The 139,092-nt window shown below is 45.6% G+C and overlaps 1 protein-coding gene across 1 annotated transcript; it reads left to right on the forward strand.

Moving 5' to 3' along the window:
* The first annotated feature begins 40,410 nt into the window (after positions 1–40,410).
* Positions 40,411–115,527, forward strand: CHRNB1 (cholinergic receptor nicotinic beta 1 subunit). Its single transcript, XM_086946149.1, has 11 exons — positions 40,411–40,700; positions 53,647–53,786; positions 73,055–73,099; positions 75,088–75,197; positions 84,610–84,718; positions 85,811–85,958; positions 87,285–87,476; positions 92,986–93,209; positions 94,387–94,568; positions 100,879–101,026; positions 115,043–115,527. Exons 1-11 carry the CDS (start codon positions 40,649–40,651, stop codon positions 115,181–115,183), a joined length of 1,491 nt encoding a protein of 496 aa, XP_086802275.1. The 5' UTR covers positions 40,411–40,648; the 3' UTR covers positions 115,184–115,527.
* Positions 115,528–139,092: the final 23,565 nt, after the last annotated feature.

Here is a 139,092-nt window from a genome sequence, read left to right on the forward strand (position 1 = left end):
AGCACAAACATTACATATGATTTATGAGTAACACATCATAATCGAGGGGGTCAGGCGGAGGGATGGGCACAGAGGGGGAGGGTAAGGGGCAAGGAGGATGCACAACAGAGTTGAGTGGCTCAGGGTAGGGTTGATTCCAGACCTTCCAAATCACAAGGTGCCACCGTGTGTCACACAATATCAACTCCATACACACTGTCGCCTGTTGTGCGTACAATGAGCTGGAGACCCCCGCAGGCAGTAGATTTCCAGATAATTTATTGTTTGGAGTCTCTGCACATCGCCGTGGCTCTGCACCAGAAGGAGATGAACTTTGTTCTAATGTGCTGTTTGATGGGATCACTGACATAATATCGAATACACAAATATCGAATTACCAAAATATCGAAGAAAAATATAGAATGCAAAAATATTGAATTCCTATCTACAAACAGGTAAGTACAAAAATATCGAATCAAAATATAGTTTTAAAAAATATAGTTAGTCAAAATATCGAATTTTTTATGTCTTAAAAGTAATTTAAAATTAATGAAATATTAAATATAACATTTACTATTACCACGCCAGTGAGTGCAATGGTAGGGAAAGCGTTGGATAGCGCAGGGGTAAAAATTACTATTCCCACTCCAGAGACTTCAACAGTAGGGAAAGCGTTGGCTAGCATAGAGGTAAAAATTACTTTTCGATATTAAATTACTTACCTTCAATTTGATATTTTTCACCACTATATTCTGTCCATTCGATATTTTGTCCATTCTATATTTTGACTTCGATTTTTTGGTAATTCTATATTTTGAATTCGATATTTTGTCTTGTTACTGTTTGATGATCAGTTAAGAAGGCTCTGGTCTCTGAAAGGTATGTGGCAAACAAGTATGACTGTTGGCACCTATTGCGCTCCACCAAAGAGCTCAAAGAGAGTGTAATAAATGTCGGGAGTAAAGGAAAGGAAAGATTGGAAGAAATTAGTAGTGTTCAAGCTAAGAAAATTAAATATTGGAAGAAATGAATAGTTAGCAAACTTTGCTTTACTGAAAGAACTGCAACTTTGTAGAGATGAACCACATTGACCACAATGCACTGGGAGAGCTACTGAGATGTGTTTCACTTGAATCCTACAGCTGAAAACTGTGAGATACAGTCTTGTTTTGAGCATAAGCAAATTCAGTTTTGTTTTGTTTTTTTGCTTAAAATTTTCATGGGGCCAATTGCCACTCACCAGAGAGAGTTGACCCTTCCAGCAGCAATCCGGTTGAAGAACAGTTAAGAAAACACTTGTATTTAGATCTGCTGCAAACAAGTTCAACTGTCAGTTCCTGTTGTGCTACATGGAAGAGCCCATAAAGAGCAAAACGTGTCTTGGGCTAAGAAAACGAATGATTTGAAGAAATGATTAGTTATCAAGCTATGAAAAGGAAATATTGGAAGAAATGAATAGCTATTAAACATTGCTTCACTGGAAGAACTGCGGGGCATATTACCAACAACTAGCGATAATTATCGCTAGATTGGCTTAGCGGCAATAATTTTATCGCCGTGTAGCGACGATTTTTATCTCTTAGGAGCCTTGATATTATCAAGGTTTCTCTCCTAAGCGATAAAAATCGGCCGAAATGCATGAATATCGCTGAAAAGTCAGCGATATTCATGCATTACCGAGCAAATGCTCTTAGCCATGTTATCCACCTCCCATTGGATAACATGGCTAAGAACTGCTCAGGGCAGGTGTTAGCTTTTGGAGATATTTGCGCTTAGCGCGAATATCTCCAAAAGTTGGTAATAGGAGATAGCGATGTTAGCGACTGTTTCCAGGCGCTAACATCTTGGCACACCCACTTTGCATGTCATTAGTGATAAATATCACTGACATGCAAAGCGGGGCCCAAGATGGTCGCTATCTCCTACTAGCTGTCGCTAACTGGTGTTAGCGACCGCTAGGTAATAGGGAGATAATTTTATCTCCGCTTTCTTGGCTTTTAAAGCCAAAAAAGCGGGGATAAACCCCCTTGATAATATGCCCCTGCAATTTTGCAAAGATGGACCGCATTGTCCAGAATGCACTAGGAGGGCTACTGAGTCATGCATCACTAGAAGCTCACAGCTGTTGGCTATTGTGGAGGGTCAGTCCTGTTTTGAGTGCTGACAAATGAAGGATTTAGTTTTTCCCAGAAGTTCTCAAGATAGGCCAGATCCTTCCACCCCTAAAGAAACCTACTCGATACCATCATGACCTCGCTAGCTACCAGGTCCATCACTCACCTACCATTTACATAGGAAGATCTTTGAAAATATACTCTATGTTAAACTCTAAGATCATTTCAAGGCTAACCATCTTCAGTATGACTACCAATCTGGCTTCAAACCCCTTACACATCAGCAATATTCTTCACTAGTTCAACTCCTACTTTTACAACCAACACTAGTTTGTTGACATGGGCACCTCCAGATCCCAAAACATCCCTCACAAGTGCAGAGTCCCCCCAGGGCTCCACACTGTCTTCTGTCATCTTCAGCCTCTACACGGGGCCGCTTGGTGCTCCACTCACAGGTAACCGCATCGAGATTCACCAATATATGTGTGACATGCAACTATATTGAAAGCCTCCTCTGCTGAAGACATCCAGAAGCAGATTTACAATAACTGGTGCATCCCTGCATATCAGCACTGCTCAGGGGAGCTCTATACTTGCTGTGCTGCGTCACTCCTTATGCCTGCTACAAGCAGGCATAAGGTTTTGACGCAGCAGGAACGAAAAAGTGACTCAGTGAAATCTTGTAGATTTCACTGCGTCACTTTTACGAGGCTTCCTTGCGACCGAACGCTCACCCTGTATACATTATACCTGACGCAGGTATAATGTAGCGCAGGGCTTTACAACATGACGCATCTCACTAGATGCGTCATGTTGTAAATATGTTGCATAGTGGCAGGGCTGGAGTTGCGTCGCTCTTGTGTCACAACTCCAGCACTGCGTCTCCTTTATGCAGTCAGATGTGTCATGCATCTCTCTAACCTTGTGCCACTATGCACCGCATTGTAAACATACAAAGGTGACGCAATGGCAGCGTAAAAGTGTCGCAAGGGGCTTGTAAATCTGCATCCCAATGCCTCAGATACGGCCTGCACATCATCGAGACCTATACGTCCATCACTTATCTGCAGCTCAACAGAACTAAGACTGAATTCCTGTTACTTGCCAAGAACAACCAACAAGAAACCGCACAAATTAGGGTGTGCGGTTAGCGGCCAATAATGGCGGTCGGCTGGCGTGGCTGCTGCCTTCTGATGAGAAAAGGAAGAATTGTAAATTGTGCAGGGTGAGAGACTGACGGTACTTCTGGCCATTCCTGTGATGAACTTGGGGTCACTAGGGAGGCTGTTGTCCTGCCTTGATGATGGCAGTGAGCGTCGTCTGAGGATTCGGCGAATGCCAGCAGTGAAAAATCCTACCACAAGAGCACAGTTAGCAAGCGCAAGCGGCGGCTCATGCTACTGTGTATGTTTTGTTGCATTTAGTACAATTTTGGATGAAATGGCTCATCTAGTGGTAAGAAACTAGCGCTAAATGCCAGGAGTAATTCTAGGGTAAATCTCTACCCCAAGTGCACATTTAGCTAGCACAAGTAGGTTCTTGCTATTCATTTTCTGTGGCATTTTGTGCTATTTCTTAGTGCAAAAAGCCTCCTTGCATCCATTCTGGACCTGAGGGATCATTTTTGCACTAAGAAAATAGTGCTAAATGTAGAACTACTCTTCTTGCATAATTCTGCGTAATCTCACAGACTTTTTGGTAAATTCCGCATGATTACACTATATATAATTACGCAAGCTACACCCTAGCCTATAATGTAGCCTGCATCGCCAACAGAATAGCCAAAAATAAACACCCCACCATGGGTGGACAAACTACCCTTAACAAATATGGCCAATCCAGGGGCGCTAATGCAGGAATGCCGCTAATCGCATTCGTGGGGATCCACACACCATGGGACGTAGCTACTTCTCTGACTTTGGGCACGGATACCATCCTGAACACCATTAACGCCTGCAGAGATGCCTTGGAGAGCAAAATAATTAAGCTTGACCCTGCGGCAAGATCTACACCAAGCCGTCCACAGTATTAGGGAAGCAGAGAAGCGGATCGCCGAGATGGAAGGTACAATTAAGGACCCGGGGCTGAAGATGGGGAGAGAAGAGTCTGCAACGAAGAAGTACCCCCACCAGGTGCAACAGCAGCATAAAACCTTTGATGGGGCAAAAAGAAATTGAGAGCCATGAACATCCATTACAAGCTCCTCTTACCAGCCAAGCTGAAAGTAATCCCTCAATCCTGTATATTCTTTTTGGAGACACCGGTGGCAGTTTGGGAATGGGGGGAAGTGGGCTGCTTGGTTCGGCCTCCCCCCCAAACCTGAGAACTACACGCGGTAGTGGTGGATATAGTGTCGCACTTCAAAGAAGGTGTTATCAGATACTGGTACAGGTTAAATGCTTCCACTTCACATTTCAAGAATTCTGGTAGGTGCCACTCAGGCTAAGATGCCCCACTACCCAGAGTATCGGTTGGAACAAGGCACAGGGTGACTTCTTCAAAGACCTGTTTGGGATCCAGTTAGTAATTAATGGAGACAGATATTCACCCTGTAACATCACATTCATCCACTTCTGCAACAGAAATAGATTCCACTCGGCGAAGCGGAGACCCTGAATCACTTCATCCAAATCTGGGGCGGCCCAGCTTGGGGTGGAGGTGGGTGATGAGCATCTGCTCCACTCCAGAGTGGTCCCTTCCATGGCAGGGGGGGTCCTCACTCCCAGCAGCCTCTGGAGGTGCACTGAGGGTGCGGTCGGCTGTCCTGGTGCTATGACAGACCTTGAGGGGTGATCCAACTGCTTGAGGTCAGAGTGAAGATTATTCTGTAGGTATAAAGAGTTCTGGTATTGGATGGACAGATGTCATTTGGGCAGAACGGAATAGCAGGAAGGCTAGGGTCAGACCCCCAGTAGTAACAATCATTTCCTTTGAGAGTTGAGTTATAGTTCATGGTATTTTGTACAGGTACGAGGGGACCTAGTTGTGGTTCTGTTGCCCTGTTGGCAACTGTCCTTAGTTTATTTTACAACAGGTACTTCCAGTTTTCAATGCAAAGGGTTGTCTGTCCAAGATTATTGGAGAGGTGTTTACAATAGGAATGTCCCCAAGGCTCTTCGGCACCAACATACTTTTTCTTCAAGAGACCCGCATGAGGGACAATCGATGCCCCTGCCTGGAATGGATGGGATTTTTCCAGGTGTTTCACGCTGGCTTTATAGGAGATCCCAGGGGGTGGCTGTTCTCATCTTTAGTCATGTATCCGTTTAGAGCCAAGCCAATTTAGAACAATAACCTGGATAGATATACAAAGCGGTAACTGGCCTACAAGGGGATGAAACACAAAAAAGGTGATGGGAGGCTGCTTACAATAAGTCAAAACACTGGCAATTGCTCGGGTATCACTACAACCCATTGTTCTTTTGCTCACCACACCACCTCAGATTGGACCCAGCCATACGTACATCAGTCTTGACCCTGCTTCTCATGGGAACAGTCCAGCCTGAACTGCCAAGCCAGACCCTCCCCGAACCGCAAAACAAGCCACCCAGGACCAGTTTCACCCTAGTTATGGACTCATCAGCCAGATAAATATTGGTTGCAGTGACGTGGAGAGCACAGGACCCACTTCTGGGCATACCTATGCCACTTAAGGCAGAACATGAGACACACAAAAGGTGATGGGAGTCTGCTTACAGTAAGTCTAACCACTGGCATCGCTAGAGGGAAACTGCTTGTGTTCTGGTTCGGGAAGGGCCTGGTTTGGCAACACTTAGCTTACCCACAGAGGTCACCCAACACTTGAGCAACCCCACCATGACCCGTAGGGTCAAGGGTCCTAACTTAATTTTGCCTATAGGGTCTGTCTCCCATGCAAAGTGCAGTGCAAGCCACATCAGTCAGTATCCAAACCGCACCATGATCTCTCTACCGACACGTGGGTGAGCTACCTTAGGGGCAACTGTGGGTTCTTGGAAGGTCCCTTGCTGTTCAGAGTGGAGGGCTAGTACATCCTGCGGCAGACACCCTTCTTCCACTTCCCTTTCTGTCTGTCTAGGGGTGATACCCTGATTCTGAACAGTTGTCTGACTGTTCCGGACTTTTTGGGGGTCAGGAGAGGCCTTACCAGTGCCATCTTTGGGCTTTCCCCTTGGGGTAAAATGCCTTTGGCACTGAATCTCTAGTTAAGAGTGACTTACCTTTCCTTTTCTTACTCTTTTTCCCTTTCTGTTGGGAACTAAGGGCCATATTATCAATCCCCAGCGATAATTATCGCTAAGCGCACTTAGCGCTAGGATAATTATCGCCTGGTAGCATGGATTTTTATCACTGAGATAGCGTGCTATTAGCAACGCTTATCTCAGAAGTGATAAAAATCCTTGCGCTTTCTGACAAATGAGAGATTATCGCAGAAAAACCAACGATAATCTCTCGAAGTTTGGCGTTAGTTTGATCATAGGGGCTCACAAACTTAGCCATGATATCCACCTTCCATAGGATATCATTGCTATGTCAGGAAAATACCAGGTGTAAAAAAAGCAGCGCTGACCGCGGTTAGCGTTGCTTTTTTTATCACTAACAGGGTTAGCGATATCCTTCATAATAGGAGAAATGTTGCTTAACAACATTTCTCCTATTATTTTTCTCTGGAACGCCCCTTTGCATCTCATTAAAGATGCAAGGGGAAGCGTAGAGAAAAAGGGTGCAAATATGCGAATTTGCGTGTTAGCACCCTGTTGCTGATAGGGAGAAGTGTGGCTCAATGGTTAGAGCGGCAGACCCTGATACAGAGGTCTAGCCCGGGACCAGGGTTCAATTCCCCGTCTTGGGCTCAAAATTCCATGGACCTGATAATTCTCGCCTCGGTGCCAATTCTAATCATAGAGTCCCACTCTGCAACTCTGGGCAATAGCTTGCTTAATCTCCACAATGGCCCCCACAACGCTAAGGATGCCTGCCTTCACCCTGGGGGTGCCCAGGAGTGGACGCCTCACAGGGAAAGCCAGGACGGGTTCCACAGCGGTATTCGTACAAGCGCCTTGAGACCCTTGCGGGTGCACTATACAAGTATCAATTTACAATTTTATCTCCGCTTTCTTGGCTTTAAAAGCCAAAAAAGCAGAGATAAATCCCTTGATAATATGCCCCTTAGAGCCTGCTTTAGATCTTGGTAGACAGGTTGCAAAATAATACAGGGAAACTTCATCATCGCGGTCAATGGCAAAAACCGCTAGTGACCAGGTGCGCCACACCCATTGGAATTAAAGGGCTTCAGCCCCTCTTCCCCCTGTCATGAGTGGCAGCCCAGGCTCAGACAGCTCCTGGGCCCCACACTTAGCCGCACCTGATCACTTCAGAGGTCTTTAAAAGACCTCGTGCATGTGAATGAGGCTTTCTTGTTGTTTTACCCCTTCCAAGAGCCCCTCCCGCTCCACTCAGCCTATTGCTGAAAGTTTCAGCCCCCCCCCCGAAATTTTTTCTTAGCCCCCCCCGAAATGTCATCTAGTTGCGCCTCTGCTTGTGACAATAAGTCACTCGCAGGATGAGTTGTATTGTACCCTTGCAGGATAAAGGTGGTGCGGGTCCCTGGACCAGGCCATGACAGTCAGTTCAATGTTACATGGTCCGTGCAGCCTGGGTGCAAAGTTGTCCTGGATGTCCCTGGTGCTGAATGGGAGACGAAGGGGGGGGGCTTTTTCCACTTACACAGTGCTGCTGAGAACAAGATGCAACAACAAAACAACAGGACCGCTGCTGATGTCAGATGAACATTGGATTGCAACCAACAAGCCTTGGCAGCAGTGAGCTCAGCAGGGAGCTTCTTCGAGGTGCGGAGGTCCAGGGGATCACTGTAATGGCATGAAACTTCATGGAAGGCAGGACTGCAGTCCCCACAATGCACTAGACAATCCCATTTTGTGGATCCCTTCTTTGTCAGTAGTTTATTTGGGTCACTCAGTGTGTCTCAAACAGTGCTCCAGGCCCTGGAGACCCCTTTACCACCCATGCCATGGGTACCACTGGAACCATATACTAGGGACTTATAAGGGGTGTAAAGTCCTTGCCAATCGGGATTGGCAATTTACACATAACAGTTTCAGGGAGAGAGCACTGGCGCTGGAGTCTGGCTAGGAGGCTTCAGCGCACTGTCAGAGGCGAAAACCAGCATCTAGCTGTCCAAATGGGGGCAAAAAGTGGGGGGACATCTGCACAAAGGCCTGATTTCTTACACACATGTTGTTCCATGCCAACATGTCATAGGTGTTATTTGTCACACTCGATAAATAACAACCCCATGGTATTGCTATTTATCAGGTGTGATAAAGAGCATCTAAACTCATAATCAGGGCCTAAGACTGAATCGATAAGTGTGTAAAACATTTGGCCAGATACACAGCATCAACGCCACATTTGCAGTTTCAAATACGCAGGTGCACCTTGTGAGACACTTTCTGAGTGTAAGCAGTAGGGGTACAAGGGAAGTCACGTTGTGTCCATATTGGATAGAAAAGTATTTATCTCTGAAGCTTTTGCAGATAACTGAACCAAACCTGAAGTGAATAACAGTCTCATTTATTCTATCACTGGCTGGTGTTTTTTAAGTTCAACCTGATGATAAAAGCCTCCATAGTGACTCGGTAATTCAGTGAACTCACAGTAGTAAGTTCCACAAGCAATACTTTTCACACGTATTCCCCAAGTGCCCCTGAATTTCTTAGATCCTTTGAGAAGTGGCTGACACTGTCTCAGCATTGCCTGATTGAGAGCTGTGTTACAGTAATTATGAGGACATTTTGGTACAGCTAGATGGCTATAGGGGCAGGAGAGTGATGGGGTAGTGATTGGAAAGCTCATCTTGGTTGAGGTCACCTTCTTTCAGTAGGTGTTGGGTCTGTCAAATGTTTAGTGTATTTGCACCTCTTTAAGCAAGTAAGACCCTTGCTATGATGAGGAGCGGTGTGATTGGTCCAGGGGGACGCCCTCCAGAGCACGGACGCACTTTGGCAGATTGAACTGCTCACAGCGCCTCTTCCAAGGATTCCAGCCACTTCTTGCCGCACCCGCTCCGCGGGTGCCGCTGCGTGTCTTTTCAAACCGGGACACAGGCGAAGGTCTGCTGCAGGTCACCGGGTGAGTGCGGTCAGCGGGGCTGCGAGCGTGCAGGGGACTCCATTGCCCAGGAGTCCCTGCAAGACCATTTACCAACTTCCGGTCCGCTCTCCCCGCTGCCGCCCCCCGCCCCTTGCAGCTGTGTTAAAAACCATCACCACTTCTCCTCCTGCGGGACGCCCTCCAGAGCACGGACGCATTTTGGCAGATTGAACTGCTCACAGCGCCTCTTCCAAGGATTCCAGCCACTTCTTGCCGCACCCGCTCCGCGGGTGCCGCTGCGTGTCTTTTCAAACCGGGACACAGGCGAAGGTCTGCTGCAGGTCACCGGGTGAGTGTGGTCAGCGGGGCTGCGAGCGTGCAGGGGACTCCATTGCCCAGGAGTCCCTGCAAGACCATTTACCAACTTCCGGTCCGCTCTCCCCGCTGCCGCCCCCCGCCCCTTGCAGCTGTGTTAAAAACCATCACCACTTCTCCTCCTGCGGGACGCCCTCCAGAGCACGGACGCACTTTGGCAGATTGAACTGCTCACAGCGCCTCTTCCAAGGATTCCAGCCACTTCTTGCCGCACCCGCTCCGCGGGTGCCGCTGCGTGTCTTTTCAAACCGGGACACAGGCGAAGGTCTGCTGCAGGTCACCGGGTGAGTGCGGTCAGCGGGGCTGCGAGCGTGCAGGGGACTCCATTGCCCAGGAGTCCCTGCAAGACCATTTACCAACTTCCGGTCCGCTCTCCCCGCTGCCGCCCCCCGCCCCTTGCAGCTGTGTTAAAAACCATCACCACTTCTCCTCCTGCGGGACGCCCTCCAGAGCACGGACGCACTTTGGCAGATTGAACTGCTCACAGCGCCTCTTCCAAGGATTCCAGCCACTTCTTGCCGCACCCGCTCCGCGGGTGCCGCTGCGTGTCTTTTCAAACCGGGACACAGGCGAAGGTCTGCTGCAGGTCACCGGGTGAGTGCGGTCAGCGGGGCTGCGAGCGTGCAGGGGACTCCATTGCCCAGGAGTCCCTGCAAGACCATTTACCAACTTCCGGTCCGCTCTCCCCGCTGCCGCCCCCCGCCCCTTGCAGCTGTGTTAAAAACCATCACCACTTCTCCTCCTGCGGGACGCCCTCCAGAGCACGGACGCATTTTGGCAGATTGAACTGCTCACAGCGCCTCTTCCAAGGATTCCAGCCACTTCTTGCCGCACCCGCTCCGCGGGTGCCGCTGCGTGTCTTTTCAAACCGGGACACAGGCGAAGGTCTGCTGCAGGTCACCGGGTGAGTGCGGTCAGCGGGGCTGCGAGCGTGCAGGGGACTCCATTGCCCAGGAGTCCCTGCAAGACCATTTACCAACTTCCGGTCCGCTCTCCCCGCTGCCGCCCCCCGCCCCTTGCAGCTGTGTTAAAAACCATCACCACTTCTCCTCCTGCGGGACGCCCTCCAGAGCACGGACGCACTTTGGCAGATTGAACTGCTCACAGCGCCTCTTCCAAGGATTCCAGCCACTTCTTGCCGCACCCGCTCCGCGGGTGCCGCTGCGTGTCTTTTCAAACCGGGACACAGGCGAAGGTCTGCTGCAGGTCACCGGGTGAGTGCGGTCAGCGGGGCTGCGAGCGTGCAGGGGACTCCATTGCCCAGGAGTCCCTGCAAGACCATTTACCAACTTCCGGTCCGCTCTCCCCGCTGCCACGCCCCCCTGTCTACCCGATCATCTATTTATTGACCTAGTTCTCCCGCAGCGCGGGACGCAGCTCGGGGCGAAGACCGGGCAAAGAGCGGGCCGTTTAAGGCCGTTCAAGGACGGCAGAGGACGGCCCTGGCCCTGAACCCCTGCTCTTTCGCCCTCAATCATCATTAACGTCTAAGATGTCGGCCATGCGCAATAGAACCAGAAGTTGCGCGAAAAAAGCTACGGCGGTAGCACAGGTGACTGGACCTATAGATCTTTTTATTTCCCGTGTACATGAGACTATTGACCAAAGTATTGTTTTATTGGAAAAGAGAGTCTCCATGGACCTTGCAAATGCTAAGCGCTCATCCTTGGGTTCTCTGGCAAATGTTAAATCACCCGCTTTGCAGTCTTCGAATAATTGTTCCCTACCCCTAACCATGCCCACTAATAGTGCTTCGACTGTACCAAATACTGTTGATTTATCGGTTGCCCCATCAGACTCAGACCCGTCTTTTGTTGACCTGGAGGCTACACCAGATCTAGAAGCCTGTCAGTCACCTGGCAAAGCGGCGCCGAGTCTGAGTGGGTTTAATGATGTGGAAACAGCTCCTGTACCTATAGTTCCTCGGGGAAGGGCTTCCAATCTCCCAAAGGCTATATCTAAGAGTAAAAATAAAGTAAAAGCATCAGTTAGGAATCACAATCTGATTTCCCCATCTCCACAAATGACATCAGGTATTCCTTGCTGGGTGCAAAACATGGTAACAGATTTAAAATTAGACCTTGAAGCCACATTAGCAGCACAAATCAAGCCTTTAATTTCCAAATTGGACAGGCTTACATCTTTAATACATTCTAAATGGCCACACAAAACGAATGGGCAAGGGCCTGATCAGCCACAAGGGATCATAGAAGTAGCCCCTAAATGTTCATCGTGTATCCAGCCCCCTAAAGATGTATTAAACAACGTTCAAGTAACTGTAGCCCCCGGGAACCCAGTTATATCTCATCTGTCGCAAACAGGGAACAATTCTGTCCAATCCACAACTATACCCACTTCGAAGGTGATGGCTCCTATTTTGACTAATACCACCACTATTCAAGTAAAAGATGTTGTAGGGAAATCTAATACCCCTTCAGTACCTCTTCCTACGAACAAACCTGAAGGTCCTAAGCCAAAGCAGGCACGTTTTAGGTCAATTAATCTACCACCAGAGGTTTCCCCTTTTGTGGTTGTGTTGACAGCAGTCCCCCCGTTGAAGGAGGGAGTAAAAGAAACTTTCACTGAGCTTAGAAATAAATGTGCTCAATGGCTCCACCTACATAAACCTCTACCTAACAACATGAACGGTGAAATTCTTACCGTGCGTAGAGGGGACTGGGTGGGCAGAAGCAAGAAAACAATAGTAGGGGACGTAATTACAGTTAATTTTAGGGATATAGGGGCAGCTAGCTATATATGTAATGCACCCAATAGTGGTCCTGCGACTCAAATTAACCCACTCCCTTTGTCTTATTTTTTACCGATGCCTTCAAGACCAAACCCTCCTTGTTCCACTTTCCAAAGTAATAGAGGACCTGTGTACCCCCCGCAACATGCTGCCAAACCTTGGCAGCAACCACTACACCCTTCTCCTTTTTTTCCACATTATGTTAATTTTCAGCAGCAGCCATTAAATGCTCCATCTTTTCCCCTGCACCATGTTAATTCTCATTGGCAATATCCCCCCCATTTTCCACCACCCCTACTCCAGCCTGCCCATCAGTGGCAGCAACCCTTTCAGCCACTACAACCAGTTAAACACCAGTGGCAAAAAACATGGCAGGACTTGCCCCCTTCCCAAGATCCCCTGTTCTCACAATTCGCCCATCCAAACAGATATGCTGTGTTAGACGAGGTAGATTGACTCAGCCCTACTGAAGCTTTGGATTCAAACATCTCTACGTCCTATTTAGATATGGCGAGTTCTTCTCCAGTCACACCTTTAGCCGCACTTCTTGAACCCTTAATGGTGTCATCGCTAATACCCCTCCCACGTATAGAAAATAGGGGTAGCCTTGATGCATGTACAGCTACTGTTAGCCCCAGATTAAGCCCAGATACCATCTCTCGGGAAGATGGTCCTGCCCTACTACGAGCAATTCAGCCAGAGTCGTCTGTTGTTGGCGATTCTGGTAAACCAGCAGGACTCTCCCTTGTTTCCTGGAATATTGCTGGCCTTGCCAGCAAACTAGGTACACCCTTCTGGACCAGCTTTTTGGGGGAGGGATTGGACCTAATTTTATTGCAGGAAACTTGGTGTCTGGACCCTATTAATATCGAAGGGTATGCATCTTACTGTCTCAGAGCAACCAAATCTAGCTCGGGTAGGGCTAAGGGGGGCCTTTTGCTGCTTTTATCCACCAAGCTGTGTGATTGTATGGTCAAATACAGTACGACTGTTGGGACTCACAGCCAAGTTATAAGGGTGGAGTGCAGGAAGAATATTGATTTAGTTGTAGTAAATTTCTACAACAATATTTTTGATGCTACCAGAGGGGATATTCTACTGCCTCTAGAAAGGGAAATTGTCAAGGCCCTTGGTATCTCGAAAAGAAAGGCCGAGGTTGTCTGGGCAGGGGATTTTAACCTGCAGCCCTGCCATTTGTCTAACGGGAACATCTGCGGCTTTGGTGCAGCAACGAGTAGCCATTGGGGGGGCCTGGGGGCGAGGGAGGATTCTCCTCACTTCCAACATTGCAGTTATGGTTCCACATTAAACAATATGCTAGTCACACTAGACATGACCCTGTTAAACTGTAACACAAACAACCAGGCAATAACATGCCCTACATTTACAGGCAGAGATGCAGGATCATTTATAGATCATATTTTGTTGTCTAGCAGTGGAGACTTTACTGATCTGTATGTAAACGAAGAAAGTCTCAGTGACCATAACAGCCTTCGTGTTACCCTCTTGGGGCATGGTACCTCATTAGTTTCAGGTGGAAAATGTTCAACTGACCTAGTACCTATTAGACCAAAGGGTCTAAGGATTAAATGGACTGGATTAAATTCTAAGGTTAAGCAGAAGGAGGTTCTTACTCACTGTAAGAATCAAATTAGTTCCTGTTTGGATGATGATTGTGATTCTGGCTGCCTAATAGCTCACTTTGTCTCCATGAATAGTATTATTGATGGTATTTTTACTAAGGCCCCGTTAGCCAATAGTGGTCCGAAGCAGGGGTGGTTTGATAAGACCTGTATAGTCGCCCTCCGTGATCTAAAGAATGCTTTAGGCACCAAACCACGCATCAAGACGGATATACAATATTTTAGGGCTAGATATAAAATAGCAATTAACACTAGGAAAAGGGTATTACAGACTGAGGCGTGGGATAAGTTGAAGGAAGCAGCCGAGACTAAAAACTGCAAATTGTATTGGGAAACAATTAACAGCCCGTTTCTCAATAAAGAAAATGTTCCAGAATTAACTTCTTATGTGGCATGCAGCGATTGGGTTAGTCATTTTTCCAAATTTTTTAATCCAGAAGGGTTATCTTCTGAGTCACTATCACCTGAGCCTACTCCATGGCTACCCCTCCCGTTGGGAATAACATTAGAAGAAAGCCATGAAGCAATTTCTTTAAGCAAAGGAGGCAAGGCCCCTGGGCCCGATGGGGTCCCGCTGGATTTATACAAAGATGAACCGGCTTTATGGGCTCCCATCTTGGCGAGGATATTTAATTGCGCGGCAGAAACTAATTTTCCATTCACTTGGGGCCAATCGGTCATTATTCCTTTACATAAGAAAGGTGATAAATCAGAGGCCTCTAACTACCGTCCAATTTCATTATTGGACGCCTCTGTAAAGGTGATGAGTAGGATTTTGCTCAAGAGGCTGGAAGACTGGGCAACTGATTTTAACATCTTAACTAGAGTCCAATATGGCTTTCGGAAAGGCCTGGGCACATTGGACCAATGTGTAAATCTGGACCTTTTAATCAACAAATATACTGTGGCTAAAAATGGCAACCTCTTTTTATGTTTTGCTGATTTGAGCAGCGCTTTTGATTTGGTTAACCATACCATTCTTTGGGAGGTTTTGCTTGATGCAGGGGCCCCAAGGGAAATAGTTCATTTTTTGGCTAGACTCTACGAAAAACTCTCCTGTAAGGTCCGCTATGGCACCCTTGGTGAATGTACCCCGTTTTTTAAAGTGTCTCGGGGCATACGCCAGGGATGTGTTTTGGCCCCGCTTTTATTTTCCCTCTTTATTAATGACGTCGACCGTTCCTTGGTTGACATCCCAGCAGATGCCCCCCTGATTGGTGGTAAACCTGTTCCGCTGTTACTTTACGCGGATGACGCTGTTCTTTTATCCCGAACACAGATGGGCCTTCAGCGCCTAATCGATAAATTTATGCAGTTTATTCAAGTTAGGCGGCTTCGTGTGAACAAAACTAAGACGTATGTAATGTCATGCGGTCAGGCAGCTAAGCAGGTAAAGCATACCTTTTTCCTGGATAAGGAAAAGTTGACTCCTGTCAAGTCCTTTTGTTATCTAGGAATTACATACAACAATAGTGGGTCCTGGACCTCGGAATTTGATTCTATCAGACTAAAAATGCTGCGGTCTACTAGCAGTATTTTTCGTTTTGCCTCTAAACTTGGCTCACGAAGCATTTTAGACATGATGAACATATACAATGTATGCTGTGTCTCCTCTGCTCTGTATGGGGCAGGGGTGTGGGGACATAGCGAGGGTATATCCCTGCAGAAGGAGGAAAATAAGTTTTTAAGGAGGTTGTTATGTGTTCCCCCTTCTGCCTCCATCCAGCTGATCCATGAAGAAGTCGGGATCGAGTTCATTTCTGACTTAGCAGCAGTCCGGCCACTTTTATTGTGGCGTACTATTTGGGCTAAGCCAGAGACTCGATTCACTCAGGATATTATTCTTGATTGTATAGGCTTGGACCACTCTTCACGCATACTGTGGTTGAGATACATTCACCGTTGGTATCTCCTTCTTTTTAATATTGATGTGTTCCGTGAGCCTGAAGAGGTTGTTTCTATTTCAAAAAAAGAAATTAAGACAACGTTCCTAAACTTCCGAAAGGCAGAGCGAGATAAAATCTTTGGCAATCTTGTTACCGTGAAATTTTATAAAGATTTAAATCTAACTTCGGGATTCCAATCCTATCTTGTGTATGTGATTCGTCCCTCTCATCAGTATGTTTTAACACGTGTCAGATTGGGTATTGTTCACCATCTGGTTGCTTTTCCAAACACAAGAACCAGTTCAGATATACCCTGTCCGTGTGACAGTATTTCTCGGCAGAGTAGTTGCCATTTTTTACTTTTCTGTAAATGTTTTCATTTTTTCAGGTTAAAATACCTTAAGCCAATTTTTATTAAATACAATATTCGTACTACAGAAACAGCACTGATATTTTTATCCTCATTAGAGAACGAGGAGATTTGCTTTTTTCTGGCTACTTTTATTTTGAAGTGTACAGCTGCCAGGAAAAGTATTGTACTATAATATTTTTATACTTACCTGTCTGTACCTATGTTATACAGCTGCCAGGAATTGTTTTATGTTGCTATTATTGTTTACATTCCTGTCTGTATATATACGCCTACAAATTTTATATCAATTTCTGTAATTAAGGTATTATTCATATTTGTTGAAGTCCACAGTATATTATGATTATTTAAAAAAAATTTGATGTACAGCTGCCAGGAAAGGCCTATTGAGTAATCCCTACTGATCTCCTGTCTGTTCATTTATGAATGTCTTGTATTTTATAATAGTATGTTGACTTATAGAGACAAGATTACTTATTAATTGTTGCACTCTAACCTTTTGCACATTGTCTTATCATCTTTTCCTATAAGTGTTCATATGGTGATTTTAAATATTTTAACTATGTACTTCTTTTTGCTTGTATGATTTGTATGTACAAATCGAATAAAAGCTTTTTGAAATTGAATTGGTCCAGTGGAAAAGAGTTATATGAAGAAATACATTTTGGTTTTGACTTAGGTGTTGCATTGAAGGCACTGAGGAGGTTTGCCTGATATATGTGAGTGGTTTAAAGTTAGTTCATTATAGATGGTTGTGAAGAGTTTAGAAATTATTGCAATGATATTGGCATTCTTACTTTGTTTATATTTTTGATGAAGAAGATATTGATGGTCAAGGCAGTGTGGTATTCTGATGGACTTGGGTGTTGGGTTGAAGCAGTGATTGATAGTTTTGGAGAAGCCCTCACTAGGGGTGAAATGTTGGAGGCTTGTGTTAAGGAGATGGAGATGAGATGTGTGTAAAATCATTAATTAATTAAGCTCTTCCTGGAGAAGTGCTTTTTGTTGTAGCTTGTCTTGTCTGCAGATGACCACCGCCTGTCTATGAACTCTTCTAAGTTCCTCAGGTGCAGAGGGCTTCTCCTTAATATTATTGTTATTTTTAGGTGGGTGTGGATCCCTATTTCAGCTTGTAGATTGAGGTTTAGTGGGTCCGGCTCTGAGCCGACAGTGGCGGTGGGATCTAAGGTGGGTTCTTGGGATGTGAGGCCTTGTTGGAGTGGTTCGATGTACAAATCCTTGAAGCATCCGTATTGCAGTTTTGCCGGCTGGGTTGGCTCTGGCGAATGAGTGCTGAAGGGAAAATTGAGGCCAGGAAAGTAATCAGACTGACAAAGTTGTGAGGGTAGTGACGGACAAGGGTCTTCATGAACCCAAGAAGGAGGGTTAGATTGTTGCCTTCTTTGTGGGTTGTTTCAAATCTGTGGTGTTTCCTGCCTGAGGTGATTGATAAGAAGCAGCTCAGGTTGTAGAGTCACATGATGGTTTAAATTCTTCAGGGTACATTTCATTGGATTTGTTGGTTGATGCGATGGTGATGGGATCTGTGTTGCCTCCTAGGAATGTTCAGCTAGATCCACAGTGTCTCTACAATAGGTTGAAAGGTGTCTGTTTGGGAGAATGGGATGTGGCAAGCAAGGAGCTGAGTGGAAGGATTCTGAAGTGCACACACACCAGGTGATGGCTTCCCCCCGCGCGTTCACGCGTGTGGGATCACATCGATGCTCGTTGTATTCTCTGTGAACAAAGATGTCAACAATGAGTGCGGAAGTGGATGCGATGGAGACCACATGTAACCACTGTGGTGTTATATTACCTGCAATATCTGTTTCTTGGAGTACCAGGGAGTGAGTTTGAGGTGGTAGATGAGGAGAGGGATATGCATGACATTTCTGGCACTAGAGGTGTGGGGTAGGTGTGTGTGGGTGTTGTGTGGCTGGAGTATGGTGGGAAGCCCTAGTTGCTTGGTGTTAAATAGTTTGTGGAGCTGCTGGTGTGCCCTGGTATATTTCCTGAGCTGAAGATTAGGAAGTCAAGTAGTGTGACTGGTGGAGTTATGAAAACAGAGATGCTGGGTCATCAGTGGTCAAATGAGTACAAGAGAACATTTCTGTAGGAATGACAGCAGACAAAACTATCAGAGTTTAAAGATGAGATGTAATGGGTTGGCCCTCAGCATCCTTTGAAGGTTAGTCTGAATGGACCTGTAAATACCACTCAAGACCCAAGACTCCCATTGAGCCCCACTCCAAATGTACATATATAAATATACATGTGGTAATTCTGTAGAACAAATGTGGCCAAAAGCAGCAAAGCACTGCACAGGCCCAGAGCCAAAGATGGCTGCAATGGAGTGTTGAGAAAATGTATGGAGGTGTCATGGTCCGCATTACCTGCTCTGCTCCTACACAGAGCCCCAGTACTCTGAAGTTCCTGAATGTATGGGTATTCAGAAGCCAAAGGGGCTGACGGTGAGTGCAGAGCGTGGGGGCCACCTGGAAAGGGTCTTTCATATCAGATTTTTTCCCCCAGTGTTTTAAATGGGGAACATCACTTACAACGCATTTATTACAACGCACTACCATTACATCGCAACCATTACAACGCAAACCATTACAACGCATTGCGCTGGGGGGCGCTCTAGGATAGGGAATATATTTAATTTACTATCCAACACCTTCCCTACTATCCACGGGGACTGGAGTTGGAATAGTAAATTAAATTATTCACTATCCAGCGCCTAAAAGCACTATGCGTTGTAGTGGTATGTGATGTAAAAATCGCGTTGTAACAGCAGGCGTTGTAATAGCCTGCGTTGTAGTGACACCAATCCGTTTTAAATAGCTCAAACTTGACCCGAAGTTATCGGGTATCAGAGCGCTTTACATGAGCACCAGTTGCGTTACATGAGGACACATTCATTTTTGTTAGGCACAGAGAGATTCTGGGCCATATAATAAAGTGCGTATTGTGCAGAGAAAGCGGCGATACTTCTAGCGCCCTATCAACAAGGGCATGCTAACGCCTGCCTCAGCCTCATACCGCCCCACTTTGCATGTCAGCGAAAAACATCGCTAATGACATGCAAAGTGGGCGTTCCCACGTCCAACCACATGTAAAATGTGGTTGGAGGTGGTAACACCCTATTATCAAGGCAGGCTTTGGGAGAAGGAGACCTGCGATAAACTCGTTTATCGCAGGTCTCCCAACGCCTGCTTTGACCAGGTGTTAGGCATTGATAACATGGGGGTGTCGATCATAAAGCTGAATCTACCCCCCCATATTATCAAGGCACACATTAGCGCCTGACAACAACGCTTGTTTTCACACACTAATGTTCACTATTGTCGACTATCGCCGGATTTAATATCGCCTACGTGTTGCGCATTGATAATTACGCGGTATCACAGCGATAAAATCCGGCGATAGAGAAATGTGCGATGTGCGTTTTTTAACGCACATCTTGATAATATGCTCCTCAGTGATTTTCCCAGAATTGCAGTTGAACGTCATTGCCGAGACTCAAACCCAGTTCCCCAGATTTGAGGTCGACCACCCTAGCTGTTAGGCCGCATCCTCTCCCCCAGTTTAACACACAAGACACGCAAGTAAAGCCAAGGGCCACATAACTCTCACAAGACTTGCAATGAAGGCATTGAACCTTTAATTACTAGTACCCTGGGGTTCAGAATTGATCGCACCCTCTAAAAACCAATTCCCTGGATTTCAGAGTGTAAGAAGATGGTACATAGCACCTATTAGAAGTTTTCCCTTTTTGTAAAGAAGAATAACATGCTGATATTGGTGTGCTCTGTTCTAAACTCTACCTGCCCAGCCAGTAATTTTCAACAGGTTTAACCTGCCGATATTTACCTGGGGAAAAGTCCTTGGGGTTGGAAAACACCAACCCCTTCATAATTGTGGCACCCGTGCAAACAGGGTTTTGAATAGGTGCCACATTTTTTACAGGGCACTTCTAATCAAGGCTTTAGTTTAGGGTATAAGTTCATTGTGCAAGATGTTCAAGATGCTGGAAACAGTCGCTAATATCGCTATCTCCAATTATCAACAAAGCCTTACTTTTGGAAATATTCACACTAAGCGCGAATAGCTCCAAAAGCTAACGCCTGCCCAGAGCAGTTCTTAGCCATGTTATCCAATGGAAGGTGGATAACATGGCTAAGAGCATTGTCACGATAATGCATGAATATTGCTGATTTTCCAGCGATATTCATGCATTTCGCAGGATTTTTACCGCTTTTGAGATAAACCTTGATAATATCAAGGTATCTCAGCGGTAAAAATCGTCAGAGCGTGGCGATATAATTTTAGCCGCTAACCATGCATAGCGATAATTATCGCTATTGCTTGGTAATATGCCCCTTAGTCAGCAAATGAATTAACACACTCAAGAACTGAACTCTAGGCCAATTGTTTTTGTATAAAAAAAAATATATATATAGTTGTTTTATTTTAGAACCAAGCAAGCCCAGCACAAGTAAGCATTAAATACTTTACAGTAATAAGTTGCTGAATGCATAATAGTTTGAAAATGCTGTTGAAATTGTACTTTGTTTAACTTACAGGGGATGCAGTAGGTTGCAATATTTAGCAAATACATTACATTGAAATGAATAGGCTTTTTCAGTAAATTACAGGTAAGTTACTTTTTACGTTACTTTTCTAACACAGTGCTGGATACCTAGATTTAGCACTGGGACATTTCCTGCAAACAAGTAAGTAAACATGTTTTGGTTATTTGTGCGATTTTTAAAGAATATTTGTAGATTTCAAAACTCCACACAAATTTTTTGGGAAAAAATTGTCAATGTTATCCTACGGAGGAAAAACAGGTTATCGGTTCACAGGTAAGCAGTTGACTGTGGGAGTTAAGGTTCTGGGGTTAGACTCAGGGATCCCCCAGGGTCAGTGATGCACTGCCGTTGCACCCTAAGTGGCACTAGGGCGGCTGGGTGCAGAGTGTTGAGGGCCAATGCTATCCAACGGGGGATAGAGGGCCTCCGGTTGGGGGCTGCTGGCAAGCAGGTCACTGGGTTGTGGGAGCAAAGCTCCCAGGGTTTAGGTCAGGGCAAATGGGGAAACAAAGTAGCACAAAAGGTGCACCCTCAGAGGCACTGAGGTGGCCGGGTGCAGAGTGCTGTTTCGATGTTGAGCGCCCTGTTGTTTTCAAAGGACAACCTCAGGTTTGCACAAGCACTGCAGGCAGGGAGACAAAGGACTTCTGGGTGCGACCCAGAGAGGCAAGTTGGGAAGTTAAGGGTTGGTTAGGCACTGTTGGTTTGGGCACACAAGACTGTGGGGCGTTGGGTGCGGGGTGCCTTTTGGGGTCGGATCTTCTTACTAGCTTCTAGTAGCGGTTAGGGGGGCCTTCTAGATTTAGACCGCAGGCGTCGGCTGGAGGCTTGGGGCAGGACAGGGGTCACCGGATCTCGGTCAGAGTGCCCGGGATGACCTCCTTGTGGTGTTTTTTCACTCGAGCTCGGGCCGGGTTCAGAGTGGGCATGATTCACTGTTTCTGGCTGCTGCCAGAGGTTGCTGTTTGAACAAATCTGGTGTTCACAGGAGAAGCAGTCTTTGAAAGTGAAGGCAGGCAGGTGCTCCACGGTTTTCGAGGTTGCTGTCTGCAGGACACACTGGGATTTCACAGGAGCAGTTTCGAGGGGAGACATGCCTGTAGGGCTGGAGCCAAGTCAGTGGGCGTCGTCCTCTTGTTAGCTGGCTGCATGGCTGTTCGGTCCTTCTTCTTCTTTGTTTCTTCTTGTTGTTTCTGGATCGGAGGAAGCAAGGTTCAGGATGCCCCCTAATGCCCCTAAATACTATATTTAGGGGTGTTACAGGTAGATAAACGGCAGGGACCAGTGGGTCCCTTCCCCGGGGTGGGTACACCCCCCTATTGTGCCACCCTCCAGTGGGAGGGGGCAGGAGCCTGCCCGGGTTGATTGGGTCTCCCCATCCTTAAGATGGCAGGGACTCAGAGTTGTGCTTCACCTCGCCTCCCCCACCCGAGGGGTGGAGTTGGCAGAGGTGGGCACATCGCTCTCCCTCATTTGTTTTTCCCGCCGGTTCTCCCACCCAAAGTGGGGAGTAGAACCAGTGGGGACCAGTTGCTGAAAACAGCAAGTGGTCTGGGGAAGCTCACAAAGTCTGCATGCCTTTGAAGGTTTCCCTTCGTGAACACTGCTCTTCCTGGGGAAGGATCACTCACCAATACTGTGATTCATACAGGCACTTTCTCACCCATACAGCCACTCACATACTTACTTATTAAGATGTAAAGCCAATCACACATCCACTCACTCATCCATACAGCTCCCAAGACAGCTAATCCCACACAGTTTCAGACACCGACACACCCACTCAGATGATATATATTACAAATAGGGTAACTGATTAGTAGAGCACAAAGAACACTCATTTAACTTATGCAGTACCTTGGTATATTTCAGTCTCAGAAACATTTACAAAACATGTAATCAGTGATATCATTTGAGATGTAATGTAATGAGTGAATTTATATGTGAGGTCATAAAATGTGATCCTAACTATAAAGTCCCTGTAACCTATGTGTTTCCATGAATTTCTAAGGATATATATATATATATATATCCTTAGAACAGATCAAGAAATTGCTCCCGCCTGAAGGGAGCAGCATGAATAGCTGCTCCCTGCAGGCAGGAACAATGCCAACGTTGTGCATGCTGGGTGGCCAAGGTGGGCACCAGGGCACCCACCTTTAATGTATTAAGCCCTTGGGGTTGGGATCCCTAGGGATGAAGAGCTGGGGAGGGGATCCATGTGGGCCCCCTCCCCTTTCAATTAAGTAGCACCCCTGGTTGATGAGGTCAAAGTCAAAAATCTATTATGATAGGTAACTCGGACGGAGGTCCACATAACAATTAACACAATTTAAAAAAGATAAACCAATAATATTTATACATTATCAATGAACATTAAAAAATTAAGTGCCACCAACATGTACATAAATTTCAATTCATAACGAAGAAAAATTAAAAAGTCATTAGAAGGTTGATACATTTTTACTACAAAACACTTCATTCGATGGAGACATTGTAACATAAAGAGTGACTTCCGGCAACAGTGTAATATGCAATAAACAAATAAATCATATTTAAAATCCAAACTTAATAGGGAGAACAATACCCATAACACCTAAACAACATGGCCCACAGATTAGGGGGATATGTGCTGATCAATATATAGTACTGGCCGTAGACATAGATATCAGCATGATAGAACAACAATCTGCAAATATATAAGAGGAGAGTTGTGTAAATACATCATTAAAACTAACACCCACCAGCCAGACCTGAAGACGATGGGTTTATACAGCTTAAACCAGTGAAGATAAACCCAATATCACTAATCAATGCCGGTTCACAATGCACCCAACACCACTAATTAATGTTTAAAAAACATGTTTAAAAGTTGATAGATCTTTTTGCAAGACGTTTCATTAGATGGAAACATTACAAACTTGTGGGCATCCACGGCAGTACGTGTGTTGTGTTCGAGAAACAGAGGCTATAAAAAGTAACAACATACATTCTGTAACACAAGACATGGGTGGGTTCCCCAGTGCCTAATAAGGACTGGGAAGGGGGGGTCAATTGCCCCCTCCCCTTTAAAAAACATAAAGCTCTGGGGGATGGAGTTCCCAGGGCCAAATGAGGCTCGGGGAGGGGGTTCAAGTGTCACACACTCCTTTAAAAAAAGGCCCTGGGGCATGGGGTACCCAGGGCGTAATGAGGCTCGTGGGGGGGAGCCATGTGGGACCCCTCCCAGTTAAAAGAATAAGGCCCTGAGGTGCCCAGGAACTAATGAGCCTCCAGGAAGTGGACCAAGCAGGCCCACTCCTCTTGAAAAATAAAGCCATGGGGGAAGGGGTCTCCAGGGCCTATGAGGCTTGGAGAGAGGGGCCACATAGCCCGTGTACCCTTTAAATACTTAATGCCCTGGGGGATGGAGGGCCCAGGGTCTAATGGCTGTCTGCTGGGTGTAAGCTGCTGGGTCTGGCTGCAAACCAGGCCCTATGGTCAACCCTGCTCAGCCTCCAATGAAAGGCCGTGTCCCACATGAGGTTGGCTGCCTGCAGGGGGGTTGGCTGACTCCAGGTCGGTTGGCAGCCAGACCCTGTTGCCAATCCCCTGCTGTGCACAGCCGAAGGTGGTGTGCAGCTTAGGGTTGGCTGACTGGGGCCACCCACGGCCGAAGGCTGTGCTTGGTGGGGGTTTACTTTACGTATGGTGATAAACATCTACTTAACGCTAAAAAAAACTAGAAATTCACTGTAAAAAACAGGGTTAAAGTAATGTTACAGTTAGATCTGATAAAAAGATCTGTTTTTTTTTAAAGAAACTATAGAAATTAACTGAAAAAAAAACAAAGTTAAAGTAAAGTTATAGTTAGGTGGGTATATCAGTGACATTTTGAACTAAAACAAACACAGAAATTCACAAGTTATCAAGAAGTATTTGTATAGTGCAGCTAATTACCCCAGGGGTATCCATGCTGCAGTGATCAGTCAAAGAGCCAGGTCTTGCGTTCCTTCCTGAAGTGGTGAAGTGATGGGGAAGAATGGAGGTGGAGGGTGTTCCAGGTTTTGGCAGCGAGGTGGGAGAAGGGGCGTCCTCCAGAGCGGGTGTGGCAGATACGGTTTCTGGAGGGTTGGTGGAAGATCATGCAGTGGATCATGTAGTCTGGTCCGTAATTGTGGAGGATTTTGTATGGGAGGGTGAGGAGGTTGAACTGGTATCTCTTCTGGATGGGAAGTCAGTGGAGGTCTTTCAGATGCTGGGTGATGTGTATCCTCTTGGGAAGGTTGACAATCGGTCTGGCTGCTGCGTTCTGGATTGTCTGGAGTCAATCCAGGTGCTACGAGGAGGTACAGGCATAGAGCGCATTTCTGTAGTTGAGCCAGCCAGATGGTGATGAGGCTCTGCATCACTGTTTTCCTTGTGCTGATGAGAGCCATCGGAAGATTTGGTGGAGTATGCGGATGGCGTGGAAGCAGGCTGAGACAATGATGTTGACCTATCATTTCAGGGAGAGTTTGCTGTCTAGTATGATGGCCAGGTTGCAGGCATGGTGTTTTGGAGTGTTGTGGGTCTGGAGTCTTCTGGCCACCAGGAGTCGTTCCAAAGGGCGGTGTGTCTGCCGAAAATCAGGACTTTCGCTTTGTCTGTGTTGAGTTTCAGGCAGTTGTTTTTCCTCCATATTGCGATGTTCTTCATGCAGTTGTGGATGTTAGTCTTTGTCAGGGTGGGGTTCGTTGAGAGAGAGAGGATGAGCTGAGTATCGTTGGCATAGGAGATGATGATGATGTGCAAACCTGAGCTCCTTCACCAATGGCAAGAGAAAGTATGCATCTTGCAGGTCAGCTGCACATGTCCAGGCGTCTTCCCTGAGAATCAGGCTATTTTTTTGAAAAGCAAGCATTCCGAATTTTGGTTTTTGTTTCATTTGTTGGCTAGCTTGAGGTCCAACGTTGGTCTGAATTCTGGCTTGGGACCTTTTATGTGAACAAAAACATACCTTGAACAGACTCCTTTGTCTCTCTGAGCTAAAGGTAAGGGCTCTATCGTACACTGCTGCAGAAATGTTGTTGCTATCATGTGGAGTGAGTGCAGCTATTATTCTGGCATTGCTGCAGAGGAGAAGCAGTGGAAGATGATTGAGTTGGAGAGAGTAACCGTTATGAATTATTTGCAGAAGCCACTTGCCAGTTGTACATTTTTGCAACTCTGCAGTAATTTGACACACTCCCACCCACAGGAGTGGTATGCAGAGGAGAAAGGAGGCAGCCACTGATCCAAGTGAGATTGTGTCTTCTCCTAGGGTGAAGATTGTTGTTGTTTCTGTTGTTCCCTGCTGCTTCCAGATCTCCTGTGGTATGATGGTTGCTGTTGCTGACCTTCAGGTGAGGCCAGGTAAGACCACCTGGGGGTTTGAGCCCTTTGCCTTGGGTAGTAATGGTGGTTGCAGCAGCTAAATTGCAAACTAAATGATTTTTTTCTCCCCGAACCTTTCAGCCCCGTTCCTTTTGGGCTGTAGCTCGTCGTCTGTGTGGGATCAAGTACGACTTCCATGAAATGTTGACTGTGATCTTTTTGGCGATATTTTGAAAAATGATATTGTGTTTTGGCAGCGCTCTGTCATACATTCCCAGAAGATTGGTCACTCTGGCTGTTTCAAAAGCTGCTGCCAGGTTGCTGTAGATCTTTCATCTTGACGCATCTCTTCATCTGCTTCCTCTTTCAAGGAAGACATATGTCCTGGCGCAGATATGTGCTTTTTTTCTTACAGCTGAGACAATGATTGAATCAGGCTTGGCCTTCTGGTAAAGGGACACTTGGTCTTGTTCTGGATGCCTCAAACTTTTGAGGGGCCTTGGAACTGCAATGTTTCTTCATCTACTCCTACAAAGCCAGGGAGTAGAGGCAATAGAGGTCTTGGAGCAAAGCGAGGTTGTATTGTCCTCATGGAGACAGACACTGAGCATGAAGAACTTCCACAGGTGTGTGCATTGTTGCTGCTCCCTGCAGAAAGCCTTGAGAGGTTGTCATTTCTTCTGCAGGTGATGATCTTAGCAGTAAGCAAGTTGGAGAGATAGATATGCATGAGGAGGATGTAGAATCTGAAGAATAATGCCTAGGGTAGAGAGCGGAGGTAGATCATTTACCCCTGTGTCTCCAAAAACGTTCATCATGAGGTCGATAAACATCTGGGATGGGATGTTCAGGTACATGACTCCCAGAAGAAAGTATTGGATCCGCTGGGGAAAAGGCATCCTTCTGAGACGTGTCATGGAAGTGTGACTAGGAATTATAAGAAGCTTTGGAAGATGTTTCAGAGGTTCCAGAGAACTTCTAGTGGGTCTTCAGGAGCAATTCTCACCATTAGATACCTAGGCAGTAAATGAGACACTGGCAAAGTTGGATTAAAGCCCAGCAGTGCAGGAGAAGACTGAGAAACAATAGCTGGACTATCAACTTTGATCTCCCGGATGTTGAATGTCTTGGTGTTGTTATCCTTCATTCATGGGAAGAAGAGTGTCTCAATGTCATATGTCTTGACGTCAAGTGTCTCGCCTCCCTCTGTCTCAACTTTGAACGTCTCAATGTAGAATGCTTCAGCATCAGTCACTTCTCCCTCGACCACTGGTTGGCCTCCTTTATTTGGCATTGGCTTCATGCCTGAGGCAGAGCTGGCCTTCTAGAGTGAACAAGTCAGGAAGGAACCATTCTTCAACTTCAAAATATGTGAGATCGAAGTGGAGTTGTGAATGTCGTTAGGGCCCAAGTGAGGCTGTTTCTCCTCTTCAGATCTCTCTCTTCAAGTGTCTTTCTGCTGAAAGGACATAGAAATCATGGAAGTGGTAACTTCCCTGGTCATTGTGTGGTGTATTTTCCTTTCTTCCTCTGCTCTGAAGTCCTCTACTTTTTCCCTGAGACAAATACCTTCCTGGTCATTCAGGGCACTTTTTGTATGTTTTGACAGAATGTGCAGTCTTCAAAAGAATACGAAGGTGATATACAAACCGCACATACTTTAATTAGATCACAAACTGCCTTTTTCTTCACACCGGATGAACACTTCACAAATAGTGAAGGTATCAGAAGAGACGTCCCCCTGTAAGATGGAAAACAGAAGGTGGAAATACTACCAACAACCATCTATACTACTATTATAAAGAGAGAACGTGCACCTTTTGGCCAGGTAAACTCGGGAACCACAGCGCCAATCTACACACCCGATACATCTATGAAAATGTCAGGGTGTGTAGATGGACATAGGCTATACAAATAAAATAAAAAAAAGTAAATAAAAAAATTAACTTTGTAAACAAAGTAGTCCCCTGAAAGTAGCGCCGGCCGGGACCTAGCGCTGGCCGTGACGCCACGTGCGTGATGACGACGTGTTGGAGCGGCAGACATGGAGCTGCGGTGAAGTGCGGGCGCGTCATGGCGAAGAGGAGCGGAGCGGCAGCGGAGGTAAGTAAACCTTGAAATCAGGGCGGGAGGGAGTCGGAGCGGGAGGGGAGTGGGTGTGTACAGAGGGGCAGGTGGGAGGAGTGGGGGCGGGAGGGAGTCGGGACGGGAGGGGGTCGTGGCGGGAGCGTAAAACATGTAGCAGAATTCTCAATGGTTGCCTTGCATGTGTAGAGGAGCGGAACGGCAGCTGACGTAAGAAAACCTTGAAATCAGGGCGGGAGGGAGTCGGAGCGGGAGGGAGTCGGGCCGGGAGGGGAGCGGGTGTTTACAGAGGGGCAGGCGGGAGGAGTGGGGGCGGGAGGGAGTCGGGACGGGAGGGGGTCGGGCGGGAGCGGGTGTACTGCCCACAGCCCCTTTCTGCCCCAGGCAACGCTGGGGCGGGCTGCTAGTTAGGTGATAAAATGAGAAATGTAGAGGTCAAAAACAAAAAACAGAGGGTGAGAAAACTCTGGAAGAGTTCTGAGATCTTATAAGGTGCACACATGAAGTAAGTTGAGACGCAACTTCCAGTACAAGGCATGCTGGGAGAGGATCGCTACAATGCATGTTTTCACTTTTTTGTACATTTAGTCTATCAGGTTACCCATGTGCCTTCATTAAAATATCTTCAATTGTGGTATTCTTCTGTGACATCTCTTTAAAGGTCCATGCTGCAAGGCTGTCTTATGTATTATTTACAGAGGCGGAGGAGCGTCACCCCACTGTTTTCTTTTGCTGCAGCTTTGCATTTGGGGAGGGGTTGCTCCGACGACACAGGAGCAGCGGAGAGTGGGTTACCCACTTCTAAGTGCACATGTCTCACAGGTCGGCCAAACATTCATGCGCACTTCACATCTTCTCCATGCAGGCTGTATCACAGCCTGTGTTATGTTATGTTAGTAATCACTTATAGAGCGCACGGACACCCGTAGGTTTCATGGCGCTGGAAATTAAGAATATTGCGGAAGAGTTACTGAACATTTGCTTGCTCAAACAACCATGTTTTCAAAGCCTTCCTAAACCCCAGAAGGTTGTCACAACTTCTGAGTGCCAGGGGGAGAGAGTTCCAGAGTCTGGGGGCTAGGTGGGAGAAGCGACATCCTCCTTGCCGTTTAGTAGTTAGCAGATACAGGTGAGCTGAACGGAGACTACGCAGGGGTGTGTACTTTGTGATCATACTACTGATGAATCTGGGGCTGTTGCCATGCAAAACCTTGAAGGCTAAGCATCCAGTCTTAAAAGCTACTCGTTGGGCCATCGAGAGCCAGTGGAGTTTAATCAGTCCGGTTCTGGCTGACAGCCATTTAGGCTGTTTATGAATCAGTCTTGCTGCCTGGTTCTGGACCATTTGAATTCTTTTTTGTAGACCAGCTGGCAGACCAAAATAGATTGAGTTCGAGAAATCGAGCCGTGAGAGTACCAGGGCTATCACCACCTGAATTAAGGCTGAGTGAATCAGCAAGTGGCCGATTTTCTTGATTTTCCGTAGTTGGTGGAAACTGGAGGAGATCACTGCTCCCACCTGTCCTCGGAGCGAGAGATCGGCATTGAAAATTACCCCTAGGCTTTTCACCGAGAGGGGGGGGGGAGGGGGAGGGGGAGGGAGGAAGGCCCCAATTCCACCAGCCAAAAATGCGAGCCCCAGCTATCCTCGCTCTTCCCAGGCAGTACCAACCCCGTCTTGCCCGGGTTGAGTTCCAGGTGGTTCATGTCCATCCAGCGCTGGATGTGAAGCATTGTTGCTTGGAATTTAGCCACGGCATCAGGGGAGCCAAGTGGGAATATGCTCTGAAGATCATCATCATAGTTAAAGATGGTGATGTTTCTGTTTTTTAATGAGTAGATCAAAGGACTTAGATATAAATTAAAAAGCAGCGGGGACAGAGAGGAACCCTGAAGATCCCCACACGTGGAGGTGAGCTTGGGGGCGGTGAGATTTCCAAGCCTTACTGCTTGAATGCGGTCAGCAAGAAAGGATTCGATCCAACCAAGTGCGGGTCCTCTTAGGTCAGCCTGCTCGACACGGTTCAACAGAATGTTATGGTCGACCGTGTCGAACGCGGCCGACAAGTCCAGGAGCACCAGAGCTTGGTGGTCACCCCTATCTGCATTAGCTCTGAGAGTGTCCAGGACTGCAAGGATCACGGCCTCAGTTGAATGTGCCGGACGAAAGCCGGCTTGATTTGGCTCTAAGTAGTCAGAGCGTTCAATGAAGCTTGTCACACACCTAGCCACATGGGCCTCTAGTATTTTTGCCAGGAAAGGGAGGAGAGAGATGGGGCGGTAGTTAACGGGGTCGGCCCCGGGTTTTTTAATAAGGGGAACTAGCGTTCCATGCTTAAAGGCACTAGGAACCTTGCCTTGAGCGAGTGACTCATTAAGAAAAGGGAGCATACTTTGAGGCAGGACGGTGAAGATATCTTTTAATACATGAGGTGGACAACAATCGTTAGGTGACCCAGATTTCACACGGGTCATTAGTTCAGATAGTGTTTTGAGACAAATGGGTTAAAGGGTGTCTAATATGCATTGATTGCTGGATATATCATCCAGTGGTTCCCAGCTGGTGGTATTAGGGAGGCTAGCGTTGATGGAAGAAATGTTGTCCCCAAAAAAATTATTCAGAGAGTTACAGAGTTCTTGAGTGGGGGTCTGAGTAGGCGAAGTTCTTGCATCATTACATAAGTCGTTCACTATTTTAAAAATGTCTTTGGGTTTGTTGTGGGCATTAAGTAATTTTGTAGAGAAGTAAGCCTCTTTAGTAGTCAAAATGGCTTTTTTATACTCTGCGGGCGTTGGAGAATTGCTCCCTGTCTTCGGTGGAGTATCTTAATCTCCATTTCCTCTCTATTTGGCGCAGCGCAGGTTTTTGTTTTTTGAGGTCGGCGGTAAACCATTTATGGGCATCTGAGTGACGGGCGCGGGAATATTTAACAATTGGGGCACGAGTGTTGCTTGCCGATAATAGCCACTCAGTGACTTTTACCTCCATGGAGTTGACGTCCAGGTCGAAAGTGGGTAAAGAATTCGCCAAAGTGTTGATGAAATCCGGTTTATTTAAGGATTTCCACTTCCTGGTTTCACCCCCGCAGAAGAGGTGGGCTTTTTGTAGCCACTGGAAGTAATTGTAAGTTGTATCAGGTGATGATCAGACGAGATGCATGGGGACATTAGGGGTGTAGAAAGTGAGATATTGTGGGACCAGATATGATCTAAGATATGTCCCTTTTCGTGAGTGGGATTAGATTATGTAGATGCTGGACTAGGTTCAAGTTGGATAGAAGCTTTGCATTTGGGGCGGGGTTGCTCCGATGACACAGGAGCAGTGGAGAGTGGGTTTCCCACTTCTAAGTGCACATGTCTCTCGGGCCGGCCAAATATTCAGGCGCAGTTCACATCTTCTCCATGCAGGCTGTATTACAGCCTGCGTATAGAACATGCCTATGCCCCCATTACCTGGCTGAACGCTGATTCACAGCACTCAGACCAGCGTTGTGATTGGCTAGAGGGAGGCCTCCTGCATCCTGCTGTGGGACCGGAGTCAGGAAGAAGAGGACAGATGGAGAGGCGGCGGCTGGCCGGCCGGCTGTCTCAGGTTTATTCGCCTCACTCCACCCCCTTGCCCCTGTCCACGCCTCACCACCTGAGTCTGGTAGCAGCCGCTACTGGTTATTTAAAATAAAACAAAGATTTCTTAAAAATGTAGCCTGCTAATGCTATTGGGATTATGCCAGTATTTATAGAAGGAACAATCTACCCAAACTGTAATTATTTAAACTGACACTTTTACTGTCTGGGTCAATTAACTAAAAGGTCTTGGCCCAGGTATTTATTTACATATATTTATTATCTCATCTAGATGCTTGGGTTCCTGTTTCCAGGCAGAATTCCATCGCCTCTAATGCTTCATCTTGAGGAATTTGGATATACAAGGAAAGAACATCAAAAGTGGCCATCCAGTGCATGTTTGAGTTGAATTGTTGTCCTTCCACTTTGTTGATAAAATCCAGTGTATCTCTCAAGTAAGATGGAAGGTTTTAAAAATACATCCACGTATTGGGTCTAACCAAACAATTTAACTTCGGCTCCATGTAATTTTATAAAAACGAAAATGTGTAAATCTTCAAATATTCTAGTGTGAGACAGCCTCTCTGGTTTATTTCTATATACTAACAAATAAATCCTTCTACCAGAATAAAAATCACAACAGAAGCTGGTAATAATTTTAAGAAGATGACTCAAGACAAACAATATACAAAAGAACTAGAAGAAAAAATAAGGTAAATTAAAATGATAGAGGAAGTGATATTCATTTAACGTTCACTAGAAAAACAAATGATAAAATGGAATTTCCTTTCACAGAAGCTAAACCAGTCAAGGTCCTGAGGAGAACCCATAAACAAATGAGGGGTTCAAACCGCGTCGACAGATAAACTTGGGGAGTGCAAACTTGAATCAGAAAACCTTTCTGTGGGCTAAGTGGAAAATATGCAAGCCTACGTATATAGAGTGACTTCTTGACCCCAAATAGACATTTAAAACAAGAGGGTCATTTTTGGAAGTGACAACAATGATGGTTACCTCTGCATAACATACATTTAACGTTGAATATAAGATCAGTGTAAGAGAATCAGCAGCATGATATTATGTTGTCATTTTGAGTTATACATGTACACAGCTTCATAGGTTTTGTAAAGTAATTCATGAGTATTTAATATTATATGTGTTCAATATTGTAAATGTAGTATGAAAATATGCTACATTTATATAGATGATAAATCTATCTAAATAAACACATGGGCCAAGACAATTCATTTACAGGAAACAACCTTTAAAACGCGGTCATTGGAAATGGGGCTCCCAAGACAGACCGCTGGTGGTGGGCTGGGTGGCCGAGATGGACCGATGCATGATCGCAAAAAAGACAGTGTACAAGGTGCGTGGTTGTCCTACGGTGTGGGACAAAAAGTGGGGGCACTGGAATGCTTACAGGGGTGAACTTTGTGATTCTCCTACGGCTGAACTAGCTATGTCACGTAATGGTCCTGTAGGGCGGCTCCTGCGCTAATTTGTGTTATGTTTGAACTAGACACTGATTCCTATATAAAGCACTGACTGTGACTATTGTTTGATTCTGCTTTTTCTGTGTTCTTGTTCCTTTGTTTACAAAAACGAGAAAATACCAAACAGTCTGCTTGCTTACCGTGATCATGTACCTGGTTATAGCACTACATCATGATATGCAATCGCCGCCGAACCCCCGGGATGTCGGCATATGGGCCGTGTACCATTTTCATTTCTTACAACCGTTGAACGCTGCCAGCCTCAGGGTTGTAGGCACTGATCAGCTGTGTATGCTATACCACCTGCAATAAAAACTGTTTTATGAAGAAAAAAAACGCGGTCATTGGACCACGATACCTTTACAACACGGTTGTTACAAAGCGATGCCATTACTAAGCAAGTCATTACATCGACTTGCAGTAGATGGCGCTCTAACCTAAGGAATAGTGTAATTTACTATACCAACACCTTACCCAATGGTTGCATAGGCTGGAGTTGGAATAGTAAATTATACTATTCCTAATGTTACAGCACCCTCTACTGCAAGTCGATGTAATGACTTGCGTAGTAATGACATCGCGTTGTTACGGAACACAATGTAATTGCATGCGTTGTCGCATGCTATATTCTTCATTTCCTTGACCCAGACGTTAAAAGTGTCAGTTTAGATAATGAGTTTGGGTAAATTGTTCATTTGTATACTAAAGGTGGCCTAACCCAACTGTTTCTTAATTTTCCTATGTAGTATTTGTAGTATTACCGCTTTCCAGGGCCTCCAAAGACATATGCTTTTGTTGCAGCTGAATTTGCACCATATAGATCTTTGGTCCAAACTCAAGCACAAGCTGCACTCCAAAAAAGACCTTTAATCCAGGGCTGAGGAGTGACTCAACATATCAGAAAAATTCATTTCAGTGAAGCACATTAGGCCCACAAGGTTGAGTGAGGTAGATTTGCAAAGACTGCAGATTATAAACTCAAATCATCCAAATTAGTGGTAAATCAGTAATTAATACTTGAATAAAATTGTCAGTATAATCCAAAGCAATTAAAAATCGCAAAGACAAATACAGAGTCCTTAAAGTTGCCTTACATCAAAATAAAGCAGACACAGTTTCCCATATAGGGAAGAGCTCTAATAGGGTAAGCTAGGAAGTCGAGTGAGTTGGGGAGAAGTCAGGCAGGAGGTGTCAGCAAATAAAGCCTTTAAAGGCAGAATCAAATAAAGATTAAGACAGATAAGTGAGTAATAGATTTTTCCAGGAGCCTAACTCTTTAAGGCAGGAGCAAAGTAAAGTGCCACCTTTGAAGAGAATAGAAAAACAACCCGAACTAATTAACTCAGCAATGCACAATTAAAACTGTGCACAACTTTGCAGTGAATAGCAACTCCCTTGGAGAAACTTATGGATAAAATTAAACAAATCTTCTAGGGCAGCAAATATAACACAAACGCTGTTTTTTGCATATAATAGACTTTTATTATCGCCGTATGTTTTAAGCAAGAGTTTGTCAACTGTTTCAGACGTATGCTGGACATGTTTATCGCCAAAAGCAGATTTATTTCATATGTTGTTTTCTTGTCATTTTGTTTGTATAGTTTGGAAACAAGTATGGACTCAAATCAACCTAATTTTGGGTACTAAGTTTTCTTTTTCCTTCACCAATGTCTTCCTAGGGAGCCTCTCACCTGTGGATGTACCATGTTACAACGCATACCATTACAACTACCTACTGTTACAACGCGACCATTACAACGCATACCATTACAACGCATAGCGCTTTGAGGTGCTGGATAGTGGTAAGTATAATTTACTATTCTAACTCCAGTCCCCGTGGACCCTAGGGAAGGTGTTGGATAGTAAATGATACTTATTCCCTATCCTAGAGCGCCCCCCAGCGCAATGCGTTGTAATGGTATGCGTTGTAAAAGTCGCGTTGTAACAGTATTGCGTTGTAACAAATGCGTTGTAACAGGTGTATACCCTCACCGGTATGGGAAAATATGACGCTTAATGTTAAGATTATAGATCTGTTATTAGCTGTCGCTTTTCAGCAGATCACTATTAACTGGAAAGACTCTACAACAATGTCCTATAGAGCTTGGTGGTACAATGTTTGCCATAATCATAGGTTAGATACTGCTTTTGTTTACCCCCTACAATTAGCAACGAAACGTTTACATTTATGGTCACCTGTTACGATTTTTCTTGATGTGAGTGCTCAAAGATTTTCTCAACCACAGCCATTACAGCAAGAAGTTCCTAAACTTCCCTGATTCCCCAATGTTCCTTTTCTCTTTTCTATTTCATTAATGTTCAAATTTTAGTTGTTACTTATATTTTACATTACTATTTATTACGCTGATTCGTGCATTTCTAAATTTGTTTATGCTGGATATTTCATTAACTCCTTCGATGCTGATGACGGAACTGCTCCGTCATCAGCCGCAATAGCGCTGTGCTGATGACGGAGCGGTTCCGTCATGGCCCGCTCGCCGCGCGGATTTCGCACCTGCGCTGGGCGTTCCATTGAGCGGGCGGGGCCATGACGGAACTGCTCCGTCATGAGCACAGCTCAACCGAGGCTGGTGACGGAGCGGTTCCGTCACCAGCATGGGCGCGCCGCGCAGCCACCCCGCCCCCTTAGCGCTGCGGCGGAATAGCCGCCGCAGCGAAGGTGTTAAGAGGATGTTAAGTTGTAATCTTTATTGACACCTATATGTTACTTAATAAAGTTGTCTTGAACTTAAAAAAGAGCAACTCCCTACAGTTCCCATGAAAAAAACATCAAACACTTTGTGACAAACTAGTTTCAGCCATCTCCCAGCCATCGCACAATGAAAGTCTCTGCTGCACGACCTTCAACGGATGCCTTGTAGTGGGATGATATAGCTTGGTCAGGGTGTTCTTCTCCCAGGTACAGAGGTTCCTTATTCTGCTCTCCACGGAACACACACAGATACACATTCACACAGAAGCCAAACATATTATGATACATTTTAATTAATGCAGACTGTTGCAGCTTGTCTCCAAAACAGAGACAGACAAAATGCACAGCAGACAGGGGAGCATGTCAATCTAACATAAGTCATTTTAAATTGAGGCATACATTAACCATGGTCAACTTTAACATGAACATCACTCTCTCTATATGTGTGTGTGCGTGGTATAGGTTAATGCAAATGTTTTTGCAAAGCGTAAAATAATGGAAAATTCTCACCACCATTTTTTTAAGATGGAGAGCTCCAGGACCCCTGTGTGCTGGCGGGATTAATCTACGTTTATGGCTATCAGTGAAGCACCTAAGTTGCTGCAGAACCTAAGGATTGCTTCTTTCTAGCTTGCTGTTATTGCCAACCAACGACTAGATTTCACAGCAAAAAGGCAGACAATCGGAAGAGGATAAAAAGCTCTTTTAACCCTTTCGATGCTGATGACGAGCTCAGCTCGTCATCACCCACGGGTGTCGTGTGCTGATGACGAGCTGAGCTCGTCATGGTGCCACTAAAATGGCATTTTCCAGCACAGGGGGGGAAAACGCCCAGCAGCCATGTGGTTAAACGGTGGCTTTCTTGGCCAAAGTGTCAAGGTCAGCGGACAGAATGCTTATGTAGTAGTCCACGTGGTTGCCTACAGATTGATGAGTACATTTTTAAGAAGGATACTTGTATGAAGCATTCAGAAATGCCAAAGATTAGCCATGACCAATGCTATTTATTTGCAAGTAACAGTAACTTTTCAAGCCAGAAAACAGCCATCATGCCTGGTTTAGGTTTCAGTCTTCTTGTAGCAGGAGGAGTGGGATGGTAGTGCCACCTAGTGGCCTAACATCGGCTTTGGAATACTCAAATCCATCTTCAGAGGCTGATGTGGAAGGAGCTAAAATATATGCAAATCATGCTCTGAAACTGAAATATTAAAATATCCTGTTATGTATTGACAGTGACACTCACTGTGCTCAGAACACTAGACATTGCATTCCTAAATTTTGTGATTGATAAAAAGCCCACTAGGAACATATGAGAAATGTTCACCACAGTGCTTAATTTGAGGCAGTGGCTTTAGGTGCTCAGCACTGGTACTTAATTGTCAACACAAGGGGCTTATAACAGTCTGCCACAAGGTGGTGCAGTCTGTCTAATTTAAGGATGAGCACAAGAACAGTTGTTTATTAATTCAATATACATTAACATGACTATTGATTGGTGCTCAAACCATTCTTATAGCTTTGGGGACCTGGAATAGACTGCATTTTTACACTTGTGGGAGTGTGATAATTACTAATTGTGATAGCACTGCCAAAGGCAGGGCTGGGAGGGGCAATGTGTGGTGCAGGCTGCAGGAATCTTGTGACGTGGGCCCTGGCACTTATGTCTTTTACTAATTAAGCTCTAGTTCATTTTAAAAAGTTGAATACCATCCTTGTGACCTGTAATAAAACATAACTGACAAGCCATAGGTGAAACATCTGACAGTTCTCCTCAATTTTAAACCCATCGTATGGCTTGCAAGGTAACTTATGGAACCAGACGTGACGTTTTGAAAGCCGAACTGGTGCTGTTTGCATTTTGGTGTGAACTGAAATATTATCCTAGGCAGTACACTGTCATGGATGGAAGCAGGTTACAAATGAGACCCAAACTGACCAATGGCAGAAGAAGGCTGACACAAAGGCCCTCTCTCTCTCTCTCTCTCTCTCTGTGTCCTTACTTAGATATTTCGCGATAGACTGTGTTCCTCCCCAAAGGAGAGGCGGTGATAGGGAGTCCCTTTTAAGAAAACTTGAGACTCGCTATATAATCCTTTTAGATACCAAGGCACCGCTTGGCCTCAACATAGGGGAGGACTGCCACACATATCTCTGAATATATCTAAGTAAGATTTGTTGAGCCAGTCATCCATGTAACTTTAGAAATTTTGAGTTGTTGTACCTAAAACAGTATTGGTTGATTATGAACTGTGGATCATACATTCTGTTTGTACACACCATATCCCTTTTTCCCTCCATGACTAACAGATATTTCTTTATTTAGATTTTAATTTTATCACGCACTTGGTAGCACTTTTTTTGCCATCAGCTTATGTTGCACAACTAGCATATTTTGCACAATTATAATGTTTACATCTCAGGCTTTGGTATTCGCCCACTTTATTGATCTATGGGCTTCAATATATTATACCTTGATCAAATGTGTTTACAAATCAATTACAATTTTAGTTATATTTTAATATTTATATAACTATGTATAGGCCTTTTAACTTTTATATGAATTTTAAAAAGTTGATTATTGCCAATGCCTTGTAAATATGCATGTATTAACATGTATTGCACAAGAGAAAAACAGTTTTATATTGTGCATAATTTCATAATGTTTATTATTGTAATATGTATTCATGATGCTTAATGTGTGACTTCTTGAATAGTATACGGGCATTCATGCCGTAATTATTTGTTTCGAATATTAGAAACACTGACAGTATTTTTTCTGTTTCTAATACCATGTGATGGCAAACTGCACTTTAAATGGGTGATCAGCCCTCGTGACGTTGTCATGTGATCAAGGCTATCTCTAGCCGAAACGCGTCATGGCGGACTGGTGCTGGGCTACAAACTAAAATAAAAACATTTGCACCAAACTACGGGTCTTGCTGGTTCCTGTGTCTACTAATCAATCGGCTGATTTGCTGTGTGTTGCCTAAGGAGCGCCACGTACCTCATATATATATATATATATATATATATATATATATATATATATATATATATATATATTATTGAAGCTCTGACTCGCCTCGTGTTCCAAAGAAAGAGAAAGCACTCTCAGGAGCGGGTTCACGGTTTTATTTTCAAAAACCCACAGCGACCAGACGCGTTTCGGCGTTTTGCCTTTTTCGATGGTAAAAGTGCGCGTCTGAGGCAGCCATCCAGGGCGTTATTGCAACGTATTGTAACATTGTAATGATTTCATATAATGTTTACAAATCAGCAGGATGAACTATAATGTTTGTTCGTCTGTAATAATGCAATGGCGGATAGCCGGTTGTAAATGAATGTACATGACCATGCCAAGATGGCGCTCATACTTTTCAAAGTTTCGTCCTCTCTCTATGTCGAATATCACCACGTGTGTATGTAAATAAAAATGGCTGCCTCAGACGCGTACTTTTACCATCGAAAAAGGCAAAACGCCGAAACGCATCTGGTCGCTGTGGGTTTTTGAAAATAAAACTGTGAACCCACTCCTGAGAGTGCTTTCTCTTTCTTTGGAACACGAGGCGAGTCAGAGCTTCAATTTACTGCAGGAGGCACCACCCGCGAAAGCACCCGTCCTTTGAGTGCGCGTAGGTGCAAACCGAGGTAGCTTATATATATATATATATATATATATATATATATATATATATATATTTATATATATATATATATATATAATTACTTTTCATTTGAAAAGAATGTGTACAGACAGAAACAGGGGGTGGCCATGGGGGCCTGCTTTTCTCCAAGCTACGCGGGTTTGCACGTGGGGTTTTGGGAAAAGCAGGTCCTCATGAACGACCACAAGGTGATGTTTGAAAATAATGTTGTTTCGTGGCTTCGTTATATAGACGATGTTTTGTTGCGTGCTTATCTAGGTTCCTGATCGATACTGTGACCTTATGCCCCTATTCGGCTATAAATCCATTTATTCCCTATATTGGCATAACCGTTCAAGTGCGATTTTCTGAAAAGTCATCTCTGGCCTCACACGAACAGAGCCACATTCCAGCATGACTCTCTGCTACTTCCTTTGCGACCAATTAGTGCAACAAATGGAGAAGCCCTCAGGCTTCATTGAACGGAGGATACCACATTCGTTTTTCACCACCAAATGCATCCTGGGAATTGTAGTGTGTGTTCACTTTACTGGAAGCGACTGCACTACAGTGGTAAATCACCCTGCCATGGTTGGTGTAAGGACAACAAGGAAGTGGGAATATGGACTCCCTGGCGAGGCGAAGTCATATGACCACCCTAAGTCCTGTGTAGTGGCAACCAGTGCTGTTTATAGCGGCACGAAGCCACAAGAGCGCGTCAGCCAGCGCTATGCGCTGTGTAAACAGAGGTTCACAGTGGAGCGGTGGGAAGGTCCCTTTGTTTTGGATCGGCTACAACAGGTGGAAGGGGCCGGGCTGCGGTGCCATGCCTGGAATCCCCCACGGTGTCCTGAGGGGTAACCCAATCCGCTGCCCGCTCCCACGGCGGCACAGGGCCCTGTCCGTCACCGCGGCGGCAGCAGCTGGCACTGCCCGAGGCCCGACCCCCAGGAAGTGCACGGTGGGCCCGCAGAGGACCGGAGGAAGCCTGTGAGAAGGCCGGGCAGCCATGGCGGGGCGTGCGCTGCTCTCACTGGCGCTCTGCCTCGGGGCGCTAGCAGGTACGTGGAGTCTGGGGGTGCGCCTGGCACCGGGGCAAGAAGTGTGAATGTGGCTGGAGTGGTAACTCTGTGTAACGAGACAGTACCACCCTGCCTGGGTCCCCTCTGCTGGTTAGCGATTACTTTAAAATGTGGCTATAGTATTTGCTTTCATTTATTCATTATATAGCGCCGACATGACCAAAAGGCGCTACAGGCAGCGCTTCACAACGGAGACTCATATCATTAGAGCCAGATCAGTGTAAACAAAGGAGACGACATATGCAGCAGGGCGGAAGTTCATTCACAACTTCGGCCGACCTCTTCCAGGGCTGAGTCTGTGTCCAGAGAGAGGAGCACGAGGCCTCAGGGGGCAGTTGAGGTTCTTGTGCCCACCGGCAGGCAGGCCAGGACCACCTCGGGGCAAACAGATGCAGAGGTCACAGAGCAGGGGCGGCTGAGAGAGAGCACACAACACTGAGGGAACACACAGAAGGAGATAAACAGGAGATCACAGTCATTGTAATTGTAGCGCTTACTACCCTTGACGAGGCGTGCAAGCGCTTTTAAGCGAGTAGCACGCCACTCCAGAACCCAAAAGTATTAGTGGTGGACATTAAAATCAAGACAAAGCGAAAAATAAGTGTTTAATTATCTGAGTATCAAAAAGGAGCACAGAAAACATAAAAAGAAGAATTTGCATATGTGAAATAAAGAGGCAGGGAGTGTCTGGAAATGGATGAAAGAGGCCTGAGGTGGAATCAAGACTAGGCAGAGAGTGGCTCACCATGGTAAACAAAGACGGACACAGACAGTAATAGAACACGGTACAGACAGGGGCACTGAGGCAGACACAACAACACGCAGAGGACACAGAAACACACACAAACTATAGGACAGGCAGGACAAGTGCTGTACTTGGGGTTGCCACATTTGCTGGGAAAAAAAACATACCATGCTGCCGTCTGCGACTTAAGTTTAGGTACTCTGCTGGCTCGAGAGTTTCAAGAGGTATGGTGCTAAGCATGTTTGAGTTTGCATAGAGTGAGCGAGTTGAAATCACCACCAGGAAGGTGCGTATGGGCTGCAAACATTTTGCAAAAAAAGGGGGTACAACTGGTGCATTTCAATCCAATCCTACTACAACTTTGGCTAAAACCCCCCACAGATGTTATGATGTTTTTTTTAACTTCAGATTAGAGTTGATGGAAATAAAAATATTTGAAAAATTAACTATGGCATTTATCAAGACGGAAAACATTTAAAGCAATGTACAGTTTTGAGATACCATAAGAAGTGGGTTTGTTTTCCTCGAGTATTTGGAATTGTGTTTTCCTTTCACTTTTTTTAAACAACACTTTACATACAAACAATGGCAAAACCAACAGCTTATGCACACAAACAGATCTACCCAAGATGTCTAATTTCTTAAATAAATAATGTATATATTATGCATCCCTCACAGTCCTACTCGATATGAGTTATTGGACATACACAAAAATGTGACGGATTGTCCTCACACACCACCAGGTGTCATGCTTCATCACTGGACAACCCACGCCCTCCAAAAACCCAGTTTGATGGAGAACGGGCCTTCAACTGGAGTCAGGGAGGTTGACATAAAAACGGGTAGGCCATGGGTCCTTAAAGCGCTTACCTACAGCAACAGAGAGAATGTTGTATACTTGATTACGTGCCCATGTGGTGTATTCTATGTGGAAATGACCACTCGGAAAATAAAGGTGCGTATCAATAAACACCAAATCACGATACACTGCAAACGGAACAAGAACAAACTAAAAACGCCACTATCTCGACCAGAATCATAGAGATGTGGATAAAACGCGGGTAGTTCTGGAAAAAGTTAATTTTACCACCTCAGACCTCCAAAAGAGACTACTCTTGCGTGAACAAAGGTGTGTGTATCGGTTGAGAACATGGGGAAAAGGACTGAATGATGATATCATGTGGTTTCAACTTACACAAGGCCATGACTTCTAGGACAAGACCTTCCTCTCTCTACATACAACCGCAGCACCCTACTTAAAAATGTGAAATTGGGACGAGGGAGCTGGCATTTAATCTTCTAGCAAGATTGGTGCCAATGAGAATATGAAGTGGAAAAAAACTGGTACTGTGAATAAAGAAGATTTACGGACTTATACTGTTCTCCTGAATATTTCTCTGGTGCTCCTTCCATTCCAAAGTATCTGAGTGCTTCACTTTAGTCAACTGCTGATCACTTCTTGGCATCTCACAATGACAGTCAGACTTGCCATAATATTAACAAAGTCATCCAAGCAGATGTTTCGGCTGTTATTCTCACAAACCTATGCCTACTCAGGATAAAAAAAAATCTCCGAATGGCCAACTCAGTGAAGTAACCAGCTAAGTGGCCTATGATCGTACGTAATATCCTAAAGGACTCTGAAGGATGGCCTAAAGATGCCAGCTTACTGAAAGCCATAAACCCAATGCCTATCTCCCACACTTTTTTATCCATCACGCTACTAAGCGCTGTGTCCCATAACATGATAACCGCATCAGGGTGGTCGTCACGCACAACATGGAAACATTTCCTACATAGGATCGAATCAAAGACAACACCCTTCTGACCACACACTCTTCAGGGTGTTGCCTGCTGCCCTTGGCAAGCGCTTCAGCACCCCACATAGGGGTAGTAATCACTATATAAATGTTGCAATATAGTAGGCAGACACTGAGAACTCAATTCTGACAGGGAGCACCAGAGCATACACAGAAAAGGGAAGAGAAGTCAGGACCCACACTATATGATAAAGAGACAGTCAATACTAGATACAGTTTGGCATGATCAATAAAAACATGAAGTTTTTCTCAGTTCAAAGTCAAAGGTAACACTACTGCACCCACAACCCTTTGATAAAACAACTTTACCTTTACATGATAAAAAGCATGTAACCAATTCACAAAAGTGAACTTAAAAAATTAGCAGGCAATGAGAGAGGTGATGATTTTGGGGTCCCCCCTAACCTAAGGGGAGGACCAAGCAGAGGCTTTAAGCACAAAGAGCGCATCATGCTGAACGATTCGGTAGTGGTCCCATCCTCCTAGGACCACCCCAAGCAAAGTTATGGGCAAAAATACAATGCCATCCAAAGGCCCGCAAAGCATTATGGGGTGAGATTCTAGAGTGCAGTGAATATTATAGGATTAGCTCTCAGCTGGGCCTGGAGAGCCTGCCCCTTGAGGAATGCTTCGAGATTGGATACTATAATATCCCTGTGGTGCACTACCCCAAGGCCTATGGTAAAGAGGAAAAACCTCTGGGTCCATCGAAGGCTCAGAATTGGAAGCCATGGCTTTTCAAGTGTCATGAATGGGACAGGACTAGTGGGGGTGGGAGCTGGTTGGCCAATCATGAATGATGCAGTGTCACCACACAGGCTCTCCTGGGAAACCTACCATTCCTGTAGTGTTCTGGCCAGCAGAGGTGCAAGGTACTTATTGTTCTGAGGTGGGTCACTTCCTCTACACATTCTCCATGCAGGCTGGGCCTTGCTCTAAACAGGCCTGGTCTTGGCCTCGCACAGACCTCTAGAGCTTCATTTTCAACCACAGCAGAACACAGCAGAATAACTTCTCCCAAAGTCCTAGGCCCCATCCTGCTATTAATGGAGACAGGAAAAGAGTCTTGTTCCTGTAAGACCTGTTTAACCTCTTGGCTGCTAGGCGTTTTCCCGCTGTGTGCTGGAAAATGCCATTTTAGTGGCACTATGACGAGCTCAGCTCGTCATCAGCACACGACACCCGTGGGTGATGACGAGCTGAGCTCGTCATCAGCATCGAAAGGGTTAAGGAGGTCCGGATGGAGTACAATCACTAACTGGATAGAGCCTGCATTTATCCTCCTTTTAGACAGACCCTGACCAGGACACAGTGCATCTTCTGAGGCTTTTCCAAAGGGCAGGGGAAGTGGCTAAAACCAATTGGTAAAGCTATGTGTATCAGCTGACACCAGACACTCTGAGCCTTGGTCCACCAGTTTCCGGGTGATGCCCAGCAAAACACAGAAAGAGGAGTCGAGCCCCAGAACAAAGGTAGCTAGAAACTGCCTCTCAAGAGAGCAAGTGCATATAACCAAAACATCAACCACTGGCGGAGTGGTAGAGTAGGATCATTATGGTGCAGGAGGAAGACAAACTGGAGGACAACAACCATCTTGTTGAGGTATTCCAGGGCAACTCAAACCAAACTGCAAGTAGAGAGACATGCAACGAGGGGCTCTAGATGTGTGTCTTTGCAGAGAATACATTTATCGATTACATTTCAAAGGCTATTTTATCTAACCACAAATACATAGAAAACCAAACAAGTGATAAATGACAAAATGTGAAACAAGTATACTGTTTTTTATATTGTCTGTTGTGTGAGAGATAGGTTTCTTTTCAGCTTCTTGGGTGCCCACAGGCACATGCATACAGAGTTTGACAAAACAGAAAGATTCCCAACGACCGAGGCACACTTTTGTTATATTAGAAATACGAAACCAATCATTCTAGACTTGGCAATCCTTCAATTTTTTCATTTGCTTTTACAAAGATATTAAGTTTGTTTATTTTTTGGTTTGTTTTTATTATTTGTTTTTGAAAACATCGTAAAAGTTTCAAAAATAATTAAAACTTTACTAAAATATTAAAATGGGAAAATATCGCTGTCTCAGAGAGGCGTGCCTGTGTCTGGGAAAGAAAATCAAAAATGCCCCATTTCAAAAATAAATCAAAGAAACATAAAATGAGAGCATGGAATGGCTCACCAGCCATGTCACTGAAGTGGATTATTTTTAGGTGGATATGCAAAATGCAGTTACTCACAATGGAAAAAGGCAGTAATTGCAATGGGCTGAACCCTTGACCAATGACTAATGATGGATGCTGCAGTTGGTGGCAGCAAAAGGTGAGTGACGCTTGTACAGACCTGTGGAGGAAAAGGGCTGACCAAAAGCCTCCTTGTATCTGTGCATGTGTTTTAATTATGATTATAAAAATCTATAGGCCTTTTGAGATGGCTCAAGCTGTCTCTAGACCAGGTTTAAAGAGAACTTTGTGCTGAACATACAGACACAAATGCCTATGCCCACGAAGGCGGGTTTTGGAAGTGAACACCGGCATTGTAAAGAAAGATGCGGGGAGAGTAAAGCAGACATGGATACATAGACTGTGAATCAAAGAATAACAGGGCGAGAGGCAAAGGACAATAGATGACTTGTAGGGACAGTAAAGTAGACATGACCTGAGAGTAGGGTCTGACTGGCCTATAGGGCAGTCAGGCAGGGCCCGATGGGCTGGTCTGACAGATCAGTTTGTTGGCCGGTTTTATGGCCAAGGGGCTGGTGTTTACTGTTGATTTCCCTGATATTACCACAAACAATGCCTGCAGCAAACTCGCACGCATGCAGTCTCCCATACCTTGCAAAATCCCCATACAGCGTCTTTACAAGTTCAAAAGCGCACTGATTTGCAAATATGGGCCACTTTTTTTTAGCTATCTGGTTGGCCAATGGGGGCCACTTTATTTTGATGCCCTGGCACATTTAATGTCCCAGTCCAGCCCGGCATGAGAGGTGCAGAGACGGGTGGCAAGACAATCCCAAAGGAAATGTCTCCTTTATTGTGTTGGCGCAGCCACTCCTCTACCTTCCATCACCTCAGGTCTCCCTGTGGGTCTTCCTCCTTCTTTTCCCACCATCAGTCCCACTTCTTCACTTTGGCCCTCTACACGTCTACTGTTGCTTCTCCTTGGAGCTCTTCCAATATTTACTTCTACCTTTTTTTCTTTCTCTACTCCTCCTGCTCCTATTTTTCCCATTTGTTCCTGCATTTTCTCATGCGACCTACTGCGACTGTCCATATTTTACCTGATTCTTCTCCTTATACCCCACTCTCATCTTCCCCATCCTAACTTGCCCTTCTTGTGGTGTGCTTCCCCATCCAGGTCTCCTCTGCTTTCCTGCTCCTCTCTCTCTCCCTCTGCTTGCTATCGCCATCTTTACTTCCTCTGCGTATGCAGTGTCTGCAAGGGCTGAGAGTTTGAGATACCCTGTGTACAGGAGTAAGAATGTTATGTTATGTTATGTTAAAAAGGCTTACATAGCGCATGGCTACCCCAGCAACAGGGCGTCCCAGCGCTAGCGGAACAAGGCGACAGAGATGGAAGGTGAGGGCTAAGAGAAGGACAGCCCAGAAATGTCCAAAGTGTAGGCGCCAAGGTCAAAATGTAAAGATACAGAGTCCATTCTTCTCAAAAACATCTAGTGGTGTAAATGCTTCATTATATTTTACTCAGCGTTTAGAAATATACGCATCTTATCTTTCTAGTGAACTATGTTATTGTCACAATGAACAGAATGAGTGGAGTCAATCGGTTGTATGGCGTTACCCCACATGCATTTACCCCGCATGCTTTTACCCCGCAGTTTTTACAACACACTCCAGCCCAACGCATTCCCCATTACAACGCATTACTATTCTAACTCCAGGGGGGGCGTTACTTTGGGGAATGCGTTGTAACAGTTTGCAGTGTAAAGCCCTGTGTTGTAAATGTTTTTGCAGAGTAAAAAATGCAGGGTAAAGGATGTTTCCCATAACAAACCTGTCGAAGACATCTGCAGGTCTGTTAGACTGCGCTCCATGCAGAGAACAGACTCCTTTCCAGCTCTCATCCCAAGAAGGTTATTGGAATGCAGGAAGATGGTCAGTGGTCTGCCTCTAATCACCAACAGACTCCCTACCCTAATGATGGAAACCTAATTTGTTGTCTAAGAGGTTTATCAATGTCCTCTTAGTTAAATGTTTTCATAATTGCCTTTCTCTGTAGGGCTTTCACCACTGCCACCCACATCATTGGTTTAAAAAAAAAGACATCCTTTGGTGTTTCCTTAATAATGTTTCTAAAAATATTCATTTATTGTTCATACATCACAAGCACCTGACATGCTATGTCAGGAACACCGCCCAGAAGTAATGATGAAAGAACAATAGTGGTCACAGGAGTAGGAATGAAAATAAAGATGAGAAGGAGTAGGAAGAAACTGAACTAATGGTAAGAGCAGAAGGGAGATTGGTACAGAGCAAGAAGGAATGATGGAAAGGTAGGGAAATAAGAACTAACGGACTAACGCACCCGCGTCTCTCCTGGCCTTACCTTCCTGCTCCCACTTCCCACAACCCTCCCCCTCCGCTCCTACTCTTTCCAGCTTCTGTCCTCTGCCCTCACATGCCCCTGCCCTTTGTCCCCACCCTGTTTTTCTGTGAACCTCTTCCCTCGCCACTTGAGACTGAACTATTTTGTCTGATGCCTGGTGGAGCTACCTGGTTTTATCTATAGGGGAGATGGGCCGTAGATTCACTCCTTGGTCGTCACCTACCCAGTCGGTCTTTATATAGACTTCCTTTCGTCTCTACGGTTGTCTCTTCCCTAATCCTCACTCTCTCTCCTCCCCTACCTCCTACTACTTTCTCTCTCCTTTCTCTACTCCCCTAATGTATTGCTGACTGTTCTATTTAATGTTTACTTGTTGTTCTTTTTCTGGTATATTGTCGAACCACCTTGTTGCACTTCCTTTCGTCTCTCCTGTCGTCTCCTCCCGCATCCTCCCTCTATTTATGTCTCTCCTTCCCTCCTCTCTCAATGTATTGAGACCGAACTATTTTGTTTGATGCCCGAAAGAGCTACCTGGTTTAGCTATAGGGGAGATAGGCCGTGGATTCCCTCCTTGGTCGTCACCTACCCAGTCGGTCTTTAGGCAGACTTCTTTTCGTCTCTCCTTATTGTCTCTTCCCTAGCCACTCTTACCTATGAGAAACAGGAAAAATCTGGTCCACGCACCGGTTACATCCCATCTTGATTATGGGAATGTCCTGCTCTGTGACCCAGCTACAATGTGTCCAAAATGCGGCGGCCAGGCTTGTGCTGAAGCTGCAGAGGAGGTCGTCAGGTAAACGTGCCCTTCAGCGCCTGCACTGGCTCCCCATGAGGGAACACATTAGGTTTAAGACCATGTGCTTTAGTCACCGTATTGCACATGGCAGGGGTCCAGTCTACCTTCACAAGTTGTTAACCATCTCTCGTCTCGCCTCCTGAGATCCATGGGCAGTATGCAGTTTGCGATACCTCGCATATATAAAGCACGGATGGGAGGGCGATCTTTTAGATTCCTGGCCAGCCAACAATGGAATGACCTTCCTATTGAACTGCGGATGGATCCGTCGGAAACCAGGTTCCGGCAGAAACTGAAGACCCATCTATTTCCGGAAGATTAGCATCACTTAGGGTTTCTTTTCTACTGTCCCCTCTCATCTCCGTGGTCTGTTCTTGATCTTTCTGTGTTGGAACGCATCCTAGCACGGAGACGCACTGTCTTAGTGTATTCAGGCGCTTAATAAATGTTTTTATTATTATTATTTTATTTTTTATCCTCTCTCCCCTGAATCTCTCCCCTTGTCTGCCCTGGGATCACAGCTTACGGGACTTTGGACGTTGCCTTGACTCGTCTACCGGTTTGTGTCCCCGTCACTCTTCCCCTCCTCTCCCCATGCTGTGTCTCTCACCCTCTACTCCTCCTTCCCTCCTCCATTCTCTGTCTACTTCCCCAGATCATGCCCCCCTCCCCTGAATCTTTCCCCTTGCTTGCTTTTCCCCTTTCCTATTTGTGCTTATTGTTTATCTTGACCTTACAAGTAACTATGTTGCCATGCTCTAAGAACTGTGTAACCTTTGTAATGATGTAACCTGTAACTATGATCTGATGCTCATGTAAAGCGCTCTGATACCTTCGGGTCTAGCCAGCGCTATATAAAACTCTTGAATAAATGAATAAATAAATAAATAGGGAAATTAAACAGAAGCCCAGGACAAGGCCCGATGCATTTAGGTTTGCGCTCTTCAGGAAAGTGGTTCCTTTCAAAGTTCTGTTGTGTTCATGAGCGCAGTTGGGACCTTGCAGAAGAGAACAAAGGCTCTGAGATATGAGGTGTGTACAAGAGTGTGTACAGTCTGGGACCACAAGCAGTGGTTGAGTCCATGGTAGGCTTCGAGGGGTCACAGGAGCAACCTGGTCCCCATTCCAGCAAAGATGGAATCACCCAGATGAACCAAACAAGTGAGGAGTGATGGTGAGGGGGGTCCCATCAGTTTACTAAGGGCACTCTAGCCCTGATGCTTAAGGGTTTCTGCCTAGTTGACTTCTTTGACTTGAGGCCCCAATCTAACATACATTTTCCACTAAATTAAACATCCCTCAACAGTGTGACCATCTGGAAAGAGCGAATGCAATGCACATGATTGCCTTTACAGGATGTCAGCTTGATATGAGGCACAAGGACTTCCTAATGCCAGTGTGCTAACTGAGAAAGGGAAGGAGATTTATTCTGTTTCTCTATTATTGAAAATGTGCTTTGAGATCCTGCGGGTCCACAAAGCTATTCAAAGCTCACACGTCAGTGAAGGTCCTATGATGGAGAACCACATTTCGAACTTGGTAGAAAGAGAAAGTAGCAAGCAAGGCCCTGGTGATAGGAGATGTTCCTCTTCATAAACCTCAGTATGGCTGGAGGTGGAGCAGGGCCTGATCAATGGGGCAAGATATCCCTTTGATGAGGCACAACACATCCACAGTGACCTCTTATGATCATTTGGAAGTGTTGAGGACTAAGCATGTCAGGTCTTTGTGATGTATGAACAATATATGAATATTTTTAGAAACATTATGAAGAAAATACCACAGGTTGCCTTTTTAGAACATATGACGTGAGCGACAATGGTGAAAACCCTATAGAGAAAGGCAATTATGGAAACCATTTAACTGAGAGGGCATTGATAAACCTCTTTGAAGAGACTTCAAAACATTTGTCCTTCATTGGTGTACAGAATCTGTGGGTGATTAGAGGTAGATCCCTGCCAATCATCCTGCATTCCAATAACCTTCTTGGGATGAGAGCTGGTAAGGAGTCTGTTCTCTGGATGGATCGCAGTCTTATAGAACTGCAGACGTCTACGACTGGATTTTTCTGGACTGTCAATTTTAGATTGCTACTCCAATCATTCTGTTCTTTGTGACAATGACATAATTCACTAGAAAGATAAGACGTGTATATTTCTAAATGCTGGGAAAATTATAATAAAGCATTTACCTCACCAGGAGACTTGGAGAGGAATGGTCTCTTCATCTTTACATCTTAAGGGCCTCTTAGTCCTAAACACTGCCAGAGTGGCCCACATCAGAGCAGCAATCACAGTCTATTTACAGTATATGAGATCTTACGTCCACACATGATACTTCCTCAAGTATTAATTTCATTCTGATGAATTCCTTCATTTTTCTACCATTTCCATTTAATATCCAGTTGCTCACAGTTTAATGCAATTCTATGTGTATCAAATCTGCCTTTAATACATATATAAAATACATTTTAGTGTTTAATGATAAAATCTTGTGGTGATGCGTACTAGCAGTAAAAGCTATCAGGATTGTAAGGGCAAAGCTAATTTAGCAACTGGCGTTGAGATGCCTTGGGAGATTCTAATGCAAAAATATAAGTCGATGGACAGAATGAAGAACAATGTCATACATCCACCCCAGTACAGAGATCTGGGCCTAAATCCATCGTTTTTTTGCACTCCACACCACCCCAGTTCAGACATGGCCATATGCAAATCAGCCTTGACCCTGTGCCTCATGGGAACAGTCCAGCCCGAACTGCCAAGCCATGTCTTCCCTGGACCGGAATCAAGCATCCTAGGACCGGTTTCTGGCATTTCAGCCTTCATCAGCCTGGATAGCTTGACTCCAGTGGTGTGGAGAGCCTGGGACTCACGTCTGAGCATACCCATCCCACTCGGGGTGACAAATGCAAAAATAACAGTTGATGGACAGAATGCAAAACAATGTCATACATTCACCCCAGTACAGAGATCTGGGCCTAAATCCATCGTTTTTTTGCACTCCACACCACCCCAGTTCAGACATGGCCATATGCAAATCAGCCTTGACCCTGTGCCTCATGGGAACAGTCCAGCCCGAACTGCCAAGCCATGTCTTCCCTGGACCGGAATCAAGCATCCTAGGACCGGTTTCTGGCTATCAGCCGTCTTCAGCCAGGATAGCTTGACTCCAGTGGTGTGGAGAGCATGGGACTCACGTCTGAGCATACCCATCCCACTCGGGGTGACAAATGCAAAAATAACAATTGATGGACAGAATGCAAAACAATGTCATACATTCACCCCAGTACAGAGATCTGGGCCTAAATCCATCGTTTTTTTGCACTCCACACCACCCAGGTTCAGACATGGCCATATGCAAATCAGCCTTGACCCTGTGCCTCAGGGGAACAGTCCAGCCCGAACTGCCAAGCCATGTCTTCCCTGGACCGGAATCAAGCATCCTAGGACCGGTTTCTGGCTATCATTGGAAATTTAGGCAGCAAATTTCCAATACCCTTGCAACGATCTTTATGGAGGAGACAACTTTAAGTTCAGGAGCAGATACAAAACTATCAACAAAGTTTTGGAGATACCATCAGAAGACCTCTTCTCATCAAGTCCTTGTGAAGGAAAAAAGAAGCTGTGATATATCCTCTATAGAGGTAAATGTTCCTCTAAAATTAAAGAATAGAAATGTGTCCCAATTTGGTGGGTTTTCTTGGAGACATGAGTCTCATGAGTCTCTTGTTATCAAGTAATGCTGTGTTTTTGCCACATACTGCAAAGACCTGGTTACGTGTTCCATTGGCCCCTGTAAAGCAGTCTAGAGCTGCAAGTTCAGACAGGCAGTGCCCTTGGTCGCATGCACGTCCAGGGACCCGAACCATGAGATGGGACTTTAAGTGGACGATGCAAGATGGGGGATCATGGAGTTCTTGCGCATGCACGTGCAGCACACGTGACCCTCAAGCCCAGGTACACTGATGTCAATGGGCGTGAGCACAGCCACGCCAATGTGATAAGGAAAGAAAGCCAAAGGAGAAAACAAACTAGCACGGGGCAAATGTAATGTTACAAACAAGTGGAACCACAAACATGATAATACATTTAGATAGAAGACAAGCACGCGGGTCGGTAGCAGAGTGCAGATAGCTGCCTAGCCTGGCCCTTACCAGGAAAAACATGGACATTGACTATTTTTCTGTGTGGATAATGACATTGTGCTGCAGGTGAATGTTGCCATTCACACAGAAGAGAGCCATTGGCTGAAGCGGGCACACCCACTGGCGCATCCTTTGGTGGGCGGGAGCAAACTGTGAATGACAGTGCAACAGACGAGTGAATGCACAGGGATCATGCAAGCCCTTATATATTGTTTTTGGGACGTGTGCTCAAAAACAATAGCTCTTGGTTAACGCAAGAGCTAGATAGGGTATTTTTTTTAATGTTACTTTTTGCTGCATAATATGATTGTCTCTCACAACATTACACCTTACTTATAATACACTAGGGAGTACATCAGCAAATGCACAAGGGAGTGTCAAGGGTACCTAAGAGCAGGCAAAGGTTAGTAACTGCTGCCACTGACAACTCCTTGTTGTTATTTAAAAAATCTGGCATGTCAGGTGTGAACCAATGTCTGTATTCACTACAGAACTGATCATCTGAGTCAAGAGGAAGTTAAAAACGCCGAAAAAGCTAGTTCTTTTTTTATTTTTATTTACTCTAGAACTTTCTCACTTACCTTAGAGTAAGAAAAAGTTTTTGAGAAGGTGAACTATTTGAATGTTAATTTTTAGAAACTTGCAACACAGGATGATAATGATGCAAAATAAAATGTTTGTTGTTAAATACTGTAAATTTGTATTGCTGATGAGGTATTTTTGTTAATAAGGTAGTTGTCTAATAAACTATTTATTGAATACAAGTGATAAGCAAACAGATGTCCTTGGTTATCAGCTGACCCTGCTAAGGCTCCTGTCTCTTCTCTCTCACACAACCTCAGGCACCAGGGCCCTGGAGGGTGAGGGCAAGCTGCTCGAAGCCCTCTTCGAGGACTACAACGTGTATGTGAGACCGGTCCAGGCGGCCAGCGACAAGGTGCTGGTGCGGATAGGTATGACCCTGTCCCATCTCATCAGCCTGGTAAGAGCAGACGCGACATTTCATGGTCAGTGAGTGCCCATTTCATATGTGATGGTAAGAAAGCTGCCAACACCTTAGCGGGACAGAAGAGGAAGTAACATTCCTGTAAAAACAGATGTATTCCCTTAACATAGTTTCCAGCGACCAGGCAGGACCTTGAAGCCTGTTTGTTTGGGGTTTTATTATTGTTAACATGTGGTAATTTTTCTTTTTGGTAAATGCCGGGAGCTGGCAAGAACGCATTATTAGGCAGATGTCCTTGATAAGAAATTACTCTTCCATCTTTAGATTTATGTAAGGGCCACCTGGCCATACACGGTGACACAATATTTATTTATTTATTTATTTTTAGACTTATAAAGCGCGTAAATGCCCAGGGGCATCTCGGCGCTGCGGACGTGGCAGAATGTTAGCAGATTATTGATTAAACAGCCAGGTCTTTATTTTTCTTCTGAAGGCCAACAAGGTTTGAGACGATCGGATCTCCAGCAGGAGAGAGTTCCACAGTTTTGCAACCGAGACAGCAAAACGTCGATCGCCCCATGAGGCAGTTTTGGTCCGCGGCACTGACAGGAAATATGCATTGGAGGATCGGAGTGGCCTGTTGGGGATATGCATATGGATGGCTCGAGAGTTTAGTAAGAACTGAGGATCTAGATTTCGAGAGGCTTTGTAGGCAATGCACAGTGCCTTAAATTTAATTTGGTTCCTCACAGGGAGCCAGTGGTAACTTTTAATTACATGTGCAATGGGCTTGAATTTAGGGGTTCCTGACAGCATTCTAGCTGCTGCATTCTGCACAGACTGCAGTTTTTGAATAACCCTTTTTTGTGCATTAGAGAAGAGTCCATTACAATAATCCAAGGATGACATCACCAAAGCACCGACCAAAGTCCTTCCTGCATTAAGAGGGATATATGGAAGTATCTTTTTGATGTTTCGAAGTTTGTGAAAAGAAGCTGAGACAATTGCATTTGCATGAGGTTGGAAAGTCAGTTTGTCATCGAAAATTACACCCAAGTTCTTGACTTTGGAAACCCGGTTTGGTGGAAGACCGAGAGCTGGCGGCCACCAGGAGCTTGACCAGATGGGAGAAAGCTTACCAAAAATCATAACCTCCGTTTTGTCGGAGTTTAGTTTAAGACAATTGCTGGCCATCCAACTTCTGATGGCCAGCATGCCTTTTTGGTAGCTGGCTGCCACCCTTTCCCCGTTGTTCTTTATGGCGAGCACCAGCTGTGTGTCAGTAGCGTACTACGTTAGGCCCATCCCACGTGCCTTGATGACTCTGGCTAAGTCCGACACATAGATATTAAAAAGCGTCAGACTTAGGGATGAGCCCTGTGGGACACCGCACAGTAATGTCATCAGGGCAGAGTGGAAATTGCCCAGTGTTACAGTCTGGGACCGGTTGGTGAGAAAGGAAGACAGCAGGGTTCTTGCTTTGTCCTAAATGCCTATTGCAGTGACACGGTCGATCAGGATGTTATGATCGACCGTGTCAAATGCAGCGGAGAGGTCCAGCAGGATAAGAACTGCCATCCCTCCCTGGTCAAGGATGAGTCTTATTTCCTCTCATGCCTTAATTAACGCTGTCTCGGTGCTATGACTTTTACGAAATCCAAATTGGGTATCGTCTAGTCGGTGATGATCCTCTATGAACATAGAGATTTGATTGTTCATAAATTTTTCAACCACTTTGGCCGGGAAAGGCAAACTGGCAATGGGCCTGTAATATTTGGTGTCCTCTGGGTCCAGATGGGATTTTTTCAATAGAGGTTTTAGCATGGTATTTTTCCAGGCGGTCAGATATGTTCCAGAGAAACACATTGCATTACATATCTCTGTTAGTAGAGGGGCTATAATTTCAGTAACTGGGGAAAGAACAGATGGTGGACAGGGATCATTAGCTGAGTCGGATTTGATGGTAGTCATAGTATTAATGACTTGGGCTATACTGACTTTTTGAAATTGCACTAAGAGATACTCAGGAATGTTTGGAAATGAAAGTTGAGGAGACAAGTTTATTTGGACAGAAAAGTTGCAATAGATGGTATTCACTTTGTCATAGAAATAGTCCGCTAAGGAATTGCACAGTGTTTGTGATGGTGCAGGGATGGCTTGTGACGCTTATCGTGATATCTTGGTTATTACTTGAAAAAGTTGTTTATTAGAACTTTTGGCCAATTCGATCTGCGCGGTAAAGTATATACTTTTTTCTTGAATGATATTTACTTTGTATTTCGCTAATTCATTCTTATACAGAAGTTTTTCTTCATTTGTGTACGATTTTCGCCAATGTCTTTCCTGATTCCTACATTTTTGCTTTTGTTCTCCAAGTGCATTAGTGAACCAGGGAGCAGATGGAGAGCTTCGATTTTCCGATATCATTTTAGTTGGCACTAGCTCGTTCATTGCATTAAGGAGCCAGTTAGTATAGGCTATTGAGGCTGTGTTTGGATCGTCCGAAACCTCAGGTTGAGTAGAGGACAGATGTGTCGTTAGCTGTTGATTATCTAATTTTTTCCAAGCCTTGAATGCAATCGTTTCATTCACAGATGTATTAGTAGACAGGTTATTGTCGAGTAGTATATCAAATATAACAGCATGGTGATCGGACCATGCTATGGGTAAGATTTGTTTTGCAGAGATATTTTTGAAATTGGAAAATAGACCGTCCAAGGTATGACCGGCCTCATGGGTGCTATCCGAGACTAGCTGTGATAGACCCAGCGACTCAAGATCTGCTAATAAAGTTTAAGTGTCCTTGTCATCCAGATTTTCTAAGTGAAAGTTGAAGTCACCTAAAATTGTGACGGTGTGTCCAACTGCTATGGACTCCAGCACAACACTAAATGTGGTCAGAAATTCCAATCTGGTTCCCGGTTCGATAGAGTAGAAGGCCCTTAAAGATTTGGGAGGGGTCAGTGAGATGGAAAAATATATTGCTCCACAAGTTGTCAATGGGACATGAAGTATCTTAGTAGTGAAGTTGCTGCGAGAGATTATTGCTAACCCACCCCTTTTTTGTCTACTCTATCCTGTCTCACAATGTTGTAGTCCTCAGGGGTGGCCACTATCAGGTCTGGTTCAGATGCCAGATCGGTCCATGTTTCTGTGATAAACAGAAGATCCATTTTGTGGTCAATAATAAAGTCTGCAATCTCCTCTTTATGTTTCCCCAGTGAGCGGGCATTCATGAGAGCAGCTGCTATATTGATTCCCTTTTTGTTGTTAATACTGAGGATGGTATTGGTTTCAGGTCTTAGATCAGTGATTGGTTTGAAGTGACAGTGAGTGCAGGTTTTTGTTTGCAGTTTAAGCGGGCCATCTAATGTGAGCTGGGTGCAAAGTCTATTAACTGTTGGGCATAGTTGTAGAAGTTCCGTACCTGAATATGATTTCTTTGGGGCTAAGCGCTGCTGACCAGGGGGTATGGCCCTGGGCATGGTCCAGACGCGGACGGGCGCACACGGGCTTGCCTTTGGCGCACCTTCGGCGCGCCCGCAGTGCGCGTCCTCTGCACGTGAGCGGTCTGTGGGCCCTAAATGCTAATGGTGGCGCCAAGGACTAGAGCGCTAACCCCAGCATCCACCGGAAGTGGTGCGGATCTCCCAAAGAAGCCCTCCAAACAATCAGCACAAGCCGTGTCGGACCGGGGCTAAGGGAGTTTAAGCAGCCAGTAAGATGGTAGGTTACTGTAGAGATATTTTCTGGGCAACAAACGTTAAAATTGGGTTACAGTAAAAATGATCACATAGCGATAAGACCGTTTGCAATCAAAGCAGCTAGCAGCGCCTGAAGTGATTTCAGGCTGCCGCGCCCGCTGCGCGAGCGCGGTCTGTGGGCTTTAAATGCTAATGGTGGCGCCAAGGACTGGAGCGCTAACCCCAGCATCCGCCAGAAGTGGTGCGGATCTCCCGAAGAAGCCCTCTGAACAATCGGCACAAGCCGTGTCGGACCGAGGCTAAGGGAGTTTAAGCAGCCAGTAAGATGGTAGGTTACTGTAGAGATATTTTCTGGGCAACAAACGTTAAAATGGGGTTACAGTAAAAATTACTACATAGCGATAATCAAAGCAGCTAACAGCATCTGAAGTGATTTCAGGCTGCCGCGTCTGCAATGTTCAATACCAGATCAGCAATCACTGGTTTGCAGGTCACATTCTCCATTCTTGCCTCTAGTATGTAGAGAGGAAGCAAGGGTTAAGGTATGTGTATTTGTAAAGCACACTATCACCCTCGGGGGTATCCTGGCACTGAGAAGGTGTGTGCCTAGCTCTGCCTATATTAAATCTGTCACTTGAAAATCCGGGCCTTCAGTTTCTTGTGGAATTCATGCATGGCAGGCTCAAGGGAGGTGCAGCAGCACCGGGTACTGAATTCGGATGGGGGCGTCGTATTTTAAGTCTATTTTAGTTTTAAAAGCACCTGCTGCTATGTTCCTGGCACCAGAAATTTTCAGGCAACAATAAAAATGTCAAGCTAACTCCGGTGATTAATAAGGTTCTTCCTGGAGTGAGATCTGAGTTTTGACTCTTCATAAGGTAGCGCAGAAGGTTAATATGCCTGCTGCAAAGAACATGTACCATTCAGATCACAAAGTGCATAACATGTAAATAGGTCAGTGGGTTACTGCTTTTGTCTGAGAGATCCTTTGTTACTTGCAGTTTATACATTATAATCCTAATATAGACCAGTGAGCTATTAACTTTCATCAAAGAGCTGGATGCAAACTGCAACGCATAGATTAGAGCGTTATGATTTTTCCCCAGTCTTTTGTTATCCTAATGTTGGAAAAGTTGAATAGAAATCCATTCTGATTATTAAAGAGAACCATGGTGTTATGTTTTAAGTTCTTAGTTTGTGCTTCTCCAGACTAAGCACTCTTAAACTATCCTGCCTACCGATGTGGATGACATGTGACTCTTGCATCTTGTTGTCCTCCATCTTATGTAACGTTTCATATACACTGATTTACACACCTATGATTGATTGTCTCTGTGCAGTGTGTGGATTGTAAAATGCTCTGACACTCTACACTGGTATGAGTAGCGGCAGAGCTATGTAAAACTAATTAAATGCATCTGATAGAGAGTGGTTATGGAGACTTGAGAGGCACTGTTAAAGGGTGGGAGTGAGGGAATCCATGGTGGAGGTGGACATTGGGGGGGCACCAACAAACATTTCTCATTGGGCCCCACCAGCACTGAAGCCGGCCCTGAATAAAAGAGAGAAGTAGAAGGACTATGATGTGTAGTGGAAGGTCGTTCCATGCTTTAGGAGCCGATGTACGAGAACGCCCGTCCTCCTGATCTGTTTCTGTGTATGTGTGGGATGTTTATGACTAGACGTTCTGAAGAGCAGATGTGTCTGGGGGGTTGGTGGAAGGACCTGCAGCTGTTCAGGTAGGTGGGCCTGAGTTGTGTAGTGCCTTGAATGTGTGTGCGAGGAGTTTGACTTGAGCTTATTTGTCTATCGGGAGCCAGTGCGTTTCCCTGAGGTGTGGTGTGATGTGAGTTCTGTGTGAGAGGCTGGGTATGAGTCTCGCTGCTGAGTTCTGGATGGTTTGTAGCCTTCCAGTGAGTTGCCGGGTGATCCCGACGTAGAGGGTGTTCCCGTAGTCCAACTTGCTGGGGGCAAGGGCCGCATAAGAATCTGGAGAAGATACTCTCGCTGAAGAACTACAGTTAAATAACCTTTCTTTCAGTAGCAAGGGCTCCTCCACTGATTCATAAAGTTAGAATGAATGTCATAGAAGTAATGTACAACTGGTAGAAGGAAACGAATGTAGCAAGCCTGGATTCCAGAGCTTTTATTTTATTTATAACACACACAAGTGCCCAAAACTAAGAACATCAAGGGGCCCTCAGCAATAAAGTCAGAGTTTTGTAAAGTTATGCATGTTGCCTTCCAGTCTTTACAGATTTCTGGTAACCCAGAGTACGTATGATAGTGAGGAAGGTCCCCCTTGGAGGACTGATATTTGTCAGTCAGTGCACCATCTGTGGGGAGATCAGCCGTAAGCGAGCCAGACAGGTCAGTGTGCAGGCCTCTCCTGAAAAGTATATATTTAGTTTCTGTGCTCAGACTTAGGTTGAGTGTGTTCCTGTGCCGAGAGCACCTGGAGTCCGCCCAATGCCCTTCTGAAAAATTATACAGATTATAAGACCATATGGTCATGGAGTGTTTTGAAAAAGATGTATCTTGCCACCGAGAGTATAAAGAATAAACCTGTCTGGATAAAATTACATCTTTATTATAATATAATCAAAACAAAACAAATGCCAGTGCTGAGAGTCTGAATGAAAGGCAAGTCAACTGTGGAAGAAATGGTAATTATGAATACAACATAAAAACCTGCTTCATGAATTGCAACAAATGACTTTTTACTATTTCTTTTTAGAGTTCAGGTAAAGCTGAATTAATTTAGTACATGGGAATACAAAAAACGATTTATATACATACTATATACAACATGAAAAATTACAATAAAGTTTTCAAACAATCCAAACACTCTTGGCCAATTCAATCATCCAACAGATCATTCATACCACATAAAAAAACATAAAAAAACATAGATTGGTCTCGGCGTCAGTTAAGACTTTCAACCATGAATTTTAAGGACAGAATCCCAAGCACGGTCTGCCACTGTCAAAGTCTTTTCAAAGATTCAAATTAAACAAAGAGTCAATCTCTTGTTGTTCACAAACGTCCGTTTGTGAAGAGGATGTTTTTCCAAAGACCCAAGACCAGGTAGGTCGACGCGTTTCAAACCCCGCAAATCCCGGGGTTCTCCTCAGGACCAAAAATGCAACTGAAACAATAAAGAACATGGCTTTAGGACTGCTGTCTGTACTCAGAGACTAGCCCCTATTATAATATGGCAGAACCACTCTGGCTTACAGATATACTGAGAGGAATTGATTTAGACTCCTACTCATGGAAAATGTCAGTTTGGCTTTTATTAGGTTTTTGCTACTATATTTTTACAATTAGTGCAATTTGTAAATTTGATGGTCGAGTCCGCCAAGAAGGAGATGTTTACAGAGATCTAACTTCCTTCTCTTGAGTAACAGTTTCAGACCAACAACCTTTCGAAGCGGGAAACATCCTTTACCCTGCATTTTTTACCCAGCATGCTTTTACCCTGCAGTTTTTACTCCGCAAAAACTTTTTCAATGCAGGGCTTTACACTTCAGACTGTTACAACGCATTCCCCAAAGGAAAGCCCTCCCTGGAGTTAGAATAGTAATTGCGTTGTAATGGGGAATGCGTTGTAACGGAGTGAATTGTAAAGCCCTGCGTTGTAAAGGTTTTTGAGGAGCAAAGACTGCGGGGTAAAAGCATGCAGGGTTATGTTTTACAACCTTTCGTAGCATAGCTCCCCAAACTCACCAGGCGCTGACGAATGCCAGAACAATGACAACAGTAATTGGTAAGATTTCAGACCAAGTCAAAGTCAACAGACAGCACCGCACGATAAAATAAAAAGTTTAAAATACAGAGTTAAATTCTCTAAGCCTCTCTATACTGCTGAATGTTTGTGGGGACAAACATATGCCTTTCCGAGCCTGAATTCAGCACACTTTCCCACATCAACAATTTATTAAGTTGCAACACGTTCAGCTATGGAAATGTCTCTTGATTTCTAACCTTCAAGGGCCACTCAAGTTTGACCATTCAGAACGCAGAGGGGTTCTTGTCCCTTCATGCCCGGGTCCCTTTGCTGCTGTGATAGTGAGGCCCATCGCCTGCTTTCCAGCAAACTTTTTTTGGCACAATCACAAAGGGGTAGGGGATCCCTTCCCTGCGAATGGGTTCCCACCTCAATTTGGGAGACCATAACCTTTCAATGCGTTGTAACTGGATCCCAGTCGCAAAACATTAAAAAACATCGCCTACTGATTTGGGTTTTAGAAAGTATGTCCACACCGTACTCCTTCCAAATACCAAATTGGCATGGAGTTGAAATCCACTTTAGGAGTTGGTAAAAGTTTTTGTACTATTGAAATGGGATTGGTACACTTAAAAAGCATTTTTGTGGTCTCAAATTGTGAACCGGAGTGTGTGGAATCATAAGCATGGTTAGTACATCTGGCCGCAAGCTCCTTGCTCAGCTACATAGTCACCGGGCGGCCTGGCTGATGATGCCACAAAGCTGGTTCCTCCTCTGGAGGATGCAGTCCACCTCTCCCCTTTATCCAGTAGGTCCTTCTTACTCCAGGCAGTCTACAGCTGTCCAGCATGGGGACTTGCCCATGCTGTTCCTACCTGGAAAAAGATCAACAATCAGAAATCCTGGCTCTGAAGCTCAATTCATTCTGATTCACCCTGCTTGGTGGATTCTGTCATCGGTACACGAGAATGCTGGTACAGGGTGTCCACACTGTGTTTATCTAAATTTTGCAGACTACAGTGTGTATGGCACTGGGGGTTTATGTCAGTTTCTGACATTTTGTGTAACCCTCCAAAACTGGTCAAGCCACAGACTTTTTACTCTATTGTCATTTAGTTGGAGGGGTGGGAACTCACTGTCAGTGAGACCTAAATCAAAGTGATAAATGGAGAGGCTTCCACAATCAGTTACTGCTCAGCATGTTGGGGGTAACACCTCTGGCGGCAGGAATTAGGCAAAGACAGTCCCTACACTTCAAAGGGCTCCTCTCTCTACCACCTCCCCCACAGTCTAGCATCCAGTGCATTTCAAAGGACCTCAGGGTAGCTTTGAAGGAGCCATGCAATTTACATTTCTATCTTGGAGACAGGGGCGGCTCCTGATAAAGGACGCTGGGGTTGCGCCCCTCTCTCTTTGTTACTTCCTAATGTAAATAAGCAAAATTAAAAATAATACCATTGATTCACATCTTACTGCCTGGCGCTTTCTCTTAGTGACGGCCGGACAACTAGGCATTTTTGAAAGGCCCTCTCTGGCAGGTTGAACCTATACCTGGCGCTCACAGGCCTTATCCACGCAGAGCCCTTGTCTTTTCTCTGAGTGCAGATGACGTCTCATTTCATATCTCCATATCTCCACCTAGAGGGTCCTTTGCAAACAGTGTTGGTTATTTTGCTTTCAAGCCACGGTTGTCCAAGGTTGTGCCACTCCGCAGCAGTGTCCCCGCCCTTCCCTATCTCACGACAGGAGGAGGTGTGACCAGCAGCGCCACTGACCACACCCCCCACTGTAACAAGATGGGAAAAGGGGGATTAGGAAGCATGCAAAAGATCCACAGAAAGAAATACTTTGTCAGTCTGGGGTGTCAGGTCACCTTTTATTTAGAGCACCATAGACAAGGCGCAGCTCCAAATGCACGGTCAGGAAAATAGCCCAGTCATACTCCAAGCACATACATGCATGCCAGTATCCCACCAAGGGGATGAGCGTCATACTCCAAGCACATACATGAATGCCAGTATCCTACCAAGGAGATGAGTGTCATGCTCCTAGGCTCCCACCAAGGGGATGAGCGTCATACTCCAAGCACATACATGAAGCCCAGTCTCCTGCAAAGGGGATGAGCCTCATACTCCAAGCACATAAATGAAGCCCAGTATTGCGCAAAGGGGATGAGCGTCATACTCCAAGCACATACATGAAGCCCAGTATCCCGCCAAGGGGATGAGCATCATACTCGAAGCTTATACATGAAGCCTAATATCCCGTCAAGGGGATGAGCGCATTCTCAAAGCACATACATGAAGCCTTGTATCCCACCAAGGGGATGAGAATCATACTCCAAGCACATACATGATGCTAGTTTCTTTCCAGGGGGATGAGTGTCATGCTCCAGGCACATACATGAAACCCAGTACACCGCAAGGGGATGAGCCTCATACTCCAAGCACATACATGAAGCCCAGTATCACGCAAAGGGGATGAGCGTCATACTCCAAGCACATACATGAAGCCCAGTATCACACAAAGGGGATGAGCGTCTTACTCCAAGCACATACATGAAGCCCAGTATCCCACCAAGGGGGTGAGTGTCATATTCCAAGCGCATACATGAAGCCTAATATCCCGCCAAGGGGATGAGCATCATACTCGAAGCTTATACATGAAGCCTAATATCCCGTCAAGGGGATGAGCGCATTCTCAAAGCACATACATGAAGCCTTGTATCCCACCAAGGGGATGAGAATCATACTCCAAGCACATACATGATGCTAGTATCTTTCCAGGGGGATGAGTGTCATGCTCCAGGCACAAACATGAAGCCCAGTATCCCGCCAAGGGGATGAGCCTCATACTCCAAGCACATACATGAAACCCAGTATCCCGCAAAGGGGATGACCCTCATACTCTAAGCACATACATGAAGCCCAGTTTCCGGCAAAGGGGATGAGCGTCATACTCCAAGCACATACATGAAACCCAGTACACCGCAAGGGGATGAGTGTCATATTCAGTGCACATACATGAAGCCTAATATTCCGCCAAGGGCATGAGCGCCATATTCGAAGCTTATACATGAAGCCTAATATCCCGTCAAGGGGATGAGCGTCATACTCGAAGCACATACATAAAGCATAGTATCCCACCAAGGGGATGAGCATCATACTCCAAGCACATACATGAAGCCTAGGATCCCACCAAGGGGATGAGCATCATACTCAAAGCACATGCATGAAGCCAGTATCCCACCAAGGAGGTGAACATCATACTCCAAGCACATACATGAAGTCTAGTATCCCGCCAAGGGGATGAGCGTCATACTCCAAGCACATACATGAAGCCTAGTATCCCGCCAAGGAGATGAGTGTCATACTCCAAGGCTCAAGCTAGTTTTGGAGGGAGGAGGGGAGTCGGGTAATATGTGCGAATGTTGACAGTTTTGGTATGAGTGCGAGTGATACAATAGATATGGGCGCATAAGGAGATATGTATGTGTGTGTGAGAAAACCGTGTTTATAGTGCTGTATGGAAATGTGGTAGAGAAGGAGGAAATAATAGTAATAATCGGCGCTATCAACAACTATAAGTTGGTGGTAAGTAAGGACTACCTTTGAAAATGCAAATCTGTGCATTTTCAACTGTGCCATGTGGCAGACATACATGCCCTTAGGGCATGTATGTGTGCCACATTTGCACACAAGCACAATTCAGGGGTGCAACAGGGTGTCAGAGTGACACCCTGGCACCCTTGAATGTTTCCCCCATTTTACCAAATCAGTATTTACCGGATTGGTAATTGACATTCATTCCTATGGGCCTCCAGGTCCATAGGACTGAATGGCAATTACTGAATCGGTAAATACTGATTTGGTAAATACCGAATCTTACCGATTCGGTCATTTTTACAGAAAATGTATCTACATCCCATTTACCTATTTTTAAATACCGAATCGGTAACATTCAGTATTTAAGAATAGGTACATTGGGATTACCTACATCTGGCCCCTAGTTCTCACTCCTGAAGCAAGTCCCTGAAATGGTGAATACCCTCCATTTTGAAAGGCTTCTCAATCACAAAGCGGCTTAGCTGTCTTAGATTTATCATCGGTTGCCACCGTTTGTCCTTTTTCTTCACCTAATACAAAGTGCTGGTGAGCCCTTGGTACCTGTCTGACAGCTTCACTAGTGCACCTTTCTCTAACATCTGTTCTGCTTCCTTCTCTCCTGTGGCTTAGTTCCTCCTGAAGCACCAGCTCTCGTGGTTCTGCTCCCCATTCACGCCTTGCCACAAACTTTATCCTGAATCTTTGAAATGTTTCCAACACCCGAGGATCCCCTGTGATTTTTTTACCAATTCACAAGTCCTGTACTGACATTGAAGTGCTTTCATTTGTTGTCCTCGACCTCTAGAGGCGCTATCCCTTCTGCCTCTGCCTTCCTGACAAAAGACTCCTGAGGCACCCTGGAAACGTCGATACTTGCCCCTTCCCTGACCACACTAATCATATGAGGTTTTAAAGTAACCACGGCAGAGAGGCTACTCGCGCCTTCCAGGCCTCTCATAAAAAATATTATCAGGGCTTTAAGTGCCTTGAGACCCTCAGAGGTGAGTACTGCGCTATATAAACCCCTGATTGATTGATTGATTGATTGATTGATTGATGGATTGGAGTGGGCTGGTTCCCTCCGGGTCTCAGATCCGGAAGTAATTACAAATACGGACATTGAATCTGGCCCCTTTCAAGCCGTGTATTGTTGTCGTTAATATTTCAAGCAAAAACACTGACCAGTCTCTAAACAATTAGTGTAAAAAAAGTTAAGATAATCCATGTCTTTCCTGCTTATATTGCACATGGTTTACTTAATCTTAAATTCTCTGTGAAGTTTGCTTTTTCCAGGATGTTGTGTTACTTTTTTTCAGGCAGCAAATTACTATTGTCTAGTGCATAATTGGAATTGAGTTGCTTCCTGGTGTTTAAAGAGGGGCACAGTGGAGGTGTGGCAGAAGGCAGTGCGAGTTTCTCTTTGGGCCTGTCAGGGGCAAAAAGGTGTTAGGAATACGTTGTAATCCTATATTTGGCCTCTCTTCAAGGTGCACAGAGCAATGGTCACTTATGCCAGTTGCAGTTGTGATTCTATGCAAATGTGTGGGTAGGGTGGCACTCTACGCGAACTTTAAAGTATATTTCTAGTTATGCCCTTCATTATACAGGCTCCCCCACAGTTTTTTTCATCCCCCTTAAAACCCTGACTACTGCCTCCAAACACCTTCTTCATTTAAGATTGTGTCTTATCTAGGGTGGCAAAATTCGGCACATGTTCTTCTAATGCCTCTACCATTCTTTTGCCAAATAGAAGTCTTTTGGATTCTTTTCTATTCTCGACCTTGGCCAGGCACCCTAGTTTTGGCTTGATTGTAATGAAATAGATTCACGTCATTTAGCTATTAGGCCAGCATTTGATTTGCCTTAAAAGGGATTTGCTGTTTGACACCCACTTCTTAGAAATATAAAATCCACCCATCGCCTTTAAAATATGTCTCTTTCACCAAATCAAACATGCATATCGGAGGTCCAAGTCGAAGCGTTTTTGTGCACTGTTTTAGCGATCGCCTCAAACCCTTCCTAGGATCTCTTCTGAGCCTAAATTCATAAGCAATAAATCCAACGTCCAGAGCTAGTGTCATCTTTCACCAACAACAGGACATGAAAATTCTGTCCTTGTTCTTCCTTATCTGAGGGTTTCCTTTGCCAGGGCTGCATATACTCGGCCACATGCTTGAGGAGCCATCATTGCCAGTTTTGTGGATGCCTACCCAATTCATCAATCAGGATTTATAACGCTCGGCAAATCACCCGTGAGGGTCTCAAAGTGCTTGAGTTGCTGCCTGCATCGTGGCGATCTGTTCAATCAAACAGCCAGGTCTGGAGCCCTTTCCTGAATTCTCGGAGCGATGAGGTGGTCCTGAGGTGCAGGAGAAGGTCATTCCACGTTTCAGCGCGGCGCTATGTTAAGAATTGGCGTCCTCCGCTGTTGCTTCAGCGGATGTGTGCAAGGAAGAGGAAGGCGGATCGTACGTGTCTGGGTGGTGAAAGGTCAAGCGTTTGAAGTAAGCTTGTCCTTTGTTGTGCAGGGCTTTGTATGCTTAGATCAGCATCTTGAACTGGCATCTCTTCTGGATCGAGAGCCAGCGTAGCATCTTGAGGTGGGGTGTGGTGTGAGTCCGTCTGGAGAGGTCGAGGATGAGTCTTGCCTAATGCACCTTGGATCGAGCAAGGTTGGACCTTCTCTACGAGCCACTTGGGACACCCGTCTCATGTTGATACTCTAGACACCCACTTTCTTTTAACTGACATCAATCTCAGCCATATATTTCTGCTTATGACGTTTTCCTCCTGGCCCCTTACACAATCTGTCTTCATCCTCAGGCTTTGACCAAAACTCATCCTTTTCCCCAAAAACCTCCTCCCATTCAGTCCTCAGCGCATCCTCTAGTTCATCCTGCAATGAATTCTTAATTTCTTTCAAAAGAGTTCTTTTAATGATGTATTCCTTAACATTCTCAGCTGCAATATTCCTCTCATGCTCAGTTATTGTTCTCTTTAAAACGTAATTTAAAGATACCAACTAAATTCTTAACTTTAAAAATACATTTCTACATTCTGATCGTCAATCCCGAGAGTTGCCCTCAACTGATAAGTATCTAAACAAGCAGTGGCAAAGGGAATTTTTTCAGAAACTGCTTGAGGAATATTTGCAAACAATTCTCAGAAAGCAACCTTTTTTTAAATGGTGTAAATTTATTCCGTAGTTATATATCTGGTGACCAGCGACCAGGAGTTGTCACACCAATGCAGTCATTGGCAAACTTTCTTCCTGGTATGTTTAAGCTTGCGTTTCCCCCCATTAACGAACACAATTCAGTATTGTTTTAGTACGAAGAAACTGGCTTAAGATAAAATCTGCAAAGAAAAGACAAAAACATGACGTCATGAAAATGAAAAAGCATATCATAATGAAAAAATGTTCCAAGAAATTGGAAACAAACCACGACAAAGACAACAACTACCCTTAAATCGTTGGTAAAAAAACAATAGCTATTTAGGAGAAAAAAGTGTAAAGGATGCTTATCTGCACAGCAGGAAACAAAAGACGAGGAGGAGGATGGAGGACAGGGGGTTTACCTGGGACTGTTCTATCTCTCTGGACGATGTATTTACGGTTCTACGTTCACAGTGACGCTTTCAAGTACTGCAGAGTAGTAGCTAAAAGTGCTGCATAAAGCTGGCCTCCTGCCTTTCCATTAAATAATTTAACTTGTGCCACCAAATTAACATCAATTGACATTCAAACACTGTGGCAAGACCAGATTTAAGCAAGAGAAGAGCTCATTATAGGTGAAGGGCAAAACCTCTCCTCAAGCTCAAAATACAGAATCGAAATAAAAAAAATAATTCTGGATGATCTCGGGACAGACATTTCCTACAATCCTTATGACAGAAGATATTGTTAAAGGGACCTTCAGAAAAGTGTCTGGAATACTTTTGATTACATTTGGTATTTTTCACATAAACATACGAGGGGTATAGATTATCAGTCTGCATTATCAGACAATCGTTCATTGTCATTTTGAACAGAAATGTCATTTTTTAAATGTTTAGATGTTTTAACTGATTATTAAATGTTTCTCAGCATTGAGTTTCATTTGTTTTGTGGGCTAATTTAGAGATAATTCTGCACTTCTGTTAAAATGGCGGCCTCCATATGTAGTTCAAGAAATGTCAGGATGCACACCATTTTTCACCCGAAACTTCAATGAATATGCTGAAAGACAATGAGTTGGTCAATGCATGTTTAAATGCAGTTTAATGGCAATGATTTAGGGGCCGATTCTGATCCTGGAAAAAAATCGTCCGTACGATTTGTATCCGTAGCCCTCTCCCTACAAATCGTGCCCGTCCATCCAAGACGCGTATTACGATCCGTATTTCGTCAATCCGTCCGAATCGTCGCGATCCGTACGTATTACAAGGCTGAAACCGTGAACCGTATGACTTGTACACATGCCGTATGACCCGACGAGTACGATCCGGACCGGGGTATGAGGACGCAATTCGTACGGTTCCGTCTGGTAAGGGCGATTCGTACGGAATTGCACACAATCACATACACACCGTACGGTGCGTACACCCCATGATCGCAGGGGTACCCCTGCAATCATGGGGTGTATGCACCGTACACCGCGATCGCAGGGTGAACGCACCGTACCCCTGCAATCATGGGGTGTACGCACCGTACTCGGGGGGGGGGGGGGTGTTCGGTACCTGTTTCGAGGCAAACTCTGCTTCTCCGGATGTTTTCAGCTCCCGTAGAAAAAGCGTTGTACGGTGTGTACCCCACACTAATCGTACTTGCCGGGTCGGAAAAAGCAGCCGCGAACCGCACGGATGTCGCGTACAGCGGGTTCCAAGGGAGATTTGTACGGGGATTTGATTTGTACGGTCTCTGTACGATTCGTACGGAGTCCAGCTCCTGGTACGAATTCGTTGTACGTTCAGGGGACGCTGCAGGGTACGATTCGTGTGGGAAAAATGCTCTGTACGGCTATACGGAGAGGTTTTTCCCAATTCGGAATCGACCCCTTAGTGTGTGACCCTGGTATTGCGCTACGTCCATGCGCTTATAAATTTGTGTGTGTCGAGAAGACGGAACCTTGTCAGGTATCCCAGGATACCTGACCACAGAATACGTTTGCATGTCGTAAGCAATCTTGGCTCAACTTTGACACTTTTCTTCATAATTTTAATCTAATGTGTTTACTTTCTTTAATCTTCCAAGCAACAAGTTTGAACTATATAAGGCCATATGTAGGTAATACATGTTTTGCGATTCTCAAATTGCGATTTTTAGGAAATCGCAATCAGAGAACCGCAAAACACAATGTAGGTAGGATTAGCAAAATATTTAGCAAATCCCACCTATTCCTTATTTTCAAATCGCAAATTGAGATACGCAAATAAGGAATACTTTCCCATTTATTCCTATGGGCTAGAAGGCCCATAGGAATGAATGGGAAGACATTCTTAATTTGCGATTCTCAATTAGAGAATCGCAAATTGAGAATGCAACTTCAAGGTTGCAAGGGTGTCAATAGGACACCCTTTTGCACCCCAGAAATTAATATGTGGGCACATGTGGCGCACATACATGCACTAAGGGCATGTATGTGTGCCACATGGTACTTTGAAAAATGCAAAAAAGTGAATTTTTCACAGAAATCGCAAATTACCACCAACCTGAAGTTGGTGGTAATTTGCGATTCCTTAGGCATAAATTTGCACAACTTGGGCGCTACCTACATTGCATTTAAGGAATCGCAATTTGGGATTCCTAAATGCATTCGCAAAATAAGGAATCTCAAATTTTTCGATTCCTTATTTTGCATGTGGATGTTTGTGTGCTACATAGCACACTGCCCAAATTGCGATCGCAAATGCAGAAATTCTGCGAATTTCTGCATTTGTGGTCGCAATTGGGCTACCTACATATGCCCCTAAGTCAATAAAATGCCAATGCAGGCCTCCTTCTATCAGTGCATGGCAGGGTCACCATTCTCCGTGAATCAATGTAAAACATCCATACCCAATGCATTTTGGGCAACTGCCCTTCGTTGGGGGTAACTGTGATAAAAGGAACACTCATATCAGAATAGACTTTCGCTGGCACTTAAGGACATTATACTTGTTATATTGCCACATGCAAAACGAGGAATAGTTAGTTAATGATGTAAAAAGACCTGGTTCCAAACACATATTAATGTGAAATAATTTAGACATATGTGTAAATGGTGACAAAAATCAAACTATTGTGTAACAAATAGACTCCATGGATGTCATTTTCTAATCAGTTGCTTCCGCTGACTTTAATACGAAGCAAGGAGATGTATCGTAAGCGCCTTCATGACCGAAAATGGTGCCATAGGGCGGAACACCTTTCATAACCTTTACTGCTGAACTAGTGTTGAAGGAAGTGTTGACTTCAGAAACTGCAAAACACACAAGATGATGGACGGAATGTTGCACAATGGCAAAACATTCACCCCCAGTCACAGATCTGGGTTTAATCCATCGTTATTTTGCTCACCAAGCCACCCCAGTTCAGACATGGCCATATGCAAATCAGTCTTGACCCTGTGCCTCATGGGAACAGTCCAGCCCGAACTGCCAAGCCATGTCTTCCCTGGACCGGAATCAAGCATCCTAGGACCGGTTTCTGGCTATCAGCCGTCTTCAGCCATGATAGCTTGAATCCAGTGGCGTGGTGAGCACGGGACCCACGTCTGGGCATACCCTTCCCACATAGAGTGAACAGCAAAACACACAAGATGATGGACGGAATGTTGCACAATGGCAAAACATTCACCCCAAGTCACAGATCTGGGTTTAATCCATCGTTATTTTGCTCACCAAGCCACCCCAGTTCAGATATGGCCATACGCAAACCAGTCCTGACCCTGTGCCTCATGGGAACAGTCCAGACCGAACTGCCAAGCCATGTCTTCCCTGGACCGGAATCAAGCATCCTAGGACTAGTTTCTGGCTATCAGCCGTCTTCAGCCAGGATAGCTTGAATCCAGTGGTGTGGTGAGCACTGGACCCACGTCTGGGCATATCCTTCCCACATAGGGTGAATAGCAAAACACACAAGATGATGGACGGAAACTCAGCACAGCTCTTAAGCCAGTATTCATGCCACCTGCCATCATGACCTCCAGGAGAGAGAGGTGGCAAGGACAACTCTAGGAATGCATCTACTACTCCTGGTAACCATGAATTTACATTTATGGTTACCTCCTGGATGGGCACAACTTCCAGTTTATCATCATGTATCACTCCTGCGTTGTCTCATCCTTGTGTAATATCTGGTCCTGCATCGTACACCACTTCCTGCATAGTAGCTCCTGAGGTGAAACATCTAAGTCAGAGATATGTCGTTGTTTGGATTTTCACTCGTAAAGTGTTATTTCGAGGTGAGTATTACACTACAATTCCTGGATAGTCACTTTCAAAGTAATTCTTTGGGATGTACCTTGGGTCAAGGGTGAGTAAATCGTATTAATGTAAAACTTTCAAAGCTAATGGTAAGAAAAACACAGAAAGGCTTACCAAGGTGCAAATGTATGATGAGAGAAAATAAACAAGAGGCTAGAAAAATGATGGTGAAAGTTGAGGGTGGGTTCTGTGTAAACCCGGGGGAGAGACCCAGAGAGTACTATCTAGTCCGCTCTTGTCTGGTATGTTTAAATGCGGTTTGTCCTCTTGTCATGCTGAAGATAGTTCAGTTGGTTGGGACCTATGTAGGAAATATGACAAAAGGGAAAAATGAAATAGGAGACATAAAGATGACATACATGCCAGGAGACGAGAGAGCGAGAGAGGGAGACCCCTTTTTCCATCCTTTATTCTGAGGGAAACAGCAGAGTTTCTGAGATGAATCGACCCCGGTGAGAGAGAGAAAGAGTGGGCTGCTGACGGTGTGGATTGAGGTGCATCAGCATGGTATCGACAAGTTGTAGTAGAGGCCGAGCTGCTGAATGTGAGGGTTGTGGGACTCGAGTGGTCCTGGGGTGGGATACAGGGGTCGCTCTGGACTCCTTTGAGTTGCCGTGCTGCTAGCAGACCCCTGGCCTGGACTAGCAGAAGGTCTGCAGATACACCCACCAGTGCTTTCATAGAGATGTGTGGAACGTAGTGGAGTCGTAGGAAGCGCTGTAGGGCTGGGTTCCAAAATCAGAGCTGTTTCTAGGGTCGCTGGCGCTACCTTACCCTGCGGACAGTTGTGTCTTATTCTTTTAAACTTTTAATTTACAGAACGAGAAAAATGAGGAGCTGACCACGAAGGTCTACTTAAATCTGGTATGTATGGAGTCCATAATACAATCTGTCCTACGTTGCAGCTTAGCACACAGAAACAATCTTTTAATACCCGTAACTCCCACCCTTTATTCTGCGCTCCTCTTACACGGTGCAGCGGCACAGGGATGCACTCCCCACAGACAATCCCCGTCCCCTCCACTATCTAACCTGCCTTCCTCTCACAGGACACAGCAGCACAGCGACACACTCTGCAAACCTCCATCATTTTTATTTCAGTCTCATCCGCCCTCCTCGGAGGCGTTGACAGTCCCTATTTCCACAATCCCACAATTGTTCACGAGTCACATTAACTCCCGCACTTGCCCCACTCTCACCCCTTTGTGTCCCCTCTGATCCCTGCCCCTTATTTTGCAAATAAGCCAACATACACGCATACACGTTTCTTGTGGTGGTCATTTGTTGGCCGCAGTTTTTATTAGGGTTACATATCAATTCTGGGTACTCAGTACCACCTTTATTATTAAAATAATATTTTCCTGACAGGTGATTTTTGGCTGGGTTTGCTTTGATATCCGCTTGAAGGAGGGGTGGTGTAGCGTTGTACCGGAGTTAGGCCCAACTCACTACCGGTTGGACTCGTGTTGTGCCCTGCCAACCGCCGGGGGCTGAGCTGCGAGCGCCGTCTCCGTTTGCTACCCCTCTTGGTAGTCCGACTCACCCAGCCTTGAGGCATCGTAAGGTGAACGGTCCTACCCGCTGTCCTTCGGTCCCCTCGCCCAGCCGTGAGGCATCCTAAGGCAAGTGGTCCTGTCTCAGCACACCGACCTCCGGTGTGCTTCTGTGCCAACCATTGTCCCCGTTGTTTCTCGCCCTGCCCCTTCCAACAGCCCTGCGACTTTGGCTGCCTTTTAGGTGTGGGTTGATGGGTCAACTATTCTTCTCCTCATGCTGCTTCCCCCGCTAATAAGATAGGAGTCGTCCTGGGGCAGCCAGCTTTTATACTCCCCCCCCAACGACGGTGGCCGTGTTTCGCGCACTACCCCCCCCACCCCCCATTGGGCCATTCGGATGTTGCAGGGGCCCATTGGCTGGGGGGGTAGGCACTGCCGTGGCTACCGGGGGGGGGGCGTTCCTCCCAGCGCGATTTTCGCGCCGAAACCAGTCCAGGTTGTAGGTGTTGGGGGGACTCGGCTGCCATTATGGCGCCGGCCTCTGATCCCCCCGATGGGGGCTGGCCTCTGCGAAAAACGTCAACACTAAGTAGCAAACAAAACTGATCAGCGTCTGCCTTCTAGATCCTGTTATATGTCACATAGAGTGTCGCCAAGCAGCACAGCAAATTGACCCATGACATCCCTTCAAAAGCAAAGTCTTCTTGTCCCATGACTAACACCCTCCCCCCCCCCACTTCTTCATAAGGCAGGCAGCACTGAAGATCAGCAGTACTCTCCATGTCTGTCTCAGCGTCAAGGACTGCTGAGGAATCCCCAGCATGAGGGACACCCAGTGACACACATCACCAGGTCTGCACTCAATCAGAATGCACCAGGAAGAGACAATTGATTCTGAGTTTTTCCGGACATCACTGTCAGTTCTCACCAGTGAGGCTGCTCTGTGTAGCTGCTTCTTCCACCCACATGCAGTCCCATTCATACATCACATTATAAGTGTACGCTCTATCGCTATGTTTTATTCTCTCAGCCTTGGCATTGGTAGCCACAGGTTCCTCCTCTCTACATACAGAACATTGAGGAAAATCAGTTCTATGATCCTCAAACTTCCCACAGGACTCTAGTCTACAGCATGTACGTGTCACAGCAGCTGAATGAAAGCACGTGCTGCTGGGGGTCATTGTCATTCACTCAGATACACTGATGTCCAGCTCTTTGTTGCTACTAACCACTGATGACGCCTACATCCACCCCTAACTCTGCATGTTTGCTATTGATGTCTCCTGCTCTTTCCTTCTTTGTTGCATGCTCTCCTCCTCCTTACCATTGGCTGCGCCCTCTGCCACCTGCTGCCAGAACTGGAGAGATTACCGGCTGAGCTGGAAGCCATCGGATTATGACGACATGGAGACCCTGCGCGTGCCCTCGGACAAGGTCTGGCTGCCGGACATCGTCTTAATGAACAAGTAAGTCATGGCCTTGTGCCGTAGTGCTTTAAACAGTGGCTGAAGTACGGATGAACATCTGTCTAATGCATATGGGGCTAATTAGTCACAGTAGGTGTGGCCTACTAGAAAGCTGTTGTCTTTGAAACCAGCCAGAGAATATATAGCTAGGGCACCTCTGTTCTCTTAACTCAATCCAGTGAGACAGTATGCCGCTATCAGAAGATGATGTGGTACAAAAGGGGGTGGTGATGGACGGAGCAACTGAACCAATCAAACACTCACACCCTGTCAACAGATCTGGGTTTCATCCATTACCGTTCTTTAGCCCACTATCAGAAGATGAGGCAGACGCCGTTTCCAAGAGACATGAAGCTAGGAACACGATGAGGTTTGATTTCAGGAAGAGGATCTCAACTGTGTTCCACCGGTGGAAAAATCCAACAAAGTTACCAAAGTATTCCCTTCCAAATGTATGCGGTAAGTAAGTAGCTAAAGGTTTTGTTTTAGTTTGTAAATGCTGGAGTGTCTTGGTGCTAACGGAGCCTCAGGAAACAGCTTAAAGTGGAACACAGAGCTGATTTAGGAGAGGAGACAAAGAGCCACGCCTTTAAAGACTCGCTAAAGAGGGTAAGACTAGGTTGAGATCTTAGGGATAGAGGCAGCGAGCTCCAAAGTTTACTGGCTAATAATGAGAAACTCCTGCCACCCCAGTTGGCCTTCTTGATTTTTGGGATGACCACCAATCTATAAAGAAAAGATCTCAATTCTCACCGTGAGGAGCACCACTCGTACGTATTTTGGAGGTAGAGGGGACCCGTGCCTTGTAAGGCTTTATACATCATACAGAGAGCCTTAAATTCGACCCTCTCAGCCACCGGCAGCCAATGCAATTCCTGGATCTTCTTTGAAACGGAACAGAACTCGGGCACCTTCAGGAGAAGCCGAGGCGCCGCATATTGTAGTGATTGTAGCTTAGACTGAGGCTGTTTCTTTATCCCTAAGTATAGGGCATTGCCGTAATCTATCCTAGAAAGCATCAAGGCTACCACAGCCAGTTTTTGCAGCTCAAGAGGAATAAAAAGGAATACCTTTTTTAATATCTTGATTAGGTAGAAGCAAGAGGATGTTATGCGAGTGATCTGTTGTGAAAAATGTAAGTGTTCATTGAATAAAATTCCTAGATTTTTGACCTTCTGGACCGGATAGAGTAGTGGGCTAAGATTAGCAGGCCTATGCCGAGTGATGTGTTCCTCCCAAATGCAATGCCCTCTGTCTTCTAAATCCAAGGATGAGGACTTCCATCTTGTCTGAGTTCAGTTTCAGGCGACTGTTCATCATCCACTCGGCTACGTCTTTCATCCCTTCATGTAGGTTGGTTCTGGCGGTGGCTAGGTCGTTGGTGAGGGAGAGGATCAGCTGGGTGTCGTCGGCGTAGGAGATGATGTTTAGATTGTGTTGGCGTGCGATAGCCGCGAGGGGGCTCATGTAGATGTTGAAGAGGGTGGGGCTGAGTGATGATCCTTGCGGTACGCCGCAGATGACTTCGGTGGCCTCGGATCTGAACGGGGGGAAGCGGACTCTCTGGGTTCTTCCTGCGAGGAACGAGATGATCCATTCTAGTGCTTTCTCTTGGATTCCGATGTTGCTGAGGCGCTGCACTAGGGTGCGGTGGCAGACAGTGTCGAACGCTGCGGAGAGGTCCAGGAGGATGAGGGCCGCTGTTTCCCCGTTATCGAGCAGGGCTCGGATGTCGTCAGTGGCTGCGATGAGGGCGGTCTCGGTGCTGTGGTTGGCTCGGAAGCCGGACTGCGAGTGGTCGAGGGATCCGTTTGTCTCGAGGAAGGCGGCAAGCTGTCTGTTGACGGTCTTCTCGATGACTTTGGCAGGAAAAGGGAGGAGCGAGATGGGGTGGTAGTTTTTTAGGTCGGTGGGGTCTGCTGATGGTTTCTTCAGGAGGGCGCTGAGTTCCGCATGCTTCCAGCTCTCCGGGAAGGTGGCGGTGTTGAAGGAGCAGTTGATGACTTCTCGGAGTTGGGGTGCGATGACGGAGTCGGCCTTGTTGAAGACGTGATGGGGGCATGGGTCAGTTGGTGATCCGGAGTGGATGGTGTTCATCGTGTGGATGGTGTCTTCGGTGCTGACTGCGGTCCAGGCGTGGAGGATGGTGGTGGGGGGCGTTGGTTTGGTGGTTGGGTGCGTGGTCTGTGCGCCGAAGCTGTTGTGTATGTCGGCGATCTTGCTGTGGAAGAACGAGGCAAGTGAGTCGCAGAGTTCTTGCGAGGGGGTGATGTCGTTGCTTCCGGCGCTGGGGATGGAGAGTTCTTTGCGATGCTGAAGAGTTCCTTTCTGTTATGTGAGTAGTTGTCCAGTCGTTCCTTGAATGCTGTCTTCTTGGTGGTGTGGATCAGCTGGTGGTGTTTGCGGGTGGCGTGCTTGAGGGCAGTCATGTTGTCTGTAGTCGGGTCTTTGCGCCAGGCTTTCTTGAGGGTGCGGCAGTTCTTCTTGGAGTTAATGAGATGGTCGTTAAACCAGGAAGCTTTCTTGTTGCCGGGCCTGCTGGGATGGTTTTTCAGGGGTGCGAGGTCGTCAGCGCAGTTGGTGATCCACTGTGTGAGGTTGTTGGCTGCTTGGTTGGGGTCCGTTGAGCTGGCAGGAGGATTATGGTTCAGGGAAGTGGTGAGCTGGTCGGTGGTGATTTTGTTCCAGCTCCTGCGGGGAATCTGTTGCGGGTGGTGGTGGGTCGTGGTCCTTCTGAAGCTGAAGTGGACGCAGCTGTGGTCTGTCCAGTGGAGTCCGGTGGAGTGGCTGAAGGAGATGTCCTTGCTGGAGGAGAAGACTGGGTCAAGCGTGTGGCCGGCGTAGTGGGTGGGGGTGTTCACCAGTTGCTTGAGTCCGAGGTTGGCGAGGTTGTCCAGCAGGGTGGTAGTGTTGCTGTCATTGTTGTTCTCCAGGTGGAAGTTGAGGTCCCCTAGGAGGATGTAGTCAGCGGAGGAGAGGGCGTGTGGGCTGATGAAGTCTGCAATGTTTTCGCTGAATTGTGTGCGGGGTCCCGGGGGTCTGTAGATGAGGGTGCCTCTGAGGGTGGTCTTGGGGTCGGTGTGTATCTGGAAGTGAAGATGTTCGGCGGCTGTGAGGGTGTCGTCGGAGTTGGTCGTGATGCGGATGGTGTTCTTGTGGACGATAGCGATCCCTCCTCCTGTCTGGTTGACGCGGTCCCTCCGGGTGATCTTGAATCCGTCCGGGATGGCGATGGCGATGTCGGGCGCTGAAGAGGCGTTCATCCATGTTTCCGTGAGGAAGGCGACGTCTGGAGATGTAATGTCGAGCAGGTTCCAGAGTTCCACAGCGTGTCTGTGGACGGAGCGGGTGTTGAGCAGGATGCACTTCAGGTGGTTGCTGCTGGTGCTCGGCTTGGCGGGTGCGGTACAGGTCCGGATGCAGGTGAATTTGCAGGAATTGCAGGTGAAGGGTCCGTGGGTGCATCTCGGGGTGGCTCGGTAGCAGCCGGGGATCCGGCCGGTGTTGAGGGTGGCGGCGGCGTAGGTCCGGCGGATGGGATGGCATCCGCGGGGGCCAGGGGTTCTGGCGCTGGGCGCGGTCCAGGCGTGGACGGGCGTAGACGGGCTTGCCTGTGGCGCGCCTTCGCTGCACAATCGGCGCGCCCGCTGCGCGTGAACGCTGCATGTACACGTGCACTCCACCATAAATGGCGAAGTGGGAGGGAGGAGCAGCTGGGAGGCGGGAGCGGGGCTGCGAATGGGAAGGGATACAAAAAGAAAAGGGGCGGGCCGCAGGGGAGCAGCGGCGGGGAGCGGGGAGAAGGGCGGGAAACACGGCAGGGGCAGGGCACAAAAGCGGCGCAAACAGGGGGAAAACAAGCACAGGAAGTTAAGACACAGAGGCAGGGAAACAAAATACAAAATGCAGAGGCAGAGAACAAATTACGAAATACAGACAACAAAATGCAGGGGCAGAATACAGAATAAGAGGCGAAGGAACTCAGCTGCAGGGCAGCGGCGAACTCAGCAGAGCGGGGGGTGCTTGGCTTCACTCACGGGGAGTGTGCGCAGTGCGTGGAGCGACCGGCCCAGAACAGGGTCAAGGGTCACTGCTCACCACTGCGTGCACTCCGCCATAAATGGCCAAGTGGGAGGGAGGAGCAGCTGGGAGGCGGGAGCGGGGCGGCGAATGGGAAGGGATACAAAAAGAAAAGGGGCGGGCCGCAGGGAAGCAGCGGCGGGGAGCGGGGAGAAAGGCGGGAAACGCGGCAGGGGCAGGGCACAGAAGCGGCGCAAACAGGGGCAAAACAAGCGCAGGAAGTTAAGACACAGAGGCAGGAAAACAAAATACAAAATGCAGAGGCAGAGAACAAATTACGAAATACAGACAACAAAATGCAGGGGCAGAATACAGAATAAGAGGCCCATGAACTCAGCTGCAGGGCAGCGGCGAACTCGGCAGAGCGGGGGGTGCTTGGCCTCACTCACCGGGAGTGTGCGCAGTGCGTGGAGCGACCGGCCCAGAACAGGGTCAAGGGTCACTGCTCACCACTGCGTGCACTCCGCCATAAATGGCCAAGTGGGAGGGAGGAGCAGCTGTGAGGCGGGAGCGGGGCGGCGAATGGGAAGGGATACAAAAAGAAAAGGGGCGGGGCCGCAGGGGAGCAGCGGCGGGGAGTGGGGAGAAGGGCGGGAAACGCGGCAGGGGCAGGGCACAGAAGCGGCGCAAACAGGGGGAAAACAAGCGCAGGAAGTTAAGACACAGAGGCAGGGAAACAAAATACAAAATGCAGAGGCAGAGAACAAATTACGAAATACAGACAACAAAATGCAGGGGCAGAATACAGAATAAGAGGCCCATGAACTCAGCTGCAGGGCAGCGGCGAACTCGGCAGAGTGGGGGGTGCTTGGCCTCACTCACCGGGAGTGTGCGCAGTGCGTGGAGCGACCGGCCCAGAACAGGGTCAAGGGTCACTGCTCACCACTGCGTGCACTCCGCCATAAATGGCCAAGTGGGAGGGAGGAGCAGCTGTGAGGCGGGAGCGGGGCGGCGAATGGGAAGGGATACAAAAAGAAAAGGGGCGGGGCCGCAGGGGAGCAGCGGCGGGGAGTGGGGAGAAGGGCGGGAAACGCGGCAGGGGCAGGGCACAGAAGCGGCGCAAACCGGGGGAAAACAAGCGCAGGAAGTTAAGACACAGAGGCAGGGAAACAAAATACAAAATGCAGAGGCAGAGAACAAATTACGAAATACAGACAACAAAATGCAGGGGCAGAATACAGAATAAGAGGCCCAGGAACTCAGCTAGAGCGGGGGGCGCTTGGCCTCATTCACGGGGAGTGTGCGCAGTGCGTGGAGCGACCGGCCCAGAACAGGGTCAAGGCACCAGTAGTCTGAGGTACCTGGGGGGCTGATTACAGCTGCACCACCAACAAAAAGAGCATGAAAATGACTGAGGAAAGAGACAGATTTTCGGGACATTTCTGAAATGCGGAATGTCCACTGAAAGTCTAAGGGAGGCAGGAAGCTGATTCCAGAGTAGAGCTGCTCTCACTGCGAAAGCCCACCCTCTTTGACTGATTTTCTTGAATTTGGGAGCACAGATTAGATTAGCCAATTAGGATCTCAGACATCTCCTCTGAGAATATCTTTGAAAAGAGTTCTGCAGAGGGATTGGTCTGACGCCCTCAAGAGCTTCGAAAACAAAGCACAAGGGTGTAAAAGATATTCTCTGCTTGACTGGCAGCCGGTGCAGCTCTTTAATAGCGTCTGATGCGGACGATCTTCTAGACTGCTTCAAAGCCCGTTTGGCCACAGCGGCTTGAACTCTATATAGTCTATTTATTAAATAATCTGGGAGTCTTCTGTGATAACAAACTGTCCATGAAGATCATAGTACAAAGGTAGCCGGGACATGTTTTTTGCTTCTCCGAGGCCTGCAAAAACTGCTTCCCATGTAGCCGCCCCATGCCAAAACCTTGATTATTTGCAGCGTGATCTTGAGTAGGCTTGACTATTGAAATTCTCTCCTCCTAGGTGCCACAGATTGCGGACCGAGCCAGAGGGCTTAGGCTCGTCCTTTACTGGTAGAGGCCAAAGGTTTGTGGGAAGATTCAATGGGACTTTATTTGCTGAGCAGCAGAGGAACTCTGTTTGTCTCCGTTGAATTGTTTAGTGTTAGTGTTCAACCAAATGGCGATGTCCTTCACACAATTATGGAAGGCATTAACTACACTCTGCTGGTCACTATCTAGTGGCAGGTTCAACTAGGTATCATCTGCATAGTTAATTGGTCTAAGGGTATGGAATTTAATGAGGGTCACAAGTGGCCTCAAATACAAATTGAACAAAATTGGACTAACGGCAGACCCTTGACGAACTCCATGTTCCACTTCCCTAAAAGCAGATCTGATAGAGGGAAGACCGACAGCCTGTTAAATAGGAACGCATCCATTCCAGTACGGTTCCTCCTACACCGGCCAGGTCTAGTCCGTTTAATAGGATGTTATGGTTTACGTGTCGAAAGTGGCAGATAATTCAAGAAGGATCAGTATTGCTGACTGGCCGCGATCGACTAACATCCAGTAGGGCTGACTCAGTCCCATGCCCAAGTCTAAATCTAAACTGCTCCTGTTCTTATAAGGTGTGTTGTTCTAGACAGCGGGAGAGTTTTTTTACTGAATTAGCATTCTAGACGTTTTATGGGGAAAGGCGGTAATGATATTGGTGTAAAATTAGAGACGACTGACGGGTCCAGGGAGGGTTTTTTCAAAATGGAAGAGACAATGTTTTTTTTTTTCTCAAGTCTGAGGTACTATAGTGGAGGCCAACGATTGATTGCAAACCTGCCGTAGCAGTGAGAAGGACTCTTCCGCCAAACTTTTCCAGATTCTGTGCGGCAAAGGGTCTAGAGGGGAGCCAGAAGAGGTGGATCTGGCTAAGGAGAGCAAGCTATCATCGGAGATGGATTCAACATAATCTAACCTATGTCTTGAATTGTCACATATGTTAATTGGCACGGGAGGGTTACATGAGGGGTGAGAGAGAGAGAGAGACTCCCAAATTATATTATTTTCTGAGAGTGAGGTAACTGCAGATGGGCAACTAGACCTGAAGGCATCCTGATGTCATCCAGAATCTTATCAGTCTTTCCCTCGAAGAACAAAGCAAGGTTAGAAAAAAAACCTTTCACAGCAAGATTGACAAATAAATCCTCTCACTTTGAAGTAAGAGAAAGAAAAATAAATACAAACTCCCTCGGAAGACAGAGCCTGACATTTGACCTCTGTTTTGGAATGCACAGCAAATGTGGCAAGATAATAAGATTTAAAGATCTGTTTACATAAAGGAAGCGCTTGGAAGGTTACAGTAAATAGGGAATGCTTTTCACAAGGGACGAACTCGAGCTGGACATCCTAAACAAATAAAGTCAACAAGTAAATGTGAGTTACAAACAACAGAGCCAATGGTAAGCATTGGGTGGAATGAATGCAGAGGGAAGCTTTCCTAATGTCCCCAAGATGTCGTTAGCAAACCAGACAGCTGCACTGTCTGGTAGGCTTCAGGCCGAAAAAGTACACCACACACACATTGCCTTTAATGCCTTGCTTTTTTACATTGTTCTTTCTTTTGTTTTATTTCGACGTACGCCAACTTCTGCACTCTCTCAATGTGTTTCAATTCTTGCCTGCTCCTCTGCTTCCTATTGGTGCTTCCCTCGTCCTGTTCCATGCTATTCTGTAAACATTTTTTGATTTGATTTTAGAGGGCCTAACTGTTACTAAATTCTATCAGGTTCTCTCTTCAATTTTTGATGGCTCTGCACACTTTAAAAAAAATGTAAGTGCACTGTTCTGACATGGCAATGATACAGTAAAAAAGCTGGAGTAACCACTAGCGAATCACGATGCAAGCATGCCTATGCATCCCCAAGCATGTGTACAACTGTCGGCCATCTTGAAATGGTGGTAATTCTAAAATGACAGACGAGTGTGCACATGCATACACATGATTTGCATTGTGCCAGTAGCCATTTTTTATTTATTATTCCAATAGACCAGAGGAAAGGTAAAACAAAAAATTAAATGTAACCTCGAGCAACAGTGCAACTAAGCATTGGCAAGGCCAATCGGTGGGCACTTGCCTTTTAAATGCAAGATCAATTGGCTATGTCAGTGCTTCTTTCTCTTCCTTTCTCAGAGAATTTGCCTACTGTGGGTTTTGTGATGATTTTTAAGAAACTTTATGTATTTTTAACATTAGGTTTTCAACAAATATTTCATTTGTGTGTATTCATGTAATAGTAAAAACGCAAATTATACATTACCTGTTCTGCTTTTTCTATTTCACGCTTTCCTTTCACTTTTCTATCTTTACCTCCTGTTTCTTGTAGGGTAACCACTCACTGCAGGTCACAAGAAGGCAAATGTTCCCGTCCTGGGATTTCCTTCACAATTTATTGTTTGGGTGGGCTTGATGTTAGAGTGGACTCTGGCTCTGCTTAGGGGGGACTACTCTCTCGACTCATGGTATTGGCTAGTTGGTGCGCCGGTGCGCCTACTATGTGCTTTCATTTGAATGCGTAATAGACTATTTCTGAAACGTGTAATCACATTACATAGTCACCTTCAGGTTTTTTTATCTCCCCATCTCATTATTCCTTGAAAGCAATTCATTTTTGGTCATTTTTTCCCTGCATCCAATAGAACAGGTTTAATGTGATAAACACCATTTGTGCACGCAGTGCTCGGAAACAGCATTTCTGAATGTCTTTATCTACAAGCACTGGTACATTCAGGCCAGGCCTTCTGGCCTTCCCAGTGATTTAGTCTGTAATTTTAATTTAAGATAAGGGAACCCTGACTACATTCCACGGAGTGCAACAAAGGAAACAATATCACACAGCTAGATGATGTGGTTCCTGTTGAAATGGTGCAAGTGGCAATGTTTCTCACGTGCATCTTTTTTGTTCTTTTTTTTATTCTTCATATTTTCCTATCTGCTGTTCCCTTTCTTTCTTGACTTCCCGTTTATGTTTTTCTCCAATTCCTTTCTTCCTTAGTCCTCCTCATCTTTTATTCTACCTATGGTTTCAGCTAAATCACTTTATCAATCCATTTAATGCTCTTGACTCTCTTCCTTTTTTCTCGTTCAAACTCTTCTTTGTTGTGCTGTCCCTCTATCCTGTTTCCTTCTCTGTTGCCTCCATGTTAGTTTTCATTCCTTTTTATTCCTTCACACATATTGCCTCTGTTCTCCCTTCCCTTAGCGCTGACCTCTAACAGTATCTTTTTTAAATTGTGTTTATAGTTATTCTCTTCTGGTTACCTTCGTCTCTTGCTTTTCCTACCTCTTCCTCCCATTCTTCACATGTGGTACGTCTTCCCATCACTCTTCCTCCCATTATTTCATCGCATCTCGTTTTCCTTTGCAGCAATGACGGGAACTTTGACATCGCCCTGCCGGTGGATGTTCTGGTGTCTCATGATGGCGAGGTTAGCTGGTCCCCGCCTGCGCTGTATCGCAGCAGCTGCAGTATCCAGGTACAGTCTTTCTTCTCTGATAACTGCTCACCTAATCACATGATGCAAATGCTACAGGCTGAGGTTGCAAAGGTAGAGCTCAAGTTACACAGGTCTTGCAGCCAGAAGTGGTCAAAGGAGAAAGTTCCTCTCATTGACAAGCCTTCCTCCGGGCATCAGATGTCGGTCGGTTTCCAGACATCCATCCTGGGCTTTGCACTGAGGACTAATGCTTCTTGTTGCAAAGGCCCTCAGGCTTGGAACCGAACAGTTTGACCCCACAAGCCTGCTTGGCTTTGCATTAGTTGGGCTGGTTGTATGATTGCACGTGGGCATGTGGTAGAGATTTAGTCTGGCTGCGAGATGCATTTGCTGTGCTGCTTGACATGTTGGTTGTCTTGCATGGAGACTTATGTGTTGGTCAACACCACAAGGCATTAGCTTTCCTTCATGGATCTGCTCTGGGGTCTACGTGGACGGTGTCACTGGCTTTCAGTGTGAGCAATTCCATTTTCTGCAGCAATAACTATTATCTGCCTTGCAAGTGTAGATGTTGGTACAACTGCATGGACTGGTGTTTGTATGGACCTGCATGCCTGCATGTTGGTTGTCTTGCTTGGAGAGGTATTTGTTAGTCAACATCACAAAGCATTAGCCTTCCTGCATGGATCTCATGCGGAAGCACGGAAGGCACTCTTGACTTTCAGTGCAAGCCATTCCCTTTTATGTAGCAAGAACTATTATCTGGCTTGCATGGCTAGATGTTTGTACGTCTGTATTGACTGGTGTTTGCTTCCCTGAACGGATAGGTACATTGTAGCCCGTAATATGGAAAGTTAATTTTATTCCATGTACAGGCGTTTGTTAGCCTAGATGGATGAATGGTTGTAATGTTGACACTAAACTGAGTTAGTTTGATTGGATTGAGTGGTGATCCCCGGCTTTCTACCGATCTGATAGTTGCGTATCCACAACAATGTAGGATACTGCTTGTAGTTCGGTCTACAACTGGCATTGTCCATTGGTCTTGCATGAAGGGATCTGTAATATTTGACATGAATAAACAGTAAATTTTAATCTAAGGCTCTGGTCTCTTGTCTCTTGGTCTTGCAGGTCACATACTTCCCCTTCGACTGGCAGAATTGCAGCATGATATTCCGCTCATACACCTATGACACGACGGAGATGACGCTGGAGCTGGCAGTAGATGAGAAAGGCCGGGAGGTGAAGGAGGTGGTCATTTCTGAAAACACCTTTGTAGGTGAGACCTCAGCAGCAGTCGTGCAGGCGCCGGTGCAGAAGGGTGCATGAAGGTAGGGCAAGTGGGGCTGGAAAACAGTGAAGGGGTGGAAGAAGGGTAGAACACGGAAACGTTGACCAGAATCATGGATCGTCAGGCTGAGCAGGGAGTGATACACGATTTAAACATATGACAAGATACACGTATGAGAAAAACCAACAGTGACATGCCCTAATCATCCACATTTACAAAAGACTCCTGAAGTGAAAAGCAAGTTCTGACTAACAATTCCTTCTTTCATGCCTAAGTTGAGTTCAATATACAGAAATAGTTACTATTAAAATTGAATGCAGTTCCAATATTTGATACCACAAGCGTGTTTCTTATACTTCTTCTATTTATCCGAACTGTTGCTTTGCAAACTGTTGATGAAACTCCTTTATGACTACTTTTTCCTGTTAATTAATTCTCATCATTAATTTAATTGAGCCAAATGTTCGAACTCTGCCTCTGTTTCTGGATTATCCACTATCATCCGCTACTGAAGCTTTAGATCACATGTTCCCGTCGAGGTTTAGTTGAGGAAGCTCAGTGCCAAGCAGTCTTTAAGGTAGTTGGCGCTATACAGATGTTGTTAGCTAGGCAGTCCAGGCAGTCCATGAGGGAGAATGGTACCCAAAGGCATGAGGGGCTCAATGTGTGACCATTCCTTGATACATGATAGGGGCCTATTACGAAGGCGGGTGGACTATGTACACCCGCCACCGCATCAGAGCACAGGACCGACCGCCGATGATGCGGCACTCCCGCCATTCAAATTAGGATGCGCCCGCCACACTGACGGTCGCATCCCGCCACCATATTATGCCCCTTTTCCGCCCGGTCGATGAGTCGACCGGCGGAAAAGTGGCAGAAGGTCATTCCGTCTGCCGCAGACCCCCAGCCATACTAATATGGCAGGGGGGGGTCAATCAAGCATGGATGGTGGGTGGATCGGTCCGCCGGGCCTGCGATGGCTACTGCCGGCCCGGGGGTGGCAATCGCCCGCCATCTTACTGAGCCCCTAACTCAGGCCCTAAGTTGTTAAGGCACAAAATGTACTTGTGAGATTTCCAATCTCAATATATCCACATTGTCAATTTTTAGATAACTAATATCCCTTTTTTTTATTTTATTTTTTTATTGTTTTTATTAACATTTTTTATATATTGTATACAATCAACATAATCTGTTGCAGGCAATATCACTTTTAAGTTGCAGTTAGGTGCAACATGTTATGGTAACAACAAATGGATATATTTCTACCTATGTAGTAAAACAATTCTGATCTGGACATTTTGCCATCAGAGAACGGTCAGTGGGAAATTCGCCACAAGGCTGCGTGCAAGAACATGCTGTCCGGGGATCCTCTGTACGAGGATATCAGCTTCTACCTGGTGATCCGGCGCAAACCCCTCTTCTACATCATCAACATCATCATCCCCTGCATCCTGATCACAATCCTGGCAATCTTCGTCTTCTACCTCCCACCTGACGCAGGTAAGGAGCCCATGGACGTGGGCTCTGAAGGAGAAAAGGGAAAAGCTAAGGATAGTGGATCATATCCAAACAAGGTGGCAGGAGGGAAAGAAGGGACAACAAGACCAAGGTTCATTTGTTTTACTTGTTTGGGTAATTGTTTATGTAGTGTTGTACATGATGTACAAAACCAAGATGGTGTCAGATCCCTTTACAAAGAGACGGAAAACAACAGTACAAGGGTAATAGAGAATAAGAAAACATCAGGAGGATGAAGGGTAAAGAATTATATACATTATGTATAACAATGGGGTTCAGGTAAAACTAATAACAGGCCTGAAGGCTAAAAAGGGAAGAAGGTATATACAGTAAATACCAAGAGGAAGAACTAAGAAGTGTATTAACTAAAGTAGCAAGAGAAGGTAGGAGGCAGAGGAGGCGGAGTGTGCACAGACGTAGCTGAGCAAAGGGTTGTAGAAGTGAAGGGAGAGTGAGGTACAGACTAGAGAAATAATTCAGATTTGAAGGTAGTGGTCGAGGGATTCTTGTCGTTCGCATATGGGAGGGACCTCAAGTTTTTTGGAACGTACTAAGAGAATCATTCACTGATGGTACTGTGTTTATTCTGAAAGCAAGAGAAGAGTTTCAGTGATTTTGAGAGGGTGAAGGAGAACAGAGATTAAAGTTTGCGGCAGCAGTAACAAGGTGACGTGGAATAGAGACGTACACTTCGCTTCAATCGCGAGTCCCTTAAAGTGAGATCAATGTAGAGGTGATCTGGTCGCAGTAGCTGCTGCTTGTTACTTGTCTCTATCATGGAGAGCAGCTTTCAGAAGAGTAATACATAGTTTCAGGATTCCAGTGAATTTGGAGATTAACATAATTAGGGGTGGATGAGGAAGGAAGCAGATTGGCGCTAGAGAACAGGAATGGATAAAGAAACCTGGGACTGGGAGGCAAAATGTTTAAAAAAAAGAAAAACGAAAAATGCAGACAGGAAAAATGGAATGATAGAAAGAGTAGATGTTAAATAGCAACAGATGTACTGAAGGGTTGTAGGAAAACAAGAACAGAAGATACCGGGAAGGGGATAGAAAAGAGCTGACTAAAAAGAACCAGAGGACAGATTACAGGAAGGAGAGAAACAAAAAGAGAAAGGACATAGGAATGAGGCAAAGCTTGTGAAAGGAAAAGAGAAACAAAATGAGTGTGGGGCAAAGAATGTAGGGGTGGAATTATTAGGGGGTGGGTGCTTGGGAAAAAAGATCAAACGGAAGGGCTGGGCATGCAGGTGAAATACAGAGAGTTAAAAAAAAGAGGAGTAATGGGGCGGTGTTGGAAACAAAGTAAGTGGATTGATAATGTTGGAGACAAAGAAGGTAAATTGTGAACAGTGTGAAACAATGAAGTGCAAAGGAGTAATCTAAATAAAACGAGCAGTAGAAATGAATCCGAAGCAAAAAGTGTGTGGAAAACTTGGTCTGGGTTCTGGGGCAGTTACTGGTAGCTAAGCAGTGGGTGCTTTTAGTAAACACCTTAGATAGTAGTACTCCATCTGATTAGCTTAGCTAGTCCTTGTTTTCACTTAACTCTCCAAAGGCAGCAAAAGCGAGCAGTAAATGTGTACTCCAAGAGAAGATTTAGCGTTTTGAAATTAGAAACTTTGTGATGTAAGTGATTATATGCAATAAACCCAATTTTCTGTCTGACCTATATTTTCGAAACTACTCATTGTAATTGTAAAACAGAGCAGAGGGTACTAAAACCTCTTGGAGCCAAGATGCTACCTCCAAACACAACTATGTAACTTATGAGCTAAGAGCAAACAGCCTCAATAGAGGGAAGGTTATGTCCAGTGGTATCTTCTGGATGAACTTTTGGGCATCTCTGTTTACTCTTGGGTCTATTGTATGTGTTTATGAACTGTTAATCGATCACAGTAAATAGATCAAAGACACAAGACAAAATGCTGACATGTACTAGGTTTGCTATGGAAAGTCTGCTTCTGGGCCTAGTTTTCTTGACAACCTTGGGTTCATGTAGAGGCAACCCAGTGGGTTTGAGCTCGGGTGGTCAAGAACCACACACAACTATTCTAAAAAGTAAAGTCACCGAAAGCCCCCAAAATGTACAGGTATCTCCCCCAAGTCATTGTGGTGGCTTTTGGGCGCCATAGATTAGATTGCAAAGTCAAGAGTGTTGGTGTCCAGTTAAGAAGGTACTAGGGAGTTGGTTCAGGGGAGGCAGCTGGGACTCCTAGCTGGTGTTGTGATATCCATCATGAAGGAACTCCAGATTTCAGTGTTTTCTTTTTCTCCCAGTTTTTTGATAAGCCTATAAGAGCTGTCTGTGCAAGGGGTGTCCAGGCTCAAATGACCTTGTGTGTAGACTGCTCAGCCTCCAACAGGCTCAGTTCAATACAGCCAATCCCTTCATTGTCACTGAGGTGAAATGAACACCTTTATCAGTTAGAATATTATTAGGCACACCATCACAATCAAACCTACCCTAAAAAAATCTATTGGCAGTCTGGGTGTAAGGTTCTGTGACTCCTTTTACCTCCACCCATCTAGATAGATAGTCATCGACAATTATCAAATATCTAGAGGTGCCTGGGTAGAGTATGGAATGGCTCAATGAAACCCACACATAACTTAAGCCAGGCTTCGCCAACAAGTATCTCTCCAGCTACCTGTAAGTAGCTCTCCAGTGTGCAGCCCAGTCTACTAAATTAGAAGCTTTTGCTTTGCTGAAATAATACGCCTATATCAAAATTGAGAGTGTATATTTAAGTTGAAAATGTGTATTTTTCCAGAACTCATAAGTAAGGCTCTCTGTTTTCCATTTTTACAGATTTTTACAGATAAATACAGTCAGAAAACAATATGTTTTCTGTCTGCATTTATTTTTTAAGGCGGATAAATACAGAAAATGGTGCTTCTTTAAGTGAACTTCCCTGCTGTCTTTCATGAATTATAGCCCAAAAGCTGAACCGCTAACCAGCATGGGAAATGAAAAAACAGGACGAAATGTCTTTAAATAATGGCATATGTCAACATACATTTGTGGTATAATGCTAATATTTACCAGTGGACATATTTAATGTAATTTTTGGCAGCTTAAATACCTAAAACACGACAGACATTAAAGTATGAGTGCACGTCAGTCAGTTAAAAAAATATGGAAATGTACAGTTTTACAACTTCATTTTATGCAAAACACTAAATAAATATGGACAAGTAAAGATAAAAGGGCCAATACATAAATATGGATGAATATTGATGGGAATGTTAAAAAAATACCACAAACCGTGATCACTACTCAAATGATGGTATATGGAGAAAAATGACTGACTTCTAAAATATATTTAAAGATGAAATTTAAATTTGTGTGATGTATCATGTAGCATTGGAGAAACGTTTTTACAAATGTTACTACTTTGGTGCCAGAGGCATTGCAGCTATGGCTGTTATGTATTACCCATGTAGAGGCATTGCAAATTGACAAAGCCTTTTTTGCAATTCTGCAGGCAACTTGATGTACTGAGGATATACCTGGTAGTAATCCTACTGGTAGTAAACTTGTATATGGTGGCCACTAATGTAAACCTGTTTGATGGGGCCAGTATTACAACACTAATAATATTAGTAGCTCTCGATGAGTTTCAGTGAAAATAACTAGCTCCTATTGCAGTAAAGGTTGGAGACCCTGCTTAAGCCATACCCATCACAGCAGGATACTAGCTGTACAGTCAGCATTGCAGTGGTCAGATGCTTATCGCTCATCTTGCACTGAACTGACTCAAAGCACACCGAGACAGTGTATATGCGTCAGCTTCTGCTAACGACAACTGGCAGGATGCACATAGCTACACAATTCAGGGAGGAAATAAATAATAGGCAATGAGAAATACAAATACTTTTGAGAGAAAAATGGTTCAGTTGTCCTCCCTAAGACAGTGATAGAGAAGCAGGTTCTTATTCACTCCTTATAGGTGGGTAACAGGGATGGGGCAAGGGAGTGCACCCATGTTGGGAAACTGGCCATGTCTACATATGACATACATGCCTGGTTCAAGCACGCAGCACTCTAATTAAATAACTTGAGAAGTAGTTTCCAGTTCCACTAATAGTTGGTGCCGTACTCAAAGTGGAGATTGTGAATGAGAGACAACCAAGATAGTGGTACAAAAAAGGAGAAATGGAAAAACGCTTAAAAGAAAGAAGAATAGATAGAAGGAGGTTGGAAATACAAAGTAGAAATTAGAAAGGTGAAAAGTAAACACGAGAAATATGCAAGGTGGTAAACAAGGAAAAGACCACAAAGATAAACAGAGAAGGGTAGGAAACAGACATGAGGAATAGGAGGTATTGATCAAAACAAACATGACAAATTGACAGTTTCAGAAACAAAGAGAGAATACTTAGAAACAATAGAAAGAAAGCAGAGAAATGGAGATGTGGTGATAACAAAGAGATGAAACTGGAAAACGTTGAAAACAGGAAGAACAGATGGGTTTAAAGCAAAGGGGAATATTGGCGAGAGACATAGACAAGGGCTGAAAACAAGGAGAAGCTCAGTAAAAGAAAGAAACAGTAATAACATAACATGTGTATTTGTAAAGCGCACGTTCACCACTACGTGTATCTTGGTGCTGAATAATAGATGTTTGTTGTTACCCAACTCAATGGTACTCATTTTATTGACCTCAGATGGATGAAAGGCTGAGTGAACCCGCCGTGATTTTAACCTGTGACCATGAGGTCAAACACAGGTCCCTGCAGTAGACGCATTAGTCCACTGAGCCACCAGACCCGGCTGGGCATTAGAAATAGAACTAATCAGAGGCTAATGGTGCCCCCATGACTCCTTTCCTATCCTGAAAATCCTTCAAAATATTTAAAAGAACTCTCACCCACCGGAGTTTCCTCTAGTGGCATGCTTCATCATCAAGTCCAGATCTAAAGCACCTAGTGTGCTCAACCTACAAAACGTGGGGGCACTTCTAAGGATTATATACTTTTCCGGATCTGGGATACTTTTTAAAACCTCCTCTATTACCCAAAGGGAAAGATGCTTTAATTGAGAACTCATACCAAGGTAAGGTTAAAAATGTATGTGATGCCACCCCAGTCATTCAAATAATCATGGTCGACATGTTTCAGCCATCTTAGCCCCTACCGGGTGTTGTGGCTTTCTTCAGGACTGTAAATTATCCTTAGAAGTGCTCCCTCTTTTTGGAGCTTGAAGCACATCCGAGCACTCTAGGTGCACAGGATGTGGTCTCGATGATGAAGCATGCTACTAACTAGAGGAAACTCCAGTGGGTGAAAGTCCTTTCAAATATTACTGAGGATTTTCAAGATAGGAAAGGTGGCACCACTCCCTTCTGATTGATTATGTTTATGTTTGGAAGTTGAGTGGTCCTACCCAACTTACTTCTTACTCCCCCCTCTTGTGTTCTTTATACATTAGACATAGCAGAGGGCTTTGAAGTTTGTGCTCAACACATCTTGCTCTTCTTCCTTAGGTGAAAAGATGACTCTGTCCATCTTTGCCCTGCTGACCCTCACTGTGTTCCTGCTACTGCTGGCAGACAAGGTGCCCGAGACCTCCCTGGCCGTGCCGATCATCGTCAACTACCTGATGTTCACCATGATCCTCGTCACATTTTCAGTCATCCTGAGTGTGGTGGTGCTCAACCTCCACCACCGCTCACCGAACACACATGCCATGCCACTGTGGGTACGCCGGGTATGTAACCCTTCATCTGATGATGAGACAATGTCCAGAGTGTGTCAGTAGTGGGTTGTCCATTATTGCTGTGTCTATGTGTGTCTGTGAGGCCGTGACTGTGTGTGGGGCTGTATTGCATTGTTTACATTTTGGGGGTCATTTAGAGGGAGGGGTAATGGGGCACTTGAAAAAAATGGCAGATGTTTGGGCCTTCCAACAAAGCGTCTGATTTTTTATGTATGTGCTGGCCATGTACTCCATTGTAGCACTAAACAATAAAAAAGCAAAAATGCCCCATGCACTAAAAGAAAACTCCCATCACATTTTTTTATTTCATTATTTTTCATAATTTTTATTTTATTGTGTGAAGAAAATTCCCCATGCTATGAACTCATCTTCTGAAAGTTAAAAGTGCTCATCAGTTGCTTTTGCAGCCCTGCAAAATAAGTCAGCTTTCACTTTATTTTCATCAACACAGGTCCCGCCAAAGTGGCAAGAACTGGTATGTTGAATAAAACCTGCTGAATCAACATTGTACTCCGAATAGGACAGGCTAGCCACCGGTGGCAGCTTGGGCCCACCAAGATCTAAATGACCATGCTGGGAGGCAATTTCAGATATATATTCAGCTCCTTGCCTGATCATCTCTTCTTTTTCTGCTCCTGGTAGCACCAGAGTACCCTTTAAAGCCACTATGCGCTTTAAAAACTAAATATTAAATAACATTAAAAATAATGATTGCTAGAACTCAGTTCACAAATGTGTCAGAATGCTCCTCCTCTCTAACACAGACAACGTTTACAGGCTCCTTTTATCTCCGACTGCTTAATAGTATGTTGATGTTTTGAACACGGCTGTGTTGTCTGACTCTGTGTACTTGATACACTGGTCACTAACTGGCCTTAATAAACCGCAAATTTTACATTCTCTCACCCTCCTACTCACCTTTCCCGCCCTTCTCTTTGCCACCGCGCTCACAAAAAAAACATTTACCATTCTATACAGAGTCACAAAATATGGAACTCTCCTCGTATAGTAGTTTTTGTCTGTCTGTGTTGCAGCATTTTGGATTAATATTTGAGACCACTTTACGTAAGCTTTCCAGCACTTATGAGCCGAGTGCCTTGGGCACCTATTTGTTGCCAGTGCCCAATGATGAATATTGCCTCTCACCGCCTTATTTCTCTACTCCTAGATCTTCATCCACCTCCTCCCTCGCTACCTCCATCTGCAGAGGCCCAAACCCGAGCCTCCCCTGAAGATCGCCCCGTCCCCACTGCTGGGCAAGCGTGAGAATGCTGTCAAAGTCAACAGGGCCAACGACGAATACTTCATTCGCAAACCGTGCTCCGACTTCATCTTTCCCAAACTCAACAGGTGAGCGAGAAGTGAACATGCAAACAAAACAGATGACTTTCTTCATGTGGCATTCAACAAACTGATCAACAGAGCAGGGGGGCTGATTGGTGATATGTTTTCTTTGAGAATGTTACCCCTTAAAGACTTTGTAAAATGCCATCTGAAGAAGACCTCTCTGTGACTTCCAAAGCTTATACGACTGTTGGTCTTTATTTTTTCTATTCCTTTCTTTTTCACTGGAATATTTTGATGAGAAGAAAGGCTGTAATCCAAGCCACAAACTCACCCTTCACATTAAAGGAAACTGTTTAACACTGCTCCATCAATGCTCAATTGAAATTAGAGTTCATAGAAAACATCTCATATAAACAAAGTAAATCAACAGATGGTACCTCTCGCACGCCAATCAGAAAGCTCCTTACCACTGAGACACTAGCAGATGCTCACTACAGGTCCATGAGGGAGGAAGAGGCATACTTGGCATTGCACTCCCTTCATTACCATCCTTTCCCTTGCAGAGGTGTCATCCAGGCTTCTTTAATGCTCTGGGTTTTTCCTAAAAATGACCTAGTCACTTCTCTGTTGACAAAAACCAGAGAGTTCTTAAAAGGTGCTGCAGGACTTTGGCAGGGTGGCACTTTTGGGGCTAGAAGATCTGGAATGTGAGCATAGATGTCAGTTCACCAAAATGTACCTGTTGCCTTTATGCGTAATAAACTTTCACTCGACATTAAAACTCGATGAAAAAGTTCTGCCAACTTCACCTTGTACAAATCTCAACTGCACGTGGAGTATTGGTGCAGAGTATATTTAGGAGCAGAGCTTGCGATAGCTGAGCACTATGAGGCAAAGATCATAGCGGCATACCGATCACATTTATGAATATTAATGAGCAGAGCTCCACCTACCCAACACATTATCGACTATAAGAAGCGCCCCACCTTTGAGAGGCAAAACCCATCCCCTGCTGTACCAGAGAGTGGTACTAAGTGTTACTCATTATTAAAAGTGAGGGCACCACTCCTTACCACCTACCAAGAGGTAGAATGAGGGAGCACGTGGGTGAGAAGGGTGAGTACGAAGGCGAGTCAGTAGGTTGGTGAGTATGTTTATTGTGTGATTTATAAAGGTGAGTTTGTTTCTAGCATATCAAGAACACAGTCATACAACACAAAGCCGTGGTGGAAACCGTTACATACAATAAGCTGAACAGATTTATTGTAATAAGGTGGTACATACAGGATCAAGCTTAAGAGCGACCCCTAAAAACGTAACCCCCCTGAAGAAAGGTCAGTGTGTGCTGTCGAATCACTTTAGTACTTGGTACAAAGATTTGCTAATGTAGAGAGGATTAAGGCAACATCCGAAGCACTCACTACTCACCCTCTTGTAGGCAGTGGAAGATGCAATTCCTAATGAAGGTTGAAGGTTGTCTTGAGGGATAGAAGAATGTATGACGTTACAACGCAAACTATTACAATGCATACCTTTACAACACATTTTTTACAACGCGACCTCCGACCCATGCCATCACAACGCAAGCCATTACAATGCATGTTCCATTACCACGAAAACTACTATTCTAACACCGCCGGGTACTGGTCTGTGAGGGATATGCGTTGTAATTACATGCGTTGTAATGGAACTTGCATTGTATTGACCAGTTGTACCTGTGTTGTAATGGATGTTTCCCGTGTTCTAGTTACTCGATCCCCCCATTGCCTGTAAGGCTGACCACCCCTCCAATCTGTGAGACGGATCTTTGTGACAGTGCCCAATCAACATTCAAACAGGATCAATATCTGCAAAGCCTCTACCAAGGGACTCAGGCAGACCTAATGGCAGAATACGAAAAGACCTTAAAACTATTACCCATTTAAATTGGCCTAGACCAGCATGTTCTCAGCCAGACAGACACTTATTATGGAGAACATCATTACTCCAGCACAAGCCAACATCTCCGGCTGTCCATGCAAGCTTGCAAAGATGCCCCTACGTGGACAAAAGCTGCATCTTTAAACAATCATTGGCATAGCCAATAGGTCTCGCCTTTGGGACCTTATAGGTGTTTAGCCATGCAGCATATTATCCCGGGTGCTGTGCCGCCAGGGATTGAAGAGCTTTGCAAATCTTATGTTGCAAAATAGAATAGATATAACACACGACTGAACGGCGGTGCAGACTTGGGCATAACTTTCTATACGTTGTGCTGTCCGCACAAGCTGCAGGACCAGAGCACAGCAGACTGTAGGAAGAGGAAACGTCAACAATTCCAAAAGAAGGTTGACTGAAGAGCACAAGGCACCAATCGAGTAGATGAATTAGCAAAAAAACAGCCCACGGGGTAATGCCTCAAGTAGAAGATTGAAGCAACAGCTGTTTACATTTTTAATTAAATCCTGGCTTTCCCTGTGAGGCGTCCACTCCTGGGCACCCCCAAGGTGGATGCCAGGCATCCTTATCGTTGTGGAGATTAAGCAAGCTATTGCCCACAGTTGCAGATTGGGACTCCATGATTGGAATAGGCGCCGAGGCGAGAATTATCAGGTCCGTGGAATTTTTGAGCCCAAGACCCGCCGAGGCAGGGAATGGAACCCTGGTCCCGGGCTAGGCCTCTGCATCAGGGTCTGCCGCTCTAACCATTGAGCCACACTTCTCCACTCCACTACACATGGAAGACGCGAGTGAGGGGAAGCATTCAAAGTTTCGTTTTTACAACATGGCAAATATAAATGTATACAGATGCATGTCTCGCACAGCGCATGCGCGCTGACTAGGCTTGACCTCAAGACGCAGTTTCCCTTTTACTTTTCTGATTCAATGCCAGCCTTTCACTTTCCTCTGAACTAACAGTCACAGACCATGTATACTTTAGCTCATTATGTTCCACTAGTTAATGCAGTCATCACCTTGGCCAATCACCACAGGCCAGTCATGCCCTGTCATTCTGGGCTGGTTGGAAGAAACATGAGGTACAATAAAAGAGCAAAGAGGGCAAGTAGCCATAATGGGTTGGGAAAGCAACCGCCTAAGCAAGTAGACGGTCCTGGAGCAGTCTGTCTTCTAAGTTTGATGTCTTGCACCTGGAGTCCCTCTTCCATGTCAGTGACCTCATAATGGTGATTTCTGTTTTGGACGACGGTCATCAGTTGCACGGGTATGCGCAGCTTTTTCCCTCAGTTTCAAACGTTAAATTGTACACTTTCAAACATCAGTGAACTTCATGACGACAAATGATGACAATTAGCGATCCATGTCACCATTTTCTGCTTCTGTAGAAGGCTTAAGCAGGCAATCTAAAAAGGTGACATAACAAACGCAAGGGAATGTTATCTTTCAAAACCATATGTAGTGGGCATACGTTAGGCTCCCGGTACTTAACACCATATAACCAGTACACTGTTACGCACCTCTCTCCTCTCACCTCTCTCCTCTCGCATCGCCACGTGCAGCTCTAGGAAGAAGACGGTAGGCTGTGTGCTTCTTAAGCCTCAATTGTTAATGCAAGATTCCTTCCTTGTTCTAGTGAGGTGTCCATAGTCAGAGATATTTTGTGTATAGTGCTAACAGATGTGTGTCTGGAAGAAGGGAGTAAGTAGGTGCAACTTTTGATAAACTGAGATTCCCCCCCATGGCAAGCTTGTCAAAGTTTGTACGAAGCCTCTGGTGCTGGAAGGCAGTGAGGCCGCAGATGCTGAGAATTGCCAGTCCTCCCTCATGGGGACGCAACCTGCCCCCCTCAGCCCTTAGGCAGTAGTGTAATGTTGATAATCACTCAAAAATAGCAGTTTCTTACAAGCATATTTATTTTACTAGCAGCACAAGAATACAGCTAACTAATGGCTAACAGATGACAAAATAAAAGGAACGTGACCGCTGTACTTAAATATAAATTGCGGTCGGCTAATTCTAACAATAAAGCGAAGCAGCAGTCACGCTGAATAATATCCAATGGAGGACGGATGTTAGATACATGTAGCTTGTGCCAACATTTTAATACAAGAAAAGGCTAAAACCCACTGAAAGGAGAGCCTTCCCAAGGAAACAGAAAAAGAAGTGCAGCGAAAAGTAATCAAATAGACGGAAGAGCAATAATACATGTAACAGGGCCAGTCACCAGGGATGGAAACCACCCACCAAAGGCAGGATAAACATGAAAATTATCTTCAACAACTAAGGAGTGACTCAGTGAAACGTAAAATACGTGTAACAAAAACGAAATATAAGTGTGTCAGATTTTGCAGAGGCCCCTACCCGATTAAGGTAACTGTAAGATTTGAAAAATTCCAATCTTAATAACCAGGAGGTAGCAACCCAGTGAACTGGTGTGATTACACCCAACTGGGAAGGACAAGTACACCTCTATGTTAAAAGGACCCTCACTCACCACTAGTTGGTGACATGCTTCATCATTGGGTCCCCGCTGGGGTGGCCGAATGCCCCCCCAGCGTGCTACAATGCCTGATTTACAGCGGATATTGCCTGTGCCGGGCGGACGGCAGTCCTGAAGTGTAGGTCTTGGGCGGGGAGTCGCGAGTGATAAAATTTTACACTGCGTGAACAGTTCCCACGCCGTCCTGACCCAGGAAGTGAATTTCCTTCCTTCTATCTGTAACTTTGGCTGCTGTGAACTACAGTGTGCCTGCACGGGCAATATCCGTGAGTAATTTCACTACATTTATTTCATTTTTCACACTAAGTGCCTCACGGGAGGGTGTACCTTAGCACGTACATACCACCGGAGTGCAATTTGTCTGTGGTCCTGACGAATGCTGTGCGATCCTGCATTTTCACAGCAGAAACATGTTGACCTTATATCTTAATTAAGGACACAGGTCTCCTAATCCAGAACCTAGTTTTGTCCGCCTTCCACGTTTTTAACCTCAATACAGGTTGGCCCACATTAAATATTTTGTTTGGGTTTCAACCGTGTATTTTTTAATTCTGCACTCACTTATTCTGCACATTTTTTGAGTTATACCACTGTTACACTCACCACCAACCCGCTCCGCTGTAAATCAGGCGTTGTTGCACGCTGGGGGGGCATTCGGCCACCCCAGCGGGGACCCAATGATGAAGCATGTCACCAACTAGTGGTGAGTGAGGGTCCTTTTAACATAGAGGTTTACTTGTCCTTCCCAGTTGGGTGTAATCACACCAGTTCACTGGGTTGCTACCTCCTGGTTATTAAGATTGGAATTTTCCAAATCTTACAGTTACCCCTCAAAAGACAACCCCTCCAAGTCTGCAGTCATGCTGCACATGTATGTTAATGCATACACATATATACAATTGAAAAAAGGATTGGCCTTTTAGAGCCAAGACCTAAAAGGCTTTGCCAATGTTTTTTTTTTTAACTCTTCTGTTACCTTTCCAAGATGGAAGACACCCATCTTGAAACTGATAATTAAGAAAGATAATTTGTTCGGCTTCAAAACACATTATAGAAAAAGGTGGCAAAGTAACAAATTGCAGCAGTCCCTCCAAAATGTTTTACTAAATTTTAAAAAATGGGCAAATGCAGAGGATTGATCAACTAGTTATCTTTTTAACTTCCTTTTTAGTCTGTATGAAATGTAATCTGTGTCTTTTTTTCTAATTAATGGAGTTATTTATTCTTGCCATGATGCTTTTTATTGAGTGTTTCATGTATTTCTGCATCTTCTAAGGTCTTTGACCGAAATAAAGATGACTTGACTGACTGTTAATACACCTATAGGAATAACATGATTCTACTGAAGCCCCTCAAATCAGTCGCTATAGCCTGGGGACTGTTGACACCAATAACGAAAATACTTTTTTTGTCAATATGTGTGTTTTGTCACATTCGTGTGGGTTCATATGCAGGTTGTTAAAAGTCAGAAGGCCCAGCCTAGCAGCAGGCCACATCCAGGATTCCATTAAAAGAAGGGTTTCAGGGTGGGGATGCCAGAGGCCAATCAAATTCAAGCCCAAGAAAGACTTTGAAGTACTAGAAAACAATGACTTAAAAAAATTATAAAGATATAAAGTAGTGAACACTCTGAAATGGATGAAGACTGTGGTGGCATCTCGGTTTACATCAGCCTACTAATGTCTTGTGTTATTTTGCAGTGAATGTTCTCAGGCAAACAGTACTGAAGCTTATAACCAAGTTTTCTGAGTGAAAAGTTGCTCCCGGTGGTTGACTTATCACCCTTTCTGTTCCACTGTTGACTGGTTGTCATGGTTACTCTGATCATTTTGACTTCGCGGGTCTGGACCTGCATAGCCAGTTGCATAGAGGTGGCTCGGTCTCCATTAATTCTTGATCTAACACTAATTCGCATTTCTCCTCCTTTCCCCGCAGGTATCATAACGATCCATTCTCCTCCGATATGCGAAAGTTCATCGATGGTCCGAGCCACTGCCTGGTCCTACCACCAGAACTGAAGTCTGCACTCACTGCGATTACATACGTGGCCGAGCAGCTGCAGGGACAGGAGGACTACGATGCTGTGAGTTCAGTGGGGAGAGGAGTTGGCAATGGCACGGGGGAAACATGGGTGGGAGGTGGGATGGAGAATAAAGTCTTGAAATGTGCCCTGATGCACAAAAACTGAAGACAGGAGAGAGATTAGGTTGAGAGGAAAAGTATGTACAGTCATAAGTGCCAACCTGTATTAACGGCTAGAAAGAAATTGATGAGAAGGAGAGAAAAAACATTACTGGCCGATCAGACTTTGTTCTTGTAGAGCTCATTCTCACTCCACACTCCAATTACTGTGAACTCTCACCGTCTTCTTAATCCTGGGCGGAGTTTGCAGAGTTTTACTCTGCGGAACTCTGCAAAGTGCAAGAAAAAACTCTACTGCAGAGTTCTGCCAGTCGCAGGGTTTAAGTCGCACAACACGCGCTGATTTTTTAGTGCCAGGAGTTTTTCCTGCACTGTAAAATCAACACAAATGGCATTATGCATTGCCCAAGAAGACGTAGCTGCTTTCTATCCTTCGAGTAGACATTCGACTCAAGTGGCAGCTTCCTCAGTGTGAGCGGCAGATCTTTCAACGCGAGCAATCGGGACTAGCCACGACTGCCCACATTGAGAAATCTCACTGGAAGGAGGTTTAGCGTGTGATTTATTTCTCTTGAACACTCGCCAACTTAACATTAGCGAGCTGCTCAGGAGAAAAATCTCTGCTCCGTAGCACTTCACTGAGTTTTTCAGGAATTCCGTTCTCTGTGCGGAGTGGGCAAAGAATTCCGCTCCGCCGGCGGAGTTCGCAGAGTTTTGCCCACTACATGTTCTGCCATTCCAGGAGGTACCATACACTGTTGTACATGCATGCAGCAAATGCCTTGCAAGCACATCTAGTCAAAGCACCTAGTCGGTTGATTTAGGGACAAAGCCAATGCAGCCATGGAGGATGGGCTATTCCTTACTCTTATGTCCACCTCTTTCCTGTTGCATACTTTTTGCTATAAAACAGTTTCTGAGTTGAATGCTTTGGATGGGGATGGCTGGAAGACGGGTGAGTCATTTAGGAGCTTGTGGAGGACAGCCTCAATGGAAACCTATATGGCAGGTCACTGTTAGAGTGGCATTGTGGGTGAAAAATGATAGGCTAGACTGTGGCCGAGCAACCACCAGTGGCTGTGATTAATACACGCATTCCTTCCACCACCTTGTTTCTTTGGTCTCCAGTGTCTTTGAGCTGGTGATTGTCGGTGGGAGCCACCTACACTTCTTTTTGGGGACTGGCACCTATTTATTTCTCATCAGACATTTCCCAAGAGCAAGAGAAAGAAAAACACACCCACCCTAGGTTTAGGGGCTGCCCACCCTGCCTCTTTGCCACTTCTGCCTCCGATGCCCTTAGGCAAGCACTCACCACAACAAAGTATTCCTGAAGTACTACAGACCTCCTAAAATTCCAGATAGAGCAGAGTGTGCGTAGATTCACTACCATTTGGCTTCCATGTAAAAAAAAAAGGAGTCTGGGGGCCACTGCAGACTCCTAGTGGTTTCCCAAGAGCTATACATTTTTCATTAAAACCAAATCTACTAAACTGATTCACAACAAATTAAAAAACACACACATAGAGAAAATATGTTCTGCATGCAAAAATGGCGCCAAGAAGCCCTGTTGTTTTTCTGTGGTGAATCTCCCTACAACAGATCACGGAATCAAGTCTGCGACCGCTATAATTCTGCCTCAACCCCCTCTGCCCTTCTTCCCATGATCCATCCATATAAAACCTTGGAGGAACCATTAAAGGTCGCCTGAATTTTTCTTTTTAGGAATGTTTATGTCCAGATTATTTAAGAGGGAGGACAACTTTATTCCCCACACAAGCAATCAATGGCAGGGCCAATAGGGCGCACCTTTGGACGACCTATATATTGGCTTCGGCAATCGGGTGGGGTGAAGAAAGGGGATCATGGGGCGGTTAAATAGAGCCCTGGGAAGCAATCAGCAATGGCCTTTCATAGTGCTATTTTTTCCTTCCGTCATTTGGGATGGGGGATTAAACAGAGACGAGAGGGTGGTTATTAATTACATTTCAACGACTATGAGAGACATGTTCTTGCGATCAAAATCAAGCAATGAAGAAGCCTTGGCAGTGGTGTAGCTAGAGCTTGTGGTGCCCGGGGCTGTCCCTCAGATTGCTGCTCCTGTGGGGGGGAGAAAGGACGTCTAGCACTTTCAGGAGGTCCGAGAGACACGTAGTAGCGCCGCTAATAGTTACCTCGATCATGCAAGTTACATGCACATACATGACACTGTCCAAGGCTACACCCTGCATTATTTCTGTTGCCTACCAGGGTTCAGTGAAAAGTCCTGCAACACTGAATCGTGGTTTCACTCCCTTATTTAAACCCTGGGATTCTCCTGCCCAGAGACGAAACACTATGACACAAGGAACTGCCTTGGACTCGCTCCGGCACCCACTGCAGACTGCGCTGGGTATTATACAAGCCTCAGGAGAGCGAGGCGGAGGCACTCATGGTTGTTCCTCACTTAATAGAAAAGTGTGTGTGCTGACGGTCATAAAGTCTATTGCGTGTTAATTTGTGTAAATAATAAAAGCTGCACTCGGTGCAGACATGTGGTACACTTGAATTAGCTGGTCTTAATTGTTCGAGTTGACTCGAAAAGTGAAGTCACGGCTCCCTCCGATCACCGATCCTTTCATCAGTCATGCGCAGTGCGAAATAATAGGCGCTGGCAGGCTCCGACCGAATACATTTTGCAGATGATCATTCATTCATGCATGTCGTGGGCCAGCAAACATCAGAGATGTCGACTCTCTGTTAGCTGTAGCACACAAGTGCGTGTACCTGAAGTCAAATGAAGTCTGTGTGCGGCTGCAAGTGCGTGTGTCATGTGTCCATGGAACTTACTTGGAGGAAGGCAAGGCAAGCTGAAGCATATAATTTTGAACTTTATTACCCACAACTAACTTGAACTTGGAATGATTTTAATGCTCCTGACCTGACTTAAACTCCACCTAGGCACACACTTGCTTGTATTTGCGACTGCCCCCGGGCCATCCAGAGCAGCTGCATTTCCACGTACATGTCGGCCACCTGGCTCGCTTCGCTTTGTGCCAGCCGCCCGCATCAGGCTCACTCGGCCGGCTCTCAGTTGCAGGGGTCCCGGTCATTATTACTGCAGCGCCGTGAGCTCAAGATGCAGCCTACTGAACTGCCCCTGCTCACGCCATGGGAAGGCAGCAGCCTTCTTAACACCTTAGCTGCGTGTAAACATCCCTCCCCAGTGCTGCGCTGTCCATTGGAACCAGTGCTGAATGGACGTCCAATGGTCGTGCGCAGCACTGGGGAGGTAGCGCTGCTGACGACCATTGGCCGTCAGCAGCACTTAAGGGGTTAACAACCCATGACTGTGAGTCTGACAGAACTCACTATCTGACTCCTGACCTCACCCATGTCTCGGAGGTACCCATTGGCAGGCACTGACTTGGCGTCAGTCAAATATGCAGTGCGTGGTGTTTGAATGAGAATCCAGTGTTACATTGTGGCGAGGCGGGCTCAGCCTGCCTTGACCCCCAATAAGTCTGCTGAGCAGCGTGCAACGCACGCTGCCTTCCCTGCCTGTGCCACTTGCTCAGTGTTATAATAACAGCCAATATTCAGACCGGCTGCGCTTGACAATCAGGCATAGGGGCTAATATGCGTGACTTTCTCATTTCAGTGTGCTTATACAGACCGCCACACTGAAATGCGTTAGTCTAACACCTGATGCGTGACACTTGGCAGGGCTGGGTGGGAGAGGGGATAAAAAATAGGACGGGAGGGTGTGGGAGGAGAACAAATTAAAAGTGCAGCATATGGTGCAGGCTTCAACAGCACAAACCTTTCCAGAGAAGCCTCAAAATGCAGTAAGACACATAATCACTATGTAGGGTTGCACCTAGAAAATGAACAAGAACCATAAAATCAAACATAAAACTGACGCTTATTTTACATAATTGTAGATTACGTGCACGGCTCCATGAAATGTCCAACAGCAACAAAAAAATCCTGTAATTTAGCTAATGACTACAGGAAATGTAAATATACCAAATGCCAGAATGACGTTGTTATGGAAGCATGATGTCAGGTCACAGTAATAATTTTGGACTCTAGAAGATAAAGGTGTGACGTCAAAGTGAAAAATATACAGATTAAAAAAGCCCATCCCGCACAGAGGGTCGCATAACTCCTTCCTTTTACGCCCTGTAAGGACAGAAAACAGCAATGTTCGAAGTATCTGCACTGACCATCGGGCATTAGATGGCTAATAATACCCTCTATTTGGTATATACATTTCCTACCATAATCTACCCAATCAGTGAAATATTTTCAATCTCCAATTCTGTCCTTTTAAGATTTGCCAACATGAAGATTTAAGATTTAAACGAAAAAGAAAGAATGAATAAAGAAGAACGGGCCTTTGGTCCAAAACAGAGTCAAGGGACATTTATCAAAACCTGTGAAACTGAAGAGTAAACATGGCAAGAGTGCTAAAGTGGTTCTTAAATGGTCAAACCACGTCAAGTCTTTGTTCAAATGGCTAACAAATAATATGACAAAGCAGACGATGAGCAATAGACAGAAATAGAAACTTCATGGTGTCGCTTCACATTTGGGGCCCGATTGCAAATGGCGGTCCATTAGACCACCTTACTGCTCAGTCTGTGCAACGGCGGACTGGCAGTCGACCCACTGTATAATGACTTTGGCGGTTGGACAGTCACTGTACCGCTGCAACCGCTGGGGATCTGGGATCCCACAGCAGTGTTGCAGCGGTCAGATGCTGCAATATTATTATTATTATTATTATTATTATTATTATTATTAAATTACACTTGTAAAGCGCTATCTACCCGGAGGCCTCGTAGCGCTCATGACTTACTCTTTATTATTGCATGCGCAGGGCAGATCAGTGTGCTTTTGCGTACAGGTGTGTTTTGAGGGTTTTCCTAAAAACAAGATGATTGGTGATTTCCCGAAGAGATGGGGGGAGGGCGTTCCAGAGCCTGGCCGCGTTATGTGAAAAAGAGCGACCACCCCATCGAGCCTTCTTGACTCTGACGGAGGTGGCCAGCTGAAGGGAGCCAGAGCGGAGAGAACGTCCAGGCAGGTAGGGGGTGGCCAAAGTCTGCAAGATTGCGGGACCAGTGTGATGGAAGGCCTTGTGTAAAATACACATAGATTTAAATTGCACTCTCGCCGCAATAGGGAGCCAATGGAGCTCTCTTAAGGCATCCCTGGCTGACTGTCGGCGAGGAAGATTGTAGAGGAGGCGGGCCGCACTGTTTTGGGTGACTTGGAGCTTTTGGGTGACAAAGGAGGGGGCTCCCAAAAAAAGAGAGTTCCCATAGTCCAGGCGCGGCAATATCAGTGCCTGGACAAGAATCCTCCTGGCCTGAAAAGGGAGCAGAGGGAGCACCTTCCGCAGCATCCTCATCAACCCAAAACAGGTGGCTGCAATCTTAGTGGCTTGTACTGAAAAATTCAGGGCTGGGTCAAGCCAGATCCCCAGGCTCTTTATCTGGGGCTTGGGAGTCGGAGGCTCACCCAGACATGGTGGCCAGATGGATGTAAAGACAGAGGGGGAAGAATTACCCAGCAGCATGACATCTGTTTTCTCTCCATTGAGCTTTAAACAGGAGGAATGCATCCATCTGGCGACCGCCTCTAGACAGGGACCTAAGGTGTGGGACGAACCCTCCGCGTGGTCTAAAGAGACCACCAGTTGGGTATCGTCCGCGTAGGTGACGATACGCACACCGAAGGGTTGGACTATTCTGTCTAGAGGCTCCATGTAAACATTAAACAGGGTGGGGCTCAGGGAGGAGCCCTGAGGAACCCCACACCTGAGAGAATGTTTAGATGATACTGCCTCACCCTCGAAGACCTGGAAGAACCGGTCGGTCAAGAAAGACGTCAGCCATTCCAGGGCCGCGCCCGACACGCCCATGTCCGCTAGTCGCTGCAACAACGTGACATGGTTCACCGTGTCGAACGCGGCACTCAGGTCCAGTAAAATAATGGCGACTTTCCCACCCCGGTCCAACACAGCTCTTGCTTCTTCCGTGACCGCTAGAAGTGCAGTTTCCGTCCCATGTCGCGGACGGAACCCTGTCTGAGAGGCACGCAGGAGACTGTTTGACTCCAGATAGTTCGTTAAGATGTTGTTTACGTGCCTCTCAAGCAGTTTGCTCAACCAGGGGAGCAAGGAGATGGGACGGTAGTTAGCTAAATTGGTTTGGTCGAGATTGGGCTTTTTTAGCAGCGCTCTAACCATTGCGCACTTCCATGTCGGGGGAACAGAGTTGGAGGAGATGGAGGTGTTAAGGACATCCAGTATAATAGGGCGGATCGTATCCATCGCCAATTTGAGGGTGTTTGGGGGTGCTGGATCATTGGGAGAGCCAGAGGTGACTTTCACAGTCAATTTATCCAGTGCTGGGGCGTCCAAGGGAGGAATAGTGTCTAGCCTACAAGAGGCCAAGGCATCAAAGGTTGGAGGAGTAGGGAGTTCCATCTCATTATTAGAGTCCTCAAATGAGGAGTAGATTGTGAGAATCTTCTGAGAAAAGAAGTTAGCCAGATCATTGCAGCGGTTTTGAGCGCCCTCAATTTCGGGGCATTCAACTGGGGGGGAGACAAGAGATTTCAAAATTTTAAAAATTTCCCTAGGGGCATTAGCTGCTGCTTGAATTCTGCTATCGTAGAAGGAGGTTTGAGCTACTTTTAGCTCCTGTTTGTATAGCCTGATATTGGTTCTATATTCGTCCTTCTTAGTTTGGGAATAGTCCTGTCTCCAGGCTCTTTCCAGCTTGCGGCAGACTAATTTCATACTCCTAAGTGCGGGGGTATACCATGGGGCTGGTTTTGGTTTTTTTATGAGATTATTATTTTGAGCGGGAAGGACCAAATCAAGTGTAGAGGTGATCCAGCCGTCAAAATTGTTGGTTGCTGCGTTGGCATGCGTCACCTTCCCCGGAGGGTCTCTAGCCAAGGCAGCCTCCCATGCAGGGATGGGGAGAGAGGACCATTTCCTAGCTTGGCGTTTGGCAGGACAATAGGCAGAGGGAAGCGTGTTAGTGCGCCAGATAAAAGGTATCACAAAATGGTCCGTCCAAGGTAAAGGGATAGTGGTCTCCACTGTGATGTCATTGATATTACTAAAGACCGTGTCGAGAAGATGGCCTCTATTGTGCGTGGCAAGGAAACCCTTTTGGTAGAGGTCCAAAGCTTGGAAATTGGCACGGAGTGAGTTAGCGGCATTGTCAAGAGGGTCATCAAAGTGCAGGTTAAGGTCCCCCAGCAGGGTCAGATTAGGTGAAGATAAGATGACACTGGCCGCCAACTCGGTGATCTTAGTAATAAAGTCAGTGAGGGCGCCGGGAGGGCGATAGATGAGAATACCAGAGAAGGTGGTAGTAGGGGAGAGTTCTAGCGAAAATTGAAGGCTTTCGCAAGTCGATGACATGAAAGGGGTGGTACGGCACTTGTAATTGTCCCGATAGACAATAGCCAATCCACCACCTCTCCCAGTTTGGCGATCCAGTCTCTTAAGAGTGAATCCTGGAGGGATGGCTCCAACAACGGTCGGATCGCTGTCTGCCTGAAGCCAGGTTTCTGTTAGGAAAAGGGCGTGGGGATTAAGCTCCTCAATCAGTAAACGTAATTCAATTTGGTGTTTATTGAAAGACCTACAGTTTAGTAGGAACATTCTCCACTCCTGAACGGAAAATGGGCGTCGGTTGACGCGAATTGAGGGCGTCCAGTTACAGTGTTTGCAAATGAACTCTGAAAGAGCAGGCAGAGCCAGGTGATCACAGGCCGGGCTAGTGGCATTACGTAGGGCATGGAGTGTGGAACTGTCATACACCACCAAAGGTACAGCCCCAGCCATGGTGGGCAGGTCTTACCGCAGGTAGCAGGAAGCGTCTGGACGCGGACTGGCGCAGACTGGCTTCTCTCTGGCGCCTCTCCGGCGCGTCTACGGCGCTCCCGCTGCGCGATTGGGCGAGGGACTAAGTAGGTTAGGCGGAGTGGGAGACTAGCGCGTCAACCCACCAAGTATGGCCGCCTCCAATGGAGCAACCAGGAAGTAGTGCTGCTTGCCTCCCTCCACATCAAACAGCGCTAAAAGCTGCGGTGGACCGGGGAGTAAGCGAGCACAGCACACAGCAAGTAAATCTTACACTATGCTACATTTAATTAAAGTATTTTAAAACGATCTAAAAACAATTTTGCGTGTAGAAATGCAGGGACACGCTTGTAGCAGCCTTCCTTGCTGCCAAGCGCTAGCGCGATGGAAATTCGTGAGTCAATTACACGCGCGCTTCAAGCCAGCCCTTTAGTAGTCAGGGCGGAGTGGGAGACTAGCGCGTCAACCCACCAAGTATGGCCGCCTCCAATGGAGCAACCAGGAAGTAGTGCTGCTTGCCTCCCTCCACATCAAACAGCGCTAAAAGCTGCGGTGGACCGGGGAGTAAGCGAGCACAGCACACAGCAAGTGAATCTTACACTATGCTACATTTAATTAAAGTATTTTAAAACGATCTAAAAACAATTTTGCGTGTAGAAATGCAGGGACACGCTTGTAGCAGCCTTCCTTGCTGCCAAGCGCTAGCGCGATGGAAATTCGTGAGTCAATATGCCTCTGCGGCACCACAGAGCATATTACAAGTTGCCTCACCACCATAATTTTCATGGTGGCAAGCCCGCCATGGAAAGCATAATGGTGAGAAAACTCAGGGGGCCCTTTCAAGGCCGTCTCTTGCCTCTGGTCCTGGGGGTGCAGGCATGGTGGCTCGTGTTGGGCTCCTGTATGTTTGCACCCCAGTTCCTGCACAGCAAGGATTGCATGACATGGTGTATTCCATGCCGTGCAAGAACATATTGCTGCTGTCTCATGTCGCTGCCTTTCTAAGGCTCTGTCATGCGCCTTAGAAAGGCACCACCGTGGGTCTGCCACTGCTCTACCTGCCAGATCAGGATTATACTCCTAATCTGGCGGGTGGTGTGTGGATGGGTGTGGTGGTCCTTCTCCGAAGGGCAGGTGTGGTGCTCTGTGGGAGGAACGCCATACTCATACTCCGACTCTAAGTAGCAACATGAGAACTGTGATGAATGCGTAGAAATTAACCCTTTAAGTGCTGCCGTCGGCCAACGGTCGTCACGAGCACTACCTTGCCAGTGCTTCGCACGACCGTTGGCCGACGGGTCAGCATTCGTTATTCGAACGTTCAGCACTGGGCGCTGAACGTTCGACGCACGGAAGGTGTCAATTTCAGAAGAAACAAGCAGGAATAGTACCTGAATTCACGGGCATGCAACTGAAAGCCAGCGGACAATTCACTAATCAAAAGTAATTCATCTGTACTTGGTCTGTGCACCAAGAAAAGGAAGTGACGCACGGCAAGCGCTGCCCAATGAAAAGGAAGCAAAGAAGTGCAACAATGATGCGAATGAATGCTGAGCTATGGGTGGGTTCCAAGCCTATTATTAGACACACAAGAGTCTTGCAAGCGAGAGCGCATGTGCTACCGCATCCTCACACAAGGGAGACCAAAACCTGACCTTGCTGTGTAAAGTGAGATCTAACCAATCGTTCACTCTACATAGGAACGACCAAAGGTCGCCGACATTTTTCTTTTTAGAAAAGTTTGGTTCAGATTAGTCAAGAATGAGGACACCTTTGTTAGCTAAATAAGAGGTGCTTGTTCATTCTAATAATGGTGTATTTGATGGTAAGAATGCATCCGATCGAGAACATATGCCTTCGCAGTAGTAAGTGTGTACAATGGAAGTATTCAATCTTCAATAAAACCTGTGCCTTTGTTAGCTAAACAAATACATGACCTTGCTTTGTAAAGTGAGATCTAACCACTCTTTTGCCACCTCTGTAACTCACGTTTTCAAAATGCCCCATAGCAGGAGGCAGGATTTAAAACTTATTTTTTTAATTTTCACACAACTTTTTAAAGTAAGTTGCATTATTAGAACTGGGATGTAACTATCAGACGTGCCGTAGGTGCTAGGCCAGCCGTGTCCGGAGTAACCAGTAATCGCTGATTTGTACTTCAAAAACAGATGATGGAAGTAGGGCAAGACCCAGGGTGCGGTGACCAAGACCAAGGGTCCAAGGTAGCACATTATAAGATCTGCTGCCAAACAACGCCCACGGTGCAAATATTCTCCACCTTGCCGGGGCCCTCCCACGTACAAAAAAAGTCAACACGAAAATGAGACCTTGTGCCAAACCTGATTGCCAGGCGGAAATGGGAGAGAGCGGAAGGACTTGAGGAAAATTGCCAAATGATGTAGAAGCCAAAAAACTCAGAGCTGTAACTGAGATAAAAAATCTTGCACTTTCATTTAAAGACTGACACAAAAGTTGGCATTCACAGAAGGGCTCCCAAAGTCAAGTATCATGCAGAAAAATAAATAAAATGCTTGTCCGTGCCCGCACTCCATCTGACTTATAAATGTGATTTTAGTAGTTGTTGTTGCAAGACTCAGAATAAAACATCTCCACTATGGGAAAATAATCTGCATGAAAAAGGTAAAAAGACTCAGGGCCCGATTACAAGTTTGTAGATCCTAAATCGGGCTGCTACGCCAAGCGTGGTAGCCCGCTCCAGGACTGCCAAACAGGGCCGCTGCTAGCCCGATGGTTTATGAGGTTTTTGTGGTCTGGCAGGAGGGTGGTATGGTGGCAGTGCCTTTCAAAGGCACCTATGTACACCTTTGAAAGACACTGCTGCAGGACCGCCACAGCACATCCCTGAACGGCGTGGACTATGAAGTACATGCAGTGCTGGAACTGGGGGTGCATGAACACAGTGGGGCACAACATGTGCCCCTCTGCATGCAGCCCCAGGCATGGGGTACGATGGGACCCTGTAGGGCCCCCTTGTTTTACATGACTGCCAGCAGTTTCATGGAGGAAGAATCTCAATGATATCGCTGGCGTCATGGACACCGCTGGCAGTCCTAAAACTTGTAATATGTATGGTTGTGCCATAACAGCACCTCCAGCATATTGTGAGCCCCTGTCCGCTGTGGGACCACCAGGGAACGCTGTTCCATGGCTGTTGTGGCGGTGCAATGGTGTTCTAACTGCTAAAGTTGTAATATGGCCACCGGACTGCCGGTGCTGCGGTGGCTGGACCGTCATTGGCACGCCCCAACGAGTCTGGCAGTCCTTGGACCTCCAGATTGGTAATCAGGAGCCCCCAACTTTGAACTCCTCAAAGATGTTAAAAAACAGATATAAATCAGGAACATAACATGATAACAACGTTGGTATCTTTCCAAGTGCTCACACACTGACTTCGGTGCCAGTTTCCAGCAGCCAAAGTAAGCCTGGCTGTAAGAAGAATTTTAAAGAGAGCCTCCTTTGTGTGTGTGTGTGAAGTTTTTAAAGCATTTTTTCCTTAGTGTTAATTTTTTATTTAAAAAAGAAAAACATTAAGGAAAAACAAGTAAAATGTGTCTGAGGTTGATCTGGACACTGAGAATTATTCTTAAGATCTAAATGTATCTAATGAGGAGCTGTTGATGCACTAGTGAGGGGCTGGTGAACATTATCCTGACTAGGATGGAAACTTGTATCCAACATAGGGATTCTACCATGTATTATGTGAATATATATGCACCCATGTGTGTGCTGCTATTTTTATTTTTATTCGAAGTGTCTAGTCTTATGTGAAAAATGATGCAGAAGAATCAGAGCTCACTCTCTCAATTTGTGGGTAGGGCAATGTTTCAAAACATTGTAAAATACCCCTCACACACTGAACCCTGATTCAGTGTCATGCTTCATCAATGGGGTCTTCCTGCCCATCTACGGGACGGTGCGTGCTACGACTTACGTAGACGCAGGAGCACTTTATTCAGTGATTGGTGAGTGTGTGAAGTGCGTGGGATCGTGAAAAGAAAATGTGAGATGGATAAAAATTCTCTGGCTAGTGGAACGAAAATACTTTATTGTCTTCCCTGGCTGGGAATAGTAAAAGTAGGGAGGTGTAGATGGTGTACTATAATGAGTCACCTACTACAAGGTCGACATGTTTCAGAAGCCATCCCCTTGGCCTTCTTCCTCAGAACGAAAAAACCGATCCCTATTACACGAGAAGGTACTTACTTTGGTGATCGCGCTCCTTTCAGCCTTGTCTATTTGAAGGCGCCCAACACCGCTCAGGTGAGCTCATGGATTCTTAAGTTCTTAAGATATACAATTGGTATCTTTTTCTACTCCCATAACAGGGAACAAAGGACAGTGTTTGTGACTATCAGGCATATGTACATTTATTCTATCACCCATTGAGCTGTAACAGAATCAAACTGCGAACCAAGGCAAAAAGTTCAAAACTAGTCAGAAATCAGTGCTCCCGCTCAAGCACCAACAGAGGGGTACGTAAATCCAAGCTCTTGAAGATGAGGTCCAGGTTGGACTCCGAGGTCCCCTTATGTACAAAAATGTGTGTGAACATGTGTTGAATTTGTAGAGCACGGATCGAGCTCTAGAGCAATAGAGCACCGAACAAGGAGCAGGTCCCCTGGCAAGCTTCAATAATTAGGGGGGAGTTTAAGGGTCGTCTGTAATGTCAGGGATGGTGTTCCTTGAAGAGATGTGTCCAGCTTTTTTCCTGAATTGTAGGCGCGCCTGTGCTACCCTGATGTTGAAGGTTTGCTGTTCCAGATCCTGGGAGGAGCATGGAAAATGAAGGCCTGCCTTCTGTTTTTTGTCCATCTTGCAATGTTTTGTCTCCATTCTGGTAATATTCTTGTGTGTGTTGTCCTCCAGCGGTAGCTAGTTTGTTTGGCGGGTAACAGGTGGTTAGTTTGTTAGTCCCTCAAACCCAACCTAGGAGAGGACCTTCTTCGGTCACTCTGGTTAGAGCAGAAATGTTGTGAAGAAGAGTGGGCCACAGTTGTGCCCCTAATTGCCTCGGCATTGAAGACACAGCCAAAGAATGTAATTTGGACACCTTTGTGTCATAGGAACATTAACATGCTTTTAGTGTCCCCAGATAAACACCTCTACTACAGGCTGCCGACTGCTGTCCGCCTTCCATGACAGCGATCGATAGATGCCGCAAGGCGGATGCTGGTGCTGTTCTTTCACAACTCAATAAGATTAGAAAATAGCTTCACCTTCAAACTCAAGAAACACAGTTCAGTCATCAATGAAAAGTCAGCCAGGGTCCATGTTCAAGCAAGAAAACTTCCCATTTGCTTTGTTCGGCTGTGCGGTAGAGTTTGGTAGTTTTTGCGTCTAGTTTTAATCCACATATGACATCTTCTGCAATTGGTTAAACCCAGTCTTAACTTTGTGCAACATATGCACGTGAGCTGGATACTTGTCACTCACAACTCTGACATTTGGACAACTTTGAAAAACTGATTATTGTGCCGCAAAAAAGGCGAGAGCTGGGGAATAAGTACAACAGAACACAGCAGCATTACGAGTGAGAAAGAGCAGCCTAGGGCAATAATCAGGATACAAAGAGAGACATGGTGGATACATGGAGGAGGAAAGAGAAACAACATATTAAAACAGAGAAAGAATTCAAGAATGAAATACAAAAAAACCTTTGTAAATGGAGTAAGTTCGAGGGCCTCATGTAGATAGACGTAAATCAGATCACAAAAAGTCCCTGGTGCAAATTGTATTAGCATTGGGTGTCCTCTTAGATTTTGAGTGTAACTTAGAAGCTGACTCTAAAATGGGGAATAATGTACATATGTAATTTTTGGCATGTTAATTCCACCAGTGGTGAAAATAAGCGTAAAATCAAAGGAGACACAATTAGCCCTCCAGTCATAATCGTTGCAGTATAAAAAAGGTCCACTTTGTCCATTTTAGGGAAAAGCTAGAGTGAGAAAAGAAAGATAAGCAATCTTATGAAATGTTGAAACATTTGGCATTTTAATTGATGGCTCTTAATCTTGATGTCTTTGGATGTTTGTAAGGCAATTCTGCTCTCTTTCTTCTCTCTAGCTGAAGGACGACTGGCGGTATGTGGCCATGGTGGTGGACCGGCTCTTCCTCTGGACATTCATCGTCTTCACCAGTCTGGGCACTCTCGCCATCTTCTTGGACGCCAGTTTCCACCACCCGCCTGAAGTTGCGTTCCCATGATTGTTACCCACTCCACGTCGAAAAGATTGAAACCGGGTACAGCAATGAACTCAGGGGGCTCATCAATCTCCAACCATGGTGCTGATGATCAGTGATCGCGCCTGGAAGGGGCTCATCGTAACACAATGAGCAACTGGCGGCTGCTACCGGTGGTCCCGGTAGCAACCCCGGATGGATATTTAATGATCCAAGTGCCTGGGTATTGTCGCCCTGGAGTCGAGGCACTTGCAGAGGCTGACACAGATTTTTACAAGTTTGATACTCAAACAGAAGCACAGGTTTTTCTTAAAATTATTATTATTATAAAACTATTTAAAATAAACAAGAAACTATTCAACAGAATAGCCATGGGCTCATTTGTACATTTTCTTTACGCTTTGAATAAATTCTAGAGTCGATGCCATGGTGAACTCTGAAGTTCAGTGGGAGTGGAGTTTGAGTGAGTATTTTTCAAATATATTATGGTGCCAAAAGGTGCCACCAAGGGGCATATTTACAAAGCCAAAAACGTGGAGATAAAACCAGCGCCCTATTTACAAGAGGGCTCTAACATGCATAATCACATGTTAGCACCCTTTTCCCCAACGCCTCCCTTTGCATCTCCAATGAGATGCAAAGTGGGCGTTACTGGGCGTACCCAAGATGGACTACCTTGCAAATATCGCTGATGTTTACATCGCGATATTTACAAGGCAGCGCACATGATTTTAGCACACATTAGATTTTGCCGAAAACGTCAGTTTTTGCCAAAATCTGACATTTGCTAAAATCCTGACGTAGCCATCCCCAACATAGGGGGTGGATTATGCTGTTACGACCCTGTGGGTTGTATCAGCAAGTTTATCGCCCTTTTGAAGAGAACATCGCTGGAAAACCAGGGATGTTCCCTGCAAAAGGGCGATGACCTCGCTATCTCTGGAATTGTTATCGCCCTTGAATAACGCGTTGTTAATTACGCGCTACCAGGGTGATAAATACCAGGGATTGTCTGCGATAATATAATTATCGCTAAGCAAATTATCGCTGGCTGTTGTTAATATGCCCCTTCGTTTGTTAGTGTAATGGGGCTAAAAGGTATCTCCTGTACACATCCAGACACTGGGCAAAAATGGATCGTGGCACCTGATAAAGGATTTGTGAGTGAGCTTCTAGACACAAGATCACCACTCGAGAAGGACCACAAGTTAGGAACAAATAGAACTTCCATCAGAAAGGTAGTCAAGCTGAAGACAAGTATACTCGGGTTAAGCTCCCTGAAGCCAGTGCTACTAGAAAAGGACTCTACCTGGTCTCAGACAGCAATAAACTACTAGTCCAAATTAGCTCAGCAACTTGAACCTGGATAGATTCAACCGCCAACTATTACTGATCACAGGGATAACTCTCAACACAGATCTCCCCCTCGAGGAACACAGCACCTAGAAGACCAAGACAGGATGGTACTAGTTCCCCGTACTAAAGAAAGTGAAACTCTTCCTTCTGCAAAGTGTGGAACGGCTCCCTAAACCCCAGTTCTGGACGGCGAAAACACTCTGTCTCCCAGACACCGCTCCAGCCTACGGCAAGGCACCCTCCACTGATCAGCTTGCCTCATTAATGACCTGAAGAAATTCTACCCCATCATCCCTATCCTGATGGAACTCCATTGGCTCTCTATACCGGCTCTCACCATCGCCAGGGCAAGCAATGTCAGCTACAAACCGATCACAATTATCACCCCGGGTTCTCTTGCCGATAAACTCAGAAACTGCAGCTGCTCTCGACATGCCGCAGCCAGGACACTGTCAAATTGGGAATGATGACATAAAAGAATGAGATAATGCAAAAACATCTACCCCCTCCTGGACCTACAAGAGCATCTCATCCACATCAGGACCATCTCACCCTTCTTCAGTTCAGGAAGATGCTGTAGGCGCACCTTGTCTAAGGACACTAACATTCAATACATCAGAATGCTCCCTGTCCCACTCTGCAGACCCTTCTCTCCCCCTGGTCAAACAGTCCTCATCATACCCTTGGCCTTTTTGATCTTGTACAGCAGTCATGTACCCCAGTATAGGTTTGTGTTATGTAAAATGCCCACACATGCGCAGACCCGTGATACAAGGATGACTGACCCCAGTGTGTACAATGAGAACTCACCAATGCCTCCACACAGTGTACTTCTTCAGGAAGTGGCTGGGCACCACCCTTAAATAGATCCAGAGGCATAACGGAGGCCCCAACAGCCCCCGTGGTGTAGAGGCCCCCCACGGGTTTCTTGTTTTGGAGGCGGCCTTCTCATCTTCTAAGCCAGCCTGCTGACCTTCAGAAAACTCCTCAAGACCTGGCTTTTCGAGCAGTAGCAGCAATCCCCACCCCAGCGCCTTGAGACCCTCACGGGTGAGTAGTGCGCTTTACAAATGATATGATTGATTGATTGCCATTGCATGCCTTGCAGATTCCATGCAATGGCATGGAACAAGAAATAGTAAAATGCTCTGGAAAGCCGCTCTGCTTTGTCAAACAGGCCACTGCAGTGTAGGAAGGGCCCAACCGTTCAGTGGGCCCCCATTGAGCCCAAGATCAATGAATGTCTGTGCAATCTGGGAGACGCCAGGGTCCCGCATCACATTCTGCAGGGGGGCCCCATTAATTTGCGTTATGGCTTTAGACAGATCCCTAACAGCGGAGTCTTGTGACAGGGTCAGAACTACAAAGAAATAGAGAAACTACGAAAATATGAAAAGGAAAAGCTCATGGACATGGTTGTATGATGTTATAACGAATTCAGTTACAACGCAAGTTCCTTCCCCACGCATATCCTTTACCACGAAAATGCCTTTAACGCACACTTTTACAACGATTTTCGTTGTGAAACTATGTATGTTGTTGGCATTTTTATGTTAAAGGATATCTCCTATCACTATTAACCCTTGAATTTTTCCCCTGCGAACCCACTCCCTCATTCCTCCTTACCTCTCCACGTCCTCTCCACTCCACGTTAAGAGGAAACGGAAGTGTCTTTCCGTTTCCCCTACTGACGCTGATTGCCTCCACATTTTTTCTCTTCAGTTTCTTCATCTTACGGAATCAGGTGAGTTTCTTTTTTTTGGGGGGGGGAGACCCCCCCAAGTCCCCTTCATTAAACCCACGTTGTTTTTTTTGGCGGGGGAGACGCCTCCAAGCCCCCCCTTTCTTTGTAACCTTTTGCACACATGCCTTTACTACATATCTCGTAGTAAAAGGTATGCGTGGGAAAGGCTTTTCGTTGTAACCACGCATGCGTTATAATACATGGGTGGTTATGGTTACTCGTGGAAACAGCTGCGTTGTAGTGACCGTTTCCCCATGTACATCTCTCTGATGGATGAAAAAAAGTTCTTCAATAGGTCACCACATCTTGCAAGTGGCGCTGGAGAGAGACGTGGATGCACTCAGGAGGAGAACAAGCATTGAACAGTGGCAGGATGAAGAAGAACCCTGATACAGGCCTGACATGTTTTTGGAAATCGAAAGCAGGACGTATAGAGTTCGTAAGACAATTAAAGTGAACATTGCAGAGAAAAAATACTTGAAGGGTTGCAGCACCTGAACCAGGCGAGACAGATAGCGTCAATGTAAACATTATTTCAGCTTCTCTTGCTTTGTGCACAGACATCAAATCACTGTCAAGAGCAATGTTGACAAACTGCAGCACCACTAACTCCAGTCTCTGATACTCTAAAACATTCATCCATTGGAAACTCAGGGCAGCAGGCACAGGGAACCCTCACTACATCATAGAGGGCATGCACACAGACTAGCAACATAGACTGAATTTCATACACCCTTTTCTTTTTGCAATTGTTTACAGTGTAAGCCTGGCACAAAGGCTCTAGAGTGCTTTAAATGGGCACCAGTTACATTACACAAGGTCAGATTCATTTTTTAGGCATGAGGAGATGAATTGATTTGTCCAGAATCGAAGGATGTGGAGTGGACGTCAAGGCGTGAACCTGGCTCCTCTGTTCCAGTTTCCAGTGTGTAAAAATGTCAATTTATTCACAACATACATCATATCTCAAAATGAATATTAGAACATTGCAAGTGCAAAGGGGCCCCAAGGTGTGACAACCACAACCAAACATAAGAAACAATGAGTGAAAATCCAGGGTATGTTAATAAGCAAACACCCATATAGTTCAGTCTTATTAGAGCAGGCACAAAGTTTTCTATTGACACTTTTGTGAAATATCAGGAACTTTATAGTGTCAAAGGCGTTTCGACCCAAGGAAGGTTTCATTGCGACTGAGGCTGGCCTGAGGAACCTAAAATAATGTAAAGAAATATATAAGGCTGGAAAACCTACTAGGAAGGATGCTAAGAAATAAAGAGGATGATTTATACCTACTTCTGCCGAGAAATGAATCCCAAATGAGGGCAATGTAAGTATTACTGCATGGGTAGTGCTTAAAATCCACCAAGGGAAAGCATCAGCAGCAACATAGAATTAAGTTTATACCCACACATAGGTTACCCAGGAAGGTTAGAAAACACCCAACACAATGGATCAAGGATGCGAAAGAATAAATGCATAGTAAGCAAGTATAAGGGACTTTCCGTGACACATACTAGAAGGCTAATGGATAGCCAGGGGGCGTAATCAATTACCGCATAATAAGTGCTCAATAGGAGAGAAGCAGAATTACGGCGGCCTCAATGGACCAACACTGTCAATATGGAAGGCTCGCAACCGTATGGGTATTCGGACAAAATATTGCGTTAAAAATATTGAGAAGCAGAAATATCGAGTTTTTAATATTGTGACACAGAAATATTGGACTCGATTCACAAAGGTAAACTGAGACGAAAGTCTAACTTTAGGACTTTCGGTTTTCACAAAGGGCATCCACGAGTAGTAAAGTTAGACATTTGTCTCAGTTTAACAAAATTTATGGTGAGTTAGAATTAAGGCCAAAACTTAAGTTAAACGGACACAAAAGTCTACCTTTACCACTCATAAATGCCTTTTGGGAATACCAAAAGTCATAAAGTTAGACTTTTGTCTCAGTTTACCTTTGTGATTCGGGCTCATTGTGGGCAAAACTATCTTTGACAAAAATATCTTTTTTTTAAGGTACGAAATATTGGTTTTTAACTTTCTTTATGTGTTTAAAAATATTAAAATGTTATATGTTGTATATTGTTTGTGTAATTGCTGTTAATGTTTTTAAATACAGTTTGTAATTTTAAGTTATTTATATTTTTTATGTAATTGTAAAATAGTAATTTATAGTGTTGTAGCGGGTTGTGATGTTTGTATTTTAGTAAAATTAATTTATAGATTTTTTTTAATATTAAATATTTATTTGATTATTGAGTATGTAAATTGTGTAAATAATAGTTTATAATGCAGGTCTGGCTTTTTGGGCTTGTAGGGGTATAGGGTGGGTAGTTAACTAAATAATAATTGACTAATTATAAATTATTGTTGAGATATTAATGAATTATGTGTTAATTAATTATGTAAATTGTGTAATAAGTATACATTTTTAAATTACATTTTAGGTGTGCGTTATTGGGTTTGTAGAGGTATAGGTTGGGAAGCTAATGAAATAATAATTGATTCATTATAAATTATGTATTCATTCATTGTAATTAATCATGCAAATTGTGAAATAATCATAATTTTTTGATTTAGATGTATATGTTAAATGTGCATTGCTAGGTAAATTCGAGGGAAATTCGATTAAATAATTATTAGATAATATTTGTTTCTTATATTATTTAAAAAATGTTTAATTATTTTCATTGTTTAATTGTTTTTGTAATGTATATATTACATTTTATAGTAACCATTTTATTAAATGAATACTTGCATTAAAATAAGGTTTGTATTTGAAGTGAAGTACTTTCCCTACTGTTGCACAGACTGAAGTGGGAATAGCAAGTTGTACCCCTCCTGAGTTCCACGCTTTCTCTATTGTCGCACAGACTGGAGTGTGAATGGCCAATTTTACCCCTCCTTGGTCCAAAGCTGTCCCTGTTGTTGCACAGACTGGAGTGAGAATAGTATATGTATTATTCTTAGAATGTCATAGTTTTGTTCATATTGTTTAAAAATATATTATTATTATTATTATGTTTCTGTGTATTTAAAATTATATATTTTTTAATTAGTAATATATGAAATATATATTTTTAGTAAAATGTATTCTTTTATATTGTTTACTTTTTAATGTGTAATTAAATTGGTAATTTTTATAGTGTATTCCCGTTTATTTGTTATGGTTTCTTAATTTATTGTGTGTGTATATACATATATACACTTGTTTTATTATTACATAAAAAAGTACATATACATATATTGTTTTAATATTAGCTTTGCATTATATAAGTGTAAATAAACATGTACACATATTTATATCCTAAAAACGATATTTTTGTATATTTTTTTATATTAGTTTTAAACTATTTTTTCAATATTTTTGTAATTTACATTATAGGTGAAGGAAAACTATATTTTTGGGCTCGATATTTGTGACAATATTTTTTACCACAATATTTAGGGTTTCGATATTTTGTTAGGTAACCGACAGTAAGTACAAATATGGCATCTTTTGGAGCGAGGTGTGGAGTGTATATCATCCCATATTACATAGAGGAGGGGCATAGAGTAAAATGCCATTCTAAGGGGGATAATCCAAGAGGCCACGTCAAAACATCATCTCTCATATAGCAAGGAAAACACATTGATAAAATAGCAAGTCATGTCCCCTGGGCCCAGATATATATGAAGAAAGCCCCAAGGATTTGGGTCCAAAGGGAAGAACAAAGGAAACTCGGGCCAAATGTGATAGAATAGATAGACAAAGAAGTACAAGGTAAGCCAAACACTGACAATCACCCAATGAATAATAAACAAATAAAGCTACATATGTGCACGCAATACAGTTATCCAGGGCACAGCACACCGATGTTGTAGACATACAGAGGTACTGATCAATATTACAAACGTACAATGTCCTTTTTCCACTATTGCTGTTATAGTTCCTCAAGAATCATGACGATAAGAGGTTTAAAGTCCATAATCTAGTCCATGAGAGAGATGAAGTTGTGCCATTCTAACATTGTGTTCGATCCTGCTTTAATCGAGTTGCATTTGTCGATCCACTTGCATTCCCTGCGTTGCCGGGTGCATGCCACGTCTCCTCCCCTAGGCAGAGAAAACCCTTTCTCAATGACTTGCCACCTGATGTCACCCGCACTGTGATTATGTTCCAAATAACGCATCACCAAGGGGGCATTTTCTACCTTGCACCTGATTCCACTTCTGTGTTGTTCAGTTCTTAGTTTGACTTGTTGTGAGGTTTGACCTACATGGATGAAACCCCAAGGACACCAAATGTAATAAACTACGTTGCTGGATAGGCAGTTGGTATGGTGTTTAAGTTCAGTGTTAACCTTACCATGTTTGAAAAAGCGAGTGCCCGCTGTAAACTGACGTGCCACACAGTTGTCACATTTCAAATGGGCCTTAATCGGATCAGGACCCCCACATGACCGAAGGTTGGTGTTGGGCTTCTTACGGGTGGGGCTGGCATTGATCGCGATTGTATACCGATTCTGCATTAACTTATCAAACCACCTGAAAAGCAAGAGATCCTGTGCTCCCTAAATTTTACTTGGAAAGAGAGAGAAGCGCCCAGCAGTTTGATAAGAAATAATAGAGCACTCAACAGTTTGATAAGTAATACTTTCATTGTGATTAAACCGTTGGATTTTAACTACTCTCAGCCAGGGGAAACTGAAAGAGAGCAGAGGAGGGAAGCCCTGCTGACGGTATGCCTATGGGGGACGGCCTGGGGCGGGCTTGCTTCCCACTTGTATCTAGAGTCTCAGAGGGTCAGGCAAGCTGGTCCCAGTGCTCAAGAACATAAAGGACACTAAAGATGGCCCATTTGTATCCAGGCCCCTAGGTAGTTGTAGCTTTGCATGCAGTTCAGGTGCCCAAGCGCCCCTTGATGAGCTTCTTCTTTGGATAACTCCCAAAAATCACGGCTTTGGATTTACTCGTGTTAGCCGTTAGCATATTTTTGGTGTTGTATTCAGCTAGGGCTGTGAGGGCATTTTGGAGGCCTGTTCTTGTGTAATCCAAGAGGACTCGGTAGTCGGCTTAGTGCATTAGGTGGATTTTTTTATCCCTGATTTTTGGGGTGATGAGGGAGGCCCCCTGTAGTGTCCGGCCTAATTTTGAATAGTATCTGTGCTAAAATGCAGCCCTGCTTTAACCCCCGGTCTGTGGCGATTTTTATTGTAGCTGACTCAGTGGAGAGGTTTATCCTTACCCATGTTCTCAAGTACAAAGATGTAATAACACGCAGTAGGCCCTGCCCGATGTTCCAGTTTGTCAATTTCCGCCAAAGGATGTTTCTATCAATGCCATTGAAAGCTGGTGAGTAATCTATGAAACATGCAAATACTGGGGGAGCGGAGAGCAACTGCTTGTTGGGCTAGATATGACAGGACTGTGATGTTGTCAACAGTGGAGGCCCCTGGTCTGAACTCGGTCTGATAAAATGGTAGTAGGCACTCTCTCTCTCACTCTCTCTCTCACTATCTGACTGACTGACTAACTCTCTCACTTACTGACTGACAGACTCACAGACTGACTGACTCTCTCACTGACTGACTAACTGACTCTCTCGCTGACAGACTCTCTCTGGCTGACTGACTCTCTCACTGACTGACTGACTCTCTCACTCTCTCTCTCACTGACTGACTCACAGACTGACTCTCTCACTCACTCACTGACTGACTGACTCTCTCGCTGACTGACTGACTCTCTCACTGACTGACTGACTCTCTCACTCTCTCTCTCACTGACTGACTCATATTCTCTCACTGTCTGACTCTCTCTGTCTCACTGACTGACTCTGACTCTCTCTCTCACTGACTGACTCTCTAACTCTCTCTCACTGACTGACTCTCTGACTCTCTCTCTCTCTCACTGACTGACTCTCTCTCACAGACTGACTCTCTCACTCTCTCTCACTGACTGACTCTCTCTCTCTCACTGACTGACTCTCTCTCACTGACTGACTCTCTCTCACTGACTGACTCTCTCACTCTCTCTCACTAACTGGCTGACTGTCTGTCTCACTTACTGACTGACTGGCTCTCTCACTATCTCTCTCACTGACTGACTCTCTCACTGACTGACTGACTCTCTCACTCACTGACTCTCTCACTCTCCCTATCACTGACTGACTGACTGACTGACTCTCTCGCTATCTCTCTCACTGGCTGACTAACTAACTCACTGACTGACTCTCTCACTGACAGTTATACAGGTAATATTTTCCAACCTTCACCCTCCTGTTATTTATGCCCCCCATAACAAACAAAAACATAACAAGCAACCATTGGGACAGGCAGATAGAAGCTGCCAGAGGTAAAAGGACAAAAAAAACCTCAAGACAGTATTTATTGTTTATACTTTTTTAATATGGTCGTTCAGTTGTACATAATGCTTTTTTGGTCATATATAAGGTAACACAAATGCTTCTGACACTGTTTTATTATAACTTTTCAGCATGCTGTAGACTTCTGCACAGCACAGCTTAAAGACATAGACACAGTCAATATCTCTGGCTAAACACTTAAAAGGTCCCAAAGGCGAGACCTATTGGCTATGCCAATGCTTGTTTGAATACAGATTGCAGCAATGAGCCTCTCCAAGAGTCTGGGACCTCCATTGAGAACTTGGATTCTGCGTCCAGCATGGCAAGATTTGAAGACCAAAAGTTAATGCCCTCCCTAAAGAGGGAGCCGGGCAATCCACTGGGGCCTGGTGCCTCATTTTTCCAGATCCTTTTTAGAGCAATGCGGACAGCACTCACGCTTGGAGTTTGGGGTTCAGCAGAGTGCCTAGGGCGATCAGTCTTGGCAATTTCTGTATCCCTCTGTGTGAAGTGACCTTTTACATTTGTAAATTTCTGTTCGCTAGTGTATACAGACTTCACGTGTGCTTCCCAAGTCCCTCCGGGGATCGAGTTCCCTCTATTAGAGGATCCGTGGATTCGATTGTTTAGGTATAGGGCCTTATTCGGTGCCAGCCGGTCAAAAATTGCTATCCATTCCCCCTCAGTGGCTTCCCGTTTTAGATTCCAGAGCAAATCACTTTGGGCCTTTGTTGCTAGTTGCAGCTCCTTCTTAAAGGTTTTGGTGCCTTTTGTAACGCATGTTCTTTTGATTCTTTTTAATTGCTGCGTGCTTCGTTTGATCTGTGGAGCCGAACCTTGAATGTGAGCTCCAGCGCTTGTTTTGGTATAAGGGAGGCTTTCAGGCAGCAAAGTGGCTAGTTCTGGAGCAAGATATTCCCATTCCCCTCTGATGTCCAGAACAGTAGCCTTAGTCGCCCAGCTGGTCCATGAGGGCTTCCATGAGTCAAATTTGTTGGTGGTGATGTTCACCCATTTGATTCTCCTCATGAGTCTGTGCTGTTCCTCACCATTTGAGTGCCCGGGGTGGCTAAGAGTATATTGTTTGTCCGCGGAGGTCTTTAAACTCATTACAAGGGCTGCATGGTCACTTTGGCTCAGAGGGAGCACTATGTACCTTAACATAGTGAAGTAGTGTGGCTCACTGGTTAGAGGCGGCAGACCCGAGAGCAGAGGACGGCCCGGGACCAGGGTTCGATTCCCGACGCGGCAGGTTTCTGGACCAGGGTCAGCGGACTCGATAATTCTCTCGCCTCGGTGCCCACTCTGATCAGCGATCACACTCGGCAACTCTGGGCATTAGCTTGCCTCATCTTCACTAACGGCCCCACCAGACCGCCGGGGATGCCTGGTCTCACCCTGGAGATACCCATTAAGGGACCATCTCTCAGGGAAGCCAGGAAGGGTTTCGCAGCGGTCGAAGCGCAGAGATACTCCTCCGGGAGTCGATCCTAGCGCTATATAAACCTGTAATTAATTAATTAATTTAACATAAGCTTCCCTAATCGCTGGCTCAGTAGGATGTAATCAATGGTTTTCTGGCTGTTATAAGTCGGTGGGCGGACTATACCCATGAGTTGTGTGGATAAGAGGTTTGTTGATTCTAGTTTATGCGTCTGTAGGAGGAAGTTTAATCTCCCAGTGCTCCCAGTTGTATTGCTGTTGGCGTCCCTTTGCCCGAGGTGGTGTATGTTAAGGTCTCCAAGGATAATAATTTCCAGGGATGGGTGTTGTGTTATCAGATTTTCAATTTGCTTAATCAGCCCAAGGAGCTTATTAGTGGCTCCTTGCCCATGGGGGTTATAATATACATTGATCAATAACAGGGCCGGACTGGGAACCAAAACCGGCCCTGGCAAAGTGCTCGGCCGGTCCCCCGGGGGTTGGGGGTGCAACTGACCTATTTGCCAGGGCTGGTTTTGGCCGATTTTGTTACAGGGGCCGATATTGCAAAAACGGCCCTAAACCGGCCTCCACCCTGGCAGCCTACCGGGGAAGTGCCCAGTGCACGCTACAGCCAGTCCGGCCCTGATCAATAAGATAGGTAGTGGTTCATCACTACACTTGAGTCCTTTAAGGATGCCAGCTAAATCCATGTCAGAGGTGTTTTTTATTTCAGTGAAGCTCAGCTTTAAGGAATGCTCTATGTAGGATGCAATGCCCCCAGAAGGTCTTCCGAACAGACTGGGTGTGGTTGTAGAATGCTGCATAGCCTGTGAGGGGATTAGATGTGGTTATCCAAGTCTCTTGCACGCAAATGAGGTTCGCCCCTTCAAGGAGCATGATCGCAGTGGGACTTTGTAGGGTCTTGCCCATCCCTGCAACGTTCCAGGTAAGAATGTTTATTGTTTGAGTGCTTACCGCAGACTCTTTTGGTTGAGGATGTCCATGCTAGGGTCGAGGCCGTATCTTGTCGCCAAGTTGGAGGCGACCCATCCCCAGTATGCTGAATCTGGAGAGGATGGTGGGCGAGTGAGTGAACTGTTGATGTTGGTCGCAGTGACAGACCTTCCGCTTGCTGACCATCCACCCTACACTTGATGCTCAAATTTGCATTTCCCAGGGAAGTAGCTCCTCTTCTGCTGGTCCCTTTCGGGACTAAGGTAGTCGCGGTGTTGTTAGAGGGTGTGTGTAAGATGAATGGATACTTTTCCTTGTCGACAATCTGGATGTCAATCCTCCTTTCTGCAAACTGATGTTTTGCATTAAGCACGCTTGCTGTTAGACTTGCGTCTCACCAAGTTATGATGGTTTGTTCCTTCCTCAGCAACGTTTTCATGGTTACAAATTGTACCCTGGCAGTGTCCCTGGAGGTAATATAAGAAAGCAAATGGATACGGTGTAAAAGTTTAAGGATATTTGTTCTTTTGAGAACATCCATGCTGCCTTCAGAAGAATACAATGGAGTCATGCTGGTTTTGGGCAGATGTCCATCCCCTGGAGCAGGGTTATTTGGCACGAGGCAGCTGTCCTTGTAAGGACGCCTTGCAAAACTGAGATTGACGGGTCTTGAGTTTGTGAGCCACGTGGTTCTTGTTGGTGTCCTGGCGTGCACAAGTCTGTCCCTTGTGCAAAACGTAGCGGTTCTTTGTCCCTAGGGGCTGATGTCTGACCAGAATGGCTGTTCTGTTGGACTTGTTCTGTTGTTAAGAGGTACTTCATTGAATGTTTCTACCCCTGGGATTTTTCATGATGTTGTTGGAAGGCTTGCATGTGTGCCCGATCCTTGGGGGAGTTGGGAGGCCACCACTACGAGACAGGCCCTGGTGACCTCTCCGCTGAAGCCCGGGAGTACTCCCACTGACATGGTGTCATATAGGCCCTTATCACTACTAAATACCAAGAGTAAAATCCTGAGCAAGGTACTAGCCTGTGGCATCTCCCCTTACTTCCTAAACTTACCCACGTAGACCAGTGCCGCTTTGTGCCAGGCCGCATTACATCTCTAAATCTACGCAGACTCTACCAAGTCATGGATGAGGTTTTCAGTCATTCTCCAAGGGCGGGTTGCCTTTTACTGGATCTCCACCAAGCGTCCAACACCTTGGGCTGGAACTACATGGTGGCCGCCTTTAGGCTCTTTGGCATACCCTCCAATTATATATATATTGGATTTAAGTGCTATACACCTCTCCAACCACAAGGGCACGACCAGGAGCATACATATCGGACACATATCCAATTCTCAGAGGCACTAGACAGGGCTGCCCACTCTCCCCAATGTTGTCATGGGCTGCGGAAGTGACAAATAGCGATGGAGTGGGACACATCGCTGGAATCCTTTAAGGCATTAGAGTTGTCAGAGAATTGAATTCTGATACCTGCCGGTCGGAGGCCTGATGTAACATTGCAGTTTGCAGGAGTGACTGTCCGTCGCTCAGGCTGCACTAGTGTGAGGCCAAATTGTGGAGTTGTATTACCCGAAACGGTTCCTGTCCATTGATGAAGAACATGGATAGGAAAGTGCCCCCTTTTGAATGGTTACCTTCCCACACTTTTTGTCTGATGACACTTGATGCACTTTGATTTGGTGTGTCCTGGGTCTCTGCCAATCAGGTTCTCAGGGCCTGTGTTCTTTCCCAAAACCTTTGTACCCACAATTGGCACATCTCTGGCCACAGGTAAGCCCCATGTAAAAGGTACCATGGGTATCAAGGGCACTGTGACCAGGGAAGGCCTCTGAAGGCTGCAGCACCTACTGTACCACCCTTAGCGGTCCTGTACCTTAACACCCACACACTCCCATTGCAGGCTGCATGTTTTGATGCAGAGAAAATTGAAGAGTCAATATGGCACACATCTGTGTGTGCCATGCCTACAACCAACTGCCTGAGGCCTAGGTAAGTCACCCCTCTAACAGGGTGCACTAGCCCTAAGGTGAGTGTTCAGAGGCCTGAGACCTACATCCCTACAGTGTCTAAGTCCATTCATACGCGTTTGAGGGGCGTGGCCCACATTTGTGGGGCGTGATTTGCGAGCGTGCCTTTTCATGAAACACACAAGGAACGTAAGTGGGAGGATATTCTTCTTGGGAAGGACACGGGGCCAAGGTGACAATGTCCTACAAGCTGGGCAACTGAAAAGCAGCAAGGCCCCTTTCTCTTAAAAAATTATTCCTCCACCGTCCAGCGCAGGAGCATCTGAAAAACAGCGAGGCCCCAGCTATTTGTACATTACTAAGCCCTCCCCAGCCCTTCACTGCCTCAGGGCAATGGCATGGCAGGAGAGGGGCTAAAGCAAAAACACAGCTTCTGGGCCATCCATGGGGCTGGGGGAGGCTAAGGTGAAGATGGTGCGAGTTCCCCACATCACATGACTCCCACAGCGAGACCCATAGATGTGCTAAAATGTCTTCTTTACAGTTTTCTACTCAAAAGTCATTTTTTCTTTTTAAAGCGCCAACATAAATCAAGCTCACGAAAAGCACATTTTAATTCACTACTTATTTCGGGCTAGTATCCAAGACATCATTTTTCAGTTTGAGAATTCATCTACTTTCAACAAATCAGTTTAACTAGCTGTTGAATTTACAAAAGTGTTGGTAAGAAAGGCTTGAAAGTGGCTGCGGTGATGGAGAGAGCCTGAGCAGACATGTGGCTCTGGCAGTGTCCCTACCAAATTTTGGTTCTAGACCTGAGAGGCAGCAGCGGCTACAGATCAGTATTGAGCATGTTTAAAGTGTTTTCTCAAATTGAGGACATCTTTTGTAGGTCTCACAGAAACAGACAAATGGCCAAATAGAAATGTGTTTTCATTGGATGCAAATAGATTTGAGAAATAGGTTTTGTGAAGAAACTGTGTCAATGATGCTCACAGACTAACTCTTGTGTAACCACAATCCAGGAGTCTAACCCATCTTCCTGTTTCAAAAAATGCAAAGTAAACTGGTAGCATGTGATGGTTGCAAACCACTCAGGGGGCCTCATTTATGAGAAATGACGCATCGCTGCGTGAAAACAGCGATGCGTCACTTTTCACTGCGCACTCCTTGCGACACCAATGATGTCATGATGTGATAGATCTCATAGATTTCACTGCGTCACTATTACGAGGCTTTTTGCGGGGGAACGCCCCCTCTGCATACATTATACCTGACACAGGTATAATGTGGCGCAGGGGTTTAAAAAGTGACTCATCTACCTAGATGCGTCACTTTTTAAATATGGCGCAACAAGGCGCATTTTTTACGCTGCTGGTGCGTCACAAAAAGTGACGCACCGGCGGCGCAAAACTGACGCAAGGCCTCATAAATAAGGGCCAGGGTTTCGTGAGAGCCCTTGATTGTTCTTACAGAACTAGGGATAGTTGGATGTCTAACTTCACCCCTGTCAGTTCATGCCTGTATTCATCTCCTGCAGCCAGAGGTCCATCAGTACATCCAAAGACCAGGAAACCTCTTCCATCCCTGGGGAACAGCGCTGAAACACAGCACTCACCGCTGAACTGAAATGAATGCCTCAGAACACGGCTAAAGGCTGTGGTAATGGATGCTACTTTGGTAGGGTGACCAGAATTGTACTGCCAAAAACCGGGACATTTCCCAAAAATAGAAGAGGGACTACAATTTTACTTCTACACAGTGCACAGAATGACAGCGCTCCTTAGCAGAGACATACAGAAGAGGCAGTAAGAACATACATAAAATGCTATTTTTAAAGCCAGTAGCATGTCTGTTAATTAAATCGTTTTCTTATAACAGCAGCTAACTATCCCTGCTTTTTAAAACTTAAAAAGATACCCCCCAGCGTGTTCACCTGACCCCCGCTAAAAACCGGGACATGGGCTTAATTCCTTGAAATTTTCGGGGACAGCTCGTAAAAAAACAGGCACTGACCTGGCAAATCTGGGAGAACTGGTCACCCCAGGCGGCCTTTTAATGTCCTGGAAATATTGAATTCACAGTAATAATGTCATTTCAGCAATTATGGAGACCTACTCTTGTATTGTTTACTGTAGTACCATTGCATCCCAGAATTCACAGCTCGTGCGATTTAGACTTGATAAGCAGACATAAAGGTTTGTGTTTGAAAGTTTCACTGACCGTTTTGCAGTGTCCAAGGGGCCACCGCCCACTCCCCCTGAAACATTTCTACACGATTTCCAGAGGGGGAGAGATTCAACAGGAACCCCTTCCTCTTTGCAAATCAGACACCAGCTCCGTTCAGGTGTCCTTATCTGACCCAATAATGCATCCCTCGCTAAATCATAAATACGAGTCGCGCGCTCCTCTGTCGGGCCCACTCCAAGTTTAGATTCGGACGGGGTCGCAAGAGCCATTTACCAAGTTGGAGGGATTTGTCCGATTCATAAAGGGTATTTTCTAGGTAGAGACAACAGACAAGCCCCTTTGCTGTTCCCTAAACTCGAGATGTTGTGATTGTCAGGGTTTGCGATCGCAAAGGGGCTTTGTACATGAGGCCCGTCGCATAGAATCAAGACTACCAGCCTTGGGGCCGATTTTCAAGCCCCTTGCGTCACTTTTGCGTCATTTTTCCCCATGTTAAAAATGAGCAAAAGTGGCGCAAGGGACTCGTAAATCTGCCCCATGGTGTTCAGCACACGACCTTCCACTAAGCCAGCCGCGGGCTTCTGAGCGCAACTTTGCGCAGCAGCACTTACTTATTCTTCTACAAATTAAGCGCTCCCCCCCCCCCCCCCCTCCCCATGCTGCTTCTGTGCCCTCCCAGCTGCAGACCCCTGGCACAGGCGTGTCACCACGGATGTGTGCGCAGCTGCTGTCCTGCCGCCCCTGTGCTGTGAGGATCTGAAGTGAGCGCAGCTCCTCCCAGGCTGTCTCTGTGCTGCGCCTTTGCGCAGTTTAGCAAAAACCCTTTTCCTTTCCAAAAATACGATCGTCACTGCTGATTGTTCCCACAATCCCAGAGCATCGATGGCTCGTGAAGTGCTAGGTATGACTGGCACTGCCACGTGCCCACGCCTGCTTCCGGCCCCCTGCATGCCCGCGAGAGGAGGGGTGAGAGTCCCCCCGTCTCTGTGTTCGAGGCGCTATGGAATGCTAGGAACCTCGTTAAGAACCCGTCTGTCCTGAACTCTGCGGTCTGCGAGACCTTTACCCTCATTGGAGAGGGGAGGGCCTGGGGCGCAGCTGTCACTGGAGCGGCAGGTGCAGTGGCACCGGCGCCCAGCACTGTGAGAGACCAGTCGCAGCCCTGTTGTGTCCAGCTGTCACTGGAGCGGTAGGTGCAGTGGCACCGGGGCCCAGCAGTGTGAGAGACCAGTCGCAGCCCGTTGTGTTCAGCTGTCACTGGAGCGGCAGGTGCAGTGGCACCGGGGCCCAGCAGTGTGAGAGACCAGTCGCAGCCCTGTTGTGTCCAGCTGTCCCTGGAGCGGCAGGTGCAGTGGGAGGGGGGGGGGGGGGGGGGCCTCCGGCAGGCCCATGGCCTGAAAATTCCGGACTGGATCCAGCGCGTGGGGTTGGGGGCGGGGGGTGTACTTTGCAGGGGGGTGCTTCAAGTTTCGTTGTGCCACTGGTCGTAGCAACAGCCTCCCTCCCTCAGCTCTTCTACCCCCAGGTTCTGACAGCAGACACGGGCGGGCGGCGCAGCACCGGCTCCACGGGTTATACCTGTTGTGGCGTGCGTGGGTGGACGGCGAGTGGGTGCTTTGTTCCCCAGGCGCCCACGTTGAACGCCGCCACTTGTATTTACACCGAGGGACGCTGTTGTGTTAAACTAATTGTATGAAGCACGCGCCATTCAAGTCACTTGCAGTTTGGTTATATCAAAAACAAAAAGAAAGGGAATAAGCAGTGAAATGTATTTTCTTCAGTGTTGTCTTTTAATTACCTTCCGAAGACTTTCTTTTAGTCAACACGTGTTTCGTCGCATGCCGGGAAATAACGCTACGACTTCGTCAGGGCTAAAAAGAGAAGTAATACTAACACCACTGTTGTTCCATTATATTATGACACAATATACATACAAGGCTCGAATCGGAGCACCACGCGGGTGGACGGCGTCCCCCACTTATTTTACCGGGAGCTCGATAACTGGAGCAAATGGAGCCACACATTCACAGCTTTGGCCTCTCTGGGGCGAGATCGGAGCTCATTCAGAACGCTGCTCACGCGCTGGCTTCTCTGATGCAATCGCTTCTAAGGGGTGTGCGAGGGGAGGCAATGAGTCTGATGGTGCAAGCCACCTTTCGTGATGTCACTTCCTGTCGTGATGTCAGCGTCCCCCCACTTCTTTTTTTAGGACTGGTGCCCAGTGTACATACATATAAGAGATAAGGTAAATGCTTGAAGAAACAAGCATTTGCAATGCAAAAGGACTCGCATTTACGCGAGACCTATTGCAAATTGCTTCACAGACAATGGGAGGGAGGGTGGGGGCACAGGCACATACCGGGAGTGCAGGAGGGGGGGGAACAGGGGGGGCACAAATGAGTGCTCACAGTCCACGTACGGTGCAACACTCGAAGTAAAGGGGCCAGTAGCCATGGGAGGTTACAGATGACGACATAGCCGTCATAAAGAGGAACTAACAAGCCTCAAAATGAATCAGAAAACAGCATTTACAGAGGACAAAGACACCAGCCAATGGGTGGAGAGTGGGCGGAGCTTCCACAAAGCTTCCACTCCGTACTCAATACTGCATGCCTTGCAAAGCGAGCAGCGCATGTGCGCTGTCGCTAAAGGCTCAAACTAAAAAGTACTTCGGTCACCATCATACACTGTGTGCGTCCTGATTGTAGCACATCGTGGAAACCCTTGCTGGTAACAATCGCAGTTATAGGTAACCGTCATCTTGTGACACACATTTGGAGAATTGACAGAAACTAGAACTTAGTGTGATGGGTTGGTAAATATGTCAACAACATGCCCGTGAGCAGGCATATAGACATATTTCAAGCACGTGTGTACAAGATCCTAGGCATATTTAGGGTGAAGGTGACCACCTGATAATATCCTGAGAAATATATGTTTAGCTTTTGCAAATAAATTGCATATGTCTCCCTACACGCTTCAAGCAGCACCCGCCGCAAGGTTAAAAGTGCATGATTTCCTTTGCATGCACGAAGCGGCAGGCACCGCTTGGTGCCTGCCGCTTGGTGCACGCAAACACAGGGGGGGTACCATAGGTACCCCCCATGTACACCCCCACCCCCATTCACTCCTGGGGGCCCACAATGGACCCCCATAGAAAAGTCCGTATGCCTAACCACGGCGGAAATGCCACAGTGGAAAGGCATAGGACGGCTGACATCCTAATATGGCTGGCGGAGGATGCGGATTAACCGCAATCATAATCGGCCCCTTAGTTAGGCCAACCCTGAACCATTGTTTACCGAAAAGTGTTATTCCTTAGAGCCTGAAAAAAGCGGAAAGAGTGCTCTGCAAGATAGAGGATATGGCAGAAGTGTCAATAGCTAGTCCCTTTAAAAGGCACAATTGTCCCTGGTCTGCAAGCAGAATTTAGTGAACTGACCAATATAAAATGGGAAAATATGATATAGCAAAATGAAGAGTACTGATTATAATGACCATGAGTTAGAATCTGCGCAAGTAGATTGCAGCGCTGTATAGGGCTTACCTCCTGCCTGATATCTGCGGCATGAGAGGCCAGTATATAACGTGGACGCGGTATGGTAGTAACAGGTCAATAATGACCACAAACTGCAGTGATGATTTTCGGAGGGATATCCCTCTGTGGAAAAGTTCTATTCGTGGGTATAGGGCATACATAAATACGTGTGCGTTGTATAGAGGTAAGTAATGTCAGATACTTACCTAATTCCACATTAGTGTGTCTGGAAAAGGAGGGCATTGGCAGGAAAATAAGCTGCCACAGATACCCGGGACTCAAGGCATAATGACCCTGTGGGTATAAACAAAGACGCGGTGTTGTGAAATTTGAGAAGTATCGACGCTAACAAGCTGTGTTGAATTAGTCTCCGAGAATCATCCCTGCATTTTGTCGCCTGATTTAGATCTCTCTGTACGAGTTACTGCGTTACAACGGTAACGTATATCCTGTGTGCCGAAAAATAAGTCCCCTAGGATAAAATGAGATTTATATTTCGGTGGATGGGATATCTGTAGCAAAGGCTAAGCCAGGGGTCACAGCTGCGACCCCTGGTGACACCTAATTGAAACCCATGCTGTCATTCACCCAGCCAGTCCCCTTTGGCCCCGGTTGAGACCAGAGCATGCTGACACCACCCCATGCTCCAAGATTTGAACACTGAAAATCCTCTTTCTTGGGTAAACATCTTGATGACGCCATGTGATATAATGGTCTTATATATGATGTGATACCCAAAGCTTCAATCCATGTATCCCTTTCAAATTAAGCATATATAATTGTTTTAAAAGACAGTAATGCTCACTGGAATTAGGATAATGACCAGACCTAGATTTTAAGTAATGTGTACAACTTATACATACATAATATTGCCTCAACAAGACTTAACCAGAATTTTTAAAAACAGAGTGCCAAAACACAGAAGGACCTCAATAGAACCTTCTGTGACAAAATCTCCATGGAATTGATCTAAAAAAAACGAAAAAATAGCAAATTACCTTAATACGAATACAGATAACACCACCCCAACCAATGACCCAACCATCATAGAAAGAGGCAAACACTATCTCCCCCACCCCCTAAAGATAGCCTTCGAACAACCTGTTCAGGGGAGGTTGCGAGAAACTCACTCAGCAAGCTCCTGGACCAAGGCTCACTCATACTTTAGCTGAAAACCTACAATAGGTCACCTCCCAGAAATAAAAACTTGACCCATCTGATGTACCAAGCAAGCAACAATCGGTGTACAGAGTTCCCCAAGGAGAGCTAGAAACTTTAGCTCAGCCAGTACTCTCTCTCACTCAATTAGACACAGGGTGATGTGAGGGTCTAAAGTGCATGATGTAGACCCTTATTCCAGAATGTAAGGATACCTCACACAGGCTACCGGCAGGACCACAACTGTAGTCCCAGCCGATGACCGTCCAGCGTCATCATCGGTATCCTGCTCCTTCGGCAGGCTGGCGGTGCAATGCCCGTCGGGCAGCGATGTTAGCTGCACTTTGGCAGAGATCTTCTATTCTGGGCCAGCGGGTGTGTGTGTGTGAGGGGCCTAAGGTAGTGCAATCGTGAGCAGGGTGGTGTAGTTAAAAAAAGTCAGTAGAGTCCTGTTGGTGAGTCTTTTAATAGTCAGGCTCACTGCTTTGATTAAAAGTTACAGGGGTATTAAGGTGTGGTAAGCAATGAGACCAACCCTTATTCAACCCTTATAGTGAAAAAAACGGTCGACATGTTTCACGCCCTAAGGGTGATTCATCAGGACCTATGTGCTCATAGAATTGCTCGGATCCTCTAAGTTAGGAGAACACCAGTATACGACCTGTGAAGGTGTCGTACAGAAATGGTTCCACGCAGGGGACTTCCTGGGAACTGAAAGAAAATGAAAAGAAACAACAAAACAGACACAAATGATGGCACCGTTAATCTAACTTTAGATACATCTCGTTCGTGCCTATGTTCAGAGTGTCAGAACATGCGTGCCCGGTGGGTGACCCTGTCTGAAAAGTGACAGCGTACAGTGCTATTGTGGGAGAGAGAGGATAAAATTACAATCAATTTAGTGCGTGTAAGTGACTCGCACTGTGTTATGCTGCCGTTTTGGCTCGCTATAACTTGCATGCCCGAAAAAATGCCGTTATCTCGGCTATGCAGCATGCGTGGTGGATTAGGTCATCATGTGGCATGATCAGTGTCAATCATACACCTCAGGGTAATCAAGCGGCGTGTGACACCAGTTTTCAAAAAGTCGTGGTCTCAAATTTTAAGCCATAGACAGTAAAGTGCCACACAGATCAAACCAATCTGATGTACCGGCATCTACAACCTGCCGGAGCCCGTGCAGGTACGAGCAGTGGGGCCGGGTGGGAGGGAATTTTGACGGAGGACGGCGAGGGAAAATTAAATAAATAATTAATCTTCCCTTGTTGTTGTCTGTCAAATTCCCCCCTGCCCAGCCCGCCGCCCCACTGCTCTTACCTGCACAGGCCACGGCTGTCTACAACTCAAACCTTGACAGCTGTAGCCAGCACCACAAAGGCAGAGAGCAATGTGGACTATGGCATAAGTACCAGTGTACTGCCGTATGGTCCGAGGAACTCAAATGTGCGCCAAGAACATCAAGAGAACGAAGAAACCAAGGATTCGAATATTAGTTGTAACCACTCAGGTCTTTAACCTGCATGCCCATACCCAACGGCCATTGCAATGAGTTTACCTTTACAACGCACTGGAATACCACACAGGACTTTACAACACATATGTTTATCCTACAAAGCATGCTGCAAATATTGTTTCAAATCACACAGCACCGTTTGACAAACCTTCACGAAACTTTCAAAACTAGAGTACCATTTACTACAGCTGCTATTTGAAAAGTTTTGGGGTGATTTGTCAAGCGTAAGTTGAGAAAAAGGGGGGGTGCCAAAAATCTTTCCTCCTATGCAATGTCTATGGGGATTTTGAACAAGACTACAGCCCAAACCGCTGAACGAAATGACACCCAATTTTGCAGAAAGGTTCTTCTACCACAGAAAAAACTGGAGTAAATGCATGAAATGGTTTCCTTGAGAGACCAGACTAACCCCAACAACTAAGAATAACCAATTACACTGGACTAATCGCTGCCCTGAGTTCCAGACTGATGTGCCACCTGCAGTAAAGCACATGCACGCGTCATCAGGGATAGTAAACACGATATAAATTCATTTATAATGCAATACGATGGAAACAAAATATACAAAGCACAATTGACAGTGAGGCCCTCTAGTTACTAGCACTTAACCTGCTATCCCCAAAGAGCAGTAAATAGAGGGAATTCCCCCACGAGAGTTTGACATCGGGTGCATCAACAAATGAAATAGGGAGTGTCCTCATGGGAGGTTTCAAAAAGAGACAGGGAGGTACTAAGGAGGGACTACAAAGCCTAATGACCAATGAAAAGCCACCATTTACAAAGGCCAGGGACAGGAGACAATTAAAAAGATGGGTGGGGAGTAGGCGGAGCTTTATGCACATAACCTGAATACAGCAAGTCTCCCTAAAAAGCACTTTCGAACGATTGACTTTATGTGAAGTTCGCTTTAATGATATTGCTGGTCCTTTGCAGATTTAAAACATAGACACATTGTCTGTTTTTTGGAGGGGAGGGGTGGGGAGATGGAAACCTGTGTTTGCCAGTGCCATGTCCCCTCCAATTTATAATTACCCCCTTGATCCCCATCCTGGCACGTCTCAGCAGTGTGAACATTGTCAGTGATGGGCTCAACTGGTCTATTAGATGCTTCCTAAAGGTTCTGCCAGGCAAAATAAATACTGGCTTTTGCGCAGCACTTGGATCAGCAAGAAACTTAAAGAGGGTGTAACATGGCAAGCCCTCCCTTGCTGTCCCAACCATCACCATTGAATTCACAGGTTCTGAAATAATGCACTTGACAACGTTCACAATGGCGCACAAAATATGGGAGGGGTAGATGGGGCAGGGGCCGGATAAAGGTGCACTGTCCATTCAGTCTCCACCTTTCTCCTAGTTGCTCTCCTTACTTGGTCTGGTGTTAGCCAAGGCCTTTTGATTTTACTAAAATGATATTCTCAACTTACTTAAAGGGGCTACCAGCCACCTGTCTTCGTCCATTGGTCTGCTGTTGTGTCAGTCACATGTTGGTTCCCCCCCTCTCCCCTCCCCACACTGCAGCATACATCATGAGGGCAGTGGGGCCGTCGGCTTCAGCCTCCAGTTAGCATCACTTTAAGTGACCGTATTTTGCTCTTATAAAAGGAGCACATCTGCACACAAGTTAGTTCCCTTCAGTGCCCGTGTTTTTGTTTTTACTTTATAATTACTTTGGTGCTGCCTTTGTGTTTAGAGCCTGAGGTGAAAGCAGGACAGTTCTACCAGATGTGA

The sequence above is a fragment of the Lissotriton vulgaris genome, chromosome 12 (assembly GCF_964263255.1).
Source record: "Lissotriton vulgaris chromosome 12, aLisVul1.2, whole genome shotgun sequence".
NCBI lineage: Eukaryota > Metazoa > Chordata > Amphibia > Caudata > Salamandridae > Lissotriton > Lissotriton vulgaris.

What these genes read in the sequence shown, in the direction of transcription:
- CHRNB1 (XM_086946149.1), top strand. Translation starts at nt 40,649, where the DNA reads ATGGCGGGGCGTGCGCTGCTCTCACTGGCGCTCTGCCTCGGGGCGCTA. An exon ending in CTGCCTCGGGGCGCTAGCAG is followed by an intron (nt 40,701 to 53,646) that starts GTACGTGGAGTC and finishes ACACAACCTCAG; the next exon opens with GCACCAGGGCCCTGGAGGGT. An exon ending in ATCTTTCCCAAACTCAACAG is followed by an intron (nt 94,569 to 100,878) that starts GTGAGCGAGAAG and finishes CTTTCCCCGCAG; the next exon opens with GTATCATAACGATCCATTCT.